At 43.7% G+C, this 117,733-nt stretch overlaps 4 protein-coding genes and 1 long non-coding RNA gene across 10 annotated transcripts; 3 read left to right on the top strand and 2 right to left on the bottom strand.

The window, feature by feature from the left end:
- Window positions 1-18,153: 18,153 nt before the first annotated feature.
- On the top strand, window positions 18,154-65,677 carry nav2a (neuron navigator 2a). 2 transcript variants are annotated; one of them, XM_061275774.1, is made up of 40 exons: window positions 18,154-18,429; window positions 28,898-29,015; window positions 30,721-30,773; window positions 32,946-33,018; window positions 33,193-33,436; window positions 33,607-33,663; window positions 34,883-35,016; window positions 38,985-40,110; window positions 40,378-40,487; window positions 40,567-40,675; window positions 41,010-41,417; window positions 44,037-44,159; window positions 50,085-50,214; window positions 50,870-51,188; window positions 51,520-52,177; window positions 52,553-52,763; window positions 53,144-53,436; window positions 53,734-53,799; window positions 54,145-54,189; window positions 54,575-54,735; window positions 54,830-55,012; window positions 55,899-55,951; window positions 57,502-57,525; window positions 57,781-57,855; window positions 58,661-58,744; window positions 58,805-58,928; window positions 59,004-59,188; window positions 60,718-60,890; window positions 61,099-61,252; window positions 61,329-61,518; window positions 61,622-61,722; window positions 61,920-62,015; window positions 62,096-62,273; window positions 62,349-62,584; window positions 62,649-62,800; window positions 62,939-63,010; window positions 63,081-63,277; window positions 63,348-63,466; window positions 63,588-63,788; window positions 63,861-65,677. In XM_061275774.1, exons 1-40 carry the CDS (start codon window positions 18,232-18,234, stop codon window positions 63,984-63,986), a joined length of 7,359 nt encoding a protein of 2,452 aa, XP_061131758.1. In that variant the 5' UTR covers window positions 18,154-18,231; the 3' UTR covers window positions 63,987-65,677. The 2 variants fall into 2 exon arrangements, with proteins under 2 accessions (XP_061131758.1, XP_061131759.1); XM_061275775.1 differs by lacking the exon at window positions 33,607-33,663.
- Window positions 23,582-26,349, bottom strand: LOC133152370 (uncharacterized). 2 transcript variants are annotated; one of them, XR_009714119.1, is made up of 3 exons: window positions 26,064-26,349; window positions 25,829-25,947; window positions 23,582-23,911 (listed from the first exon to the last, which is right to left on the bottom strand). It is a non-coding gene; the product is annotated as an uncharacterized LOC133152370 (long non-coding RNA). The 2 variants fall into 2 exon arrangements; XR_009714118.1 differs by lacking the exon at window positions 23,582-23,911 and having other exon boundaries at window positions 25,795-25,947.
- A 37-nt stretch (window positions 65,678-65,714) lies between the features above and the next one.
- On the bottom strand, window positions 65,715-69,400 carry dbx1a (developing brain homeobox 1a). Of its 2 annotated transcripts, XM_061275862.1 has the most exons (4): window positions 68,974-69,400; window positions 68,800-68,904; window positions 67,048-67,247; window positions 65,715-66,370 (listed from the first exon to the last, which is right to left on the bottom strand). In XM_061275862.1, exons 1-4 carry the CDS (start codon window positions 69,302-69,304, stop codon window positions 66,092-66,094), a joined length of 915 nt encoding a protein of 304 aa, XP_061131846.1. In that variant the 5' UTR covers window positions 69,305-69,400; the 3' UTR covers window positions 65,715-66,091. The 2 variants fall into 2 exon arrangements, with proteins under 2 accessions (XP_061131846.1, XP_061131845.1); XM_061275861.1 differs by having other exon boundaries at window positions 68,800-69,400.
- A 19,831-nt stretch (window positions 69,401-89,231) lies between these two features.
- On the top strand, window positions 89,232-91,224 carry htatip2 (HIV-1 Tat interactive protein 2). 2 transcript variants are annotated; one of them, XM_061275869.1, is made up of 7 exons: window positions 89,232-89,400; window positions 89,676-89,865; window positions 89,958-90,065; window positions 90,149-90,286; window positions 90,364-90,425; window positions 90,492-90,714; window positions 90,908-91,224. In XM_061275869.1, exons 1-6 carry the CDS (start codon window positions 89,288-89,290, stop codon window positions 90,706-90,708), a joined length of 828 nt encoding a protein of 275 aa, XP_061131853.1. In that variant the 5' UTR covers window positions 89,232-89,287; the 3' UTR covers window positions 90,709-90,714; window positions 90,908-91,224. The 2 variants fall into 2 exon arrangements, with proteins under 2 accessions (XP_061131853.1, XP_061131854.1); XM_061275870.1 differs by having other exon boundaries at window positions 90,492-90,733.
- A 544-nt stretch (window positions 91,225-91,768) lies between these two features.
- prmt3 (protein arginine methyltransferase 3) lies at window positions 91,769-116,968 on the top strand. Of its 2 annotated transcripts, none has more exons than XM_061275833.1 (16): window positions 91,769-91,854; window positions 91,982-92,114; window positions 92,778-92,860; window positions 92,965-93,014; window positions 93,105-93,210; window positions 93,417-93,564; window positions 94,003-94,144; window positions 94,832-94,897; window positions 96,684-96,805; window positions 99,815-99,914; window positions 104,159-104,237; window positions 107,182-107,369; window positions 108,568-108,654; window positions 112,329-112,379; window positions 112,580-112,667; window positions 116,743-116,968. In XM_061275833.1, exons 1-16 carry the CDS (start codon window positions 91,833-91,835, stop codon window positions 116,850-116,852), a joined length of 1,575 nt encoding a protein of 524 aa, XP_061131817.1. In that variant the 5' UTR covers window positions 91,769-91,832; the 3' UTR covers window positions 116,853-116,968. The 2 variants fall into 2 exon arrangements, with proteins under 2 accessions (XP_061131817.1, XP_061131818.1); XM_061275834.1 differs by having other exon boundaries at window positions 91,793-91,854; window positions 92,003-92,114.
- The last annotated feature ends 765 nt before the right edge of the window (window positions 116,969-117,733 follow it).

The raw sequence follows: 117,733 nt of genomic DNA, 5'->3' as shown, positions 1-117,733 counted from the left end.
CATTTTAGTTTTATCTCTAGTGCCCAGCCACTACACACACACACACTTCCACGATAGCTGAATTTGTCACCTTTAATTTACATACCAAGAAATTGTGTCTGATCAATCTGTGGACTCTACGAAAGGACAAAGTGTAAAAATAATTGAGCGACGTCCAGAGTTGACAACTCATCCTTAAAAATGACAATATTTGCACATTATGGCTGCATTGCCTTTGACATTTTGCTATATTTGTAGCTGCAACTACATTAGCTCCACTGTAAACATTGGCCAGAGTTGACCGAGAGCAAGGATACAATTACCAGTCCACTCTGTTGCCACCAGTGCTATTGAAGAACCCCCAAAGGTCCGCAGATGAAAACCCATTACCGGGTCCCTGTGGCTTCACTCCAAGCATCTGTCATCGTGAATTACTGCCGTGTAGGTTTCTTCTTGTCGTTCATTAACAGCATGGCAAGCACACAGCCAGTGGAGACAAACTGGTCGGAAGCAGCTCTGTGACGTTATACTAGCATAGATGTCGACGCTTGTGCACATTGACAGGATGCATCTGAGGGAATAATACTTTCAAATAAATCCTAAATATGTCCAGATCGGCCCATCGCTATGGTAACTGAGGCTCACGTTGTTGTGGAACACAGTTTTGCCTTTCTGTTCAATTTCCTTTTACCAAAAATAATCAAATCTCATGGGAGATATCAAATTAAAGCTTGACAAAGAATAAATGGAACTGAGATGTAGTTCAATACAAGGTCTAATATTGTCTGAATGGCTCTCGTGATATTGAAACAGGAAAATTACGGTCAACACAGGATTTTTTTTTTTTTGTAATTCTCATCTGGATTGTTAAATATATTTGGTGTCTAAAAATATGTTAAACTTGCTGGATGACACTTGCATAAGACTTTTTTATGATCTGCTGGAGAGTAGGCGGCAAAGTCATTAGAAGCTCCGACATAGCAGTGGTTTAATTTTAAGCCATTAGTTCCTACAGTAAAGTAGCACACACACACAAATGCCTATAAAATTTGTCATCGAAGTTGCACCGGGATAATAAAAGACTGATTGCATTGCAAAACGTGTGAGCAGTCAAATGAAAAGACTTAATTGTACAGTATAGCGATCCCATCGGGGAATTTATCCTTTTCCGAATGGCCCAATAGTAAATAAATTATGGAAATGATCAGTTTACTTCTTCATGACAGTGTAAACGGCAGAAAAAGCCTGACAACCGTTTTTGAAGTGTGACTGAGTTTCCCTAAGAATGAACTCGAATGGCCCAAAGGGGGCCCGGAATCCAAGAATAACTTCAGAAAGATATTTTCAGATCAATTCAGCCTTTGTTTTCGTCACGTGTGCCAGCTTTCCAAATTTGTATTTAATTCACACACATACGCACACACACATGCACACACCCTGTCATCTTTGACTTTAATGGAATTTTCACACATTTTAGCACTTTTGAGGCACAAAAAAAAATCTTTTTAAACTCTGCTTTTGCCTGTCACCTGATAAACACTACATAAATTGATAATGTGTTTACTGCAAAGTTTGTGGAAAAATTAGAGCGTGCTAATGGGGTCAAATGCCGAGTTGTACTTTTATTACCGTAATTTTCGGACTATAAGTCGCACCGGAGTATAAGTCGCACCAGCCATAAAATGCCCAAAAAAGTGAAAAACAACATATATATGTATATAAGTCGCTCCTGAGTATAAGTCGCCCCTCCACCCAAACTATGAAAAACAAACGCGACTTATAGTCCAAAAATTACGGTAGTAGGAATGAAGCTTTTTATTTCATGAAAACGCTCGCTATTTTTTTATCAATCATGTTTAACGTGAACCAGTAATAGACGAGGCTTGACGTGCCAATAAATGACCTAGCAACAGCGTTTTAATATTTTAACACGCATGTATTATTCCAGTCTGTTACAGAAAGGTTGCTGACACATTCAAATGAAGGAACAATCACCACACACACATGCACTGCACACACACCACGTGACGTGCTCGATTCCAGCGGCGCAATCCATCAGATGGAGGTGGGGTGAGGAAGGTGACACTTTCTGAGGCCATGTTTTTGACTGACAGGCAAACGAGAGGAGAATCCAGTGACATTGTGCTTCTCTGCCGCTTGTTGTGTTTCTTAGCTCCATTAATTGCGTGTGTGAGTGGATGATACAAATTGAAGAAAAAATAACCGAGGTGAATGTCTTCTAGGGCAGAAGCTTTCCAAGGTGACCTGTTTCTCACCATAGCTGTCAGGAAGTCAGGTGATTTATAGCTGCTTCGGGGATTTCTTTCTTTTTTTTTTCTTGCAGTGCCTCCTTCAGCCTCTGGCTGCAACCAGGATGGAGGATTTTTCTTTCTATTTCGTCCTCCCTGAATGTGCAGTTAGCAAACAATGAGACGCAAGAAATATAATTAGCCCAGCTTCATCAGAATTTCAACCATTTCTGGTTATGTGAAAAGGTCAAGATGAATTGACTGGCAAAACTTTTTTCCGTCATGTCACAAGCAATTCTGTCAAAGCCTTCACCAAGGAATATCCAATATCGTTTCTCGCTTGGTTGCCTTCTTCACAGTCCTCGCATTTCTAGGTTTTGCATTCTGAAGCAGTTGACAGCTGATGCAAAATGATCGATCCATCATTGACTGTAGACTCGGAAAATCTTAATACTTAATACTGGTAAGATCTTAGGAGGAACAAAAGTGTTTCGCAATAATCTCGTCCTACTTTCTGCCTTTATTATTCTAATTGCGCATCCAGCCCCAGTCCACTAGAACAATCTCCTCACCTCTTCTGTACGTCATGTGGAAAGGTCAGCCATCAGGGGTCACGTACTCCATGTCGAGCCCCTCCCCGTGCCCCCGTTTATTATCCGCTCGTCTTGTTACGGTGCAGAAAGGCCAGCCAATCAATTGTCAGCATTACACTCCAGCTGGCTGTCAGGAAGTGGCGCCCTGTCAGCTGAAAAAATGAAATATTACTTAACCAATCGGCAAGAAAGAAAACTAAAATAAAATCTCGGCTCAGACCGCCAAGACTGCAAATGAGTTTTAACAAGTAACTGCTTGACAAATGGGTAAAACTATTTTATTGTTTTGCAAATAAGCCTGAAAGACAAATGGGAGAGTTAAAATTGGCTCTTGGAATTTTTATGTTACCCTATTTGTCTTGGCAGGGGATTCTCCCAGGGAAGTGTGTAGTAAGTCTGAGGTAATAAACAACAAGATGGCCGCATGGAGGAAATAAAATGGCTGTAAACATGTAGGAGGAAGGGGAAATGTTAACAAACTGACTGAACACGCTGAGCTCAAATGAAAATCATAAAATGAGTGGAGATTTGTTTTATTATTGCAAAGTGACTAGTGAGTATTGAGACTGCACCGATTTCTTTGTTGACATTAATGTCGTCGGGAGTTTGTATCTCAAAATCACAATCCAATCGGTTCTCCTGTTTCAAGTTTATTGTTCAATTGTGGGGTTTTTTTCTCTTTGGACTAGGGGTGTAACGATACATCGATACACATCGATTAATCGATATTATGCTCTACGATTTATTGGCATCGATGCTAAAGGTAAACATCGATTTATATCGCCGTGTTTGACCTCGGACATTAGACGCGACTTTATTTTGAAATCCAGTTCATTGTTGCTTGCTTCCTCTTTTCGGGAGCAGTGCGCCCGACGTTGTTGTGTTGTGAGCAGATCACGCACGTGAAAGGGGAGGGGACAACTAGTACGCGGCTCCTGGGCTGCTGCTATGGCTAGTGTCCAAAAAGACGAGGAAATTTGCTCCGCTTTAGGCTTCAAGTCATTCGTTTAGAAGCACTTTGGATTCCAAAAAAAAGATGGCTCAACGGACAAGACACGTGCAGTTTGTAAATCCTGCCATGCGGTGATCAAATATTCAGGGAGCACAAATCTCGCCGCACATTTAAAGAAAAAACACGACATCAAAGTTAAGTGTTAAAGTAAGCAATTTGTATACTACAATACTCTTGTAATTTCCTAAATAAAGAGTTTGCAGTACCTTGTTGATTTTGCGTATGAATTGTTATAAATCAGGATATTGTTCTATATTTTTTTATTAAAAAAAAAAAAATCGATCGTAGAGAACTATATCGCGATATATCGTGATTGAATCGCAGCAGGCTTTAAGATATCGGCAAATATCGTATCGAAGTTCTTTATATCGATATTATATCGTATCGTGACAAAACCCGCGATTTACACCCCTACTTTGGACGCCTCATGGCTCTTTATTTATGCTTTTGACGGACAGGCAAGTACATTGGAGGATTAAGTAAGATGAGAACATGAAAGAAGCCAGGTCAAGAAGAAAGATTTGAAAAAGGAGATGAATGAACGATGACATTTTGTGGAGAACTCCCACTCTAAGAACAGCAAAGCACATTTTTCTATTGATTAGGAGACAGATGCACTCCGTAACTATACGCCGCAATCAATTGATCCGTTCAATCATTCAAAGCCATCGACTTGTTTCATTATTTACTTAGGTCCTACTTGGCCACATACCATGAACACTGTGAGACTCTTATTTCAGTCCTAAGTGCGTTTTTATGTTTGTAATAGTTTAGTTGTTGAGTCACCACCCTATTTGTGCGCAGCCCTATGAAACACCATATCAACTCATTCAGTGCCATTGACGGTTATAGACGTCAAAGATATGAACTGGGTTGGCTGGGAATGAGTTCAAATAAAAAGAAGGCTCAAACCTGCAGTGAGCAATCAAAGCAGGGATCAATGCAAGTCTGAAATCTCGGCTGCTTAAAAGCCAATTCATCTTCGCCTTTAAATGCGCTTGCTCTTCTGCTGCGACTGTAAATCAAGCAAACGGTGAGTGATAAAGTTTCAAGGTGTCAAGCGTGTCGAGAAAAGAAAGGGAAAGAAGAAGGAAAAAGGGCAAAATGCAGTAACATCTCCAATCGTTAAGCTACAATTTAGCTTAGCCGTTGCAAACAGTTTGGCTGCCGTTTCTGTGATGTCATAAAAGACGTCCGTCCGTGTGTGTGCCTTGCTTCCCCAAGGCCTTGAGGGCCCCGTAATAGTCTCATTAGAGCAGACCTTTTATTCCCTGGGGCGGCTTAGCTGCCGACAGTTAACCTGTCTCGGATCTTGACGAGGGCCCACATTAACCCCCTGTAACCGGTCCAAACGACTGCCTATAATGGGACACAGTAAGATTCTGTACATTTATAGAATGAGGAACTCGTATGTGCGTGAGACCAAATTTGCGGCAGAATAATGGCCGACAATGGAGTCATTGCATGTTACTGCAATTAAAAAAACAAACACAAGTTTTGTGTTTGTATACTTGTAGATTTTATAATAGTCTTATTTTTCGGGATGTGCGTGTAACGATACCAGTTATCGGTATCGGTGCCAGCCAATTTGAAGGTATCGGTATACGTCAAGGCTGCCGATACCGGTCACCGATACTCAAGGCTGACATTGCGTGTGACACATACTAAGCGAATCATCATCTCCTTCAGAAAGAAAGTTTACGTTTTTTTGTCATTGTGTGAAATGGAATTTTATACAAGAGTAAATATTTGTACTGGTCTGAAAAAAAACCTGTATCAAACATCTATTACTTTTATTCCACGGTTTTATGTTTTCCGACAGCCTCCTGTTGATTCAAAGGAAATGCCAATTTTGAATGAAAACTTGGTTCTGGGCTCTCCACATCAGTTTTCGAAATAGTATATTTTTTAATTTTGCCACATTTCAAACACACATTCACAAATGTAATACTCCCATTAGTCGTAGCGCCGGTAAAAGCCGGATAGCAAGTCTCACTTGAGTATAGAACTCCCGAAAATCCCTCTGCCATCCTCTCAGGTTTCCAAGACTACCTTGACTCACCCCCTCCATCTTCGCCCTACCACATCCCATTACCCTTTCTTTGGTCTTGCTCTCTCCCATCCTCCCTTACGTCTTGCCGTCTCCTGCTTATCCAAGCGTGCAGGACTTAAAACATCACTAGGGCGCTCGCTTAATTGGCTCCGTCCCACAGAAGAAGACCTGCCTTTGCAGAACATGACACGGGAGGCACTTGTTCCTGCCGTGGTGTGTTTGAATGAGGTAATGGGTCGCATGAGCGTGGGGCTCTTCATTTGTTGCTTCTCCCAGAAACCCGTTTGGATCAAGACATGCTTCTTTTCCGCGGAGTGACGTGTGTGTGTGTTTGTGTGTGTGTGGTGTTTTACCAGTTTAGCTTGGCTTCTTCTTCTGTCTGCTTTTCTTTTGAAGCAGATGTCTTGGGAGTGGGTGTGGGATCTGTGACTTTCTGCCCGCTACATTATTTATTCCCTTTTACAAGAAACATTTTGGGTTGACATTTTTCCTCGGCACATTCTCTCCGTTTTTCCTTTGTCTTAATCCGTCAAAATGGTAAATTACGTGTTGTATACCCTTGGAAATGTAACATAATATGCCTCTAGTCACAATTTGAGATTGAAAGGGTACTTATAGTTAAGTCATTTTAAGTAGCTTTGCTCCCATCTAGTGGCAGTTTCTGATTATTGCAGACTTCAGACGCTTCGAAGTGGGCTTCCAAATTAAAAAAGAAACGAGAGGAAATCGGATTATGTGTGTTGCCATTTAACACGGCTGACAGTTGAAAAAAAACTATGTTACATATATGTTGAATCCCGATTTTAAACCAAATGTGTTTGACTGAAACAACAACAATAAATTTGACCTTACGGAGAAGCATGACCAGTATCGTGAGGGCCAAAAATAAATAGATTAAATAAATAAATAAATAAATAAATAAATAAATAAATAAATAAATAAATAAATAAATAAATAAATAAATAAATAAATATAAATAAAGTCTAACAATCCAGATCAAATAATAATATAAAGAATTTTGCACCACTTCTTTGATGAATATGATAAAAACAAAGCAGTTGAGCGGCAGTGAATTTGGTTTGTCACTGAGAACAATAAGTGTGAAATGCCACCATGGCGGAATGTCTCCAGGCAGACTTTAATCATATTACAGAGGCACACGCTCAAGGAGGCACATGAATTCGTGCACCGCGCGCCGTCTGTGAGCTCATGCAAGTGTGTCCGTAGAAGATCCTATTTAATGTCTTAATTAACAGGAGATTTATGCAAATGGGAGAGGCTGTTACTCGTGCGATCCGGGGACAGGCGGGGGGATTTCAAGGCATTTCCTCGAAGGGGGAAAAAAGAAGATTAAATTATCGTGAATTTGCTGAGCTTCACACTTTATTTAATTACAGCAACAAAAAAAAGCGCTCTGTGGCTGATGTCATCGAATGTAGACGTATAATTGTGTTTAATTAAAACAACAGAGGTGTTACTTTCTGTTGACACATTTTTATTCACAATATGTTGACAGGTTTGTCGCCCAGTCAGCAGCGTTACCGAAAGCTAATGTTCTCCTGGAGGTTCCTCCGCTTTGTCCTCACTACCTGTAGGTACTCGGAATTGAACCCTGTGGAACGCCATGCAGTAAGGCATAGTGGGACTCAGAGCAACTGAAGCTAACACAAAAAAAAAAAGATCCTAATGCTGTGGACGAGCCAGAGAAAAACTCACCTACCTTATCAAATGCTGCAGTTGGGTCTAACAAAACAAGATGTTCCTGGTTCAATGCTATGGAAAGTACAAACAGACTAAGTCACCTAGCGACAGCCGTCCTGTTTACTTTTTATCCTGATGGTTGACTTCTTCAGAACATTCAAGTCCAACAATAACTCCGATGATCCAACACGGATCCTCGTTTTTTTTTTGCAGCCAAAGAAGCTTTATTGCACTGTCGTGTGTAGCCCAGAGTGGACAAGATGGATGTTGATCTACTTTGTACCTTAATAGGAATTGTCCTCTCCGCTTACATCGTTTGATGTCCTGTGTTTCTCCACTTTGTTTATCCTGAGCGTCCACATGATACTCAGGGGTTCTCCACTTGTCACATTCTTGTCTCGAGGCATCAGTAGTAGCTCAAGTCTATTTTTACCACATTGTTCGGCACTATTTAAACGATCAGTGTCGGAAAGAATGCCCGGCGAACCGATCGGATCCTTACACTGAATGTTGGTTATCGTGGATGAAATCATCAAGGCCTGAATATTTTATTATTTTTTCAAACTCTGCCAGCACATTTGATTGCCGTTTTTCCATGACGCTAACCTGGTTGGTTTAATCCCATTTTGGCTCTCTTTAGGTGTTGAGCACTTGCTTTTCCACAGCAGTTATAGTACTCCCCCGGTGTGGCTGGTCGTCATAGCAACGCGGCGTACCGCGCCACGTAAACAGTGGAGAATATTGGTGGGATTAGACCTTTAGGAATATCAGGGTACCCCGCTGTTTAGGAAAAGCGAGGGATGAAGGAAAACGTGCTTTTTGTAATATTGTTGAGAGAGAACGGGCTAATTGGTTGCGGAGGTGGAGGGTGTAAAGCGCCAGATGTTTCGTTGCGTTCGGAAAGTCTTGAGTGGAACGGCAGCCATGACGTCAGTTGTTTCCCTTCATGTGGCTTCTCTCTCTCTTGTACCTCACACGAGATTTAGGAACATGTGACATAAAATTCTCTGTTTTGCGTCACAAAGTACCCGTTGCAGTTTTGCTAGAACCTTTAAGTGTCTGCTCGTGTAATTGAAGACATCTGAAAGTTCGGCTTCTGTCGTCTGGAGGACATGATAGTGAAGAGTAAATATTGACAAAGAGGTCATCCACTTTCAAACAAAGGAAATAGTTCATGTCGAAGCGCTAAGAATAAAAGTCAGCGAAAAGGAACAGCTTGCAATCTCCACCAAGTTTAACATTTCCAATTGAACAAATAGAACAGTCGAGCTTTTGAAGTTTCCTCCTGATGCTTGCGAGAATCATAAAGAGAGAGAAACTGTTTGATTGTAAAAGCAATTTCCTCCACAATGAGAAGTTTATTGCTGTGGACAGTTTTTTTTTTTTTTGTTTCACATCACACCCTATTAAGACGTCTTCCCTCCTCGACTTGAAATACAGCTTAGTCAATTTGGCAACGTCTGGGAAAGGCCAAGCATATTCATGTTTAATCGTGCATATTTTAGTGAGGCGATATTGTTTCATGGAGGAATAATAGGCACACCATTGCGTATTTATTCTTGTACTGTAAAAAGACCGAGCCTTGCTGTTGACTTAAGTGCCGGTCTCGATCGGGTCTGATGAGACCCTAAAGAGAGGATCCATGTTAGAGACGTTCAAGCTGTGAACACTTTTTTTTTCTATTTGCACCACCGCACTGAGTACCTAATGAGCACAAATAGCTATTTTCTTGTCTTTTTGTGGCTATGCTGTCAAGTGATATAGTGGGCATGTTGCCATGGAAACAGCAGACAGAGACCACGAGCAGGAGATGGTCCTCCCTCAAGCAAGGGTGTGCGTGCGTGTTTGCCATTAAGATTCCTGAGTTGTGTAGAACAATCGGTGTTTTGTCTCTTTTCATACAAATTTGATGCTTTTGAATCCGCAACATTGATTCGATATCACTCTGAAGTCTGGAAGCGTACACCAGCCTTGCTTTTTAATTGATGATTCACCTGCTGACAATTCTTGATGCATCGTTTCATCTCGCCATCAATAGTTGAGTTCGTCGTTGCTAGGTGACCCCTCCGGCGACCCCCTCCCTAAACAGAAGCGTCACGATTCTCCTCAAAACGGACGCATTCACACGTTGACACTTTTGACCTCGACAAGATTGCTTGAAAAATAATGTTGGAGCAAACGAGCCGTCTGATTGGTTCCCATGCTCAGAGTCTCTGAAGGTTCATTCAGCCTGAGGCGAGAGAGCTCCGACACACACGGTGTGTGTGTACACACCTATCAGCACAGTGACAAATGGCCTCATCATACACTCCGAGAACAGAATTAGGTCAAAGGGGAGAAAAACAAAACAATAAGAGAAGTGAACATGAAAACATCGGAACACGTTTCGTCGTTAACTCATCTCCTATTGGAGATTCATAGAGACAAGCCGCACTAAGATTTTAGTCCGAGTCCGTGTTGATTATCGTAATTACTGGCGTCGACTGGGAGATCTCTTGAGGGACCGAAAGACGCTGATTCAATTGGAATCACGCCTTTCAGCTGCTATCGTGTCATGTAGAGCACCAGCGATCACGAACGCATGATCACTTAGCTCCTTTTCAATCTTAGCACAGTTCATTTGTCGGCAATGGCTGTTCAATCGAATATTAGATTTTGAAGCCAAGGAAAAAAGTGTATCTGTGGATTTAGAAAAAAAAATATCTCCTACTCAAAGATTTTTTGTTGTGGTAAAAGTCACCAAATTATTAACTTGCAAATCAAACTACCGTATTTTCCGCACTATAAGGCGCACCGGATTATAAGGCGCACCTTCAATGAATGGCCCATTTTAAAACTTTGTCCATATATAAGGCGCACCGGATTATAAGGCGCACCTTCAATTTTAAAACTTTGTCCATATATAAGATATATACATTTGGCCCGCGAGCCGGACTTTGAACACGCCTGCTGTAGTGGCTCAATATTCGTCCGTATATAAGGCGCACCTGATTATAAGGCGCACTGTCGGCTTTTGAGAACATTTTAGGACTTGAGGTGCGCCTTGTAGTGCGGAAAATACGGTATCTTAAATGTTTTGACTCTGCGCGTGCACTTTTCGAAGGTCCGCTCCAGGGCAGCACACCGCCGGGGGTCATGGCAATATCACCTTCTTGTGATAAAATAAATTGAGAAGCAAAGACGGCAATTCTCCAGACAAACAGAAATGCCCCGTAGAGGTTTAAGGCTTCACAGCGAGCCGGCGGCGCCAAATGAGAATGCTTGACCTGCAAGGTGAACAGAGATTACCTTCTCACAAACTCCATTGCCGGTGGCCATGTCCCTACTGCCGCCTCCATTCCGTGTCAAGAATAAAACAATTGTCTTTCGTGGGATCCGCATGTCAACATGGTGACCCGACGAGTAGTAGTTGGTCTGAGCCGGGCTCAGTTAATCAGCAAATTAAAGGTGGAGTTAAACACATTGAAGCTGACATTTATTCTTTCTTTTTATGCACAACTCTAATCCCATTTGGGGTCATTGACGGGGTCTTGGTTTAAGATTGGCCGAGCATGCTCTGGGCAGGTTCTACTTCCTCGCCGTGAATATAATGTGTCTTTGTGTCATTTGGCATTTGACTTGGAAGCGCGAGAAGGAAACATTTGCAAAGGCGGTTCGGCCGAGGAAACGTTCTTCCCTCAAGCTGAATAATAAACTTCAGTCCAATTCTAATTACATCCCAACTCTCCATACCTTGACAAGTACAAAACGGTGAAGTTCAAAGTCTCAAACTTTTTTTCCTCACTTCAAACCCATTTTAAATAATTCCCTCATTTTCAATGAATCCACTGATTTCAGACAGAGCTGATTAACGAGGAAGGAAGGAAAAGAAGATTGTGTGTGCGTCCCCGGCTTCCCCTCTGAATGAACCAATCTATTCCAAACCCGGCCCAGTGTTGAGATTGAGGAATGTTCTTGTCCAAATACATTTATTCAGGCCGCGTGGACGTGAACGGCGCTACTTAGACTTAATTTAAAATCGCCGCACGGATCCCTGCTGCTACTGCGACGAAAGGGCAAAGCAGTAGTTGCGGCTTGGTGGTGAGAATCATGGAGTGCGTCCTCAAACGACACCTCCTTGACTCGGATTGGTCGGCGTTCGTTTATTTTGTCTCGTCAGCTCTGTTTATACCCACGCGGGATGTCGCTCACTCGCAGCATCATACGCCAAGCGTGCTTACCTGCAGTTCATCGTGTTGTACACGAGCATGTAAGCCGCCCGCTATTCTCGAATGGGACCACAGGGGCCGTGGGATCCCATCATGTAGGCCCATTTCAAGGGTGCTCGTGTTTTTTATGTCTGCTTGTGTGTGGGGCGGAGAAGGCGCTGGCAGCGACGCTGATGTGATCCGACACGGTCGAGGCTCGTAAAAGGATGCTTCAGGCTTCGGTGGCTCCCGGCTGTAACCAGCAAGCTTCAGCCCCTCCTCAGCGTGTTCCTCCCTCTCTCTTCCCATCCTCTGTACATCCCCCCCCTCAGAGCCTCCCGCCATTCAAATGTGTTTTTCAAACAGTTGCTTCCCAGAAATGGCCAAATTATTCTCGCGCTGTTGTACAGATAATTGTGTTAAAAATATGATTCATAGTAAGTTGATTACAAAAGGAAATTCTATTTTTTACTGGCATGTACCCGTTTTGGGATCTTGATCCAACCCTAAAAATACAGAAAACAGGTCACATGTTATTCAAGTGCTAGTTAGCTTTTAACATTTATGCTATCAAAACAAAATATTCGCATAGCTTTCTATACGTTGTAAACTAACAGGGTAACAAAAAGTGCGGAATACAGAAATATATCTTTTGGTGTTTTAATCATCATCATTATTATTCAAAGTCAAAGTCAGTCAGCTTTATTGTCAATTCCTTCACATGTCAAGACACACAAAGAAACCGAAATTACGTTTTCTCTATCCCACGGTGACAAGACATATTACACGATAGACATACAAGTAAACGACACAATATAAAAACAAGAAGGCACAGACACTATAATAATAATAGAATAATAATAATAAATAATAAATAGAATGAGTGATGAATATTAATTTTTTATATATATATATATATTTATAATATATTTATTATTATTATTATTATTATTATTATATACTTATGGTTTTTGTCATCCTCCACAAAGATTACAATTATTAATAGAAAAATCAAAAGTAATCAAAAAACTAAATGACAACAACCATACAAGTAGAATTCAGTAAGAGTATTTGTACTTTGTTGCTTCCAACTATTGTTTTGAAAGACCTTGAAGGCTATTTGGGTCTTGGGTGAGCCTTCTATGTGTGTGTCCTTTTCCTCACCCCTAAATTTGTCATTTTTAACTCGAACCTGGTGTGAATGTTTACTCCAGAGTCCATGTAATTGCTCCTTATAGTCTTCATCTTTCCAAAATATTGCAAGCTCGCGAGCTGTCATAATAAACAGACGCCCGCTTTGATAGCAACAAAAGTTCTGGGCTCACCAAAGCAATGACACCGTCCAGCAAGCCGCGCGATTATTTACCTGTGCTGTCTCTTTACATTAACACAATTTTACATTTCCAAGTTATTATGTCTGATCTCGAGTCCAGTTGGTGTCTATTCGGGCCCGCTCGGAATAGATATTTATTTCTCTTCCTGAAAGAGCGCTAGAGGTGGCTGCTGTGGTCAGGACACACATGTTGAACAACCCGCCAGGTCTTGTGCTGGGAAATCACATTGGGTGACGATCACGCCTCTTTTAGTATGTCCGTATGTGTGACTGGCGTGCAAGATTCAATACAGCTTGAAAGTTCCTTTAGTCATGCGACTAGTGCTCATTGCTCAATCAAATTTGTCGCGGTTCACAAATCATTCCCCATTGAGATGAATTGAACTGTATCAGGCTCGCTCATCCCTAGTTAATCACATAATTAAATCAAATTGTACATAGAAATGGTCCTCGGTAAGCGGCAGTTGAATTAGTTGAAAAATTACCGTTTTTTTCCATGTATAATGCGCCCCCATGTATAATACGCACCCTAAAAATGGCATATTGATGCTAGAAAAAAGCCTGTACCCATGTATAATACGCACCCAAATTTTGACTCCTACTTAAGTCCGTAAGTGTAAAATTATTTCAGAAAAAAGATCATCTTTGGGAACAACCGGATGTTATTCTGCCGGTCAGTATCACTGCGCATGCGCTAGCAAACTCGATAGCAAAGAAATGTTTTGGATTTGTGTAGGGTACATTGTGACAGCAAACGAGCAGATGATCGAGCAAGCGTCTGATACGAGAGCATTGTGTTCGTATGGAGCGTGTTTGAAGTGAACAGCAGAGAAGAAAGCGCATCTGTAATGGCGGCCTCCGTATGATATCCGGATTTAAAAAAAAAAAAATGTACCCATGTATAATGCGCACCCCAGATTTTAGGACAATAAATTAGTTACATTTTGCGCATTATACATGGAATAAAACGGTATATATGCCTGTCAATAGAGTTGTATGTCTACATATGTTGCACCACCTTTTTATTCAAAAATCTATTTGTCAAAGTTCTTGGATAGAGAGCTTTTGAGTACTTGAATTTGAAGAGATAATCATCAAAATAGTCTATAAAGCCAGTTAAATGAAATGAATGTGCATAACCTTGCTCACGTTCATGACTTTTTGTGGGTTCGGCATAATGGGAATTTTTTTTCCCTAAAAACCTTGAATGTTCAAGACATGGTGGAAGATTGATTTGATGTCAAAGGAACTTTTAAGGCAATAGAACACGGCCTTGAGAAAGGTGTACGAATCGGAAAGAAAAAGCCTCGTAACCTTGAGCAGCTCGTTCTTTGCGTCATGCTGTCACACACATTCATTCTTTCTATCGCTTCTTTTCTCTCCTTTCATCCCCGCGTTGGTTGTTTGCTGCCAGGTTGGCAGAAAACAGGATTAGCCCGGTGAGCAGAGTGGGGCAACATGGAACGGGTTCCCTGACCCGACCGGCATGCTGGTTCAGAGGCAGACTGGAGCCAGTCGCTAAGCTCTTTAAAGGATTGCATAGTGTGATAAAGAGCGCGTATTCTAATCTGATCTCCAGATTGGCGCTGTCAGAATCAGTCGATGTACATTTCAAGGCGCATCTGCTCCGCCAAAGTCACCCAGGCCACGCGGCTTCCTCAGCAAGAGGGAGATATTGCCTTTGGGTGAAGTGTGTAGCTGGGGACAATGTCATTAAAACCAGAGCTGGAATTATAGACAATTAAATTAGGGAGATTATTCAAATTACTTATCATGTTTTATTATTGGGATATTTAAATCAATCTGATCTTGTATAAATGCAAAGAGGGATTTACTAAAAGGATGCACTTGAAATTGCAGGTGCAATTTGTTTTTTTTTAGTAGCCAGTTTATTATTAAACTTTTGTTTGTATGCGTTGGTGGTGTGGCAGTTCCACTCACCATGCATTAAATCCCACTGTTGCTAGGTAACATGGTTCCTGGTATCAGGCCCCATTCTCAAATATGGTCGGCATTCAGTGCAACAAGAATTGAGATGTGCCCTCGCCCAAATTTACAAGCTAAGCCTGCTTTTATTTCCGATCCAAAAAGTACAGAAATGGGAATTGTTTACAATTTATGAATCTCCATTTTGGCTGGCCATTCTGCTGGTGGGCCCGAACATTCAAGTCCGATTCGCATTTTCTCCAGAACATTTTCTAGCGCCTCTATAGGTTTGTTTTTTGGTGCCACTCCTCGATTTGAAACATCTTCCCACCATCTGCCAAATTAGAGGCTTGCTGCCTTCCTCCTACCAAGCTTTGAACATTCAAACGACTTTTAAGATTTCTTTTTTACGACTCTGAAGAAAAACTGAACACTTAGAACTACTTGTTGACTATGGAGGTCTCCATTTCCTAGCCTGGCATTACGGCAGGTGTGTTACATCACATTTATTTTTATTTCCCCTTGCCCAAAATGTCTTTTATTGCCTTTGCGTCATTGTGCAAGGGAGGAGAATTTATTGAATGGAGGCTGTGAGTAAGTGGTGCTAATCTGGGTGGGCAGCACTTGGCAGCCATTTGTGTTTTGGTACCCCGCAGCCATGAACAGGCTGTAAAGCTGACCCGGAGCTCCCTCGGCGCTTTAACCGGATTTGGGTCCAAACTGTTGATCTTTTTCAATCACTCAGCCAATATGAACATTTGCAGCCCTTTTAACATGCTAGGTCAGCACTTTTCTGCCTCAACGTTAGCCAAAAACCAAATGTTAGCCAAATGCTAGCCAAAAGTTGCCCTCCTGAATGAACACGATTTTTTTTATTTTTTATATTGTTTGTGTAGTAGTCGTCCCACCCACGTTAAAAGCCCCGAAATGAGCATAAAAGGAAAGAAGTTCAGTCTGACTCACAAGGAGGATCTTTTCGGAACTTTTAACGCAGGATTATTTGATACTCGCCGTAATCTCTGTTGACAATATCGCCATAGTTACAGTAGAGCAGCACCGACACAAATGTCCATCCCACGCAGATGTTTATTATTCCAAGCAGGAATACAGAATAAACACCAAGCAGGCTTGCAGAAAGTCGTTTTAAGTCTCGCCGTCAATAGCGGGCCCATTTACAGCTAAACTATTATTAGACGACAGTCTTCTGTCGTCAGGTAACTTCAAAGATGCCTGCGTGCAAATACTTTTTGCTCTTTGTGGATCATGGGAAAATAGTTCCCTTCCCGTGATGCTCATGTTTTCCCATTTTCCATTTTCCGAGTGACACGAGAGGCTGTTGAGTGGCGAGCGTATTTTCCAATGGGTTTGTCTTGGTGACAGGATATGGGTGTGAGTTTAGTTCATGGTGAGCTTGACTGAAGGTCAAAGGTCAACATTTTCCTCCCCAAAGTATGATTTTCAATAATATTGGGCTTTTTGTGCAAAGACTTTCCAGTTCACAAAACATTTTTATTTATTTTTTTGATATTGAGAAAGTCCTCCAGCGTGACCCTCGTTTTTGCTCGATCAGCAATCTGAAAAACAAATCTGCAAATCAGATAAACAGATTTTAGATGCTCACCCTTTTATCTCTCGCTCCTAACATTTAGTATGTTAATCCTAATCCAGTTACAAGAATCTGTAATTATGTAAATGCTAACTTTGAATATGTGAGTTTGCTCGAGTGTGTTGAACCGAACCGAACACAAGTGCAAAGCTCCGTTTTTTTTTTTTGTACCCTCAGAAGCTTGCTGAACATCTGACCACAATCTACTAATTGGCCACTCTTACACAAAAAGGAAACCTCCGGAAAATCCAAGAGACGGCCCGCAAAGATAAATCGTCACGCAATTGAAACACAAATGAAAACAGTCAAACATCGTTTTTTTGACTTCCGTGATTAGTCTAATCGGAAGTGCCTCGACTATAATCACTGAATTATGTGCTTTGTGTGTTATTGTTGGGAGGTATTTTTAGTGTTTAGCAGCTGAAGGTTGTGTTTAAGATGTTTGTAGGACTTGTAATCTAAAATTATGCTCGGAAATAGCCTTGTCATTGGCCTTGGCTTTGAGCACCGTCAAATAATTGTCGAAGTCTTTAGTGTTTTGCGGTGGGGTTTTAAGCATTATTTCGTCTTTTATTTATTTATTTTTACACATTTTTAAGCGTTATTTTTTCTTTTATTTATATTAATTTTTTACACATTTTAAGCATTATTTTTTTCTTTTATTTATCATTCATTTTTTTACACATTTCTTAAGCATTATTTTTTCATTCTTTTTTTTTTTTTTTTTTTTTTTTTTACATCCCTTAAAAATAACGTTTTCGTTGTCTAAGGTGACTTGTGAACAATGAAGATTATTTTATAGTGGGAAATTTCAATTTGCTGCCTTTGTTGCTATAGAAGTCATATCAAGTGTAAAAATAAATTCCAGCAAGTTCAAATGTTTTTTTTCCTTCGATTTGACAGTGTACCTAATGAAGTGTCCTGCAAATTCATTTTGCTGTATTTACTAATACAGCAGAAAAATGTGTTTTCATCCAATAACTCTTTTACAAAGAACACATTGACACAATTACTTTATGAATGAGAATGCACAACATTGGGTTAAATCCAAAAGCGTGTGTGTGCATGTGTGTGTGTGTTGCTCTCCTCCTCACATATGTCAGCGCACATGTAAGCCACACCTGCTCCATAGTGGCAGGCAGGCAGGCAGAAGGAGAGCGAGCCAGTCAACTCGAGCGTGTTTGAGCCCGTGTTGTCATACGCCGAGGAGTCGCTCAAGCGAGCGTACGTCGCCTCCGCTCCCTCGACTCGTCTCGACGACGCAATCAAACAGACGTGCTGCTCTGCCTCTTGAAACATCCCCAGCTCGATTAATGACGCTCATTACCGGAGAGGGGGCTGCGCTCACTGGACCCGACCGTGTCCACTTTGGATTCCTCCCAGCTTGAAGTTGGATTTTTTTTTTATTTGCCTTTCCGGACTTTATGGAATTGTCTGCCACCCAAGAAAGATTGACATTTTATAAATAAGGAACCACTAACAGGTGGGCTCAGTGGCTCCCCTGCTGTTTTTTATTTTCGGGTGGGAGCTTAGCTCCCTTCCCTGCTGAGAGCAGATCCAGATGCACGCCAAGAGAATTTGGCGGGGGTAAGATGCCAGCCATCCTCGTGGCCTCCTCCAGCATGAAGTCAGGACTCCCCAAACCGGTACACAGCGCGCTGCCGATCCCTCAAGTCTCCAGCAGGTCGTCGGCTCTCACTGCGCCACTAAAGACCCAAATTCCATCCCTGAACCAACATTTGGGTTTGGGACGTCCGCGAGGCCCTTCAGAGATCAGGCAGAACGCTCAGGTCAGGACCAAAACTCACGATTGAGTCGAACATCTCTTTACTTTGTAAATGTGCTTAAATTTTTTTACGGACGTCCGCCAGCAATTGACATCCTCGTAATACCGTGTGGATTCAAACAACAGCAAGCGGCACAGTTCCTTCGCTGGCCCACTTATTTGGATCTCTTAGATAAAACACATATATAATGCAACGGCCTTTCACGACGTTAAGTTCAGCGGTGTTTTGCTGAGCCAAGACAGACATGTTACATTTGAAAAATCTCCTGGCCATATAAAAAAAAAAAGAAATGATCACATTTTTATCAGTGTGAACTTTTGGCCTGTTTAATCGAACACAAAGATGAATAGCAACAAGTGGATCTGTGTGTTTATTATAAAATGGAATAGTTGGTCCTGCCACTATATGTTGCTGGCATAGATAGATGATTTGTCATGTTTTCAGAGGAGACGCAATTGTAAGCAAACGTCAGCGAGCCTGTCTCGGTCGGCTGCGTTGTGTTTGCTATCTCCGCGATGCCCGCACGTGTCAGCACGGGCACTCTGCTGTGTTTGTTAAACGTTGGGCGCGCTTAGCAACGCCACACAAGGCAACCTTGTAAGGCGTTGAGGAGGCCAATACAAGCGTGCTGTCGCTTCTGGGACGGCTAATCACGTTTTCTCTCTGACCTATTTTTCAATGACTCTCTCTCTCGGTCGCTATCCCTTTTTATTGCCTCTCTCCATCCCCGCGGTGCTGATAAAGCAGTCGTCTTCACCTCCCGGCTGGCTTAACCTTTGACCTTGCATGTAGTGTCGCACCATCCATCTACTCACAACCTGCTCCTGATTGTAAACGTTTGTTCATCCTTCCCTCAAGAGAATCATAGTGTTTGTTGTTTTTAATTTTTTGGCTATTATCTGTGCGTTGTAGGCAAGGCTAGAAATAAGCGGTTCCTTAAGGACGTCAATGGAAGGTTCCAAATATGTGTAAAGGAAATGCACAATGGAAAGTGTTCATTGGAAAGTTCCCAATGGAACGTGCTGGTACTCATCTGAGGGATTAGCCGAGCGAGGTGTGCGCTACCCGTTCCCAGCTGGCCGACCCACTTGGCTCCAAACACACCGAGGTGTCGGGGACATCGGTAAAGAAGAATTAATCCGTGATAGGCACCAGATCATGAGAGGAGATCCCGTTAGTGTTTACAAGGCAGTGAGGGCATCACTTGCTCTGTGTTGTGGCACGTCACTCTACCGTTGCTGCATGTGGGAAGTCTACTTTAGACCAAAAACAAGCTCTGCAACTTTGCTGCCCTCTAGCGGTTCGTTTCTGCTATGCACCTTAATACAAAATCTGCGCACTTGTTCATTCAAGGCCACTTCTTTTTTTCCTCTCTGTCAATCAAACGTATTGTGCCAGTCCTATCATAGTTGCAATCTGTTTTTTTTTATTTTCTTCGGCAAGATTTTTTGATTCATGAATGAAATAAAATGAATCAATTAAAATTGCATTTTTAAATCAAATGCAAGACAAACATTTGTATGTTTGCACATATGTGAGGAAGCGGTTAGCTCTGTCAACTCTCCGGCAAGCTCAGCATCATTAATAAACACACACACGACCCCCGACCCCCTCTCCCAACACACACACACTACCACAGGGAATGATTTGTCCATGTGACAGCTTGATAAGGGCTCCTTTCTTGATAAGTATCTTTGGAGAAAAAGCCATCCCCTGTGCAAATATCGACTTTATTGAGGTCACAACGAAGGCTCCACCTGGAAGCCGAATCGATCTCACACTAACATTCATAAAATCTATTGGGAAGCTGAAAGGGCTCATTGTTTGGTATTTACAAATGTGATGGCCATATAAAAGGAGCAAGATTGACAGGCGATAGCCGGCATATTAAATTCTCGTTTTCTATACGAGCACCGGATGACAGTGACACGGAGGTTCATCAATAAAACATGGTCCATTATTAGAGATATTTAATTGCCTCACGTTATCATTTCACTCATTTAAATTATTTAAATTTGGCAAGATATCACAAGGGAATAGATTTGCATCGATGGTCGTATCCAGTGACTTGTGAACTCAATGAATTATTCTCAAGACAAAATGACTTATTTTAATGGTGAAAAAAACAAAATGAGTGGTAATAAAAATTGCTTGCATCATCTTTATTTTTTAAAAATGAAGACAATTTGTAGTTGTAGTTTTGACACATGAAGTCGATGCATGATTTGTCTTTGCGGGCCACATAAAATGATGTGGTGGGCCGTATCTGACCCCCGGGCCTTGGGCTTGACACCTATGTGTTAGATTATGATGTCACAATTTCCTGTGTTGGATCCTTATCAATGAAATATTGTCATTTGTGTGGTGAGTCAAGGCGCCACTGCATTAGTGTCCGTGACAAGGGAGCTATTGACTTCTACTATTTTCTGGAAACCGACCGGCTAGTGCCTCCCGCATCGAGCTGTTGGGAAATGTGTGGTTTCATCCAGTTGCATCCCATTTTAGCTCAGAGCGAATAAATCACATTTGTGGATTTATTTTGGGATAATTGTGCCATGACTTCATGAGAGAATTTTTTCTCTCTGCAATCCATTTTTTTTTCATATTGATTTTTATAATATAATACATTTTAATAAATAACATATATACACGTATGTATAGGGAGATTTTTCATAATATAATATTTTTTAATAAATAATATATAATAATTTTAATATATGTGTATAGGGAGATTTTTCATAATATAATATTTTTTAATAAATAATATAATAATTTTAATATATATATATATATATATTTTAATATAAAAGTGTAGAGTGCTTAAGCCGAATAAAGGCTAATCCTATTTACACTTGATTTGAAGGATGCAAACAATCCGATAACATTTTGTCTCCAGTCATGAGCTCATCTCCGCCTAATGCGAGGCCATCAGATTGCACTTCCTGTGCACTTGTCCCCTCGCCTTCCTGTGTGAAGTCATTGCTGAGCGTAACCGTGTTAATTCAGCTTGAGCATCTGCTTGGACTGACTCAAGCATCCTCTCATTGATCTCCCCTGCAAGGTGCCTTCCTGCTCTCAATTTCTCTCCTCCTCTGCACTAAGTTCCCCCTCCTCGGTGCAGACAGGGGGTCATTGTGAGAGCCACCCACTGGGGAAATGAGACGCTTAAACTAACGCAATCAGCTCCATCTCGGGATGGCAGTCAACAGAAAGTAGGAATTGGGGCTAGGAGGGCTGAAGTCATCCCCCCCAGAGGCCCGTGGCCAAGGTCACCCCAGGCCAAGAGACTGCTGGTAAACTGATATGACCTCCACATTTAGAGGGAGGAGACAAGTGGTGATGTCACCCGTGATCTGTAAGTAGAATATCGGACACACTTACCAACAAATAGCCGAAAAAGTGAATTATTATGAATTAATTAATGGGACAATGTATCGTTAATTTAATCTTTCGCCACTTTCGGTACAATTGAAACATTTCCGTGGTTGTCATGACAACCTGATTGAGTGTATGACGTCCCCTGAGCTCTTAACCCACAGCATTGTCAATGTGCAACCTTTAGAATACGTCTAATGTACATCTATGCCCGCAGGGGTTGCTTGCCCGACATGGAGCACAGATGTCCACAAAATGACGTCTTCATTGTTGCCGTTTCTGCCTTGGGGGAGGTCATTTTTAGCATTGATGGATGTGAGCAATTACAGTAAAGATTCATTGTGATGGTTCTTCTAGTGAGCATTGGTGTGAAAGTTCACTAGTTCACGCGGAAGTATCAATGATTCGAAATGTATCGACAACGTTATGTGAAAATGAATGTGATCGATGTGAGAGGAAGTCAATCAAAAACACAGTTCGAGTCCACTTTGTTCCCCTTTGCTTTTGTCTTTTGCTCTTTGGCCTCAGCGTGTCCATATGTCCAACAGCCAGGCTGCGGGGCCACCCCCAACCCTGGGAGAGTTAAACTGGGAACCCCCCCCTAAAATAAAAAAGAAAACAAAAGCCCCTCCACAGCGGGGTTGCCCCCCCCCCCTCACCCTTTTGTTACTGCAACACAGATTTATCTGGGACTGCGAATTCCCGGCCCATTCACTGCGGCTCTACTTAACGAGCTTGGGCGAAAACAGTTAAATCTAAATGCGGACATATTTTGTGCTGCTGGAGCCTTTAAATCAAGGCCGGTTAGTACCGACGGGGGATTGGCGTTTATTTGCCGTGTAAATTTGACAAATGAAAGAAAATGAGACCTTGATGGAAACGTGAGCTTGTCTATTTGCTCGTCTTGTCATTTTCGTATTTTCCACACTCTTGACGTCCGGAAGCTTCGTCATGTGTCATCGCTCTTCAGAAGATGAAAAGCTGGCGTGAGGTTACGATGACATTTGGCGGTGTCTTGTAATGAAGACTATGTTGGACCTCTGATTTACGAATCAAAATGGGTTGGTAACGGAGAGATTTCGCAAGTCAGCAAAAGTATTGGAACGGACATTAATAAGGTTCTATGAGAACCTGAGTAGCGCTGATTAAAAAAAAAAATGGTGCCCCTCCCTGGCTTCTCTCCAGTCTGCTATTTTAGTTTTACGCATTTGCGTTTATTCACGGCTTGACTATTATTGTTGACTTCCTGATACTTCTAGTACTTTTGGGTTCAGCCTGCTGGAAGCGATCAAGCGTCCCCCTAGTGTGGGAACTTCTAGCGAATCTTGGGCCTTTCCCAAAATTTGACATTCAGCTTGTCATTTGTGGTTGGCGGCATGCAGGCTGTGTGTGTGTGTGTGTGTAGAAAAAACACTTTGGTTATGAAGACTCGGTTGGTTCACATAGGCATAAATCGGCATCGGCGCAGCTGCAGTGTGCTGCGGGTGACGGCCCATCAGAGAGCAAAGTGGGACGAGGAGAAAATAAATCTTGGCTCTTTCTCAAACGACAGTAAAGGGATTTACGAAATAATAAATAGAAAGGAAACACTGTCGAGGTTTTGGAGGTTTGGCTACGCTGCTATCAAGGCTTTTTTTTTTTGGGCTGTTCTCCTCACTTTTTGGCTTTAACGGGGGGTCCACCGGGGGAGGGGTTAAGAGGTCTCTCTTTCTCCTCCCATATGACCAATGGTCCATTGAAGAGCAATGGTACAATGCGCTGCCGTGGGTGGGGGGTCCGATTTAGGGTCCACTCCTGCTTCCTCTTTGCTTTGGCCGCCTCATTGCTCCTCTTGCCTTCCACTTTTTGGATTTATTTTTCCCTCCACTCAGCTGCATTTTGGAGTGGGTGGAATCAAGCCGGAGGTGCTTAGCCACGCCCACCTCGGGTTTTAGAGAGACCTGCTGTGGCTCCGGCAAAACAGCACTCACGTCGTTTCCCACAAGGTGCTTTCAGACCTTCTTGTGGATTCCTGTGATTTTTTTTCCGTGGAGATTTTTGCACAGCTCTCGGAATGAAGCTTCAGCAGCAAGCTGGGATGTGCTCGGGTCGGCCAATGTGAGGCAGGTGTCTGTAGAAGAAGATGAGTTTGATGCTGTGTCGCTTGGAACCAAAGAACCTTACAATGAAACTGGTAGGCTACGTTTTAAGTGACATTGAATTTGTTAGTGGTGACATTTTTTCCAGTCAGGATTATCTTTTTGGAGAATTGTTAGTCCTTTTTAAAGTCAGGGGAACTTCTGGTTTCACCAGTTTGAAACCTTCCGGCGTGCAGGCATGCTTTGAATTCCGTCGTCCTGCCGTAAAAACAAAATAAATGACCAGGCTGCACTTTGATCTTTGTATATTTTCCTTTGTTTGTCCTTTCTGCTGCGTGGATGTTAAATATTGAGCAGGATCTGGGACGTGGTGATAAAAAGAGGGCAGGGCAGGTGTAAAGCGCTCATGCGGTGCGGGTAGATGAGAACGCCAAGCCGCGTAATAGCCGCCGCTGCGTGTGACCGAAGTTGAATGGCGGACGCCGCATCGGATGGAGTTAACATTTTTTTTCCGCTCCGCTTCTGTGTGTAACTCAGACGTGGTCCTTATCTAGATCTGCCTGTGAGACCACAGAGGAAGAGGAGATGGAAGTGGAGCAGGTTATTACCAGAGTCTAAAGATCACTTGATAAGAGGTCTGGTTTAATTGGACACCACTAACCTGAGGGGAGGGGGTGAGGGATTGCTGGCCCATGGGGTCAGTCAGTGTGAGTGTGTGTGAGATTACAAGCTCACACACTTGAACCTGTGAGCATCTCCAAAAATTAAAGTGACCTTTTTTTTTCTTATGAAGTGCAGTCAATGTCCATCATCCTTTGTCCTCCGATACTGACCTATTGATTATCGACTTTTGTGGTGCTTATGCGCCTCTGCGACCAATCCAGACAGATGGATGGATAAATGTACCCCCCCCCCCCCTTGGTGTGTCCGGTGACTCGTTTTGAAGGAATAAGTCAAAGGGAAAGAAATATTTGGGATTGTAGGGACTTAATGATCATCTCGCGTAGAGGTGTCAGAATTAATCGATTAAACGATTATTCTCTGATTTATGTTGAGTTAAGCAATAATAAGACATTTGTCTGCTTTTATTTTGAAAAAAAATGTATACGTCAATCCCTCCCTTGTGATATTATTTAATTGTCTGAATTTAAGTCTTAATTTATTTTAATGGTTAATAAACGGCAATCGTGGGAAAAATGGTTTTGTTGCCGATTCATCAATAGAATAATCCATTTAAAAAAAAATGAAAAATATAGTTGTGTGAAAACAAAAACATTTGATGGATGGAATCTGAAAGAGGATGTCACGTTCATTCATGAATTTCTAAATGGAGAGAGCGACGCTATCAGGACGCAAAGCGTGTCTATTTCCAGAGCGGCCTCTTTCCATACCGCGGCAGTTATTTTCAACTCGGTCTCGCTCTCTCAGCTTTCTGATAGATACTTCCCATATTCTAAATTGCAATGCCAAGTAGTTACCATGCGCCCACGATGACCGCCATGTCTCACAAAACCGCACAGCTTTCATGCGCCAAACTCGGAGCAAGTAGCGACATGACTCTCGGAGCTCTCTGTGGTGCAAAGCCACTTCACAAGGATGTAAAAAAAAAAAAAAAAAACAGAAGCAGAGATGGAAGAAGGCGGCTGCAGATCGTGTTCAATGTCGGAGGTTGTAAACTTGAACAGTGTTTGATGTTAGCAGCTCAGTGTGAAGCTCATCTGTTTATTTGGCAAGGAGAGGGTGTCGAGTTTGATCCCCGAGGTCAACTTTTACACGGCTTACACAGGTGTGTCTTGTTTGCTCTTCTAAGTTCAACATTTGACCACTTGCCGTCCATTTTGTTTCGCCTTTAAATGCCCAAAGTTAGAAAGAGTTCGTAATTTGTTCCGGAAAATAAGACGAGACAAAGATAGGCTTTGAGGGTGCTAAATATACTTTTTACACTTGACCTTCATGAGGAAGCACTGTCGGAGTTTCGCCTCGACCTGTCTTCGTCCTGGTGACACATGGCAGAGTCCGGTAGCCTCAAGGTACCAGCCAGGACCTTCAGTCGCTTCTCCTGCCACAACTACAAAGTGGTAAGGAAGCCATTAATAGGGCAGCTCCAATGTTTTTAGCATTTCCAGAATGATCGTCCGTCTGTGTTTCAATGAACATTTCCTGGCTGACACAGAAAAGACTCACCGTGCTTCCTTTTCATGTTAGAAGATGATTGTGTGTTAAGAACTTCTTTGCTAATCCGCTGGACCTTGAAATTAGCAAGACTATTAGCCACAAAACTTATCAACATAATGGTTTTCCGGTCGAGCTTGGCTGTTAACACACGCGAGAAAAGCGAATGAACTAATGGAAGATTTTGCAAAATAACAGAGTACTAGGCGTGTGCTCCGATCAGTTGTGACTCAAGTCAAGGGCAATCTTTGAGTCTGGTTTTGCTGGCACGTGCCAAGCCGACCCGCAGTGCAAAGCCTCAAAGCATGCGTCATGAGTCTCCCGCCGCCTGGTGACTCAGCAAATAGCGTTAGCAGGGGTGCTTGCATGCGAGGCGGATTTCTGCATGTGTTTGAATGAATAGACCTTCAGTACTAGAAGTCTAAGCAGGCATTGATTAGTCTTCGTCTTCTCGCTTTGGTTTTTTAAAAATGAGCATATGTGAAGAGCAGACCGAGCTTTCTACGAGCTTTGTTCATACTTACCAAAAAGGACATGACAGTTGCCACATAGTCCCGACGTACGTATCGGGTTGCTGCTGGCTTGAATCGTGGGAATGTACCGGGCAGTACTTTCCAAAAGTAGAGAGGTTTACGATTTCTGTGAGAATGTTGAGATCCGCCCTTTACAATTTACAGTACCTGCTTATTCATTTAAGAGTTTTAGACATATTTGTGTCATTCCCAGTAAGTATTAATGTCTTATTTTAGCATTTGGAGCTAATGTTTTTAATATTTAACCTCTCGTAGTGTCATTTTGAAGCGAGTCATTTTTTAACTCCTTCGCTCCCATTGACGGATATATCCGTCAAAGATCCATTTTAACCGGACTTGCATTGAATGAGTGAATGACTCGAGTCTACAGCCCGCAGACCTTCACTGGGTCATCGTATGTTCAAGCCTGAACGTAAAAAGTGACTTCATGCTTCCGCTATGTTGTTCCGTCATCTTCTTCCCGAGACAGCGTCGAACCTCAATCGCATCTCTCGTCTCGCATCTCTCGTCTCGCATCTCTCGTCTCGCAAAGAAAGCAATACTTGAGAGTGGCTTCAAAGTCGAATGTTGTGACTTGCCCTTGTCCCTCTTTTTTTTTTTGAACCCCTCGGCCTGACCGCACTTTTGCCGGCCCCCCCTGGGCTATGTGACCCTTCTGTGTTTTCTTACTTCCTGACTGACAGCTACCCATTTCACCTCGCTTTTAATTACAACTCAAGCCTTTTATTTAGCGGCCTGAACTTACTTCAAAGGACACACAATGGCCGCTGAACACTGGACTTCCTTTGCACCACTGTGAATCGAAAGCAATGAGCTTAATCCTGCAGTGAAGGATTTATCTTCCCCTCCACGCCACTCAAGTCTTTCTAACGAGCCGTTACGCTCGGCTTGTGCGTGTAACGTGCCGTGCGACCAGATGAGAGCTTGCAACATGTGAGCCACTTTGAAGTGCGCACCTGTTGAACGCCATCGCCGATTCTTCCGATGATGGCCATGGCAGGCTGTGTTTGGAGTGTAAACACCGCAAAGTGAGGTTCACAATCGTGTCATGCGCATCACTGTGCTTGTTCTGTGGCCACACGATCCTTCAGTTGCTGCACAATCGTTCGGCTTTCCCGACTCGGGTTACGGATGGGAGAAAAGAATCACTCAATGCTAGGTTGGTGAGTTCATTGAGGTCATAGTAGGAGTGTTTCATAGAAGGATAAACCTGGACTGTATAATCTGTTCGGTTATTTTGAAGTAGGGATGCTCGATACCACTTATTGTCCACGTCGATACCAAACACCGATACTTGTAGTACTTTTGATATATAAAATGACATTGAACACAATATCAAGAAATTGTAGACCGAGGCCTTTCTTTCTGACTTAGATGATGTCGAACCGACGCAGTATAGCGCCAACTACTGCCGGGGAAGACTTAATCAGTTTTAATTTTTTGGGGAGGGACCAAACACCGATACCAGTAGTACTTTTGATATATAAAATTTAATTGAACGCAATGTCAAGAAATTGTAGACCGAGGCTTTTCTTTCTGACTTAGATGATGTCAAACCGACGCAGTATAGCGCCAACTACTGCCGGGGAGGACTTAATCAGTTTTCATTTTTTTGGGAGGGACCAAACACCGATACCGGTAGTACTTTTGATATATAAAATTTAATTGAACACAATGTCAAGAAATTGTAGACCGAGGCCTTTCTTTCTGACTTAGATGATGTCGAACCGACGCAGTATAGCGCCAACTACTGCCGGGGAGGACTTACTCGATATCCAATTTTTTTTAGGGGGGGCTTAAGTAGTGTGATTTTCAGGACTTTTCCCCAAAGTTGTGGGAAAAAAAGGACAACTATCATCCATTGATGGAAGAATAACAATAGCAAAAGTGTCGGCTAATTATGAAGGACGCTATTCATATTATTCAGATGCTTGCTCTGCTCCCTCCCTCCCTCCCCCAAGGCAGTGAAGAGTCCCTTTTTGTCCCCAGAGGGTGATGTCAGCGTGGCCCATTGAAAGCAGCCGCCCGTGTGCTCCAAGATGAATGCCCCGGCACTAAGCACAATGGCCCCAATTTGAATAGCACGCAGATATATGCCAGATCGGGCTGCAAACAAAAGAGACAAGGCTACTCTCCGCTCAATTCGACCGTCTTGTTATTTTATTAGCGTCATAAAACTGTTTCTACCATTTATCCCCGTTGAAGTTTTCAAGTGTTGATGGAATTTGAAATACACGAGGGTGTCGCGGGATCTCGGCATGGCTTCGTTTTGTTTGTTTTGAGCAATGCTGTGGCTTGTGTGTCCGCCGGCAGATCTACACCGACTGGGCCAACCACTACCTCGCCAAGTCGGGACACAAGCGCCTGATCAAGGACCTTCAGACGGATGTTGCGGATGGCGTGCTGCTGGCTGAGATCATTCAGGTCGTCGGTAAGAGAGACAACTTTTGAATTGTTGAAAGGGGATCTGATTCACTTTCACACCACATTGTTGTGATTTGGAAATCACGATTACATGTGACTCTTAAGTTTGGAGATGATGTGTAAAGGCTAAGTTGAGAGAACAAAAGTAGTTTACTAAGAATTATTACAATAATTGATGACAATCTATAGATTTTAAAAAAAAAATCCTAAAACTTCTGACAGTGAAATCGATTTTGATACTTAGAAGAAAGTTAAAAGTTGCATGCAGCATCACAGCTAAATGCGGCTTCACCATGTTTGCTTTGAATTCCGGGCTCCACTAATTGACCCGAGTTTGTAAACCTCAGCGCCTGACTGGATTTATATTGATTTATAGATCAGTAGCAGAATTTGACGACGTATTTTACGACTCAGCGGGATCCAGTGCAAAGCCCTTTTACTGAAACAAGATGTGTTGACGTGATGCTTCTCTCTGCGAAAATGACTTGTTACATTCTTCTTCTGACCTTCACCCCGTCCGTGACCGCGTCAGTCCTCTCAGTTCATCCGTCGCTGTCATCTCGTCTGCCGCCAGCATCCAGTCTGAAGTCCGCCGACCGTAACTCAGCATCTCACGGCTCTTAAACACTGAGGCGATATTTTGGATGATTTATCGGGTTCCGTTTGTCACCCAAAAGAAAGAGTGCCACTCTTTGTCGAGCGTCTGCACGTGATTCTTTTTTTGAAGAGTTTTGGAACAGTCTCGCCAGCGGAGCGGAGAATTGGGTACGCTGTTTGATGTGGGTTGCTTTGGGGTTTCTGTTTGCTTGACGAATGGTTTTGATCTGAATCTGCATGTTATTCTTATTCCAGCAGTCACACTGATCCTAAGAATGTTCTGTAGTATTCCCTTCCAGTTAAACGGCACCAAAGAGGAGTTTCATAGAGGAATACATATCGCCCCAAGATCTGTTTTAAAATATGCTTTTTTTTCTCATCAATTAATGTAGTAATTATTAAAAAGCAGTCAAAGAATACTTTTTAAATTTGTTTTATTATTTTATTATTTCTTTTATTATTTATTTATTTCTTATTTTTATTTATTTGATCTTAAATGAGAATAAGGAGATCCCATTCAAATTTTAACAGTCGCGTCTTCATACAAATAATTATTTTATTTTTATTTATTTATTATTTGTATTCATTTCTTTAATTGATCTGAAACGAGAATATGGAGATCCCGTTCAAATTGTAACACTGTCAAGTCTTCAGACAAATAATTCACGGCAACAGCAATATTTTGGGTCTGGTGGGTTTTCGCCTGCTCCACTTGGGCTTTGTAGGTGGTATGTGGGTGATTTGGGATTTGGTGGGCCCCCTCGCGGCTGCTCCGCTGTTGGCACAGTTGTCGCCGCTGAGCTGCTGAGCTGCTGGTGGCGTCTCAGCTGCTGCGGGCTGGGCCTTTAATGGACGGAAGGAATCCCTGACATCACACGCCCCCGCCGAGAAAGCAGCAGTGCATCCTCGGCGGCCCCGTTCGCATTTACCCGAGGCCAGATAGAGTTTCAAGTCCCGGCGGGGAGGCGAGGAGGGGTCCCAGTCATCAGCTGGAGCACCTCTGCTCTCCTCATTCAGAGTGTCTAGAGGGACACACGGACATCTTTACGGGGGATAACAGGGAGGACGCCTTTCATTCTCTCCTTTGACTTCTCTTTCTTTCTGTCCGTCCTCAGCCAACGAGAAGATTGATGACATCAATGGCTGCCCCAAGAGCCGCTCTCAGATGGTAAGTGATCTTTTGGTTTGTTTTGGCAGAGCACTGTGAAATTCACCTGCAGCGGCTGACAGAACTTGGGCTGGCTCGCTAAATGTTCTCCTTTGCCGTCTTGAAGGTTGCTGCCCCTTAAAAGGAAAACATTGATTTTTGTTTTGTTCTTGCCGGAGAGAAGTTTCCTCCTGTGTAAGTCCAAGCGGTTGTACATTTTCCGCGCGATGACATTTAAGATGCCCCGAGTCAGATTCCGGCAGTTTTGCACTTTTGGGTCCTCGGCGGGGAAATGAGACGCAAGTGATGCCTCGTAAATTGGGCCAGTGTGCCAGCTGAGGGGGCTATTTTTGGCCACCAGCCAGACTACTGAAGCCTCTCAAAGCACCAGAGAGGAACCAACACAAACACCTCCATAGTTAAGAACTGAAAAGGGGGCAAAAGCACAGCTGATCCCGATGCCCTCTTTGTCATTGAAATGCACACATATACGTGACCCCGTCCGTCTATAGTTATCCCGTACCTCATCGCTCAAATTCTCTTTCTTTTCTATTTATGGATGTCGCGGTCCAATTCCAGTCCTTTGTGTTGTTGCAATTAATATCATCATTAGGAGCAACCTCTTAAAGTGGCATTCTTGTGTTATCACAGAAGCCATTGTTAATTAAAGTTATTATTATTATTATTATGTTCTCTTAGTCACATTGGATAATGATTCAACCTGCTATTTATTGTGGAAAAAAATAGTCTTGATTTTCTGAACCTTTTGAACTTGAGATTGTTTTTTTTTTTAAATATCAAAATATTCTTTGAGTTCCAAATATGTGTACGTAATTTTCGGACTATAAGTCGCGTTTTTTTTCATAGTTTGGGTGGGGGGGGGGGCGACTTATACTCAGGAGCGACTTATATACATATATATGTTTTTTTTCACTTTTTTGGGCATTTTATGGCTGGTGCGATCTATACTCCGGTGCGACTTATAGTCCGAAAATTACGGTAGATGTCAGTTTAAGAGTTTGTTTGTATGTTTTGATTGTGGGATGTTTGCAGTAAACAGCTCATGTCATCATGTGAATGAAGCAAGGTTATAGTATGCAAATGTTTGATTTGTTTTTAGTTTTGATCCTCTTGAAACTCGCACACATCAGCACACACTCCACTCACGCGCGCATACACACACACTCGACTTAAGGGTTTGGTTGGCAGTTGTAATTGTCGCTGTGCAGAAGGCCACGATTGCTGAACTCGACGTCGTCGCCGCTCTGGGGCTTGAGCTTCAAAAGCGACTGCCAATTAGCGACACTTAATCTCTCGCTCTGTCAAAAATGAATAAACATTGAATTATGTTCAGTCAATTGAATTAACGTCTGATCTCATTCTTACACGAAATCATCTTCGGAAAAAAAAATCCCCAAAGGCAAAAATATCGGGACACTTCTAAAGAGCCTCAAGATTGTCGAGCAACTTGTTTGACTTGATGAAACGCAGAGTCAGACAAAAAAAAAATTAAGATGAACGCGTTTGACTTTGTATCAGGGTGAGCTTTCTGTGGAATGTGCGACATCTGCCAGCCTTTCAAACAGCTGCTCCGGGGTCGGAGGTCACAGACTGACGACGTGGGTTACGTTACTGTTTCCACTCAAGTTGGGGGCCCACCGGCATTGCGCTCGTTTCTCTTTTCGTCATCTTGTCAAGATCATCGATGTAATTGATTAATTCACTATCATGCGACTCAAATCTATAATTGACTTTTTGCAATTAATTCTATTTTTGTCACTGGAGGACGACCATTCGGAAAGAAAAAGATTGCGTCTTTCTTTTGGTGCACGTGTTATTTACGCCGTTGGTAAACTTTGATCGCAGCAAAATTACTGACTGTGACTTATTTGTTTTACGGTTCATCGCGTGATTGCAAAGGTCAGCAATGTGTGTGCGCACCTTAATTTATGTTGTGCTTCTTCTTACTTGCCCGTTGGCGTGTTCAGTGCGTAGCAGCATGACCTTGCTCGTTTTTCTTTTATCACTCTGTCCTTTGTGGAGTTTCTACAGCGATTTGAATGTGATTTATTTTAAGCTTTATTTTTGAGTTGTATTTTGCGACCTCCGGTAATACGCGCCACTGTCCGAATTGCTAAGTGTTCTTTTATGCCGACATTGATTTTGTGTTTGTGTGTGTCTCTCCTAATACAGATTGAGAACATTGACGTCTGCCTCAGTTTCCTGGCAGCGAAAGGAGTCAACACTCAGGGATTGTCTTCAGAAGGTAAAATGGACTAAAGATGATTGTTGGAAGGTCGTGTTTGTGTGTTTTGGAATTGGACTTGAGGAAGCTGTCAAAGCTGATGGAGATCCTACTAAATGCTATAAAATTAATAATAATAAAAAATATATATTGTTTTTTTTTAACGTGGCACCTTTTCTGTCATGTGACCCTCAGAGATCCGCAATGGCAATCTAAAAGCCATCCTCGGCCTCTTCTTCAGCCTGTCCCGGTTCAAACAGCAACAGCAGCAGTCCCAGAGGCACAACCCCCAGCCGGCCCCCGCCCCGACATCCCAGCCTCGCACCTCGCACCCCGTTTTGAGCCAGCAGAGCAGTGCCCCGGCTCAGCTGAGCCAGTGTCCGCATGGGACTCCCGCCCCCGCAGTCCAGAAAGCAGCACAGGCCGAGATGCAGTCCAGGTGAGGCTTGAGGGTCCAAAATTCCAAAGTGGGCGAATGGTTATAAACTCACTGTCTTGATCCTCGCCATCCCCATTTCATATCTCTCTTTCTGCTCCAGCTTCTTGGCATTTATAAATGTGGACCTGACCTGTCTTCCTCTTTGCCATATCTCTTTTCTTCTCCTCTAGGATTGGCTCTCAGAGTAAACTACTCAAGTTTTCCCTTGGTCAGAAAAAGACCTCTAGGTTAGCCTCCACTGCACTTTGTTTGCCCCCAGTGTGATGTTTTTCTTCTTTCCTTGTCTGTGGCGAAGGGCAGTCGCTACCACGAGCAGCATCCAAAACGCATGCGTGCTAGCGTTAAGCTAAGTGAGACCTCGGGGCTACATTTTCGGACTCCTCCGTCTGTCTAGCGGCATGCCTCATTTGGCGAGCTTGCTAAATGGGCTGTGGAAGACCTTTAGATAACCCTTCAATAATTGTGCGTCTGCGTGTGTGTGTGTGCTTGTGGTGGTTGGGGGAGGTCACCCGCCTCCCATATATTATATTAATAATTAACAGACTGTGTTGACAATGTGCATCCATGGGGTGCGTCGTTCAAAAACAAATTCAGATTTCTGCATTTACCAAAACAAAAAGAATGCATGTTTTTTTTTTTTTTTTATTTTGCATGCAATCCTCATTTATTTTGCATCGCACCTGCACCCGGATAAAACCAGCTCCCTCAACCCATGCAATTCCTCCCTCTTGTGGTGCATATGTGGACTACAAGACTAAGTTCAACCAGTTTGTTTCCATTGTTTCCTCTAGAGGCATCTCAAATATCTCAAAATGATTTAAAATTAATTCTCTGCTGCATGTATTTAATCAAGATAAGTTTGACATCCATTTCAACATTTTCTATAAACTCGTTAATTTTTAAGAATGATTTGATCTATGTACTGTTGATCGTGAGGTATTTTGGTCATCCTTGTTTTTTGTTAAAGAAAAAAAAAACAATTCTTCTTAACATTCTCAAATTGTATTTTTTAAATCGGCACCCAGCAATTTGCACATCCTGCTGTACTTCAAGCTTTATGATTTCAGATTGCTCATGACATCTTTTTATGAGAAAGCTTATTACTTTGCACGTACAGTCAAAGGCAAATCGGAGAGATTTAATATTATGAATAAAGCGCTTGTCTGCATCATCCCGACAGTCTCGGAATGATGTCACCGTGATGAATTAACATTTCATTATGTCCTTGCTTGCTCTCGTTTGGATAAATCGAAAGAGCGCCACCTACCGTTTGATTATGGACGTGTCATCACCTTGAAGTTGGAAAACAGTCTCATTATTAGTGTGAAAAGAAAGAGTGAAGGTTTTGATTCTAAGCAAATCACCCCGCCAAATCCAATTTTTTTTTCCATATGAATTAATTTCACCTCAATGTGATTTCTTTCACACTTATCGGGTCCTCGTCAGACTTCCCGGCCCCTCGGCGAGGGCGTCCACTGCAGGCGGTGACATCGCTCCACGAGGCTCGGTCGGCAGCGCCGGAAACAGACGCAGCCAGGCCTTCATCGACAAGACCAAAGGCAGCTCGCAGCTCAACAGAGGTAGGCGTCTACTTTTTTATTTGAGTCCCTCGAGTCGTTACACTGAGATATGGATTTAATTAAAAGTGCAAGCGATATCTGCTATCTCATGTCAGCCATAAAATATTTTGTTGTTATTGTGTGACTCCAATCTTCTTTCATTTAACTTGCCTGTCGTTGGACCAGTCTTTAAATTGATTCTATTGCCACCCGCTAGGCCAAGGCTTTATTTAGATTCTGTTAGTGTTAACAGTGTAAACGCATTACCCTGCGTTAGACGGAAATATGTTCAACCAAAGTTTTAATGGAGTATGAAAACATTGCAGAAGAGATTGGCTAGTGTTGGAAAATGAGAGCTGCAGCTTTGATTGGCAGCTCATAGGATGGTAATTATTGGTTGGACTTCATCCACCCCCCCCTCCATTGCTCCTCTACTTTGACATGATGCCAATCCCCTCCCCCTTCAGCATAGCACATCGCCCCTTCTCAGCCCGAGGATGTCTGGTCATGCTTTGGCACTCTGCTGCCCATCTTCTCTCTCTGCTCTCCTTGGACATCTTGCAGCACTCATGAGGTTGGTTCACTTGTAGAAAGTTCTTCCAAAAACCGATGGAGCGTTGGCAGCAGGTTGAGTCAGTTTGACTGGTTTGTTGAAATTTTTGTGACTCGTTTGAAGTTGCCGTGAATTGTACAATGCGTGTCGTGAGGTGTCGACACCTGCAGCTTGTATCGGGCCGCGTGACGTTGGATCCGACGCCAGAACCGACCGACTCACTTACACCTTACAAGTGAAAGTGGGCGGTTTGAGTTTTCGCCACACGGCACCAACGCAAAATGACAGAAAGTGGCTGACAAAGAGCAGTTTGTGTTAGTGTACGTGCACACCAATGTGTGTTTTTGTGTGTGTCTTAATTTGTCAAGCTGGTTGGCTTGCACAATGAAATGAATGGCCCCTTGATGGGCTGTAACATCCCTGTTTGAGTTTATTCATGTGGAGGAAGGCTTGAAAGTTTTTTCCGTCTTGGCACAAAGGCTGCCTGTCCCTCTCACTTTTGGGGGCACAATAAGTGAGCGGTGAGAGAAGGAATCTGGAATGATGAGGAGTAGGCGAGCACCTGCAATCACGAGCCTTGTGTTTTGTGCCTTGAGATGTGGATGGAAGTGAGATCCATCGGTTATTGCACAGGTGTCAAAGTCAAGGCTCGAGGGCCACATATGGACCGCCGTATCATTTTAGGTGGCCGGCAAAGACAAATTGCGCATCGAATTTATACGTCGATTCGGAAATTTCAAATTGTTTTCACTTTTAAAAAATAGAACTATTGTTAGCGATTTTTATTACCATTTGTTTTTTTAAATCATTTTTATTTTTAAATATTTGATTTGAATATTTCATTTTTAAATATTTTTGTTTTTATTACTCTCTGTTTTGAAAACTAATTATTCATCAGTTTGTTGTGTAGCATATATTAGTACCGTATTTTCCGGACTATAAGGCACACCTAAAAACCTAAAATTTTCTCAAAAGCCGACAGTGCGCCTTATAGTCCAGTGCGCCTTATATAGGCACTAAATTCCTCAATTCAAACTGGCCCGAAGCATTGTGTCATGAAATCAAGCATAAGTGGCCTGCTGAAGACTATGAATCATGAATCAAAAAGACTATGGATCATTATTTTGTGATAATAAAGTAATTTGTTGCGTCTGAAATTGACGAAGATAAAATGGAGAATGGTTTGATTTGGATTAAAAATCTAACATGATGCATTAATGGTGCGCCTTATAGTCCGGTGCGCTTTATATAAGGATTAAGTTTTAAAATGGGCCATTCATTGAAGGTGCGCCTTATAGTCCGGTGCGTCTTATAGTCCGGAAAATACGGTATATATACACAATATGAGACGTTCATACATTTATTTGGTTTGACAATTTTAATGATTCTATTTTTTTGTCAGACCACTTCATCCATTTATGGAACAATTGGATACTTGGATAATTGGATTATTTTCTTTATTGTAAAAAAAATTCCAACTTGTCTCTATACTGTTTTCTATTTCAAGGCAAGATGGAAGCCAAGCTAATTTAATTTCTCACGCCTCTTCTGCACGACACTTTGTTTATTTAGTATATAGTATGTTTTTGTGACCAGGATCGGTCCCCAAATGACCAGAGCGACCACAAGAGAAGCCGGACCGCCACTGGCATCTAAACACTGTCAGCCGATGCTAACGCTACTTATGCATTTACTGCTTGTACGCAACAATTCCGAGGTCCGCCGTTGGTCCGGCCACCAACCTTGTAACGGTTTGGAGATTATACGTAAACACTTTGGAGTGTTTGAAGTCGCCGGACGGTTAGCATTTGCATGCAGGCACATGTTGGCACTTACATGAAATTGCATGCTTTGAACATAGAAAGAGTGCGTGAGAAAAGAGGTCGGAGGAAATAGCTTGGAATCCTCCATTTTTCGTTTCCCCACAGTGTCGTGATAATATCCGGACGTCGTGGGAGGCTGGGCGAGAAGCGTTTTGCGATTTGCCCCCAAACTACTATTCAGCTGTCATTTTCAAGTCTTTATTTTAATTTCTAACGACTGGCGTCTTTAAGTTGTTGTGTTCTAATGATTTCAACATGTCTTGGGAAGTGAGATGTTTATTTTCGAGCTTTTGCCCCAAAGCTGCTCAGGTTCAGGAGGTCACTGACCTAATTAAGGGTATGTTTCACTTTTTGGGGGGGGGGGCTTCCGCACACTTATTTGTGCTGATGTGGAAAAATGTGCACACCGCCACAGTTGTCCTTTTCTTGTGTTATGCAACCTTTATCTGCAAACCTTTTTTTGTTGTTGATCATTGGCGAGTCTCCTTTATACTCGGCTGCTTAACTAGAGCAGTCCTTGACATGAGCTTCAGTCATGACAACAATGTCCACAATCCGGTCCCAGGATCATCCCATTCATGGAGCGCACGGACCGAGCCTTCTGACCCACATCAAAGTTTCACTCCTCCCAACCTGGCTTTCCAGTTTCTGCCTGCTCCATAATCACAGCTTGTGCTCTTCTCATTTAGCCGTATCCAGTGGGATGCCACTGATTAGCAACCTGACCCACTTTCGCTATCGCTAACTGGCGGTATGGCTAATTGGGCCCTAAACACTTTCTAATGGCTGCATTGTTTTTGGGCTGCTCTCACTAAACAGAGGATGGGAGGAAAGCTTCCAAGCGGGTGGCTATTATCAATGAATAAAAAGAACTGCAGAATCTGATGAACAACAAGTGGGTCAAATGTTTGGTGCGGTGTGCAGATGTTGACTTTGTTACACAGTGTGTGTATTGATGCAAAACAATATTTACGAAGGATTATAGCCAACACGCCCTCCCTCGTGCTCTGCCGTTGGTGTTTGAATATTCAAATGTTGCTGCCAGGGGTAGCTAAACTAAGCTCAGCACGCACACACAGACGACCTATGCGGCCCCAAGCACAACATATTTCTCTCAGATTGCAGCTATTTGTTTTAACTCTGGCAACTTCTGGGTAAGTTGAGTCGAAATGCCGTCCAAACTTTCTTTCATACGTTTGACACTGCTGATTTCAAAGCTTTTCATTCTTCCCTAAGATTTTTCAAATGGAAACAGAACGGAGAGACGCTTCATAAAAGCAGTCCATATAAGTGCAAAGCCGAGTGAGGACGGCGACTTGGCCTGCTTGGCCAGACTTGAAAGCACTTGAGACTGCTTTTCGTTGTTTTGTTTTTTTTAAACACTTTTAGATGGGATCCTGTCATTGTTAGTGTAAAGGGGGCTTTAACACTTTTGGTGGCTTGCGCAAAAGAAAATAATGGCATATTTGGGAGCACCAGCTCGGGCCACCTCCAGGCCATATAAGGCCAGTGTGAGTAGAGGGTGAAATAAAACTGCCCTTCAGCATTTGTTCTCGTGTCATCCGCACTTTCTCTTTACATGTAAATCCTCTACGGTGTTTTTTTTTTTTCAGATTCCTCAGATGGAATGGCCTCTCAGCCATCGCTGATAACAAATGAAAACGCGGCATTGCCTTCGGTGACTGTCGGCTCCTCCGCCACCTCCGCGTTGAGTCCGCCCGCTTCGGCGTTGCCCTCGACCGCCATTCCCCACCCCGGCAGCAACAGCAAGCCCTGGAGGAGCAAGTCCATGAGCTCCAAGCACGCCTCTCAAGCTGCCTCCTCCACCAGCGGTTCACCGTCCGCCATGCAATCAAAGCAGGACAAGGAGACCTCCTCTAAGGCTACTTTGGGATCTGAAGTTCCTCCTAAAGTTGTCACGCAAAAGTCAATGTTAGAGAAGCTTAAGCTCTTTAACAGCAAGGGAGGCTCTAAATCCTCCTCCTCGTCCAATGGAGGAAGTGACAACGCTGCGCCTGGCGGGCAGGTGGAGAAAGCTGAGATTGGCTCAAACACCGACCCCTTCGAGGAAGATGACGGCAACCTCCGCCCGGGAACCAACGGAACCTCTAACGCCACTACTGCCAGCAGCCCCAAAATTGCCTTGAGAGGAATTGCCCAGCGCACTTTCAGCAGGGCTCTGACTGCCAAAAAGAGTTCCGCCAAAGGCCCTGAAAAAGACAAGGAGCGGGCCAAGGAGAAGGAGAAAGGGAAGGAAGTCGGGAAACGTCTCTCCATGCAGGACAGGACAGAATTCAGGGGAGAGGAGCTGAAGGAGGAAATAGCACCTGTTGCTGGAGACATGGACAACACGAACAAAAAGACCTCAAAAATTGCCAGCTTCATTCCCAAAGGGGGGAAAGTTGCCAAAAAGGAGAGCTCCGCCTCTGCACACAGCGGAATACCAAAGCCAGGAGGCAAAATCCCCGGCAAAGCCTCATCAGCGGGGACGAAAGAAGCCGGCGAGAGACCGCGAAGCGCGAGGCTCGGCGGGGGTCCGACCATGCACCGAGGTCATCCGGAAAAGGACAACAAAAGCTCTACCTCCAGCCTGCACGAAGGGAAGGCCGGCTCCGCCCCCTCGCCCGGAGGAAACAACACGCAGAGCACGGCCAGCAACACTGTCAGCGTGCAGCTACCTCAGACCCAACAGCACCACACCCACCCCAACATGGCCACCGTGGCACCTTTCATGTACAGGTGAGCTGTTAGAAACAGGTGGGTTGCGCCGTTGTGGGTGGCGCGGCTCAAAGCAACAGGTCAGTTTATTTATATAGGCCTTAATCATAAAAACAACTTCACGTGTCCACACTTGACAAAAATGACACGATTGACCGGCATTCGGGACTAAGCATTCATATTGACCACCGGTCACAAGACGGGAAACACAGCAGATTTAATTCTTAATCAGGTTTATCCCTCTTTATTAGCGCACGGGGTCTCAAATGCTTTCATATGTTCCTGTAGATCCCAAACTGAGGGTGAAGAAGTTGTGAGCAGTGAATCAAGCTCAGGAGGAAGAGGCGGGGATATTGCCTTCATCAAAAACAACCAGACCTCTATCGAGGACCTTTCGGGTTGGTGACCACGTTTACAGCAGCCATTTTGTTTTTTCTTTCATTTTTTTAAATCAAGATGTGTTCCGCTTGTTTTCAGGGGAAGACCCAGAGACGAGGAGATTGCGGACCGTTAAAAACATTGCGGACCTGCGCCAGAACTTGGAGGAGACCATGTCCAGCTTGCGGGGAACTCAGGTCACACACAGGTACGCTAGTTTTGAATACGGCTAAAAGCTAAACAAGCTAACGGGTCTGAGGGTGTGACTGATTGACGTCATGGTCATGGCTTTTCTTGTCTGTTCTGTCAAGCTTCATCTGAGGGGACCTTTGACTTTGATCGCTGACCGTGTCTTTCATGCTGTCTTTGATCAAATGGTTTAGCGCTAATCTCATTTTCTGCCACAGACTCTCGACCTCTGTTCTGGCCTCACATCTGTTTGTTGACGCGGCTGTCCAGATCTAGTTTAGTGCTGGTTTGCTTTTCAGTGCTTTATGTAGAATTGAAAAACTTTGATTCAGATGTTCCTTCTGTCTCCTCAGCACCTTGGAAACCACTTTTGACGGCAGCGTCACCACCGACATCAGCGGCGCTGGCAGCAACAGCAGCGCAGGGGGGAAAAGCATCTTAAGTCTCACCTCCGCCAGACCCTCCTTGTCGTCATGGCGACTGGGTCAGTCCAGCCCTCGCCTCCAAGCCGGCGACGCCCCTTCCACGGGGAACGGATACGCCGGCCGCGTGGCAGGTGGCCAAGCTGGACGCTACTTGTACCCGGGGCATCTCAGGCGGCAGCTAGCCGGAAGGAGCGGGGGCCTCTGCGGCGGGGACCTCGCCGACAGACCCGGGGAGGACGTGGACCTTGATGGGCTCGCCGTGGAGGTCACCGGATACATGAGCGATGGAGATGTTCTGAGCAAGAACGCATCTCGCACGGATGATGTCACCAGTGGGTGAGTGGATCTAAAAATATCTTGCCAGCAGGGGGCAGTAATGTCCCTTGCTTATTCTTCCTACCTGGGATCCAAATGTTACTTGAGCCAGATCCATTCATTGTGTATTACTGAGATCCCACAAGTATCCAGTCTCATCCAAAGACAGACATATTGATAACATGGTTATCTTGCCGTAAGCTAGTGCCCATGTTGGAACAAGCTTTTTTTTCCCCCAAACTTGGAATAATAGAGCCACGACTAGCACATCTGTAACCATATACAGTAACTGCACAATTCAAGTACAGCTCTACAATTAAATGGCTTACAATGTGTATTGGGAGAAAAATCTTTGTGGGTTTTAAACTGTGTACCTGTACAGAGTGTGTGTTAGGTGGGCGGATTTTCCCTGAAGCGTAAACATTTCGGCTGCCACCACCCCCTTGCAGCCTGAAGGCTGTTTCGCAGTTAGCAATTTCACAAGCATGGTAGCATCCCCTAACTGGTTCTTCTGCACTGAGGTGGCATGTTTACACAGGAAGGAGCGGCTGGCCATCTTTATATCTCTTGTGATATAAATCCAATTGTAATTCGGGTGTAAAGTTGACAACAAATTACGTACAATGTGAAAGAAGTTAAATATCTGTTGTTCAAGAAATTGCCCAATGACTATCCCGGTTTAATTTGAATCTAGCCATTTGTATGGACAGATGATAATAATAATACTGACAGATAAATAGACGATATTAATAATGCAGATTTTGTTCTAATCTGTTTTTAATTCATTAATAAGTAGACGATCCATTCATTTGATGATCGATTAGTACTTGGAGATGAATTGATTAATCGTTGCGTCCAGCGTTAAACGCTTCGAGATGAATTGATAATTGCTTTTCACCCGTGGCATTTTAAAAGCAGGTTCTTAGATGTCCTGCACGAATCGCTCGATCGATTTTGCATCCCATCCCAACTTGACTGATGGCATTACACGTAGATAAATCACCGCCCCTCCCTCCCGGCTCTTCTGGCCCTTTGAGCACTTTGACAAACTCCCCCGCCGTCCCCCAAACAACCTTTTTAGCTCAGGGCTAAGTTGCCCGATCAACCTCTATGATCCCTATCCCTCCCCCTCGCTCTCCTCCTCCTCCCACTCGCTCTCCTCGTCCTCCCCCTCCTTCCCCTTCCTCCACCTTTCACAGACAGACACAAGCGCATGTGTAGCCGCATACCAACAGAACTCACCTCGCACACATTCAGCCTGCACGCTTTAAAAAGTCTTGCTGCACTCACTTTTAAAAAAAAAATTATTCAAAGAATGATAGATCTAAATTGAAGCGCAGAATTTATAACAGACACAACTTTGGAGATTAACACTAACCTGGACACGTTTATCTAGATTCAGACTCATCATGTTTGAAGCTGAAAGGTACGTCTTATCATCATCATGCCAACTTGGGTTACTTTGTGTTGGATTAACGGCTTTGTTTTGGAGAGCCACTGCTGAGTCAGCCCATAAACGGTCTTGTGTAGGCACGTTGCGCCTGTCGTGGGTTACAGGTTAACAGGTTTCTCAGACGTGGATGAGTCTCACTGCTCCCTCTGTGTGTTTTGGGATGTGTATTTATGTGCTTGTGTAGCTGACAGCCTTCTCAACCTTGTCTGTTATTTCTGTAAGATCAAAAAGTAGTGTGTTTTTATGACTCTTTAATATTATTGTCTCTACTGTAATATTTTTTGCCAGCAATCCAAAAGGGAAATAGAAAAGTGTTTGCGCTCACTCATAGCACCTCTTTGAAGGTTTATGGAATTGTCGTCCCGCTCGTAAAATATTTTATTCTGTGTGCATACAATGTGTTGGCTTTGAGATCTTTTTGTTGACTCAATTTTTATTTTATTTTCTTATATTTGATTCTTTTACATTTTTCTTTTTTTATTAACTTATTATCTTATTATTTTGTATTTTATTTAAAAAAAAAAAATTTTCTATTATTTTGTATTTAATTTTAATTATTTATTTTTTTTTTTAAATTTTGGCCACACAAAGAAAACACTGTGTACCCTCTCACTGAGATTTCACACGGAGATGAATGGGAAAGAGTTCTAGTGTTCAAAATCTCCCTGGGATTATTTTTCTACTCACTTAACTGTAAAAACACGATCATCAGAGTCCCACACAGAAAGCTTTCAGCTAGCCAACGGTCCAAGCTCAATTTAAATCAGCAAACATTTGATTGAGTTACACCTGGGAGAAACGCGTCAATATTTAGCTCCATTAGGAGTTTCCTAAATGGGTCAATATTTGGCGGATTGCTCAATGTTGTTTTAGTTTGACGACTGCCAATGTTTTTGTAAGTGCTGCTAACCGTCACCCTCCAATTTAACGGTCAAATGGGAATCCTTCTCATGAAATGAATGCTTGGATTATCTACAGTAGTGCTCACTTTACTTTACTTTTTTTTTTTCCTTTGGCATCATCGGCCGTCCAAATATTCCTAGAGCTCGTTGACGGCCCACTGTTGTTTTCTGTCAACTGCTTGAGAATGATACATTCGAGCGTTTGTTCTCTTCACTGGCGCAGAGATGCCAAATGTAACAGACATGATGAAGTGAAGCTCTTCTAAGTCCACGTGTGTTTTACAGCTACATGACGGATGGAGGTTTGGGTCTGTACACGCGCCGCTTGAACCGACTGCCCGACAGCATGTCGGCCGTTCGGGAGACCTTGCATCGAAACGCGGCGTCCGGCCAGGGAGATGCCGACAGGTAAGACTCTGAGTTCTGATTGGTTCAAAAGTGGCCTGCTTCAATGTTGTTACGTGTCCATCAGTTCCTCAAGTCACGGGGCTCTTGTTTGTTTGATTGTTCTGACCTCAAATGTCTCTGCTGGTTGCCTAGCAACCGCTCAGCAATGTCTAGACACTACAAAGTCATCACCCATGGTAATTGGTTAAAGTTTAGCGTTGCTGCTAAAGGGGAGTTGTTATTTTTAAACAGTCTCAAGACAACGCTCTGGCTAGATAGATAGATAGATAGATAGATAGATAGATAGATAGATAGATAGATAGATAGATAGATAGATAGATAGATAGATAGATAGATAGATAGATAGATAGATAGATAGATAGATAGATAGATAGATAGATAGATAGATAGATAGATAGATAGATAGATAGATAGATAGATAGATAGATAGATAGATAGATAGATAGATGATAGATGATAGATGATAGATGATAGATGATAGATGATAGATGATAGATAGATAGATAGATAGATAGATAGATAGATAGATAGATAGATAGATAGATAGATAGATAGATAGATAGATAGATAGATAGATAGATAGATAGATAGATAGATAGATAGTTGAGGCAAAAAGGCAATGTTTTCTGTTAATAGTTTCAGGTGTTGTTCGCTGTCCCCCCGCCCCCTAAGCTATAAATCCTCAGGTGTGGCTAATTTCCTGTCTTTGTGACTTTTGACCTCTGCCCCGTAAGATGGCTTTTACCATTACACACACACAAACACACACTTAAAGTCTTGCACAAACGTTCACAGTGAACTCCTCCTGTCCACAGTTGAGCCGTAACACCGAGTGGCCCGCAGCTCACCTTTCATCTTTGCTAGCAACCTCTCTCTGTTTTTCCACGCGGCCTTCATCTTATGTTTTTCGTATAACCGATAAGGAGCGGGAAGAAACAATGCTGTAAAAGTCAAGGTGTCGGGCGGCGCGATGGTATTGGGGCAAAGACCTTGTGACCCCTGAACCAGGAGGGCACAGGCTTCAAAGCGCAAGCTCACAAGGAAGGAAAGGAAGCAGCACCGGAACCACTGATTGCACATCTTGTTTAAATCTCACTTGTAGCTTTTTGTGTTGTTGGATAACAAATGCAACACTGATTTGCTGAATGATGATGATGAAGGGAGGAGGAGGAGGGCGTGGACCGAATATTGAAGGGGGGAGAGGTGACGGATAGCCTCAAACGTATATTGGACCATTTTCAAAGGGAGGATAGGGTGATTAAACTCGCAGCTGAGTTCTAAACCAGTCCAGGCTGGGCAAGATTGACATTATTTTGTCTACCCACATGATGCGGAGAATCATTTGATTGTGAGTAGGACGGCTGTTTATAATTCTTTGCTCCATCCGTGAATGATGGTTCATTGTCAGAAATGCAGGTTGTCTGCCAGTTGCTCTTCTCCTCACCCCGTGACGGAACTTTTTATGTGCAACACCTGCAAAAAGAAGAAAATTTGCCTGTGAGCAAGAAAAAACTCAAAAGGAATCTCTTACGAATATCCATCATCAGATCAAGTCATCAAAACTTGAATCCATTCCATCTAAGGAAGGCACATTGTGTTTCAATCATTTTTAGTTGCCTGCCATCGTAAATATGTTTCTTACAATTATGTCCATGAGGACATTCCACAAATGGAAGAGGGAGGACACCAAAACATTGAAGACCGTTTGTCCGACAGATGTTGAACACTTGACAATGCTAATAATTTCCACCCGCAGGAGTTGAGCAATGCCCAAATGCTGTTTTGGCCTGCTTCTCCTCCTCTGTCCTCCCTCAACTCACCTTCACCGCATCTTCTTGTGGAGCTTAGCTCGAGTCTGTGTTCTCACCTTCTTCTCCCCTCCAGTGTTGTTTTAATGAGCGAGCAAACGTGTTCCCTGTTGAACGTGAAGCCTGGAGTCATACCGTTTGTGAGTCAATTCTGACTTCAGCTGCTTTTTCAAGATTTTTTTTTTTTTCTGGAAATGACGTCATTGAGCGTGAGTGTTAATATTTGCTCTTAGATATGAGCAGCCTGCCCATTTCTCATTGTTGGAGCAACACAAACACAGGTTTTTCCCCTTTCTTTGGAATCCTAAACAAGCGGCTTCCAGCCAGAAGAAAAGCTGTCGTTCACGTGCGTGTCTGAGGCAGCGATACGGATTTCAGTACGAGCTGCCAGGTCGACCGTTAACTGTTCTCCCAAAACACCCACTCAAACCACCGTAGTGTGGGCTGAGCTACAAGGCTATCATTTGGCTGCTTTGGATTCTGACAGTCTAGTCGTTGCAAGAACACCGTTAGTTGTTTATCGTTACATTATCAGATGGGACAGACTCTGAAAACTTCATGAGGTGGTTGACTGAACCTATTACCGCCATCCTGCTGTGTGTTGATAGCACAATTTTTTTTTTGCTAAGACGTAAGACCTGTGCTCAATAGTGAAGTGGAAAAGTTTTTATCGTTTGGTGAGCCGTGCAAAGCAGATGAGCATGAAAGAAGGACGTTTGTTTTTATCCACAGCAGCACAACTGCTTGTTATTTATTATTCGACCCTCAGGAGTCCAAAACTATGGATCGCAGATGTGCGGCTCTGGATGGGCCTCCATTCTTTTACTCGGGCGACGTTTGACGATTTATATCAGGGGTGTCGAACTCATTTTTGGCGCGGGCTGGATTATACTCAGTTTTATTTTGGACCATTATATTATACCACCTAATATTATATGCAATATAAGCTACACAACAAACGGATCAATAACTAGCTTTGAAATCAGAGACTAATAAAAACTGTCAAATATTTTTAAAAGATGAATGGTAGTAGAAATTGTTAGCAATATCTATATTTTTTTAAAAGTGAAGACAATTTGCAATATTAGTGTTGACATGCAAAGTCGATCCACAAAATGTCTTCACGGGCCGTATAAAATAATGCGATGGGCCATATCTGCCCCCCAGGCCTCGGGTTTTACCCCTATTGTTTATATGACTACAAGCTGACTTTTTAAAGGTCCCGGTCGATCTGGTGTTGCGAGTGTGTATTCGGTTTCATGCGGATCACGTGCTAGGAGTTTTTGTTGATAGTGTGGATCCGGCTGAGTCGCTTGAATGTGAGTGTGTTGACACATCAAACAGAGAACAGAATCAAGACCGCGTGAAAGGGAAGTGACCGGAGGCTCTCCATCTCATGAATGCAGATAGCAAATGTTTTCTGAAAGAGAAGCAGACAATAAGAGCAGACATTCCCCAGCGGGAAGTCCAATCATGTCATTTCTCGTCAGCGGCGGGACGGTCTCGAGTCCTGAATGAGTCCCGTAACCCTTCCTTGCCTCCCGTGTACGGTTTGGACCGGTCCGTCTGCCGCAGGAAATCCCCTTACTTCTGGTCTGCAGCTCTGTTGTGGCCGCGTGCATATTTGGGCCTGCCGAGTTCCCCGCGTACAAGAGCCAGAATTTGGACAAAGTTTTTCAAGAGGGGGGGTCACAATGCGTCAGTGCTGACCGACCGGCCACAGCCCGTCGGGACACAAACATGCCCAAAAAGTTAAACAAACAGTCTTTTTCTCCGAATGGCGCTCCGATTGGCTGACACAATTCCTCCCCCCCACCACTCTGCTCGTCAAGGTCTGTCCCCTGAACTTTGACCTGTGGCGGAAAGCAAAGCCCTCTCTAAATAGAGACACCCGAGACAAATTTGATTATAACATTTGTCTTCGGATAGCAAAAAAAAAAAGGAAATTATTTGATGCCACAGCAGTCGTGACAGAGACTGTGGCTCTGCCGTTAAATGCGAGAGGGGAAAAAAAAACTTGTAAAGAAATCATTTGTTTGTGTATGTATTTTGGAGCGTTCAAACAGAATTATAATTATTTGTTGGTGCTTGGGGGAAGCTTGTACATTTATTACATGTAATGGAAAAAGCAATCAGAGCATGTCGACTTCTTCCCAGCGCTTCTTCCTCCCAGTAGCAGTTTGCAGTTAATGCCCCGGCTTGCTCGGTTGTCAAGTGGCGGCGAGTTTGGCCGGCAGGAGGTTGTGGGTTGGGCCGCGCCGTTTAGCCCAATCTCTAATTAGAGATGTCAGGGAGGATCTGTCTGGGAAATTGCACACTTGAACACACACATAAAAAACCATAGCAGGAAAATGCAGTGAGGCAACAGCGGCAAGAGGATTGTCCCTCGACTTCACTCTGTGATCATGCGGCTTTGACTTGTGTTGCCGTCTGATTTGAATTTGGCTCAAGCCGCTCTCTCGGGACTCGGGCTGTCTTTCCGCGACTGCGTCCGTCTTCTCTATTAGTGGCGCGACCTCAGCGGTGAACCGGTTAACGGTCCTGGGGGAGGCTCGTATTTAGAGCGGCAGGGCAGGTCCCCGATAGTCCAAAGAGAGATAAACAGTACCCAGGGGATGAAGCATCACTGCAGCAAGTGACAAAGGAGCCCCGTCTAGGAACTCAGCCAAGGTGAGCGAGCAAGAAAGAGAGAGAGTCGGAAAAACACTGAGAGCGCTGAGGAAGAGCGTGTGAGACTTTTGGCTCAGAGCGACATGGAGTCATGAAGCATTCTGTCCGGATTGACGCTTTCCTGCAGCGTTCTGGTTCCCACGGCAACCGAGGCACCCCCAACAGGTAGATGTGTTAGATGTGCGAGTGTCTGGCATGTGTGCACGTGTAAATTTCGTTTTGAGTCATTTGTAGAGGAAACCACTTTGAAGAGTCGACTTTGATTCGGTCTTGTTCGGGAAGTGTTTCAAACTTGACGGCTTTGTGGATGTCTTTCTTTCTTTCTTTCTTTCCGGGACTTTCCCCTGTGGCTGCTGTGGTGGCTCTAAATCTCAAAGCACCTTTTTAGCCTACATGGAAGCTTTGAAAGGTTGTTGAATTGCTGCTTTTTCTTTCGCTACTTGATTTACAATGTGTCGCTGGTGAAGCCACCTCGGTCGTCAATTTGTTTTTTTACGTTTTTATTCTGCCGACGATTGCTCACGGTGCTTTGTGTTTTGGTTTCAACGACACGTACTTATTACATGTGCAAGGAATCGGTGGATCTTTTTTTTTGTAAATTGTAACAATATATACAGAGGGACAGGTGCAATGATTAATCGATTAATCATCAATTAATCGATCATCAGTCATGAAAGCAGACTGATCCTCTAGTTTTACCTCAGAAAACACAATCAACAGTTTTACATATAGGCAAAAATATACCACGTGCAATTATTACTCGATTAATCGTCAATTGATTATCAAATTAATCGATAGTCATGAAAGCAAACTGATCGTCTATTTTTACTTTAGAAAACATGATGAACAGTTTTGCATGTAGGAAAAAAACATCAGGAGCAATGATTGAATGATTTTTCCATGAATGAATCGGAAAAAAATATCAACACATTCAACGAATATCGAAATAATTGTGAGTTGCAGCCTGCTGTGTGAGCACTCAACTATTCAGTGGCCATCATCATCATCAGCCTCCCTCTGATCCTTTCAAAGTTATGTTTGCCAACCACCATGACTTCCTGTTCCCCACCGAATTGCAAATTTATGCATTTATTCTGCATCAACGCCTTGCGTGTTTGCTTTGTTCGGATGGGTCTGTTTGAGTTGGTCACACCCCCCACCAAAACGCACACACACACACGCGCACACACAATGATGTCACCCCTCCAGTGAGGCTTTGTTCGTGTGATAGACAACCCTATTCAGCTAGCGTGCATGAGTGCGTGTATGTGCGCACCCAAGCGGAGGTCATTTAGATTGCAAACAAAGAAAGAAGGAAGAAACTGAAGGCAGTCAGAGACACCAGATTCTTCCAAACTTCAATATCGGAGCGGTGGAATGTCTTGCCGGCTTGATGTTCCAAATTGAAAAGACCCTTCTTGTAAGTTTTTCCTTTTTCCGTGTCCAGTTGGGATGACAGCAGCTCGGTGAGCAGCGGCATCAGCGACAACATCGACACAGATGACATCAACACCAGCTCGTCCATCTCCTCCTATGCTAACACACCTGCCGCGCAGCGCAAAGGCCTTAGCACGCAGGTAACTTCGATTCGCTTGCTACTGCCACAAGATCCAGCGTGAACCAACTAATGCTGACATTCGCCGGCTTTTGGGGACAGGTTGATTTCGGCGGCATCATCTGGAATGACGTATTTTATATTGGCCGCATGCGGCGGACGGTGTGTTTTTAATCGTCTTTTAACGTCGAGCCCTACTGCTTTTTCACGACGTCGCCTCGGTAACTGCAGGAGCAGCTTGAAAGCAGCTGTCATCCCTCAAACGGCTGTAATTTAGTGTCCGACTTAAAGACTACGCAGAAGAGGCCAACTTCAGTCGTCTTGGATGACATTTCGAGTCGAGCATTGACTCACCTACTTTTGGTAGGTTCGGAAAACCGAGAAAACATGTCAAGTCGTAAATACGAGCGTAATCGGCGACGCTGCGCTTCAAATGACTCACTCGGGAAAACCGAATTGGCTCAACATGTGATGATGCTAATTGAAAGATATAAATATCACCTTTGATTTCCCAGATGGTACTTTTAAATGATTATTTGCGGGGTTTTTTAAAACACCCTTCTCATGGCTACTTGAAATTTCAGCTCTTAAAGTTTTCCGCTAACCGATTTCTGTGATTCCAAGTTGCTTTTTCAGCAGTGCTAAATCCGCTATACTCTGTTCACGTATCTTCACAGCCTGTGACAGATGCCGAGAAGCACTCGGTGTCCGCAGTGGTCCACCAGGCCTGGTCTGGAGACGAGGTGAAGAGGCCAGACGGAGGGTCGAACAGCGGGGTCAAAATGGAGCCGGGCTCCAAGTGGAGCCGCCGCAACACCTCTGACATCTCGGATGAGTCCGATAAGGGCGGCTCAGGAAGGAAGAGCGCTTCTGTGTCCCACACGGGGTCCTGGAGGAGAGGAATGAGCACACAAGTGGGGGTGACACCTCCTCGGACCAAAAGCACGAGTAGCACGTGCTCCTCGAGCGCCGTCACGGTCAAAAGCCATACTTCAGGTGACATATTTGATTGTTGCGGTCATGTTACTGACTCTTCAAGTCTCTGAACATCTGATGGAAGTTATATTTGTTCTAGTGAATGGATAACTAGACATGGATAGATGACTAACGAGCTAGCTCGTGAGCCATCTTGCTAGCTAGCATCCCTCTTCCTAGCTTTTCATTATATGGATAGATGGCTAAGGAGCTAGCATCTCACTAGCTATTTATTAATTCTGTATTAGGTTTCTTATAACATCATACAAAATTCTCCTAGCAACATGCTGCAACGGTTTGAGCGTGACTTCATGGCGGCCATCTTGTTTTCCTCCCCTTGTGTGTCTTGCAGGTAAAACAGATGACATCAAGGTTTCAGAAAAGGGACGTCTCTCTCCACGTTCCAACGGCCTCAACTCTGACGGCGCCGATGAAGCAAAGAAACAATCTACCAGCCATACGGCGACGCCCAGCTCCCTCACGCACACTCTTTCCGAGCCCCCGACACACGCCCCCCGTGCACCAACCAGCACATTTGGCTTCAAGAAACAAGGCCATGGCATGGTAGCCATGGTAACCGCCAGTGGCGCAACCGTTACCAGTGGCTCAGCCACTCTGGGGAAAATTCCCAAAGCTGGTGTTCGCTCACTGGTCGGATTGAAGGCGGGTGGGCAGGACGGGGGCTTGCTGCTCGGCCACCACGACGACAGTTTCCTCCCCGCGAGCGCCCGCTCCACCCTTCAGTACCGAAGCCTCCCGAGACCCGGCCGCTCGGGTTCGGCCGCCCGCAACGGAAACCGCTCATCCACCAGCAGCATCGAAGCCGCCGTGCTCTCGGTCACGTCGCATGGGAAAAATGCGTTCGGCATCGCCAAGGCCAACGGCGGTCCGTTGGCCAATCAGACCGATCGGGAGAAGGGCGTCTCGGATATTGACAACTTCAGGAGCGGAGGATCAGCAACCGTTCCTCTTACGGGAAGGCAGCAGGTTTCGTCGCCAACACTGCGCAGGTTAGTACATGAATGAGTCATAATCAAACAGGTGGGGGCGTGTTGAGGTCAAATGAGGTCATTTTAAACCCGAAGCTCAGCTTGAGCTCATCTTCCAAACCTCCGAAGCCTTGGCGATGCGTGATGGGAGTCTTACTCCAACACTGTGCCCTCATTAATGTCACGAAGATAACTCTTCAAAGGGGGGGGTGCATACTTTTGTACTTGGCCATCACAGCTCCACTCCTCAAAGCCTTACCCGGGATTAGCACAAACACCAGGAGAGAGTTATGTGTTGGCTGTGATTTAGATCTGAGGAAGAACTTCTTTCAGTTGTCAGCTATATTTTTTTCAGTTGCCATTTCTATTTACATGTTTGCAATTTATTGGCCGCAGGTTGTTTGGTGGCAAGAGCAGCAAACAGGCTCCGGTCATCACGGCGGACAACATGAAGAACTCCACCGTTATCTCCAACCCGCATGCAACCATGAGTCATGTGACCACCATGAGCGAGTCTGCCGACGGAGGGCTGGACAGCGAGACCATCAGCCCCATGTTCGGAGGCAGAGCACCCACGTCCGGTACTGGCACGCTGGGCAGCGAACAGGTGAGCCGTCCCTTGGATAAACAAAGATGTCAGCTTCAAACAATAACGTCATCTGTCCCTTTGCTTGCTAGTTATGGTGTACACAGGAAGCCCGCTAACCTGTTTTGCGGGTTTGCTCACGTATTGATTTGACTGCCCGAAGGTGAAAGACATGTTTGTGCATGCGTCTTTTGTAATATTCTAACGTGATTCATAAGGCTTCATCAGAACTTGGGTGAATCATAAACTGGCAACATCATCCAGGATCTGGGTGGAAAGGCTTTGATATGTTTGTTTGACATTTAAAAGTGTAATCCCTTCAAAAATAAATGTCCCTTTTTTTTTTTACAGTTTGAAAAAGATCTCAAGATTATTTTTGCACAATCTTTGTCCTGCCACAGGCGTCCAGTCCAGGCTCAATCTACTCCTCCACCGGCCCCTCCAACAGTCTAACGTGGGGCACAACATTCTCCACATTCAGCAGCTCCTCGGCCCAGAGCAGGGAGAGCACGCTGGGTGGGCACGGCGGTACGGGCAGCGTGGGTTACCCATCTGTCAGCAGTATGCACACGAGCAGCGAGTCCATTGACATGAGCCTGGGCAGTGCTGGAGGAGGAGGTCACGGGGGCCACAGGGAGGACACCCTGTCCGCCTTGGGCCGCGCTGGCAGCGTCAAGACGGGCATGTCGGAAAGGTGAGTCGAAGAGTAAAGTGGTGAATTTAAATTCTTTATCTTAAGGTGCATGCAAAAAACATTTTTAATTTTATATGATTTATTTTTTGACACTCAACCAGCCAAGACTTGTTTCCGTTGCCCTCTGTCTATGAAGCTGCCGAGTTTTGAAGCTGTGACATCAGCATCTTCCCACAAATTTTTCGAAACTTCACCGTGTCTTGAATTGTTTTCTAAAGGGATTCTCTTTTGGCCTTGATTGTTTCTGAAACTTTCTTTCTCTTTGTCTGTTGTGCGTTCTCCTCCCGTTTCCCTCAGCCCGCTCTCCTCCCCGTCCGCTAGCCCTAAATTCAGCCGAAACACTCTGCCTCGGAAACAGGACAGGTAAATGGACCTGTGTGCGGTGTTAGGCTTAATGTGAAGCGCCGCCACTCGGGGGCGACAAAAACGCGACAAAGGGAGGAATTTGTGTTGAGTTGTGGTGTCGCTGTGCAAGTGTACCAGCTTCGTGTGGGTTGGTTGTCTGTCCTAAGAGCTGTGCTTAGTGGGCTCCTTTACTTTTTCTCTGCTGCCATCTTGTGGTAAGAACACTGAAGTGCACGCTTATGTGACGTTCATGAGGTTTTTTTTAGACCATTTTAATTATAGGCAGACTATTTAATAGTTCCGAAGTATGAGTTGGACATATTCCCTTTTGCTTTCCCCATCTGAAGTGTTTCTCTCCCACAGTGGGCCACTCTGTGGCAGAAACACTCTGCCTAAGAAGGGACTCAGGTACTGACACCCCCTGCTTGCTGGACATTTTCCACAAATTGTCTTCAGTACTGTCCCCCTTGTGTCCACCTTCACCGCTCGGGGCTTGTGCTCAAGTTTTGTTTTGGGTGCTTTGACCTGTTCTGCTTGGCACCTTCGTGGTTGTGTTGTGCTTCTGCAAAGAAGTTATCGTAGAGATCTCACTGTCTGGCAGGTTTGATTTGGGCGTCCCCCCCCAACCCCCCCCCCACGTTGGTTGCCCATCACTACCATGTTCATGTTGCCATAATGCTTCGTGCCAGCTACTAACTTGGCTGTGTAAGAGGGGGGAAGACGAAAAAACATCAAACATTCCAAATCAGCCAAATATAGTCGATTGTCATTATTAACCTTAACCTCGTTGCAGGTACGGCCCGCCCCCTCAGCTGCGAAGCCACGAGGAGGGCCGTGATTGGCTGCGTTCTCACTCCACTAGTGGGCTGCAGGAATCGGCCAGTAACTCTCCCTTTTCCCCCGGCTCCAGCCTCACCTCCCCTTCAGGCACGCGCTTCAATTTCGGACAGCTTGGTACGCTCGGAATCTTCTTTTGTCAATTTACAAGCTAGTGGAATTATTCAGCACATGGAATTGAATGTTTTCGTTTGCAATCGAATTCTCACAGCGTCAAGCCCGACCTCGACAGCTCAGATCAATCTGACCGGCCAGCGTAAAAACAGCCTGACCAACCAGGATGTCACCTTTGACCCCTGCAGCGACAACCGCCTGAGAAACTCTTGCATGTCCCTCGACGAGAAGACTCGCACCATGAGCCGCTCGGGCTCTTTCCGCGACGGCTTCGAGGAAGGTACGAATCTGGGCTGGGTGTCCTCCGCTAAAGTCTGTAATTAGGTGAAAAACAGAAATACATCCATCTCATTTTCTTTTCCCACCAGCCGTGCCAAAACAATTATGAGTACATGTGTTAAGGAACCGCAGGAAGGATTACAACGGAAAAAAACCTTGCACGCCCATAATCGGCTTTACACGACTCACTTTTTTGTTTTCGTAAGCTTATTTATCGGGGGGAAAGAGAGCCAAGGTTCACCAGTGAGGTAGAAAGACTGGCACCATTGTTTTTAAAATATTAAGTAACACTTCCTTACTTTTTATTTAGACACTCTCAAGCTATTTGTTCAAACTTTACCTTGATAATTCTAGAGAGGAACTTTGGTAGGGTTTTTTTTCAGAGCGCAGCCTTGCTTAGTCAATATTGACCGGCCAACTCGGCTCCAGTTTGTTTTTGAAGCAATCCTACCGCACAATAAAAAAAGCGCTTCAGTTTTGGCGATCCGCTCATGTCAAGGACAATAAACAATAACCATCTGCGCGAGATAAGATGGAGGCACAAAACCCAAAATATAGAGCGGCACATCTGCTGTTTTGCGTGCAAGATGAACATTCCGTTTGGAAGGTGAATGAGTGACTCCAACGGGCCCAGCCCGTCCTGGAGTCTTACTACCCCCCTGGTTCCGTCTAATCGGCTTCCGAGCAGGAGGAGGTTGGCTCGTGGGCTGCACGCTTTGAAGTAGAAGCTGAGTCATTTGCAGACCAGCGCCAAGGCTGTGCCAATGCTTGCACTGTGTAGGAGTTTTATCTTTTATGGTCAGGCTGGCGGCGGAACCGAGAAGATCACTGCATCTTTTGTGTAGAAATTTGTACTTAAGTTAAATTTGTTGTTTGTGTCCCTCTAGTTCATGGCTCGTCCCTCTCTCTGGTCTCCAGCACCTCCTCCATGTACTCCACGGTGAGTTTACAAATTTCATTCAGTACGGTACAGGCATTTCAGTTATGGGCTTTTCACCACTAGATGTCACTGTTGTTGAGAAACTTGGAACCGTTGCTGACAAAATTTGAAGAGGTCTTTTCGACTGATTTAAGATTTGACCACCATTCTCGGCCGTCACTCCGATTTTCATGTCTTCAACGGTCGAATATTTCTGGTCTCTCCGGTCAATTAGTTAACTGATGACTCAGTCTCAACCTGTTGCGTTGCAGTAAGCCGTTAATGTTAAAACCAGACCGACGTGTTTTCGTCTTTTGTTTACAAAACGACCAAATTATGTGCGTGTGTGTATTTGCTTTTCTTAACCCAACCACATCCTCAATCACACACGCCGCACGTACTCGCATGGGGGCAGCCTCCCTTTACACTACGGCCAATCAAAGTAGTAGCCCCGCCTCCTCCTTTTACTCACCTGGGCAGGTGTGACACACAAACTCCCATTTGAGTTCTTTCCCTCGAGCCCGAGGTTCACCATTGAAATCAAACTGGGGGCATCGTGATGACAACTTTATCCTTCACAGGCACTGTCACATCTTTTCAACTAACGGTAGGCTCGAGAAGTTCAGCGTTACTATTTCAGGTCATCTTCTGGATTCTGAAGGCACGTGTCATTACGCAAGACGTTTGTTTGAGCGGATGAGATTGATTTTCTTATCGGATGGGTTGGATTTGACAGACTTCTGCCGTGTGAACTTGTCATGATCGTTGAAGTTGTGGGTGTGTTTACACACGCCATCTAGTGTGTGTGAGTGTGTCTTTGTTGTTTACGGCGGAACACTACATCATGTGTGCTTGATTGACAGCTTTGTGTGCGTGTGTGCTCCAATGAACTTCACATGACCACACGCTTAGGAATTTTTAAATGTCAATAGGTGGCCGCTGCCAGAGGAAGAAAAAAAAAAAAATCATTACACATAATTCTTTTGTGAAGGCTTTCCATGTGATTGAGAAATGCTATTAAAAATGTAAAGAGAGTTTCAGATAATGGATTTTCTGGAAGTCTACTCCTCTTCCTGGAAAATCTATATTTACTTTTTAACCAAGATGAAATCAAATAATATTGACTTATTACATGTGGCATGGTCACTATTTACCTTTAAAAAAAAAATTGTGAAGTCCAACATACCGATTGTCTGTTTTTTGAGTTTATGAAGGCAGAGGAAATGTTAAGTCAAGAATTCTTAATTATCCATGTGGTACAGTAAATATGGGCGTCGCATGTTTCTTTGTTTTAATGAACAGCAGCAGGGTGTGTTGCGTTGGCCCGCGCTTCGTCTTTCTCAGTATTGTCACAATGACGACAATAGGACACGCTCTCGTGTTGCGATATGTCAGCGAAATGCCTTCAGGACGGAAGCTCTGCTTTCCAGATATCGTACACCACACGATTTTGACTTTTTAAAAGTGTAAACCTGAAATCTAGAACATGAGTTTGGACATGTGATCTTGGCTTGCTTTCAAGTGTCGGGACATCCCAAAATGATTTTTTTTTTTCTGTCTGTCTTTTATAGAATGAGGAGAAGTCTCAGTCTGAGGTAATTTTTTTGCCTTCTCTTTAATTTTTTTATGTTCAAGAGTTGGAGGAACATTTTCACGGTTGCACACCTCCATGTCACAGGTTCTTCGGTTCCTTTTGTAGCTCCACTTTGGAGGCCCCCTGTCATACATCATCGCTGTCATTTTCACACACGTGCAAATTGCAGCTTTTTTTTTTTTTTTTTATGAGGCAGGCACGTCTGCTTTCATGTCTGTGTCTTTTATGGTGGACTTTTTTTTTTCCATGTTCTCAGATCCGCAAGTTACGCCGGGAGCTAGATGCCTCCCAAGAGAAAGTTTCCGCCCTGACGACACAGTTGAGCGCCAACGTGAGTCAACGTGCAAATCGACCTCATCACTTTGATTTTAGTCGAGGCATCGTCTACTTGTAAAAATAGATCTGGATTCACATGGTCTTAATTCATGCAACCACTTGTGAAATGGAGTCAATGCAAGCCAGCCACTTTTTCTTCAGTGTTATATTGCACAAGTTTTGCTATGCTTCGACGCTTATCTGCCGCCTGAGTCAGTGCACGGCGTGCTTGAACTGAGGGCGAAAGATATGTGGCGAAGCCGAAGGTCTTAGATTACAGCAGAGTCATGTCTTGGCACACTGCTGTGAGGCTGGCGCAGATGTGCCCTCAAGATTTATAAAGTATGTGTGTCTGTACAAGCTAGGTTACCGTATTTTCCGGACTATAAGGCGCACCTAAAGACCTAAAATATTCTCAAAAGCCTACAGTATAGTCCGCTGCGCCTTATATATGGACCAAATTCCTAAATTTAAACTGGCCCGAAGCATTGTGTCATTAAATAAATCATAAGTGGCCCGCTGAAGACTATGAATCAATAATCAAAACTACTATGGATCGTTATTTTGTGATTATAAAGCAATTTGTTGCGTCTGAAGTTGAAATCAAAAAGATAAAATGGAGAGTGATTTGATTTGGATTAAAAATCTGACATGATGCATTAATGGTGCGCCTTATAGTCCGGTGCGCCTTATATAAGGACAAAGTTTTAAAATGGGCCGTTCATTGAAGGTGCGCCTTATAGTCCGGTGCGCCTTATAGTCCGGAAAATACGGTACTATGGATTTCGTTGAATCAGACATGACTTGTGCTTGTCCCGCAGGCTCACCTAGTGGCGGCGTTCGAGCAGAGTTTGGGCAACATGACCATCAGGTTGAAGAGTCTCACCTTGACGGCTGAGCAAAAGGTGGGAAACGTTGAAAGCGACAACGCTGAGATGTTTGAATGCTCACGTTTGATTCGACAGGACTCTGAGCTGAACGAGCTGAGGAGGACCATCGAGCTGCTGAAGAAGCAAAACGCCGTCGCTCAAGCCGCCATCAACGGGGTCATCAACACACCTGAGCTCACGTCCAAAGTGGAAAGGACAGGTAGAAATGTTTTTCAGTTATTGAAATTCAAATCCAGAGATGTTTCTATGAACCGATTTTGTCGCTCGCTTTCAGGTAGCAGCAACGGCAGCGCTCACCATCAGCAGCATCAGCAACAGCAGAAGCAACCAGACCTGCGAATCAGGAGGCAGCATTCCTCCGACAGCGTCAGCAGCGTAGCTAGCGCGACCAGCCATTCCAGCGTGGGCTCCAACATGGACGCCGATGCTAAAAATAAGAAGAAAAACAAGAAGAATTGGGTAAGACAAAGTGTCAGATTTACACCAGCGGCCAACCAGACATGTTTGTTTTCTATTTTTTTTTGTCTTTCCGTGCTTTGGCCTTGCACGTTTCCTCGTCAGACATCTTTCACCGGGGAAAAGGTGACTCATCTTTTTGGATTTTGCGGTTTTTCGGTCATTTGCAGGTCAAAACTCCTCTTACGGTAGCTCCCGTGACTTACCGGCATTTTCTACATATTTCAAAAACTCTTTGAAAAACTTGTCTGATCTTTAGTCAATAATTCTTCCTTCTTTGTCAGACATTCTTGTGCACCGGAGGACAATTCAGAGACGATGACGTATGCAACTTCTGTCATCACGCGCTATGTGGTGTTAGCCAGCCGCTTGTGTGGTCAGAACCCGATCAGAATGTAGAACTGGAGGCGGAGCTTAACGCTGCTTTGTGCTGGTGTTAGAAGATGAGAGCTTGTGTCACGTTTCCTGCGATAATAAGCCCCCACCCCCCGCCCGCCCGCTCGCCCCTCCCTCCCCCATGCCTGGGTAGTAAGCTTGCACTCATGCGAGGGCCTTCATAGTTCAGAAGCGCTGCAGTCAACAAAGTCTGCTTTGGATCCGGCTCGGCTCGAACGTTTGTTCCGCCATAACACATTAACACCGGCACGACTTGTGCTGTTTTGTCTCTCCTGTCTTCATTTGCTTCGCTTCATGTGGCAGGTCTACGAGGTAAGATTAGTGCATCCTGATTCCTAAATGCTGCAGAACCCGTTTTTTTTTTTTTAGGATACTAACCTATTTCCTTTTTTTTTTTTTTGACCAACTTACTTCCTTTCCTCTCCTCAGCACCACTTCCCTTTACTCACCATTCCTCCTTTCGTAGGACTCGGAACTCTTTTCATTCAATGGAATCAAAAGACCCTGAAATGTGTTCACATTCTCGGAAAAATCTTTTTGGATGTGTTAAGAGTACTTGAGAATTGATAAAAGCGCTGATGGTCATTCTGTTCTTAAAAAAAAATAAATAAATAAATAAATAAATAAATAAATAAATAAATAAATAAATAAATAAATAAATAAATAAATAAATAAATAAATAAATAAATTAAATAAATAAATATCATTTTGGATGTGTTAAGAGTTCGTGAGAATTGATAAAAGCGCTGATGGTCTTTCTGTTCCTAAAATAAATAAATAAATAAATAAATAAATAAATAAATAAATAAATAAATAAATAAATAAATAAATAAATAAATAAATAAATAAATAAATAAATAAATAAATGGCTGTGACTCATGAAAAGATAGGAAACTTTCCACCATCATTTTTATCACTGTAGCGAATTTAATTCTAAGACCATGCAAATATTCCTTCCTAATTAATCATATTTGGAGAGGAATGATATTTGTCCAGCATTTTTTTCAGAGCCAACTTGCGCTGCTTTTCCTGGCATGACCCTGCACCTCCTCCCTGAGCTTGTTTTTGGACTGCATCCAAGCCTTGAAGACTAATTTTATGGTTCTCACTCTTTCTTTCTGTTTTTTCTTCTGCAGCTGCGAAGCTCCTTCAAACAGGCGTTCAGCAAGAAGAAATCTCCCAAATCAGCTTCATCCCACTCGGACATCGAGGAGATGACGGATTCTTCGCTGCCCTCCTCCCCTAAACTGCCTCACAACGGGACCGGCGCGACCAACCACATGCTCAGGAACACACACTCCAACTCGCTGTATGTAAACGCTTTTGGACTTTGTCGTTAAATATCAGTTGGAAAGCTTGCAAGTTCCTTCACGTTCCGAGCTGTGAAATCGAAAAGAAAATGTACCATCTAACATGAAATGCTAATGCCCCCTAGTGGCAGAAACAAATCTGACTCAATGTTTTACACACCTTTTAATGGTATAGTGCCTAAAATGTCTTTTTGTGACCACTCCCAGATTGTCTGAATGTTTGGACAGCGAGGCGGAGACCGTAATGCAGCTGCGAAGTGAGCTCAGGGAGAAGGAGATGAAACTGACAGATATCCGCCTGGAGGCGCTCAGCTCCGCCCATCAGCTGGACCAGCTACGAGAGGCCATGAACCGCATGCAGGTTGGAGGGCACAGACAAATCACTCGTCACCAGACGCCCGTTTCCGACTTGAACGTGCCCATTCTTGTGTCTACAGCTGGAGATTGAGAAGCTGAAGGCGGAGAATGATCGTTTGAAGTTGGAGAATCAAGGAAGCAGGACGGGCTCCCAAGTGTCCATCTCCTCGTCCCCTCCCCCTCATACGCACAGCCAGCAGGCTCCCGGAACCAATGTGGGGATCTCACAGCACAGTCTGAACTTGGCTACCAGCGAATCCACCAGTCTCGGTAAGAGGATTCCAAAAATGTGGAAAATGATGTTTTTGCGTACGACACTCCAGATAAAATGGACCATCAGAATTGAATCCAGCCTCTGCTCTGTTGTGTTCAGACATGCTGTTGGATGACACGAGTGGAGAGGGAGGTGTGAGGAAGGAGGGTCGCCGCGTGAAGATTGTCGTCAGCCTTGACGGGGACGCTTTGTGGCCGCAGGTAAGACGTTGGACAGATTTTAGCAAGAATCATGGGAGTTGACTTGATTTTATCTCGCGGGCCGTATAGAATGACATGGCGGGCCAGATCTGGCCCCCGGGCCTTGAGTTTGACACCGTTGGTTTAGACGCTAGCAGAGCTGCTATCGTCAGCATTTGTCAGACGTTGAAATCAAGATGGCTGTTTGTCAACGGCAGGAGGCGCGCTCTCCGAGCTTTCTGATAGGCTGCATCGGTGTCAGCGGCAAGACCAAATGGGACGTGTTGGACGGAGTGGTCCGACGTCTTTTCAAAGTAAGTGGCAACTTGAAATGCCTGATTGCATTATTAAAATCTGAAAAGATCTTGATTGTTATGCACTCACTGTCCACTAGGAGTATATCACCCACGTGGACCCGGTAAGCCAGCTGGGCCTAAGCACAGACAGCGTGGAGGGATACAACATCGGAGACATCCACAGGCCTCGGAGCCCCGGCGCCGCTCACACCCCCGAGCTGCTACCTTGTGGCTACCTGGTCGGAGACAGCAACACCATCAACATCCAGCTCAAAGGTATCGAGATGTCATCCAGGCGTCCTCACGCTGAAGATCCAAATATGCCGTCCATTCATTCGTCTGTGTCCGCAGGCGCGAGCAGTGACAGCGTGGACTCGCTGGTGTTCGACACGCTCATCCCAAAACCGATGCTGCAGCGCTACGTCTCCCTGCTGAGGGAGCACCGCAGGGTCATCCTGTCGGGCCCCAGCGGCACAGGAAAGACGTACCTGGCCAATCAGCTTTCTCAACACCTACTGCTACTCGAGGGCCGACCTCTGACCCCTCACGCCGTCGTCACGTTCAACGTGGATCACAAATCCAGCAAGGTGAACATATAAAAGTTATTTGAGATTTGCGCAGCATCTAACATGCTGCGATCCATCCCGGTAGGAGCTCCGGCAGTATCTGTCGGGATTAGCCGAGCAGTGTAGCGGGGCGTTGGGTGAGGAGAGCCCCCTAGTGGTCATCCTGGATAACCTGCACCACCTCAGCTCACTCAGCGAGATCTTCAACGGCGTCTTTAACAGCAGCCACAAGCACAGGTTGGTTCCACTCAAACTACGTCAACTGTTCTTGGCCTCCACTATAATTCAGATCTTGAGCTTGATTGTGCAGATGTCTAAATTTGGAAGTTGGCATGTTATGAAGTTCTTACCGATATGCATTATATGTCCCATCAGCCCGTACATCATCGGCACCATGAGTCAAGCTACCTCGTCTGCGCCCAACTTGCAACTTCACCACAACTTCAGGTAAGCTTGAACTCCCGACTGAAAAGTTCTTCCGCACAACCCGGGAATCTGAGCTGAGCGTTGACGTCAGGTGGGTGCTGTGCGCCAACCACACGGAGCCGGTCAAAGGTTTCCTGGGTCGCTTCCTTCGGAGGAAGCTGATCGAGGTGGAAATTGGCAGCCGAACGCGCAACGTGGAGCTGGTGAAGATCATCGAGTGGATCCCGAGGGTGTGGCAACATCTCAACCGGTTCCTGGAGACGCACAGCTCCTCGGATGTGACCATAGGTGAGAGCTTCACTCTTTTGTCGATCGGTCGGAGGGAGTGGAGAATCGGCTCAATGTTGCTGTCTGACAGGTCCTCGTCTCTTCCTGTCCTGTCCGATTGACGTGGAGGGATCCAGGGTTTGGTTCACTGATCTCTGGAATTACTCCATCATTCCGTACATGCTGGAGGCTGTTCGAGAGGGATTGCAGGTAACGCAAACATTCCCTCGTCATCCATAACTGTCAGAGAAATAAAAATAATGTCAATGAAGCAGATGGGAGATGAATCAAAAAGATTCCTGATGGCAATCAAACTTCTTCTGCTCTTCAGTTGTATGGCCGGAGGGCCGCGTGGGAAGACCCCGCCGCCTGGGTGATCGACACCTACCCGTGGTCAGCTACGCCCGCTCCAGCCGATTGGCCCCCGTTGCTGCAGCTGAGACCAGAAGACGTGGGTTTTGATGGCTACTCGGCCCCGAGAGAAGGAGTCCGGAAAGAGCCGGCTCAGAGCGACAGTGACGCAGACCCCTTGGTGAGTCATCCTGGAATTTCACCTTTGACGCCTCAGTGATAATGGAGAAAAACCCAAAATATAATCCTCTAGATGAACATGCTGATGCGCCTGAAGGAGGCCGCGACCTCGTCAAGCCCTCAGAGCTACGACAGCGACTCCAACAGCAACAGCCACCAGGACGACATCCTGGACACGTCGCTGGAGTCCACCCTGTGATCCGTTCAGGGCACCGACGGACTGCTCTCACTGTGAGAACTTGATTATCATGCCACAAAAAAAATCCAGCCACCTTAATTTGGGTGCAGGCAACCCAAATATTTATAAGACAGACATTTCAGAGGACGAAAAGGCGATTCAAGTTTTCTGCTGCACTGTTTTGTTTTTATAATTTTCTTGTTTGTTTTTCACCACTGTGGCCCCGTGGTTCCTCCGTGAAGGAGCTTTTGACATCAGCGTCCGACAGAATTAAAGCACACAGCCTCCTAATGTTCATCGCGATCAGCACCAGCCATCAATCGATCACCGCCGAGTTACGTCATCAGGCGGCAGTGCACCTAGCAGGCCTGCAGGTGGCGACACACGTTTACCCGCTGCGATTGGCAGACACCATTACGCCATTAAATTCATTCATTCACTCAGTGATTATTTTTATGTGCATGACGATGTAGCAAAGCCAGCAAACACTGTAGCAAAAAAAAAAAAAAAAGAATGATAATCAGAATAAGTACCCAGGTGTAAAATATATAAATATATATATTAAAAAAGAGTGAAATAGGCCGAATTTTTCATTAATTCCATGTTTACGGTAAACTTCTGCATGCATTTACCTCCGCACGAGACTCCATAATATCTTCACGATCATTCGTAGCACAAAGACCTATCGGTGCTGTACTCAGTTCAAACAAAAAATGCCTTACTTTATTTTCAACAGATGCATTCGGGTTCTTTGTGTCTTGATCTCAAAGGCTTTTGTAAAGATCGAGGGCTCTGAGTCGACTTTGTCTCTAAAGTTTTTGAGGACAACTGTCGACAATTCATCAACGCCAATACTGTGAGAATGAAGAGAAGGAGTGAATGAGTAGAAAAGTTGCATTTGCATACTTGGACCCGAGCTTGTGGAAATAAGAAAAGATGGCTACAGTGTATTTTGAATATGCTTGTTGTTCCAAATTAAACGTGGAGTGCTTTGGTAACTTTTATACCTCATCCCATCCTGAAAGAGTTTTTGATCACATCCTGTTAAGATTTCGAGGGAAGTGTTGAAATGAGTGTACATGCTGCTTTGTTTATAAGTATTGAGTTGATTGTGACAATATGTGAGGTTTAATGTAAGTTTATTTTATTTTAAACCTCACACCTGCCTTTAAGGTCGTGCAGTCAAGCAGTTAAAAATAGAAAAAAAAAGGTCATGTTATTCAGCATTTAGCTTCAATCCAATGTCTTTGTTTCCGCCACCGATTCTATGCAACATTCATCGGGATCTTGAGTGGAAGCCAAAAGCTGAATGTGCACTGCTGAGTGACGTGCAGCATGGAAGCACGTCGCGTTTGTGACCCCGGCCCGTTTCTCGAGTGTTTTTGTGTGGGTCCTCCTAAGCACAAAAGAGACTTGAGAGTTGTTGATGTTCTTCAAGCATTTAACTATTATCTGTTTTTTTTACTTACAAGCTCAATGAATGTTTCGCCTTCTTTGCTATGTAACATACCTTGTAAATAGTTAAGGATATTTCAGCGTTTTTTGGCTACACTTTTCTAGCTGATTTGTTACGGTACTTGAAAAGGAGTATTTTGTGTACAGTCTCTGAGCACTGAGGTGCTTTTTGTCATCGCTGAGATTCGGATATCACTGTCTTAGTCTTAAGTTATTGTGGTTCAATTAAAAAAAAAATAAGGTTATTTATGATTGGATTTGGTTTCACTGTTTACTTTTATTACAAGACACACACTTGAATGTACATGTTTATTTGGTATTTGTACAAAAAAGTCAAATGAACATATATACACCAGACGTATTAAAGAAATTCATATAAATTATTAATGAAATAGCTACATCTTTTTCAATAAACAACTCTATTCAGGGTGAAGGTAAAATGAACTCAATTGGGATAAAATTCCATACAAAATTGTACAAAACGCTGTACATTGGAACGAAGCTGTGCAAAAACAGCAAAAATGGGAGCCCAGAAGCAGATTCTGTCCGGTGCGAGTGCGCATGCGCTGAAACTTTTTGAATGGGAAATTAATCGGCGTCCGCGGCGTCGTGAATTGGAGCGGTATCTTCTTCCAAATGTGTCCTGGAAAAGTCTTGTTGGATGTGGAATACTACGAGACGGTGATCTCCTCTTCGTCTGACTCTGAGAAGTCCGAGTGCTTGCTGGAGAGCGACGGCGACGAGACGCCGCAGGAACCGGTCGTCTGCCTGCCAAATGTCTCCTCCTCGTCCTCCTCGTCGTCTTCAGACTTCTTGCCAACGTCGCTGAGATCCGGGTGCGGGTTGGCCTTGGTGGGTAGCGTCTGCTCGCGGCAGCCGCCGGATGAGAGCAGCTCGCGCTCCTTCGAGTTCCTCCACTTCATTCGCCTGTTCTGGAACCAGATTTTCACCTGTAGAGCAAAAAAAAAGCCAAAGCAGGTAAGCTGCATGAATGGAGGTAAAAAAGTGTGTGCGTGATGACGTCATTATTACGTAAACCCGTGATTGTCAAAATGAGGTTTTTAAATGGCTGAGAAGAGTTCAGGTATTTTTAGTAAATTAGACATATTTGCAATTTAAATATTTATTTTGTTGCATATTTATTGTTTCTACTTTTTTGATGTGCATGTGTGACGTTTAAGATCACCAGACAGATTATTACATTACAGGCAACACGCCCGTTGAATTATCTCCGCAACTTTTTTCAATTGTTTTTCACCACGGTTTGTTTTATTTAAATTTATATTGTTTGTCTATAAATTCATTTGTTTGTTTTTTAACTGCGCTTGTTGAAATATTTAAATGTATCGCGTAAACACAGCAACTCTAAGGTTTTGTTTAGAATGCGTATTGGGGTCACTTTTCAAAATAAATTTCGAAACAAATATTTTAAGTATATAAATTTGTTTTCGATTTTTTTTTTCTAAAACGTTGCAAGTCTGAAAAGATGCAGTCTGAACAAACGCCACGGTGCTATGTGGATTGACAAAACTGTCAATCACTTGCGGTAAATATTCGAATGAAAAACACTAAATATAAAACAATCCAATAAAAAAACAGCATGTGCGATATGTGAAGATATTTTTACCTGTGAATCTTTCAAGCCGAGTTTGGAGGCCAGCTTCTTTCTGTCCGGCTTGCTGATGTACTTTTGTTTTTGGAACATCTTCTCCAAAGCTTTGCGCTGCACGTCGGAGAAGACAGCCCTCCGGAGCATCCCTCTGCGGGGCTTCCCTCTGGCGGCCAGTGGCCACGAGAAAGTTCCCGGGATTGGCACGGCAGAGGATGCTGGCAAGAAAAAGAAAAAAAAAAAGAAGGTAAATAACAAAGGCACTAATTTAATGACATATCCATGTGTTGTTCATTGAGGGTGCTGGCGGTGGGGCTCGTTTTTTTTTTTTTGGGAGTGAAATGGCACGAGGTGACTAATTAGCACATTGGGAGCATTGGTATGCAAACGAGCCAGCGTTTCCTTGAAGGAGGCCTGTGTGGGCGGATAGAGGAGTTAATAAAGCGTGAACGGTAATTGTGTAGTAATGAACTAACACAGAAAAGACTCTGGACAGGCGGCGAAGGCCATATATTACGGCCACAAAAGGAGATTTACACTTTTAAACTAAACACAACTGAATACCAGAATACTGATGCCCACAAAAAAAAAGGAGGGGGCGCTTTTTTTTCTTCTTCTTCTTCTTCTTCGTGGTGCCCTCAAATCATTTTCATTAAATGAACACGAAAAGCTATTGAGGACGCCGAGTTTCTTTGTTGGCCCATTCAGTCGAGCCCATAAAAGGGACTCTATTATGATTAGTATGAATGAAAGACTTTTATAGACTTTTCTAAGAGATTATTCTTCACCTCACCTCGCCACTGGCTTGCTGGAGGGGCAAAAAAAGAGGCAGAGAGGAGTTTGTAAGCAAAAACATCCTCGGCGAGGGCGTTTTAATGCATTTTTTGGAAACAAGAAGCACCTTGATGACATGTTGGACGCCAATTTAACAGCATGGGCCACTTCCAGTCTCACTAATTTTATGGGTGCGTGCGTAAAGTAGGCAAATGTGCCTCCGCTTGTTTCCTGCTGAACTCGCCGTTAATTGAAAATGACATCATGATTCCTAATTGTGAGGTCACATGACCAAACTCAGGTGAGCCATGATGTCATTTGCAGTCGACAACAAGTGGCAAAATGGCTACCCCCTCTGAGATGAATAAAAATGGTTAGTTTTTCCTGCTTAATTCAAATTCCAGGCAATATAGACATGTGGGGTCCTCAGAACATATGATCACAGAGCTATTTTTATATAGTGCAACAACTATTGACTTTGGATTTCAAAACAAGTTCTCCATCGATTTGTTCCAAATTTAAATGGCTTTACAATGTCGAAACCATAGGTGACCCTGGACAAAAATGACGTTGACACCCCTGCTCTATGTGGTCTTGTGAGAATATAGAAATCTCTCAATGGCGCCTAATGGGGAAATTAGTGCATGACTGGTAAAAGTCACTCTCCGGGGTGGGTGGTTCACCCCAGTGGGGCCTGACCAAATTGGTCACGGTGCCGAAAAAAAACTTTTGTTGGCAGCTACTGCGGCACTGTGGCCCCCCGGCTCTGTGGGAAAAAAAAATACCCCCTAAAAAAACGCCCCTCAATGGGAAGCTGGGGGGCTGTAACCGGCCGCCCCGCCTCTAATTTAGAGCGTGACGATTAAGGATAATTGGTTAATTAGGAGGTAGGTGGGTCTGGGCCAGAGGCCATTAGAGAATCACACTTTTTTTTTTTTTCCCTTCTCTGAGTGTTTCTATTTTGGGAAGAAGGTGGAGGGGTGAGAGCATGTCTACCTGGGTGTAAGTAAGGCGTCCGGAACATGGGCTGCAAGGTTCCGTCAAAGCAGGGGACGTGGAAGCTCTTGGAGTGCATGCTGTGGAGCGTCTGTGGGGAGGGCGCTGCGGAGGGACGGGACAAGTTAGATTGGAGCGCGCTGCCGCGACGCGCAGACCCGCGGGAGAACTTACGTGTCTTTGGTGACGGCGCAAGGATGGCGCTCACTCCAAACTTGAGGAAAGTGGCGTCCTTGCTGCTTGAAGTTTTGGGCGAGCACGACTCGCGCGTCACGGTGGGCGAACCTCGATCCATGCGCACGTCCGCGAAAGAACAGATGGTGGCGGCGCTCGGCGGCGTCCGGTTCAGGAAGGCGGCTGGTCGGCTTATCCGGAGTAGATCTTCCACGAGGAAGCTGGAGTGGGTCGGCAAGGCGGCGGGCAAGCTGTGGTGAAGCGGGAGAGCCGCTGGCCGGTAGAGGCCCGGGTAGAGGGCGGGGGGCGCGATGACGCTTGGGATCATCATGGTCCCGACTCGTGCCTGAGGAGAACTACTCCGCGTGTCTTAGCGAGGGGAGATGGTGTCGTCGAGTGTTTGCAAAGTCCTCTGTGGTCTCCTCACTGTGGGCGCAGGAGCTTTATAGCGGCAGACCCCCACCGCAACCCCCTCGACGCCCACCCCTCTCGGGCCTGACAGGCTGAACAATAGAGCCAAACAAAGTTCTCCTTTCACGGGCAGCTTTCATAGTGAGCTGCCATTGGCCGGGGAGCGCAATTTATGATTGCATTCGACTTCATAAGCAAGCAAGACACAATGTGGCCACCACAAAGGAGGTCCACTCATCGGTTTTGCATATGGACCTCTTTCCTTTCACCCTATTGTGTCGGGCCCGGACTATCGCTGGCTAATTAAAGACCAATCTTTACATATTGTCTCATTATGTGCGATTTTCATTAGTACACTTTCCCCTCATTCCTTGCAATTCATTTATAATAGGAGATGGGTGGCCGATGAATTGTTATCAAAAGAAAATGTGTACTTTTCCATTCTTCACCGATGAAGGATAATAATATATCACGATTTGTGTGTGTTTTTTTTTTTCGTCGAGACGCTTCCAAAATGCAAATGAGTTTTTAGGGTTTCATGGGATTTTCAACACTCAATCTGGCCCCGGTCATGGAATAATGTCTTAACGGGATTGTCGCTATCAAAACGCTTTAACAGATGTGTTAAATATCACTTTGTGCACAAGCGCGGCTCGCCACGCACAACAGGAGAAGTGTGCGCCGCTGATCCTGTTAGGAGCATGAACTTTAACTGTCAGCCTCAGCTGCGCAGGAGGCGCCCCCTCGGACGGCCTTTCTCTGCCTCCCTCTCCCCGCTTCCAAGAGGGAAGGGAGAGAAGAAAAAAAAAGAAGCCGTATTTCTAAAGACGGTTTTGTTCTGCTATTTTAACCGGCTGAATAAAAGTGCATCTGTGATTTGATTTCAAACGCATTCATATGAGCGGACTGCTGAGCGCTCAAATAAAACTCGCATTAACGCCACTTGGGCCCTGATCGTCGTGTTCTGTCAGCTTTACCTCGCAAAAGTGTTCAAGCAGAAAATTCGGAGCAAAAGGAAAGTGCGCGCACGCAAAATGCATGATCATTTCCGTGAAAATAAACACACAGTTCACGTTTAGGCTGCAGTTGATATATTCAATTAAAAAAAAAAATGCTCATTTTGAATCTTTATCCGAAAATGTAAAGCAGTAATTCGCAAATAAATAACGTATTTTAAATAATCATTAATATTATTCAGTTGGAAAACGTATTATTTTGGGGATAGCTCATTTAAATCGGAACAACTTTTTTTTTTAAATACAAATTATTGATATTGATGGCAATGCAATTTGTTTTCTCCAAAAAAAAACGGTATTTTTGTTAAACTGCCTAATATAAAATTGGATTAAAGTTTGGTTCCTTGAAGTTTTGAGTTCACTCAACTTTTTTGTTTGTTTTTTCACAGCATAGGCTTGCAGAAATTACATTTTTGTTTAAAAGAAATTTTGTAAATAGTTAAGAACAGATGGGAAGGATTCCGTTTGTAAATCTTTATTATAGGTTTTAGATAGAAATAGACTGGAATACCTTTTTTATTCATCCACTGGATATTGCAACGATCATTTGTGTCTCAAATCAGTAACCTTGCAGGTCCAATAGTGACGAGTGCTCAAACATCAGTCACTTTTTAAGTAATCATTCCCAGGGAACGCCCCCGTGAAATGATCCTTTGCACATCACTCAACGCCTATCAGGGGCGCGTCTTGCACGGCGTGCACGCGCACGACGCGCAACACAGACACCTTCGAGAAGCGAGCAGCCCTTCAAAGCACCCCCACTTTTTTTATTAGCCCATATTCCTTTACTTGGCTCCCCAAAATCCTCCCTTTGTACGAGCTAAGCAGATGGTTAGCAGGAAGCATGGGCGGCCCGGCCTGACCGAGACGAATCTCTATGAGCTTTGCTCGCTTGCCTCGTCCGAACCGGCTTCTTAAAACAGCTGCCCGAGGCTCAATTAGAGCCATTAAAAGCACATCGCGGACGTATAACAAGACCCGAGCTCCAAGTCCCCGCCAAGCCACCCCACCCACCTATCGTATCATTTGTTATCCTGCGCATTTATTAGGAATAAGTGCGCCCACTTTAGAAACATGGCTCCCGATAGGGATGCTAATGTGCGTGGTTATGAAACCATATGCATCGGTTCCGATTTATACGATGACGTTATCTTACTCTGCAGTCGCGTGCTTCTTCGTCTCATTGGGGAGCGCAATGAGATGGTGATTATAATCATTGATAATAATTATGATAATAATCGTGACAGAAAATTTTGATCGGAGATGGCTTCATGTGTCCCTAAGCATATGTTTAAAAATATGAAAACGTCTTAAGTTTTTTTGCCTATAGCACATCAGATTTGAGTTATTTTCATTTTTTGTTTTAGACCTATAAATGCTTGCCCAATGCGGATTATTACGATTATTACACGTGTTGTAATTTGTAATAATTGTAATTTATAGCTGTGACATTTCAGAGAGAAAAATCCAACTGTTGCTGAACCTGACCCTTCATTAATAAATATGACTAAATATGTTACCAGAGAAAAACTAAATTACTTAATATGCCCATATAACTTATTATTATTATTATTATTATTATTATTATTATTATTATTATTATTATTATTATTATTATTATTATTATTATTATTATTATTATTATTATTATTATTATTATTATCATCATGGGCTAGAGAGAAAAACCAAAGGGCTGATTCGGAATCGCTGCAAAAAAAACCCATTTCGAATAGTTTGCTCAATCACATCATTGACCAATATTTATTTTCTCCTGTAGCCTATACTTCTACCATGTTTGCATCATTTTATATCGATTTAGCAGTCCACCTAATAATCAATATTGTATTTTTAAAGTAGAAGTCTGCACCCAGCTATCAATATGTCATTAAAAACCAATTTTTCTTAGTGGCTCAAGGGTCATCTGTCCCACCTCCTTCAAAACGGCGCTGACATCATCATGCCCGACCAAGCCCGTAGCCTGTTAGCAAACAAACTCCATGTCTTGCTTTGCTACATATTGACACACATTGCTTGAAGAAGACTTGATCAGTGTGAGAGTCGATCCAATTAGTCAACACTTTTGATCAGACGTCTGCATTCTTTGTCAGAAAAGGGCGACGGTCCAGTTTAGTAAATAGATGAACTCCACCATTGTGCTGTGTGTGTTTCTGCTGCGTTAAGTGAAAAGGGGGCTGAGTATGTTACCCATGCATGAGAGCCCCTCCATGGGTCGTCCTATTGTGGCCCGAGTCCGACAGGTGGTTACTGTTTATTATTCCCTCATTATTTATCGGTGACGTGGGCGCGGCGAGGACGGGGAACTCCCCGTCTTTTCAGCAGGCTTTGGTGCGACAGATTGCGCTGACTGCTTGTATCCTCGTGATGTGACACCGCACCAGTCACCGTGTAGTTTGACCCCACCCACACTCTTTCGACACTTTGGAATTCATTAAAGCACTTAGTAAAACACACTTTTTCAAGTGCATCAGTTTGCAAATGCTTCATTTGTCACGACCACTCTGCTTCTTCACTTGGTCATCAAATCTACCGTAATTTTCGGACTATAAGTCGCACCGGAGTATAAGTCGCACTAGCCACAAAAAAGTGAAAAAAAATATATATATGTTGAGTATAAGATGAGTATGTTCCTGAGTATAAGTCAGTTCATTGGGTTGGTCCGCCTGCATGGTTTCACCCTGACATGGTTTCCCACTCGGGGTGTTTTGGCCGCGGCTTCACCTCGCTTCACGGGCAGCGGCCGAGGTCTCGCAGCATCTGGCGCAGGCGGCGCAAAAGCCCCTCGCAACACGAGCGAATTAGCAAAGCCCCGAGACTCACAGGCGCGGTGACAAGCATTAAATTGATATTAACTCTGTATTAAACATGCCCCCTCCTTCCACTTCTCCCCGAATGGACCGGTGCCATGTCAGTGCACAAAGCGCTGCGTATGAACTCACGCTGCACCTGTTCTCTCTGACTTGGCCAGCGGAGTTCAACTTCTTAGTTTTCTCTTTCACTCTCATCCAACTTGACTGACTTCAGTTGGGCCCACAGCCAAATAATACTCAAAAGCTTTTATTTTGAAGTTGGCCCTGGTGCCGTGTGGTGCGATGACAGCTAGCTTGACCTCTCTTCTCTTGGGGCTTGCAGTATGCTAGTTTTTATTGCCCTCACAGAGTTGCTACCAACATCAACCACATCCCGAAATCAATTTTCACTTCATATCATATTCCATTAAGGACATTAAAAAACTGCTACTTAATGACTGGCTTCTTAAATTACATGAAATTAAGAAATAAATTAAGAAATAAATTAAGAAATCGTGCCACTTAAGGTTGTGTTCATAAAACTAACCAACCATAACACCATATTTTGAGTATTTATCTATCTATCTATCTATCTATCTATCTATCTATCTATCTATCTATCTATCTATCTATCTATCTATCTATCTATCTATCTATCTATCTATCTATCTATCTATCTATCTATCTATCTATCTATCTATCTATCTATCTATCTATCTATCTATCTATCTATCTATCTATCTATCTATCTATCTATCTATCTATCTATCTATCTATCTATCTATCTATCTATCTATCTATCTATCTATCTATCTATCTATCTATCTATCTATCTATCTATCTATCTATCTATCTATCTATCTATCTATCTATCTATCTATCTATCTATCTATCTATCTATCTATCTATCTATCTATCTATCTATCTATCTATCTATCTATCTATCTATCTATCTATCTATCTATCTATCTATCTATCTATCTATCTATCTATCTATCTATCTATCTATCTATCTATCTATCTATCTATCTATCTATCTATCTATCTATCTATCTATCTATCTATCTATCTATCTATCTATCTATCTATCTATCTATCTATCTATCTATCTATCTATCTATCTATCTATCTATCTATCTATCTATCTATCTATCTATCTATCTATCTATCTATCTATCTATCTATCTATCTATCTATCTATCTATCTATCTATCTATCTATCTATCTATCTATCTATCTATCTATCTATCTATCTATCTATCTATCTATCTATCTATCTATCTATCTATCTATCTATCTATCTATCTATCTATCTATCTATCTATCTATCTATCTATCTATCTATCTATCTATCTATCTATCTATCTATCTATCTATCTATCTATCTATCTATCTATCTATCTATCTATCTATCTATCTATCTATCTATCTATCTATCTATCTATCTATCTATCTATCTATCTATCTATCTATCTATCTATCTATCTATCTCTTCATCCATCCCTTTATTAATTGATTGATCATTTAAGTAATTCAATAATCTGCTGTTACCCAACCCCTTAATTTACCTGGCAACAGCCAAATAAACGGAATACTTTTTTTCCACTTAAAGCACCGCTTCTGCCTTTTCCATCAAATAGTATTCAGAGGCTGATGCGCTGACGTTAAAGCAGGGCTTCTAGTTTGAACAATAATCCGGCAGTGATTTCCATTAAGCCCTTGTGAGGCGCCTTGATGAGCACTGTAACACACGCACACACTAACACACGCTAACACATGCGCTTACAATTTGCCACTGTGGCACAATGTGAATCAATTGCAAAATGCAAATGTGCCCCTCTGCAAGTTTAATCTCATCTCTACATTAGTTTCACGGATTTGCAAAGGAGCACCCCGCCCCCCCCCCCCCCCTCGCACCTGCGGGCAGCCTTTTTGGCTGTAGCGTCATGTAAACAGCCGCTGCCCCGTCTGAGCACCCAAGCGTCGCTCCACAGCACGTTCAAGAAGCCCGACTTGTGTGGTTGTCAACACCGGTTTCGCTTCCAAGTCTGGTGTTGACCTTCGCCGTGACTCTCCTCAGGCCAACCTGTATTTGATATAGATATATCTGAGTAATATGGAACGACCGGGCCTGAGACAGGGTTCAGGGGGCCACCGCATGCAGCTGCCTAATACTGTCTTTGTTAGCCGGAGATGTTTGAAAGATGTTTTAATATATGCTTGTGTGCAAGATGTGAGCATTCTTAAGCTGTGTGTGTGCCACTGACTGTTCGTCAAGTGTGTGTGTCGGGGGGATTCCCTAAAAATGAGCACATCTTGCGCTTGTGTGTTTTTTTCCGAGATGAAAACAAACATGGGCGGAAAAAAAAAATAAAAATAAAAAATGGTCTTTTTTGCTTACTGTTTTTTTTTTTGCTGTAGGCCTCGAGGTTTGTGTGTGCGCGCATCGGAGGGGGATCTGGAGTAGAAGGAGGAGGTATGAATGGGGAAAGAAGGCGCTTGGGTGGAGGAGGGGATGCTTGACGGACTTCACTGCCTGTTGGCCCTGCAGCATTGATGCCGTGTTGGCCATATAATCGGATTGCCGGTGGGTGAAAGTGAGCCCGGGTGCTTATGTCAGATTGCGTCTCGTCAAGCTGAATAATACGCATGGCCGGGGAGTGAAGCGGACGCTTGCCATTGAGCCTTCTCACTACTTGTGGCTAAGCATTCCTAAAAGAGAGAGAAAGCCTCATTGGATTCATATATAATTCTCACTCAAGCGTTTTGATGCATTTGCATAACAGCAGGAAACCAGTCATCTTTTCAGGGCGGCTGCTCCGGCTGCACAAGTGTCCGTTTGCATGCGCTGTGTGTGTGTGTGCGTGTGTGTGTGTGTGTGTGTGTGTGAGAGGGATCCTAGTTGAGCATTTTTTGCACTTGGCCTCTCATGTTTCATCGAAGATCCAAATCTAAACATTTGGCTTATGTCCATGTATACCTTCCTTCCTCGGTGTTGCAGAAGGTGACCTTTGACCTGGACCGCTCGAATTGGCTTTTGTACAAATAACGAGACGTGTGCACAACATTGATGTGGTCATGAATAGACATTTAAAAGAGTTGAGCTACTTAACTTGCCAATTAGGAAAGGGGTTTATATGTGAAAGATACATGATGGAGCAAAAAATAAGGACTTTTTGTTTTGTGCAGGATGACGGGGCTGGACGATTATTCCAACTACACAAGACACGTGCTCAACGGGGGGATTTCAAAAGGCAAGTTTTGTCATCGTTTAGCATAAAACATAACGAGCCTTTACAAAAATCCCTGGAAAGTCAACTTATCCATACATAATACATATTTTGATAATTCATTCATTGCTCAAGTCAAATGTATTCATATGCTAATTGGATACAAACCCAGCATGGCTGTCAACTCAGGTCAATTATTGAGTGAAGCCAAGTTCTCAAAGCAAACATGATGAAGCAGCGTTTGGTTGTTATGCTGCACGCAAATGAAATCAGTAGAAATCTGGGTTGGGAAAAAAAACGTTCTTTAATCATTCAAATTGGCAATTTAAAGCTCAGCACTTTCCGTATGACAAATATTGGTCACGTAGTCTCGATTTTGGGCTTTCCTCAACCCGGATGCGCACCATCAGCCGCTCCATTGAACCTGTTGAAATTCTCTGATGCATGATGACCGTCGGGACGCTCGGGGTCTTTAGTCAGACAAACAGCAGTAATGCGTTGTGACTGACTTTCCACTCAGCAGACCCCCCGGCTCGGGGTCCAAAATTTCATTTGAATGGAGCGGCGGCCTGTGCTCCGACTCGGACCTGTCATTCATCCCCTCGTTGCCTTACCGATAAGCCGTAGGTGAGGCGCCCGAACTGCCCCCACAATCAGGAAATTCAAAATCCACTTCAAGTTACACCACATTATTTTTAGCCGCTCAGGCCTACAAAGCGTTTGCATAAAAAGCCCACTAGAGCGGGCCAGGTTAAAGGTCATCGATTGCAGCGTGACCTGTGCTCTGCCGGGCTCAACATTTAAGGTCAAGAAGAGAAGAATGGTTTGAGAGAGTGCGTCCACTCCAAAGATAAGCGGCGAGAGTTGGGTCGAGGACGGAACCGCTTTACTTCTCCGCAGTATCTCGTATTTCTTCCACTTTTCCTTTCCCAGCCTTTCAAATGTTCTGCTTGACGAACAGAGACTAATTGATCACGACAGAAGCAGATCTCATCGTCACGGTTAGCGAGTCCAACCCGATTAGCTTTACGACATGTGTCCGAGATCTCAGACAATGTCCGGAATACCAACAGATGGAATATAAATGATAGCTAGCAGTTGTCGTAAGAGGGGCGCTCAATCTTTCATGTAAATCTTCCGCAGTCGCTCTGAGAAAGTGAAGATCGGAATAAAAATAAGAATTTTACTCCATTCATAATATTCAAATTCATATGAACGAGCCTGCAAAGTCCCAAAAGAAAATGGATAATCTCCATTCGCTCGCTTCCGAGAACTCAGCGCCAAGCCGAAATAATGACGTTGATGAGGCACAATGATCTAATTAATTAAAAGCCGTATCAATTCACGCGCTATTGCAACATGTGACAAAGAGCAGATTGAAGCGAGCTGGAGAGCAGAAGACGCTCGGCGACGCTTTGCCGATTCAGAAAGCGCTATTGAGCTTCTCCGTCCTTACGGGACACCACAAAGGGGCCCCGAGTTAATTAGGAAGAAGGAGCATCTCGAGGAGGACTGGGAAGAAAACCTCCATTCACTCTCCTCTCACCTCTCCGTTATGAGAACGTCTTGAAGAGTCGCAGGGGAAGGGGGGGACGATCTTAGCGCCGAGCGAAAGGACCCGCCTCGCTTGATTTCATTTGGACAGTCATCCCTTTTAATTTGCAGCGTCATTGTATCGAGCCTGTACTTTTCTATTGAGGCCCGACGAGCAAGTAAAAGCGTTTGGAGTGCGAGTCAACGATGCTTCTTGTGTCCGCCGGCGCCGGATGAGATGCAGTTCTGGCCCAGGGAGGGATGAGTGGCAGAGAATTAAGAAGCGAAGAGGATTTGGAAAGAGGATGAAGTTTTAATTAAGGCACTTGTGGCTTTCTAAGCAGACTAATTTAGCCACAGTTCCTCACAAGTGCATGAGATGATTGAAACAGTGACGCCGGCCAGGGCCGGAGGGGCTCAAAGTATCTTTCTTTATTGGATCTTTTGTTCGGGGTGATTTTGAAGTGTCCCAATGAGCCGTTAGAAAGAAAATCATCTTTGAGGAGAGGCGGGGGAGAAGCTCAGCAAAAAAAAAAAAAAACATCACTACACCACCAGATGTGAGTTTTTTCCTTGACTTGTATCATAAATTCTGTATGAGCTCAGCAATCCCGATTTAAGGAATTAACATTCACAATAGGAGCAAAAGGGGAACAGCTTGGAGCCAAATCTGATGGGGAAAAAAAAACAGGTTGGCGTAAATGCTGTGTTAAAATCGAGGCCTGATCACAGCGAGGGAATCCCCGAGGTCCGCGTGGCCGAGGGCCACACAAAGCTAGGCCGGCCCGGGCTCAGGTCCCCGAGGACTGAGTAATATGCAAAGCCGTGCACCTCGGCTCTGCCAGCTGAATTTGAACGCTTTCAACAAGGCGGCACCATAAGGAGGCGATATTCAGCGAGCTTTCGCCGCTCGCTTTTACATATAAAGCTTTAAGAATGGAAATGTAAGTTTGCATAGGGAACGAGGAAAAGGCTAATTAACGTTTGAAGTCGAAACGACAATGACATCATAGGCGACGTGAGCCCAGAGAAGCTTTTTTGGGCAGTCTGCCATTCTTAATTCTATCTTCTGTTTTATAATATTTCCTGAACATGGACAATAATGGACATTTGTGAGTCATGAATTTATGACCATGAAAAGATTTCCACTTGCAAAGAAGTGTGGGGACTTTTTTTTTTTTTTTGCACAGTTTGAAGGCTTGTGCTCAACTCTATGGAAAATTCAATGTAGGGGGGGTCCTGCCAGAGGAGCCGGGTGGAGGGTGATGTATGGAAGCGTAAGAGTAAGAGTTTATTCACTAGCGTCTAAGGGAGCCCATTCAGAGCCACTGAGGGAGTGTCTATAGCGGGGCAATCAAGCATAGGACTAGGAGGCTTTATCTCTAAAATACAACCCCACCACCACTGAGCTCCACCCTTCAGACACACACACACACACACACACTGGTACCTGTGAAAGTCTCTCATGTGCGGTTAAGGGTGCCATTGAGGGAGACAGGAGGGAGAATGGCTCGTGAGGCACAAACAATCCTGAGGAGTCTATCATTCTGTGTGGTGTTGTCTTAGGCCTTCAATAGAGCTGCTGTGACCTCCCCGCATCACCTCCTCCTCCTCCAACTCCTCCTCTTCTCCTGCTGTTGGCTCCATCCATCTCTTCTATCTTCTCCCAACACATCCCACATTAGATTTAGCAATATCATCCATTTTAATTGCAATTGATTCGCTAAAAACTAACTTGTGATTATCTGTACCAATTCATGGCCCACAACATGTTCTAAATATAACATTCAATATGGCCGCTTCGTATTCCGTTTTTTTTCTCCAAAGTGAACATAAAGTAATCCAAGTTTGCCCGTCGACAGTGTTGCACATCATGTTAGCGTTATGCTAGCAGACTTTCGTTTGAGCAAATGTTTACCTAGCAAGCGTTATGTTAGCATTAAGCTAGCAGACGTCAGTTGGAGCCAATTCGCAAACATCTAGCGAGACCCCAGGTGACCGTTTAATTGAGTTGAAGTGGGGTCCTAATTTCCGTTGTGGTCGCGTAGGGCCAAGACTCATCGAAGCATATGGTCCTGCGATCGCCTGATCCATCACCGGCATCTGTTGTCGAGTGGGCCACTCAGACGGCGTGACAAAAAAAGGCCTTGTGAACATGCGGCGTAAATGACAAGAAGGCCAGGGAAGCATGCAGGGCGGGTGTAAAGAAGTACAGGCAGAGCACGGGCTGGTGGCCGTAAGGGTGAGGCGGGGGCCAACGGAAGGGCCAAAAGAGAAAAGCGGGGAATACAGTCATTACCCACCCAGGGCTATTCCTCTCTGGCCCATTAGCTACCGTCGGCCGTGACCAATCGGGTTTTGTCACTCCAAGCGGGGTCATCCAGTGGTGGTCCGGGCCCTTCCATAATGGACGCTCACTCAGCCGTCATCACACAAAACCTTGAAGAGAAATTCTTCCTGGGATTCTCCCTCCTCTGTTTAGAAAAGAACCAGTCAGGCAAAAAGAAAAAAAGCCCTAAAGGGTAAAAAGTGATCGTGAAAAGGAGATTTGACGCCATGCGAGGCAGGGAAGTGATCGTTTAGCCACACGTGGGGTGAAGGGACTCCGTCGCGGCGGGTCGTGTTCAACTTCACAAGCTCTGCGCGAGCTCAAATCAAATCGTTCCATCCTTCAAAACCGAGAGGACGAGGACTCACTTCTTGTGGGGGACAGCTCACAAGCTCACGTTGTTGAATTGACCACGACAGATTATGCCGACACTCCATCTTGTTCCAATAGGAGCAGGTGACTTGAAGTCATCCTGAGAAACTTTCATGTGTTTTTTTTTTTTTGGGTCTATTGCTATACATAAACATCTGACACCTTTGCCGTTATATTTTCAAATTACTCCTAAAAAATCAAAATGGCCCAAATTTTGGAGATGTAAAGCTTCTGTCGAAAATGCGGCTCACTTTTTGTCACAATTTTTAAGAATCGCGTCCGTCTGTGTGTTTTTGTCCCGTCAGAGGCAGAATAAAAGGCCAGTTAGCCACCTAGCGGGCCGCTAATTCTCCATGTCAAATACAATGGCTGCAATTATATGGTAATCAGTGTTGGTGGCTCATACCTTTCTGCAAGCGTATGTCTGGCCAAGCAGCCCCTCGGGGGGGGGGGGGGGGGGGACGTTTAGTCACGGCTTATTATTGACCTATTAGACAGCCGTCCGTCCCTCTGGCAGAAAGAAACTTGTCGCCTCGCAAGCGCTCATCCAAAATGATTTTAGTCAATTCATATCATGAGTAAATAAAATATACAAGTAGACAACTCTATTTGCTATACATTTAAATAATAACAATCGTGATGGTCACGTTTTACTTTCCACACCCTTAAAAGCAAAAATGTCCGCTTTTCGTCACTTCTCCGTCATATAATTGGCAAATGTGTTGTTTTGATATAATCCCCCAGATCCGTCAACTCTGAAGCTTGCCCTCTGCTCCCCCCCTCCCACACCCACCCGAACCCGCTGCCACCTCCTCTCAACTCCCCACTCCTGCAAAGCAAAGCTCTCTTTGTTAACCTAATGTGCTTTTACCAGTTGCTTTCTGCCAGGGAGACATCTGCTGTGTGCAACCAGTCAATATTGTGAGGACAGTTCAAAGCGGCCAGTTCATTATCTGTGTCAGCTTAACAACCCAAAGGTAGCGCTCCAAGGGACACAGGAGGAGGAGGCGGCGGCCGTGGAGGGTCGCACAATATGTGAAGACACAATAGACTCCTCATTAAGCAGTGATTTATCATGATGGGATGCCCAGGTCAACCTTTGCCCCCTCCCCTTGCACACACACACATTTTGAAAATGATTCTATTGTTGTGGAAAAGGAGATTGTTTTGAAAGTGAAATGATATCGTTAAAAAGAAAAGGTGAAAGTTTTTCGTCTTTTTAGAAGAAGTTTGCGAGCAAATTTTTAGCGGATTCTCAGTTTTCCATCACCGAAACGTCACGTGAAAACTCCAGCGTCATTTTCTTGAAAGCAAAGTCAAGGCGCTGAGCCGTGCAGATGTGAAAGCCTCTAAAGATGCTCCATGCATGCATATGCAAGAAGATCATAGTGCATCTTTAGCCGCTTTGCCCTCCCGGAGACGGAGGCTCCTCTCGAGCATAAAGGCCTTATAATGAGCGTTTAATGTATGGCTGCTCAAAATGCAAGTGAAAAGGAATATTCAACGTGGCCCATGTGGTGGATTTGTAAAGCCGCCGCACACCCCTTTTGGTTTTCCCCTTTTCCAAACCTCCCACCCTCCCTTGCCTTTCTGAATCCATTTGCCTAAATCAATCTCACAGGAGGCGGTCGTGGATAATGTACCAGCCAGGGTTTGTAAACCGTTTTGTTAACAATGCAGTTGGAGAAGAAAAGAGGAGGAGAGGGAAGAAATAAAGCTGGGCATGGCGAAAGAGAGAGAGAGAGAGAGCGACGGAGAAATGGCCAGAAGGGTGTTGAAAGAGGAACAGTTGGGTGGGTGTGGTGCTGTTTGCGAGCGGCCCCGTGGACTGCTGACACCACCCCTGTCCCATCTCCTCCTCTCTATGCTAAAGACTCGCATCCGCCCAATTTGGACCTGTCCTCGCTTTAGTCACACCAGCTGCCTTCATCATTCTTCACCACACAACCAGCCCGACAAGATGACAAGACCAGCAGACGGAATAAACCCCCGTAACTCAGCCGCAACGCCCCTCTTTACACACACACACACACACGCACTGACAGCGCTGGTGTCCCCTTTGTAGGATTATAACAATCAATAAAGGGCAATGAGAGATGATCATCTATCTATCTATCTATCTATCTATCTATCTATCTATCTATCTATCTATCTATCTATCTATCTATCTATCTATCTATCTATCTATCTATCTATCTATCTATCTATCTATCTATCTATCTATCTATCTATCTATCTATCTATCTATCTATCTATCTATCTATCTATCTATCTATCTACCCAACTCCATCCATCCACCCAACTCCATGCATCCATGCATCCATGCATCCATCCATCCATGCATCCATGCGTGTGTCCGTCCATCCGTCCGTCCATCCGTCCGCCCGCCCGCCCGCCCGCCCGCCCGCCCGCCCGCCCGTCCGTCCGTCCGTCCGTCCGTCCGTCCGTCCCTCTCTCTGTCTGTCCCGTTCTCTCTCTTTCCTTCTTTCCATCCTCTACCCTTTTGCTCTATCCATCCATCCATCCATCCATCCATCCATCCATCCATCCATCCATCCATCCATCCATCCATCCATCCATCCATCCATCCATCCATGAATTTCCATTTGAATTTCTCAGTTTGACTCAGTATATTCTTTGTTCTTTGAGTCAGGCGTTGTTGCCAGGTGCTGGTCCACAAGTTAGCAGCGACATGTCCCATTTGCTCAAACGTGTTCCTCCTCGGCATCGACAGCAAACCAAGCCACTTTGCCTATCAAAGCTGCTTTTAGTTGCCTGACTGGGAATTCCCTCAGGTGGCCCTCAGATCAACACCAAAGCGGTCATTACTGGATCACAAGCTGCACAAACGGGCCGAGCCGGACGCCAATCCCCAGAAGAACCTTACCTCGGCGTCCCCGCTGACGAGTGACGGGTCACATGTGTAGCTCCTCTTAACTCCCGCGCTCCGTCATTGTATCTTTGCTGCCGTTATGTTCCCTAATTGGCTGCGAGGGGTATTAGGAGAGGTCCCGGCTATGGGGAATTAATTGTGACATCTGATCTGATGTCCACTTAAAATAAGGACGTCATTGAGCCACTGAGAGCTTAAAGACAACTTTTCCTTTGGGGTAAGGCTTAAGATCTGATGATTGACGGCTTATTATAATAGCAATCCCTTTGGGGAAACGGATTTTACATTTGCTTTCCTCTTGTCCAAGGTGATGTTGCGTTTAATACTGTATGACATTTCAACATGTATTTTGGGGAGGCCATTTTCAAGTCTGGTTTTTGATTATGGACGTTGTCATCTTCTCGAGGCATCTTTTTGCTCATAGCCACATAGAGGGGACCGATGGCTTTTTTTTTGGTTTTAGTTTAATTTGATTTGAAATCTTAAAAGTACTCATAAAAACATTTCCCCTTCAGGCTTATTTAACTTCTATTGGCATCGTATTCTATTTGCGCGCAGCATTCCAGCTAATTGCTGCTTCACCGTGTTTGCTTTGAGCTATGTCATCAGGAGCAAATTATAGAACACGAGCAGAACTTTTAAATATTCTAACCGGAAGCCAGTGTGAAGCCTTTAGTAAAATGTTCAAACCCGAGCCTCGTATTTTCCCTTCAACGTGTTAGCTAAACTAGGCTAACCCATCGTCCGCAGACACCAAGTGTGGTCCATGAACATCTCCCCCCCCCCCCCCCTAATCAACAGCACTGCCCCGCACTTTTCAACCCACAAGTCTCAGTCTGTTTACACACGCTGATTAGTTTGCTAAGTGTACAAGAATGTCCCAAGGACCGCAATCTCCGAATCGGAGCGCCCCTCAGTCTCATCCTTTATCTCGCCATCCATCGGTCACAAAAGCCAGAGATCCTCTCAGAATCAGGAGGGAGAATTTAAGGGATCAGAGCGGGGCCGGCTCCTGAGCAAACAGAGTGTGAGCTAATGGACCGGCCGCTTTCTCCTCCCTTCAAATTATTGGCAGAGCGAGGGAATGTGGTCAGTCCGGTCTTGGTGATAATGCTGAAGCTCGCTAATCCCAAACACACACATCGGCCTTGCACTCTCCTTGATACACACACACAGGGATCGTGTAATCTCCACACCACCCAGGCAGGGCTTTCAGAAGCAATGGGAATGTCGGAGGAGCGCAGAAATGAGAAGGAACCCGGTTGTCTGTTTTGAATTCACGTACAGTACGTCAACATTTTGAATGTCCTCAAACACTGGCACTGACTAGTATTTCCTCTTTAGTCATAAATAATAACTCAGCACTTCTTGTGGATACAGATGAGATGATCACATGGAGGATGGTGTTTCAAATCAACAAATGAAATCCATTTAAGAGTTTCTAAACTAAAACCAAAACATTATGTCCAATATATTGTTTCAGCAGCAGCTGCCTTAACCAGAACGCTATGCTAATGTCCGCTCCAGGGAGGAGCACTTTGGCTTTATGAGGGATTAGCGCTCATTGGTCATCTCCGACTCCCCGCCGAGCGTGCACGCTAATACAGGTTGTTAGTAAACTGGCATTAGCCTCCAGCTAATTAGCCTCCATTCACCAAGTGATTGTCCGGAAGGCTCTGCCATTTGTAGTCATGTTTGCTCATCAGCAGGGAGGTCTCTGTGCTGTGGTGGGTCTGTCATGATCTGACATGATCTGCCTTCTTGCCCATTCCATCTCTGTTACAAGCTCAAATGGCTTTAGGAGGAAGATCAGCCAAAGCAGAGCAGCATCACGCTGAGACGGGGGACTGTGGGATAAACATGGCGGCTCTGGCCCTCAGCAGCATGCGGACCTGTGTTTTGACATTGATATTAAGAAGAAGAAAGAACAAAATCCATATGGTCATTAGTTGAACTAAGAACTTTACAGAGCCGTTTTTAAATTAGAAATTATTGCCTCTGTGGCGGTGTTTAAGCTAAAATATTGATGAGAATAGTTCTCATGAAGGAACGAGGCTAATTGCTAAGCTAACCTCAGTCACTTCATCGTGAAGCTTAAAATGATTTAAATATAAAAATATATTTTATAACTATTTATGATATCAGTAGTTATTTGTCTGTTTTAGTAGTGAGTTGTTGATTTGGACTTTTGAGGTTTATTAAAAAATATTGATGAGAATAGTTCTCATGAAGGAACGAGGCTAATTGCTAAGCTAACCTCAGAGTCACTTCATCGTGAAGCTTAAAATGATTTAAATTTAAAAATATAACTTATAACTATTTATAATATCAGTAGTTATTTGTCTGTTTTAGTAGTGAGTTGTTGATTTGGACTTTTGAGGTTTATTAAAAAATTATTTAAAACAAAAAGTCCCAGGAATTAACGTGCGAAAATCTGCTCGTCAAATGAAGTCATTGGTTAACAAAATTGCTCCGCAATGAAAAAAGAAATCATTAAAGCATTACGTGTCATATTCTTTGCATTTATTAGCATAATAGCTCCATATTTGCATTTGGGATATACAAAATAAAGATACAATTATCAGCAGTGGACACAAATTGAAAGATGGCTATTACAAGCTCCTCACTCTTGCTGGATGTGGGAACGAGACGAAAGGTTAGTTGGATGACATTCCCAAAGCCACTCCGTTAAAGATGCCGCCGGCTCAAAGGACTCATTAAGCCTCGCCGCTCCTTCCACAAAGAAGAGATTTGAGAGCGCAAATAGATCTGATCGCGGATATTTCTGTTTGGCTTTGAGTTTTCGCTAAGAGGCTTTGCCGTATTATGCTATGATGACGTCATCCGAGAACATGCAGATTCAACTGTTTCAACTTTGATGCCTCCCTGGGAACGTCCCGTTCTATCCTCCTTTTCTCTTGCCATCCATTCAGAAACTGATCATTACAGATCTCAAAATATGGGAGGTCTGAAAAATGGTGTGTGTGGTCGTGCATATAGTGACGATTCTTTTAGGAGCTTCTCAGACGGGATTCCAGGAAGTCAGGTTGCTTTGCCAGATGTGCCTGCGTCTTCTTAACTGGGCATGCTGGGAGCTGCCAGGTCCCCCAGACTCTTTTTAGGGCGGCCTATTGAAAGACGCTTCTAATCTGTTTGCTCCCTTAATGAGCTCATTGTTCCTCGGAGGAGGAAAAAGTAAGGTCTCATCACTGCTTAGCCGCGGCCCCTTTGAGCGGGAAAGCTCGGCGCCGAGCACCATGGATACTTTGTTTGTCTGGAACTCTGAGCTGAGAACAAAGCTGAGGAAGACACAGCAACAAATTCTGGCAACAGTAACAGAAGCCTCAGATAGGTTCGCATCCACGGCTGCATCTCGATCAAACGGGGCCTCTCTAATTGAGTTAATCCCCACTTGAGGATCAGGCCCGTCCCCTGAGGTGCGACCCTAAACCCAGGCCGCAGACTGCCGCTCTCGCTGCTTGTCAAAGCGCCGCTGCTGTGTGGCTCATGTGGACTGTAAGGCTGTTTATTGGGAGACAATGGGCAGCAGATTGTGCTGTCAGGCTCCATTAATGACCATCATTAGCATCACACTTCAGAGTCTGCCAACGCCACTCCCTCCCCGAACTTAAGCTGCGTTTCTGGGTCTCGACATCTTGGTGGGTTTGTTTTATGCACGTAGAAATGAAATTAAAAAATTCAATATACAAACTTGACAGTGACTGTGAAACTGGATAGTTTGGGGTCAGGCAAATAATTTCTGTCATAAATAACTGTCATTCATTTGAATGTTTTTGACCAAGACATGGCCAAAGGAACATGCTACGAATTAAATTTGAACATGGTCTGTTTTCGACATTGACTACAATTAACAAGCAGTCTTGCTTGGACAATTAAATACAAAAGCCATATCAATAGTGGCTTCAAGTCTTAATAATATGAAAAGTTGAGGAAAGCCAAACACAAGAGCGGTGGAAGTGGTGCAACGGAAATTCTATACATCCTTTAGTAAAAGACCAACAATGGTTGACCACTGACCACCATTGGCATTTCCACCCCCAGCAGCGAGGTTCCAAAAAGGAAATTGAACCACGTTTCTGCCACGCACCCAGAGAGCCATAAGCCTTCTTACTGCGACTTCCTGTCCGATCAATGCTTGAGACAATGACCCAACAGGTGCGACAGACAGGAGCCCAGCGGCGCCTTTCCTCCCCGCCGCTCGGCCCAATTAGCACCTGCGGCTCAAGAACAAAGACGCGACATTTCATTTAAGCAGAGTGCCAGTTTAAGGCCTCTTTTCTTTCTGTCTCTTACTGCTGACATCTTTAAAGGATCATCTCTGGCGCCATCATATTCTATTGGATTGGGTCGATGCCTTGTGTTCCAAGTGGTCGGGGTGTTGCAAACATGGGGAGTTGATGAATTCATTGCATGTGACTGGACTTGGCTTCTTTGTGTGAGGCTCTTGCCTAATGAAACCCCCTAAAGGTCTGAGGAAAGTGAAAGGCCTTTTGAGGGTTTGATTCGTGCTCTCCAGGCTTCGTTTCACACACCACAATGTAGTTCTTGCAACACTTGTTGAAAAAGTACTTGCATTGGAGCCGGACCTTGCTGTTTTTATTGTACCTGACACGCAGGTAGAATATAACTAATACACAAATTGAAATTTGCTTTGAATATATTCTTTTGCCTGAAGCTTTCCAGTAAGCAGGTGGGATGGATTAGTGGTTGATACACCTGCCTCACTTTTCTGAGGTTTGGGTTTCGAATCTCCCCTCTAACCTTCCTGTATAGCGTTTGTATGTTCTCCCCATCCTTGCACAGGGTTTCTTCCCAAAACTAAGAAACTCCATATAACTAGAAATATTAAAGAGTGTTTATTTTTCTTATGTGCCCTTTGACTGGTGTATGATCAAAACATACTCTGTACCTATTTCCCCATTGGTTATTATTATTTTTTTTTTTCAAAGTCAAAGTCAGCTTTATTGTCAATCTCTCCACATGTCACAACACACAAAGAGACCGAAATTACGTTTTTCTCCATCCCACGGTGAAATAAATTTATTTATTTATATATTTTAAAAGTCTAAAGTCTAATAAAGCCATATTGCTCTTATTTATTTATTTATTTATTTATTTATTTATTTATTTATTTATTTATTTATTTATTTATTTATTTATTTATTTATTTATTTATTTATTTATTTATTTATTTATTCATTCATTCATTCATTGCTCTTATTTATTCATTGTATGTGCCTTCTTGTTTTTACTTTTTCTATTGTTCACTTGAATGTTTTGTTTGTCCGTGGACCATTATAATATAATATATATATTTATAATATGTAATATGTTTTGTCACCGTGGGATAGTAGGAAACGCAATTTCGATCTCTTTGTGTGTCTTAACATGTGAAGAAATTGACAATAAAGCAGACTTTCGACTTTGATATTGTATTTTGTGTACTGTGTTCCGCCTCCCTAAAGTAGTGTTCTTTTTCGATTGACATGTCGTAGCAAAGAAAGGTACAAAAAAAAAAAAGTATAGATATTTGACAGGCGATTATTCAACGTTTAAAGAGGAAAAAAATAAAAAATAAAGTGAAAAAGCAATCCACGGGACTTGATGGGCTTTTCCGCATTGCTCAACCAATCAGATCATCAGGGAGACAACGCGTAACACAACCAGGAAGTGTTCTGTCGCAACCGTCGTCGCTCCGTGTGATGCCGCTTGTCAAACTGCTGGGAAAAGCCACAATTCTTCTCACCCTTTCGATCGTCATCGTCGCAGTTGTTCTCAAGTGTTTGGACGACCCTGAGCCAGCTCATCTTACCAGGTAAATATTGCTGCCTGACGTTTGAACACCGAAGAGCGCAAAAGCTAAAAAGGGCGCAAATGGTGCAATATTAGCGCATGCAAATAATCATTTCCGGCTCCTTTGGTATGCATACGTGAGTCAACAAAGATGCAAAGCAAATCAAATTTATTTTTATCCAACAGCCCCGCCCCCTACACTCACACACGCACGTAGTGTTTTGACAAAGGTACAACTGTTCCAGATAGATATTGCATGATATTAAGTGGCTGATTATTTTTATTTCTGGCACACAGAATGGCCTCAAACTTAAAAATTCTGGAGGAAAATTTCAGGCAGATGAATAAGAGCTGTTTCCTCCTCGGAGCATCTGGGGAAACCGGTAAGGTGCTCCTGAGAGAGTTGCTGCAGCGTAACATCTTCTCCAAGATCACACTCATTGGAAGACGCCATCTCAACCTTGAGGACCAAGCCTTTGAGAATGTGGTTAGTGGGCCAACCATGAAACCAATTGGCACATATCCCGATGAGGTTGCATTAATGTTTGTGGTTCCCCTTTTTGTCTTTTTTGCCTCCAGGTTCAAGTGGTAGTGGACTTTGAGAAACTTGAGGACTTTGCTGCTGCTTTCCAGGGCCATGACGTCGGCTATTGTTGCCTGGGAACAACCAGAGCAAAATCAGGGGCCGTGAGTTCAACAAAGAGAATGCAATCAAATGTCTTTATTGATCCTCCTATGGAAAATTATTTTGTCAATCTGTCTGATTTCAGGAAGGATTTGTCCGAGTTGATCATGACTATGTGTTAAAATCTGCTGAGCTTGCTAAAGCTGGAGGCTGCACACAATTCCACCTAGAGTCTTCAAGAGGAGCAGATAAAAGCAGCAATTTCCTTTACCTCAAAGTGAAGGTGTTTCTCCTTATTTTTTTTTCTTTATATCTGCCTTTGCGTATCTTTAAAAGCAATTTTTTTTTTTTTTTTTACAGGGACAAGTGGAAGCAGATATACAAGCCTTGGATTTTGACAGATATGCTATTTACAGACCTGGGTGAGTTAAATTGAAATTTTAAATTGTTGCCAAAATTGTTTTTATATTCATACTGCGGCGCAACAGGGTTTTGCTGGTGGACCGACAGGAGAGTCGTCCTGGCGAATGGATAGCCAGGCAGTTCTTGAGTGCTGTCTCTGCCATTTACTCGACATCCATGTCCACCCCCATCCAAACTGTGGCCAAGGCCATGGTGTCCAACACGGTGCTTCAGCCTGAACACAAGGTTGAGATCCTGGAGAGCAAAGCCATCAACAATCTGGGAAAGAGCGACAAGAAGTAACTCTCGGTGTGTTTTGTAAGATTGAGTGAGTTACTTATGGAATAATTCATTGACTTGAATCTTCTAAATATTGTTTTCTCACCTCAACACACAACTGCTGCTCTTATATAATGATAGCAATAAATGCTAGTTTTGCTTTGATATTTTTACTGCTGTATAGAATATTCAATTTATTCCAGCTCCTGATTTCCCTTTTCAGGTCACTGCAGCAGCCAACCTACAGCTCAGGGTCACCGCATCATGTTAAAGGAATGTGTTAATTATTGTCTTTTCTCGCTTCTCTTTTGGAACATAAAATCTTGCTGTAAAATATGTGCCACTATTTTAACCCGGACCTGTTGAGAAGCACTGCCTTACACTTGCTTGCTTGAATATGTTAAATGTGTGGTGGTTTAATAATTGATAATTGTCAATAATTTTTCATTGGAAATTGCCACTCCTTATTGTATTGCACTTTATATCAATGTGTGAATAAATTGATTGCCTTGTATGGATGAATAAACTTCTTTCTCGCTAGTCTCTTGTATAATAGCGCCTCCTTGTGACCAATTGATGACACCGTACTGCAGTAAGGGTTGTGCATTTTTTTTCTACATTTTTCACTTGATGTTGAAAATAAATTCAACCAACATTATTTTCATGCACAGTGTACACGTTTATCTAAAAAGACTTGACAGGTTTCCATAACAACCACACACGCACAATCTTTGCTTCAACCTTCTGCTCTGATTAGGACGACCCTGAATGGAAAGTCCACTCAAGCAAGTTATGATTTGGAAAAGTCCTTAGTAACACTTTTTTTATTTTTATTTGATTTGATTTGTGAATAAAAAACTGAACTCGTAGTTTTTAAATAAGATAATTTTACAAAGAGTATATGATCTTTTTGTTGATTCACAGTTTTAATCTAACATAACTTTTCTATGCTTCACAGTTCTTATTTGTAGCTAAAAAAGATCCAAATCGCTCTCCTAACAAACTCTTGAAAGTGATTTTTATTTTTCTTATATATTAACCGCATACGAGTTTGGGCCAACAGCGACATCGTGTGGCCTGTTAACCGGAAGTGTCCCTCCGCGTGTACGCTCCGCACCAGGAAGTAAACTGCAAACAAAGTAAGGATCATGGCAGAATGCACAGAGACACGTGAGTCTTGGAAATGAATAAAAAAAATACACGAGATAGCAACAAATGTACAGATTTACCCGGAAGCATGCATTTCATAAATGATAGCCTCGCTAGCTAATGCTGTTTACACTTTTAACATGACTAGATCCTTGTGCTGATGCTGCAGACATGCCGGAGCTATCGGACGCTGACAGCGACTCCGGTGATGACAAAGAGCAGTGGCAATGGATGGAAGAGGAGGAGGACAGTCAACAGGTTACCTGTTTGTTTTGTGACAGGTGAGCGCAGAAATGTTTTTTCCTGACGTCATGAAAGAACAGTGGGCTGTTGTCATTTGCAGAAAATGTTTTTGTTACTTTATAACCAAAGACTGTTTAGAATAGATTGTTGTGACTGAATAAAACAAGTGGACTAAGACATCCAAATTACATGAAGTGTATTATTATTATTATTATTATTATTATTATTATTATTATTATTATTATTAGTCAAGTCAAGTCATTTGACTTGACTTGATTATTATTATTAGACTGTTAATGAAGTACCGTATTTTCCGGACGATAAGGCGCACCTGAAACCCTCAAATTTTCTCAAAAGCCGACAGTGCGCCTTATAGTCCGGTGCGCCTTATTTATGGATCAAATAGAGAATGATGGATGGATGGAACTTTACCTTTTTAAGTTTACTGATCTATCTGACTGTTTTGTTTTGTACTTTATTTTGTGTGTTGTGTGATATTAACATTATTGATATATTGTTATTGTTTTCACTATTTTAAGTTATTATATTGTTATTGCATTAATGGTGCGCCTTATAGTCGGTGCGCCTTATATATGGACAAAGTTTTAAAATGGGCCATTCATTGAAGGTGCGCCTTATAGTCCGGTGCGCTTTATAGTCCGGAAAATACGTCAAATCACAGTAATTTGTCATCTCCCCAGATTACTCAATTCAGTGCCTGACACCCTGCAGCACTGCACAGTTGAGCACCAAGTGAACCTTAAAGATGTCATCAAGAAGCATAGTAAGTACAAAACACAGAAACACTGCGCATAACGGAAATGATTTAAACGCAAGTTATGGTTGCGGTATTTCTCCGTTTCACTGAAAACGTTTTTTTCTTCCTAGATTTAGATGACTACAGTTACATAAAGCTGATCAATTTTATCCGCTCAACAGTGAGTATTAATGTCATCTCTAAAGGTGTTATTTGAATACTGTTTATGATATTGTTGAATTACGTAATGACTTTTTTTGCTTTTTTGCAGAAATGTGATCCATCATATCTCACTGGGCTGCCAGATGATCTCTTACCGTGGGAAAGTGATGACTTCCTCAAGCCAGTTATACAGGATGACCTCTTATTGCAAACTGGTACTTATTATAGTTATTTTTTTTATTTTATTTTTTTTAAATAGTTACGGTTCCGTACGCCTCAAGATCTTTCAGATGGCCAGTACAGTCCAAATATACATAAACATTTGAAGCCCCCATTTTTGACGGGCACTGATCACAAATAATGAAGTAAAATAATTTTTGAAACAACCTGGTGTACATGTAATATCTTTTGTTTTCCGTAGACCCCGAGGACCTGTGTGGTGGTCACCAGGGGACGGATTCGTCGGCATGCGGGTCATTGGAGGCCAAGACTAATCCGGCACTGCGGCTGAGAGTAGCTTCTGCTGAGAAGGCTGTTCCTCAAACCTTTGAAGATGTCCAAAATTTGATGTTAGTCATCTTTTTATCACCTTTCTTGTCGCCTTTCCAATCATACAACTTTGTTTTGGCGCTTGTTTGACATCTGGCGGCCCATGTGACTAACATTTGCAATACAACGGATCGGCCAGCAGGGGGCCACCATTTCCGATACCTAATCAGCCGAAGCTACCATGTGGAAGAAGTTTTAAAGGAAGGGAAAATTCCACTGCAGCACGGAGGTTAAAGGGGGTGGGGGGGGGGGTTGGAAGAGGGCGCTGTAAGGGAAAATTACAGAAAGACCGAGGACGGGGAGGGAGAAGATGGCAGAAGGAAAAGTGAGCTTCAAAGATAAATGCCTCTCATCTGCTCCATTTACCGCCATGTTCCGCATGCTGTAAAGGTTGAGTGTGCTTTCTGCTCACTGCGTCCTAAAAACTGAAATATTAAATTCAAATTTATCTCACATAGGCTGCTCGTCCAGAGTTTAGTGCTGGACGCTGACAACGAAAGGCCCGCTAACCCGCGCGCTGTTGCCGAGCTTCGTGAAGATGAGGACGAAGCCTACTTCAGCTCCTACGGTCATTATGGCATTCATGAGGAGATGCTCAAGGTGTGCGCTTAAACATGAAGGAGACTTTTTTTTTCCCCGCAGCACAACACACTCTGCAGTGGGTGACTCGGCTCATTCGCTCATACTTGAGATGGGATGTTTTTATGCAAAGTCAGCTGTCATGTAAGACACCAACATTGCCGCTATGTTGGAAATTTAAATTTGTACGGCGCTTAAGCACTCAGGCGTCAAAGTGTCACCAGCTTAGATGCGCGGGCTCGTTTCTCACCGCAGTACTTGCGTATATCCCGTCGGCCAACCTGATTGGACCGTAGCGCTTTACGCTTTCTCTCCGATGCGCGTCAAGATGATGCAAATGGCCTCTGACGCACTAAAGGTGGTGAGAGAGACGGGAAAGTAAGGTGTGATTCTTTTTCTTACTTTCCACAACTTTTAAACGGCCCCAACCGAGTTTTATAGATATTAACCAATTTGTAATAAATAGCAGAGGTTAGTTTCAGATGAAGGCTTTTAGTAAAGTACGCAATCTAGGAGAGACATTTGTCGTTTTAAGAGCAAATTGAACAACACCACTAATCTCCGGAATGGTGACAAGCTGTTTAACGCTGTAGCTCCCAAATCACATTATTACGCAATCCTCAGGCTTTGCGCATTTTGAGCAGTCATCTTTTAAAATGTATAAACACAACTTCTCATTTGTTCCATCCGTCTTATTTGTTTTCGCAGGACAAAGTACGCACCGAAAGCTACCGTGACTTCATCTACAGCAACCCCGACGTGTTCAAAGACAAGGTGAGGTCCAGAAAGGCGACACATCCCGAGTAGCTTTGCAGAATATTTGCAGAAAACGTTCGATACCCGCAGCAACGGGCAGATTTAATGACCGCCATCAAGGTGCCCGTGAGTTTTAAACGTGTAGATTAGCTTGCTAGGCCTTAAACGCAAACATGATGCATTTTTCAGGTAAAGCATTAATACCACGATAGCGTCTGATTGAATCCTCCGGCCGACTTTATTAGTGCGCTGGCTGTCGACTGCCGAGCGCTGATAACAAACGGCGGCGGCGCCTAACAAAACGCATAACCCCTTCCTCCCAACAAAGACCGTCACCGAGGAGGCGCTGGTCCATATCATGGCCATCCATTATATAGGGGCTTGCTCTGGGAGAAGCGTGAGGGGCAGCTCACGTCGATGAGGAATGTATATTATCCGCGTTTGGCACAGAGGAGGAGGGGGATTGAAAACGAAAGGATTTTGTTTTTCAGCTCAGCGGCAATGCGGCCGCCGAGCACAGAGGTGTCGTTTATGTGGTGTCGGCGCGGCGCCGACGGGCCCATAAGGTCGGCGGGATAGCTGCCGGCGGGCCCAGCTGCTTCAAATCGAGACACAGAGAGGAAACGTTGCGTACAGATGAGCGCTACAGCTGGGCCTTTAACGCCCGTGGTGGCGTACGTGAACAAATTAGCTGAAGCACTAAAATAGATCCGGTTACGAAGGGTTGCTTTAAGGCAGGGGTGTCAAAGTCATTTTTGTCGTGGGCCGCATCGTAGTCATGGTTTCCCTCCGAGGACCATTACGATTGTCGACATCTTTATACAGTATAGGCTACAAAACAGATGAATAACTCGTTTTAAAATCAGAGACTACCGTAATTTTCGGACTATAAGTCGCACCGGAGTATAAGTCGCACCAGCCATAAAATGCCCAAAAAAGTGAAAAAAAACATATATATGGAAAGTCGCTCCAGAGTATAAATCGCCCAGAACCCCCACCTTACCCAAACTATGAAAAAAAACACGACTTATAGTCCGAAAATTACGGGAATAAAAACTGCTCAAATATTTGAAAAAGACGAATGGTAATAAAAATCGCAAGCAATGTGAAGATATAGTCGATGCAAAATTTGTCTTTGCGGGCCACATAAAATGATGTGGCGGACCCTATCTGGCCCCCGGGCCTTGATTTTGATCCCCATTGCAATCATTTGGTCAGTAAAGTCAATGAGAAAATCTCACGGAACCACAGTTCCACTTTCAGGATTGATGGATTGATTTGTGGGATTCTTTCATCCAAATACAACCAAAATAAAATGTGAAAAACGGAATGAGAACCACTACCCATTTGGCATGAAGGTATAAATATGCTGGTCACATTGATGCAACTTAAAAAGAAAAAAATCAGGTTGCCCAAATTGAACTCGTGCTCAAACTCCGTTCGACTCGGAGAATGAATATCGGCCTGCAGTCCCACGAATCGCAAACACAGTTGTGAGTGAACCTTTAAAATCTTTGCTTGTCATCTCATGAACTTTCCGTGTCGTGGGTAAATCTTACAAGGGCTCCATCTGTTGAATATCAACCAACACGGCGGCGGCGATTCACCCGAAGCAAGCTTGAAGGATTGATGGGCCGGCGCTGATTCTCTGCCCGTGTTGCATCCTTCTTCCCGCCGAGCCTTATCTGACTCTTTGCCGGCCGAGTCTTGATAATACAGAATGCTTTTTATTCATGATTCTCCTGAAACACAATCCGCTACATGCTTGCCGTCAATTTCCTTCTTTTTTTTTTTTTCTTAACAGATTGTTTTAGATGTCGGCTGCGGGACTTGCATATTATCGATGTTTGCCGCTCGGGCTGGAGCCAAGCAGGTCATTGCCGTTGACCAATCGGAAATTATCTACCAAGCCATGGATATAGTAAGGTAAGAAAATTGAGTTGAGACTTTTATATTGCTTTGCAAAAGTATTCACACCCCTTCAACTTTCTCCACATGATGTGACTTTACAATCATAAACCTCAATGTATTTTTTTAATATTTGGATATTCTCAAAATATTAAGCAAATAGAAATCTTTCGAGAATGTCTCAGTCATGTAAAGTTGTTTCTTTCCTACTAAGCGTCATTAGTTTGCCCTATTTTATTCATCGATTGACTTTACACAGATTCTTTCTCGCTTGGGTCCTCAGTTGGGGGCTGAGATTGCCTCGCACATCTTTTTTGAATGTGCCCCAATTGAGCATACTTAGTTATTTGCATGTGTCCATGGTACGCTTGGGTTCCTCCAATCCATTTAGCTCCACCAGAGACGGACGGCCCCCGTCCTTCTTCACAGCTCTGGCTCTTATGACATTTTTTACTTAAAAGCCTTTACGAGTGCCATTATCGCAGTTATGTAAGGCTTCCCTAGAAGCAGAACAACGGGGTTTGCTGAAGGAAAGGGACATTTTAATTTTACAGCCCACTGGCTCGCTGTGGGAGCAGGAGTTGGCACGCAGGGTGCATCTCAGGTTTGCCAGCGGTGAGCGCCGAGCTCCGCCCTCAAAGGAACGCGCATGGCGACGAGGTTCCGCTTTGGTTGTGACTTTATCGCTCGTTTTTCTGCGCGAGTCTCTCACTCCGCTGCTAATATCAGGATTGTAATTAAAGTGGCTTCCGTCGGTTGCACAGGAGCATTCATCTCCTGTCTCCTCTCTCTCGCTGAAGTTTAAATGAAAGGCCGGGTTCCTTCCTTCCCACTCACTTCCTTAATGGATAATGTCGAGATAGTTTTTGGAATGGCTGCAATTGACGGATTGGCCAATAAAAAGCTCTGGATTGTGGATGTTTGAAATCTATTAGGTATAAAAGGATTCCCATTCAACCAATAAAAGTGCAAATTAATGAAATGTTAATGAGGTTGCGTTTCAAGAACACACCTGGTTTACCTGACTGCAGTGTCTCAGTCTGAACACTAGGGGCGCTGTTTAAAAGGAGCAGGTTGATACTCGCAAGTAGTTATAAAAACGCCATGTTGGCTCTGAACGCAAAATTGTCAATAAAATGAATCAGAAAAGAAAAGCAAAACTCCTTGTTGAGAATATTACAATGCCAGTCCCAACCAATCAGTGAGCGCTTGTAGCAGCAGATCGCTCAGCTTGCGCTTCAATGAAGAATGAAGCTAGCTCCGAGAACCAGTGGGGGAATTGTGGCAAACATTAATCATCCACGCTTGGAACGCACCTTGCAGCCCTGGCTCTGCTCCCCGCGACTTGGGCAGCCCATCGCGTCGGTCGACCGGGCCGAGGTGTTAACGTTACGAACGATTAGTGGAGGAAAATAAACTACTGCGTCCCCTCAGTGGCAGCAAGGGAATGGATTACAGGTTATTCCATTTTCATACCATACAACTATGCAGATTGGTTTATGAAGTTGCATCCTTGTGTATGCATGTCTTTCAAATTACCGTAAATTCCGGACTATAAGCTGCACCGGACTTTAAGCCGCACCAGCTAAAATTGGGGGATATTTTAGTTTTTTTCTTATATAAGCCGCTCCGGACTATAAGCCGCACGTGCACACACGTTTTTTTACAAAGAAAGACCCTTCACAGAAAGCCTTTATAAAGTTTTTATAACATACTTTAACATGTCTTTCTAAACATTGCCTGTGATGAAGGGTTTAGAGCCGTTTGACGCAGGTCACCTAGCGTGCATTCCTACTAAAGCGCATGATAGTCACAAGCAACACAGCCAGAATAAGCAGCAGCCATAGTAGTGTTTCAAAATAGTATTTTTGTTGTTGTTTTTTTCTTCAAGATACCGCAGTGTATAAAAGTGATCAAGTGATCACAAAAATCACGAAAAAAATCCTTATATAAGCCGCACCTGACTATAAGCCGCAGGGTTCAAGAATTTGGAAAAAAGTCGCGGCTTATAGTCCGGAATTTACGGTAAAAATATATATAAAGAAATTAGGGGAGAGTTGAAAATGTTACATTAAATGTTGAAAGCATCTGAATCAAAATCATTTCCACACTCAGCCTGGCACATATGCATTTCCGTACAAAGCAGACACCGATGACATTGTCCTCTAAATTACCCCAATAATGAGTTTACAGTGTTTCCTTGTTATGAAGACGGGATCTTTGGATGGGTGGGGGGTTGGGGGTGCCGAATCTGGAAGAATGTGATAGCGGCCCGAGCAGAGCGGCAGAGAGGGGGAAGACGGTTCGAGATAAGCATCACTGCGACAGAAATGCACCCGGGGCCGCTTTGAGTAATTGTTCTGTCCTCTGTAACATTACGTGTCACCGTAATGGAATATTCACCCAGATTGATACCCGCAATGGCCGGACTGAAGGGAAGGATCATTCAAACGGTACAGGTGATCATACAGTTGCTGCCTCATCCTCTGGCTCCTCGGTTACACTTTTCCACTTTACATCCATAATACACTGTCCAAAACTTTGATCGATCTGGACTTGCTCTTATTCATTTTCTATCAGGCTGCTTTGGTCTACTCAACTTAATTTTTGTTTAGATTAAATTAATGAATTCAACCTAAAATGTACATCCAAACACTCATTTATAGGTTAAGATGAAATTAATTCATTAAACCTAAAATAGACGTCCAAGCACTCTTATTTTTTCATTTTTTTAAATCATTTTTTTTGATCATTTTTTTTCCACCATGAACTTTCACAGAAATCAAAACAAACTTGGACTGCCTCTATGTAGCTCCCTGCTATTCCATCCCGTTGCACTCAAACGCAGGGCAGAAAGTCTTTTCCCTCTGAGGGAGAAGCAAAAACGCGGCTGAGCGAGCAGCCCAGTAATGAAACGTGTCAGCATTCGAGATTGGGCTCGAAACCGACAAGAGCCACCTCCAGTTGAAGAATGGAGCTGTTTGGCGAGTTTGTCGCAAGTTTTGTTCAATATTTTCTTTACCGCAGGGCCAACAAGCTTGAGGACAAAATCACTTTGCTGAAAGGCCGCATCGAAGACATCAGCCTTCCCGTGGAGAAAGTGGACGTCATCATCTCGGAATGGATGGTCAGTACACAATATTGCCAAGCAGATCAAATATAGCTCATGTGAGAAAGTAAAAACTGCGACTTATAGTCCGGGAAATACGGTAAGTGCATCTCAGAGTCCGCAAAAACCTTGGTTTATTTTATCACCTTCTTGTCAGCATCTCTACTCCATTTTTTTTTTTTTTAAAAACATGGGATTAAATTTAAACCGTAATGTCCTGTGAATGGCTAACCAGCAAGAGCAGTCTTATTTTGACTTGATGGCCATTTATCAGCCAGATTCTGTATGGCGAGACGGCCAAAGTTGAACGCACGCCTGAAGTCATCCCTAATTCATGAGCCTCCTGTATCTGCCCCCCCCCTCCCATCCCCATCCATTGTGAAAGCCCAGGGTCACAAACAGGGGTCATCAGCCAGAGCCTTCCTATCCCTTCACCGGGGAAATTGAAATTCGGCAAGTGACATGATCGCGGAACGGTGAAGGATAGGGCGCATAATATTTAATGACACCGACTCACAGAGCGCTAATATATCGAAGAATCTTCTCGTCACTTCTCATCAAGGCTGCAGTGGCAGACAATTCAGAGACAACAAGATTTAAAAGGTTGCCCTCTTCGTCGGCTTTTACCAAATGCAGGAAAATTAAAATCGACAAGGATTATTTGCGAAGTTCGAAGTCGTACTTTGGACACCAAATGAATTCATTGCGTTCGTACTTGAGAAATAATGTCGTGTCAATTAACTGTGCTGTTGTGAAGCATTTTTTTTGTCAATACGTTCGGTTATGAAGCGAAAAGAATCATACAGTCACACAGGGGACAATTTTAACAGGACTAATGGACAGAGGTGCTTGATCAATGTGATGTGTCCGTAAAGATGGTGATGGAGGAGGAGGAGGCACATGAAGGTCTGTCTGTCTTGCTAGTGTTTGAAAGACTGTTTTGAGCAGCACCGGTGTCATTTCATAACTCACGCCATTGATCGCTCCTCTCTCTTGGCACGCTGAAAAACAAAAGCGAGAATCAGATAAGAGTCCAGAGGGCTGCTGGCCATCATGAGCTCCATAAAGACAAAATAAAGATTCAGAGCAAGATCAATCACTGGTGATAGGCACTAGCTCGCTTCCTAGTGTTGGTTTAGTCTTACAAAATGGCGCGGAGCTAAATTCAGTTTGTCAGTGCGGTCGACAACTCTCAAGTGTAGCTTAGAATGTATTAACATGCTGAATGATGTTCATGTACAAGAGGTTTGCACAACAAATGATGCACTTGTGTAAACAGGAAGGGGCTTAGAGTTGATCCCTGATGCACTCCTTTGTCACAGCTACCTTAGCACAGACTCGTGTAGTAGCAAAATGACTCCGGGCGTAGACTTTCGAGAGCTACAAAGATGCAATGTAATTTCCTCCAGAACTTCTCTGTAGCTTCTTGATAAAATATCGCAGTCCGACGAAAAAAAAACTTTAAATGCACAACATGTCACAATTCATCAAGTCAGATGAGCGTGCGTTTGTCACCAGGTAAATTAGTAGCCGGCCCCGCCTTTAGCCTCATTATTGACATGGAGAGCCTGCCTCAGAAGAGAACGGGAGTCATCAATCATCCTCGCCTTTTGTCTGTCTCACTGTCAATCATTCACGTCACTGACACTCACTGGATGGGTTCGCAGGTGTGTCGATGTAAAATGTTGATTTATCGGCCGCGTCTTCGAAGACTTCGGAAGGTTTATTGCCGCCCGTGTACAAGGTGGATCAAAAGTTCCAAGACTCTTTATAATACACAACAAATTTTGCTCTTCAATCACGGCCAGATGATCAACGATGGCGTTTGCTTCGTTTAGAAGAGGCGAGAGTTTCAGCACGACATTACAGTGGCTCCATATTTAAATTGATGCCATCTTACAGTGGAAATGAAATTGCTCTTACACTATATCTTGTGTATTTCTCATTTGCGTTGATTAACAGGGAAATTAAGTTTCTATTGGAATCTGCTCAATTTTCAATCTATCACAGTATGATATGTTTATGCTAATTTGGTGTCATCAGACCACCGAGTCCTACAAGACGAGCCTCGCTGCTGCCCTCTGTAGTCAGCCAAGCGTGCAGGCCTCCCCCTCCGCGTACACACTTCCAGACACACGGATCCGTGCACACGGGCCTTCTCCTTTATTTTACTGCGGGCCTCGCGGGACGATGATGATCTGCGGTAATTGAGGCAGATGTGTTGTGAATGCCGAAGAGCGGAGTGAAAACCGCTGATGCAGATTGTCTGTTGCAATACATCCTGATAGCTACAAGGAAGAGTATCCAAAGGTCACAACCCCAAAAAAATGAAGGAAGCCTTTCTACGTGATTTTTTCCTCAAATCACATCATGGCCTTCTTATTATTATTATTTTTTTTAGACTAGTTAAATTTCACTACATTGTATTTCAACGGCTGTGGCTGTAATGTTTGGAAGTTTATTTTATCAAAGTGCGACAGAAAACACCGACGGGTACTACTAAAATATTAAATGTTAATGATTAAATTTTTTAAATATTTAGTTCTATATATATTATTATTATATAATATTAATTATGTATTATTTTTTTATTAAAAAAGATTTAATTATTTCTATACGTATTACTTTGTATTAATATTAAATTAATCCCATCCAACCTATATTCAAATTAATACAATATTCGTCTTCCTTTCTGCTGTCTGTAAGAAAGATTGAAAAACGTAGACGACGTAGCTACGCCATGCCGTGTTTTCCAAAGTTGAAATTCATTCCGTTTCTCTACCCTCGAGTCGAATCGGTCCTTTTTGCTGGCTCAGGACAGGTCACTGACCTGCCTTGGTTGCAAACAGTAATCTGCTGCGTTTTGAAAGAATACTCTAGAAAACAAAATGTAACCTTTTGTGTCAAGGTGAGTTTGTGGGGGAGGCAGAGCAATGCGTACAAACAGAACACAGCTGTAAAAGGCTGTTTGCTATTTTTATTTTCGTGTCGGTGCAAACTTAGATGTGCTGGAGCACTGCGTGAGGCCACAGGGAGATGTGTTTTATATGCTAATGTTGCTAATGTGTATAAGCTGTTTCAGCCCGTTCTCATTAGGCTTTTCATTAGTCTCTCGTGGAAATGCAAAGTGGCTATGCTGCAGCATGTGACGGCTGCAACTTGCCTCACACCGCGTCGTGTATTAGCGACACCAAGCTACATCCGCGACTTGTGCGGAAGCATCGCTTCAGCCCCACCCTCCCATAATATCATAAAGTACAAAGCACCCCATAATGAAGTGGCTAATTAATATTTAAATTTCTAAAATTGCTGGGTGTGGATCATTGTGAAGGTAGCGGGGAGGGGGGCAGTAATCCAGGACCATCATTGACCATAAAGGTGCGACTCTTCTCCCAGCTCCCCCCCTCTCTCTCTCGTTCTCTCTCACTCTCTCTCTCTCATATCCCTTTTCCTTCAAGTGAAGCAGTGTCCCGTGAAATTGGCACTAAATTATGAGACCGCTGTACGCCGGGCGAGGCCTTTAAAAACGGCACAGCGTTAAGGTCATTGCGTGGACCACAGTCAGCAACAATGAGAGTATCGGACTTTGCATCGGGACCCGTGCGGCATCCACAAACAAGACGTGTAGCGCGCCGCTTGCTTCGGGTTTATCCGCATCGTCACCGTCGCGGTTATCAGCGCTGAGCCTTGGTGCTGATGGTGGTGATTACGGGGTCAATGTGATAAATCATTCTCGCATTGTTCCTCACGTTCGCTCACCCTTTAAATGAAATGGAATGGTAAGTGAAATAATAAGGCTATCGCTAATCGGATTTGATTACTACAGGCTACTTCATGCTAAGCTTCCGCTCCTCGTCAAGACTTTTTGTCACAGCCCAAAAAAAAAAAAAAAAGCTTTGTCATCAAGCTTCCAAGTCACGTTTGCCCTCATGGCCCTCACCTCACCTTGTTCGTTTGTGACCTCATAAAAGAGGAACAGGCCAATGCATGTAATTTGCAGTATTATTGATGGTCCCTAACACTAAATCCGGAAGAAAAATTCTAAAAAGTGTCTTGGTAGCAACTAAGGTGCCATAGCAATTTTTAACAGGCTTATCCACCCAGAAATACTAGAATTTTTTTTTATTTATGTCCTCTAAAAAAAATATCTATATATTTATGTTTTAATTAAAATATTTATTTATTTTTATTTATTAATTTTATATATATATATAGCACACACACACACATGGATTTAATTTCTGCCATTTTGTCTTTTGCAGGGTTACTTTTTGCTATTCGAATCCATGTTGGACTCCGTCTTGGTGGCCAGAGACCTCTATTTGGGTGATGGCGGTTCAGGTAGCCCTTACATTTTCTCTCTCAATGCCCATCGCACAAGATAGACACATAAGTAAAGATGGTTGCAGTAAAAGTATTTCCCGTTGGGTGCCAGTGAGCTCTAATTTTAATTTGTCCAAGTTAAAAAGAATTTTCGAAATTTCTACACAGCTGAAGTTGCCGTATTACTGATTCCAGATTTTAATTTATTTCTGTACGAATTTTAATTTATTTCTGTACGAACGTGCACTCGTGCATGACTTGTACACAATAATGAGCCAGCCCACAAATCAGGGCGAGACTAATCGGAGTTGCACCAAACAGCTGAAGGGGAACAATTCCGTCCACTGGGAATGCGTTGTAACTGCTGTCATTATGTCCACTCGTAGCCATTCGCTGAATAACCCGTTTGGAAGGAAAAGAAACGGTCTGGCTTTTCAATCTTTTGTTTATCCGCCGTCATTCCATTGCAACATTAAGGGCTTTACAGTAACAAGAAACTTACATAAGGAAAAACTGCAAGCAAATGTGTTTTTGATGTGCAAATGAAAAAACCAGGCTGGACCCAAAATAAAAAAAAAAATTGTTAAGACATATTCTTTATATTCACGATCTCACAAGTTAACTCTGCTTTGATAGAGGACTAAAGAAATCTGCCAATACACCTCCGAAATAATTATTGAATGCAATTCTAAATGATTATTTGATCATCAAAAACAATGATTTAATAATTCAATAATTGATACCAATCAGTTGTCGATTAATCGTTACATCTTTGAGCTAAGTCTGAATGCAGAAAATTCCGTACAAGAACACCAACAAAAAAAAGAAATGCTAAAGAGACTCACCAATCTTGAACTTTTTGAACGGCCCGTCATTCCAGCTTCTGTAACTTTCAACCTGTAACGACCCTGAAACATTTCGGGTTTGACACTGCGGCTTTACAAGTAACATTTGACAGTGGTACCCAAAACAATATGGCCTCACTAAAAAGCTGCTCCTTCATTCATTATTATTATTGTTTGTGTTTTTTTCTCCACATCTAATTGCATAGCACGGTGTCCTACTAAAAGTGATCCGTTCTTGCGCCCCCCCCCCATCCACTCTTTCACAGCCGACCAATGAGGGGGCTCAAGAGAGCAAGTGTAGCGTGTGTGAGTGTGTGGGGGGGTCATGACAAACGGGCTGAGAGCAGCGAGTCGAGAAGGACGCAGATGTCAAAGCCATGAATCTGGGGACACCAGTGTGCCCCTTTGGCTTCGTCGTTTCCCCCCTTTTTACAGTAACCCCTCCTTCGCCTTTTCTCTCCGTTGCTTTTACAGTGCATTTGGCAAGCAAGCTTGTCTCGATTTTTTGCCAAATCAGCAAATCAGCCCACTCCTCACCCGGTCTTCACGATCGCTCCGTTGCTTCGGTAATCAAGAGTAAAAGGAAAAGCTGCTCCTGTGCTCATTAGGCGGGCTGACACTCAACGCCGTCACGCGCCGGCGTCGGCTAATAACGAGAGACCGTCAGATGTCGCCGTTATTCGTGCTCGCAATTTATGGGCCGATGTATTGAAGGTTATGTGGGGCTGAACGGCAACCCATATGTCGGGCAAAATAAATTGAACTTGCCCACCGGATGGGTAATATTTTTTCAAATTGGAGGTTTGTAGATAGAAGCCTCCAGCCATGGTTGTCCGCACTGCTCACCCCCTCCCTAAATGATTCGCCCTCCCTTATTTATTTATTTTTTTAAACCCTTTGTCAGGCCCCACTATTTATATTGTCCTTACTTCCACATCCCAACCTGCAGCTCTCGTTTGTTGTTCATTTGCTTTTCTTTTCTTGCTGTTGTGATTTGCACTTCAGCTCCATCGTAGCGTTAGCTCGAATTTGCATTTCTTATATGAGTCTGTCATGTTTTTTAGGGTTTTTTTTTCTCTCCTTTAAGTTTGGCCTTAGGACTGTCTTGGCTAATGTCGGGTCGCAGTAGGGATGCCATCATCTTAGCGCTAACATTATCATCAGCCGGCAGTGAAACCGTAGAAATATATGTGAAAACACATCAAAAGACGTTTCATACAAAGTGAAGCTCTTTAATGCACTTTGGACTTTGTAAGTAGGACAAAAACCAGGCCAAAGCGTGTTTTGTCGTTGCTGTCGCTTGAGGAAATTGATGGAAGCCATCACGCCCACGCGACTTAAAGGCGTTCTCTAATTAGTTGTGTTGAACCCAGACCATCAAAATTGATGACAGCGAGCTCGCCTTCTCTTCGAGCGTCATTCTGCTGGTCTAGAAGTTGGCCAACCATCCTTTTTGGTCTTCATGAATGTATATTGTTCTTTATGTATATTATTATTTTTAAGATTTCATCTAATAAAATAAATAAAATTAATAATAACTAAGTAAGATTTAGTTTATTTATTTATTTATTTATTTAAATGAATATTATTAAATAAAACTATTATTACCGTATTTTCCACCCTATAAGTTTTTCTCAAAAACCAACAGTGCGCCTTATAGCCCGGTGCGCCTTATATATGGACCAAATTCCTAAATTTAAACTGGCCCAAAGCATTGTGTCATGAAAGTGGCCCGCTGAAGACTATGAATCATGACTCAAAAAGACTATGGATCATTATTTTATGATTATAAAGTAATTTGTTTCCGTCTGAAGTTGAAATAAAAAAGATAAAATGGAGAATGATTTCATTTGGATTAAAAATCTGACATGATGCATTAATGGTGCGCCTTATAGTCCGGTGCGCCTTATATAAGGATAAAGTTTTAAAATGGGCCATTCATTGAAGGTGCGCCTTATAGTCCGGTGCGCCTTATAGGCCGGAAAATACGGTACTTATTGTGGAGGTGACTGACTTCTGAAAAATATTAATATTATATTAGAAAATAATGTAATTGCTAATGACTCAGCCTCTGTCTTTTTGTCTTTGCCCACCAACTGTTCCCGGGGTCTCCTCAGTCTACCCGGACGTTTGCAACATCAGCCTGGCAGCAGTGGGAGACCCCCAGAAGCACCAAGAGTGCATTGCCTTCTGGGACAATGTGTATGGCTTCAACATGTCGTGCATGAAGAAGTTTGTCGTGCCCGAGGCCGTGGTGCAAGTGGTGAACGCAGACACGCTCATCTCGGAACCTGCAATCGTACAGGTAAATAGTCACAAATCAAAATGTTTGATGGGCGCACGAGAATCGTTGCAGCTAAAAAAAAAAGACGAGAACAACTTTGTTTGACGTTCCATATCCAGCAGATGTAATGACGATCTCACAAACGAAACAGACATATAAAAAAAAAAAGTTCCAATTGCTCTTAAGGAAACTTTACTACTTAACTGTGAGCATGCTGAGAATAAAACACTTGACTAAACTGCGAGTTGAGCACTGAGATTAGAAAAAAAGTCAAATGGGCTCCACATCGAACGGCGCTTACCTTCTCGGTGTGGCGTCACACTCTCGTCCCCGAATGCCATGACACGTTTCATCTCCGCTTGGCCCGTTTGCTAAGTAGCATGTCCTCCGCCCATGTGTGGATGTGATGAATGGGAGCAGAACTTGACGTAATGGAATTTGATTCCTCTAATCGATAGTTTCTCCCCTCCAGTGACAAATAGACAGCCCCTCTCCCCAAATTACAGCCATTGATACAATCCAATAACATTCTATTAAGGCTGACTGCAACTCCGTAAAATTGAGAGCCCGCTCTCGGAGCTACATATTCTGCAAACCTGATGACTTTTCTTTTCTCGCTGAGGACAAATTGAGGAAGGTTAAATTTGAAACTATTTCCAGTTGCAGTGAACCAGTTCTGTACTAAAGTTTCTATTTGTGTCCCAATATTTTCGAGGCCATTGACGTTTTGATTTTATGAGGAATGTTAACGCTACCATTAAAAATCTTTCTTAGCTATGTTGAGCAATGTGGCCTGAAAATTTGAGCAAAATGTTTCTCAAGGTAGCCAATATTATTTGGATTTAAAAAAAAAAAAGAAGGGAATATACACTACCTTTCAAAAGTTTGGGGTCACAAAATTGTTTGGGTGACCCCAAACTTTTGAACGGTAGTGTAAATATTATTATAATAAAATATTATGAATTAAATATTATAAATTATATCTTATATTTGTATAAGATTATATATAATCTATGAATATAAGTATACATATATATTATAAGATTTTTTACACAGAAGATTATATATATAATCTATAAATAATTAGCTAAATAAATATATACACTACCGTTCAAAAGTTTGGGGTCACCCAAACAATTTTGTGACCCCAAACTTTTGAACGGTAGTGTACATATGTGGTGATTTCATATTCTCATTTAATTTTTTTTTCACTCAACAGACAATCGACTGCAATAAAGTACGTCTCTCGGAGCTGGAGTTCACGTGCGACTTTTGCTTGAAGATGACCAAAAGCACAGATTGCACGGTAATGCAAACATCCCCAAAATTAAACCCTGAACATTCTTTATTTTTCATTTATTTTCACATTTTCTTCTTTTCATGACGTTCCCGTCGATCTTACCGACACCTTATTGTCTTTTTTTGCCCAAGAAGTCTTCAAGTTCTCAACTCTCTCAATAAAAGAGAGAAATCGACGTGCGAAAAGAAAACTTTTGAAGCCGAAAGAAAAGCCGAGGTGTAGGTCAAGCGGCGACACATGAATTAAGTCATGTCCTCCTCAGCGGGTGCTAGCTAAAAACACAAAAGCGTATCAAATGCTTTATGAGCCCATTTTCCCTGCCAGCACATCCCTCAGCTGAACTTCCTCCAATGACGACGCCACATTTCACCGTGTCGCGAGGAGCCTGCAGCACAAGCGCCTCTCTTTAATATCTTGGGTTGCGGACGTTTGTGTTACGGCGCACTGCTACGTCATTTGCTTTCATGGGTAATCAATACGTGATTATTATTTGGCCTCTGCGCATTGTTTATTTGTTTGCGGATCACGTTTATCCGTGTGTACACACACACACACGCATGCGTGTATATTCTCAGAAGGAATGGCCAGTCTAAATGTTTCCTTTCTCCTCTCCTTCAACATCAACGCTGCTTGCTTCAGGATTTACAGATGATTATTGACCCGCGCAAGGGCTGCTCCGCTGTCGTAAAGATACCGATCTGGAGTCAGTATTGTCCGCAGCTCTTCGGTGGTAGTTAAGGTTAGGATGTGTGAAGGGTAAACTGCTCCTGGACCAGCGCTGGGGGATCGGTGAGGGAGAGCCGCCGTGCCTCTCGCCCGCCCTATGATGGAGCGGCTGCTTTTGTTCTCCTGTCGACAGTCCATTCATCAGCTCAGCCTGCCTAACCTTGCATTAAATGAACAGCACAACCCCTGCGTCTGTGCCGCTCACACGCAAGATAAATCCTCTCATTCTGTGTTTTTTTTTTTTTGTTTCCCCCCCAGCCACCCTTTCTTTATCCCTCTTTACATTTACATGCTCGGGTTTATTGTTTCTGTTGAAGTAGCCTGAAGCCACACAGAAGGTATCGCATAGCCTGTCGAAATGCATTCAGTTTACTACACGTTTCAGAAACAGTTGACCCTTCACCTCTGTGCAGGAGTTGGAACCGTCAGAATTCTGTGATGCATTTTGGCAGTTTCCGGTTTTCCGGTTTGCGCTGCCGAATCCTCGAGATCAGGAGTGTCAAACTCATTTTTGTCGCAGGCCGCGTTGTAGTCGTAGTTTCCCTCGGTGGGCCGTTCTGACTATCTATATACAGGATAGGCTCCAAAACAAACTGATGAAAAACGAGTTCTGAAATCAGAGACTAGTGAAAACTATTCAAATAGTTAAAAAGATGAATGGTAATACAAAAGTGAAGATCATTTGTTATTTTAGTCATGACAAAATCGAAAAATTTGTCTTCACGGGCCACATCAAATGATGTGGCGGGCCGTATCTGGGGCCCCCGGGCCTTACGTTTGACACCTATGCTCGTTGGACATCATATGTGAGGAGCTCCTCTTGGAGGTAGTTCACAAGCGAGGACGGTTTGGGCTGCATCTCGGTAGAACAACAGCAATCTGGACGAGGCTGAGGAGATTCACGGGAGGGAATTCACACCAATGCACTTGTGAGGTGCTCATGCTTGAAGCCTCCACGCCTGGGTAAACCCTATCAAAAGTGCATTAGACCTCTCCGCTGACCCCCCCCCCCCCTTCAGTCCCCGTCAGCAATCCTCCGTTTCCCCCTCCTCTTTATGCCCCATCCCTCACGCCCCCCCCACCGTTGTATAATAGTATCTGGCCGGGCCACTCGGCTAACTGACACAGGCAAAAGAGGGGGGGGGGCAATGATGAATTGCTCCCTGTTGGCGTTATCCTTGATGATAATTATTAATTTTCCCTCCACTCTTCCTGGAAACTTGGCTGGAGCGCCACAGTGTAGGAGAGTTTCCTCCATGGGCCATCAGGAAGCCCACTGTCATCACTTATCACGGACACATTTGGGGCCCGGGGCGAAATGCTGATGAGAATTAAATGCACTCATTCCGCCTTTTCCTGTTTTTGCTGTGCCGTTGTGTTTGTGACGATCGTGACTACTTGCTTGCCTTCAACTTGGGGAAATGAGCATCTTTTGATATAATACTGCTGTGAAAGGAGCAGAAATTGGCTACTTTAAAAAAAAAAAAAAGAAGAAATCCTAGCTGGTACTTGTGGTTTCACAGCATTAGGTTTGTATTTTAATGGCTAGGTCGCGATATAACTCTCTGGCGTTTCAAAGCCTGGTTCCCGAGAGATGGTGGGCTTCGGTATCTTGCTCATCCATTAGGTCAACTTTTACGTCCCATGCAATACAGTTTTAGAATCCGCCACCCAACAGAAAAAAATGACTGTTTGTTTTATTTATTTGATCGATATTTTATTCTTTTATTTATTTATTTTATTTATAAGACTGAAGTCTCTTCTGGACAGAAATACATAACACAAAATTGACTTTCCATTTTGTCCCAGGTATCCCACAGGGTTCAATCCCGGGTCCCATTCCGTTTTGTCTTTATACAAATGATCCACCGCCTACAACTTTTTCGGCAACTCCCTTCATTGTCATGGCTAAAATTTTGTGTGATAAAGTCCCAGTCTTTGGCTTCACTTTAGTCGAAAAGTTATTTCACACAAGTGACAATCAATCTCGGCCTGCCGAGTAATTACAGCAAATTTCCTAATTACCACAACTCGGAGCATCTCTGCTGCGTTCATTAAAATCCGTAATTGTATTGGGCTGACATGCTCTTCTTTTGTCCTACTTTGTCCTCTTCTACTGCCACTCGGGTCAGAACCGAAACAAAAAGGACCGCTCTATGAATATTGTTGACGACACTTCACCTCACGCCGGCAAAAAACTAGCTTTAAATAGGAATCTCACCTCTCTTTGCTTCATCGATTTAGTTCTTTGTCTCCGCAAGCCGGACGCCGAGTTGTCAGCTGTGTCAGGATTAAAAGCTATTAGTTCTGCATCATTGCCACTACAAGTGCGCTCCTGAGATTGATAGAGTACCTCTGTTCCTCCAGTGGGGGGAGAAAATCATCCTGGGGGTTGTTTTGGGGAACCAAAGACAGCCTGGCCATAGTCTGCCCCCCCTCCCAATGTGTTGTCCACATACATATGCTTCAAATCCTTTGTAGACATCATTTGAATATCCGTGAAAGGCTTTCGATTCAAATTCTTAAACCTCAAGTTTGTCAGAAGATTACGATTTAGATTATGGAATTTAGATTTCAAGTCCTACTGCTATTTTTTGTAGCAATCCATCCATTGCTGCAATACAGTCAATATAGCAACATTGGCTAATTTCATGTTCCCAGGTGGATTTATTTTATTTATTTTTTTAATCGTCAGCAATATTTCCAGCATGGAGTTGGTGACCACGCGATAATGTATTTCTTTTGTGCGATGACAAGTCTCTCTGATGAGGTTAGAGGGAGCACATGGAACATGTTGTTGACTCAGCCCAAATGAGAGATCCAAGTTCATATTGAGAGGAAGGAGATTTTTAAAAAAAAAAAGTCAACAGAGCTTCATAATACTCATTCAAAATAAAATTATTTGTCCTTTGCTCAGCACACATTGTAACTCACCTTCTCGTTTTTCATCGCAGGCAATCGTGGGCTACTTTGACGTTTTCTTCGACAAAGGCTGCCGCAACAAGGTAAGCTGCGCTGACATCCGGAAAAGCTATTTAACGCAAAGTCAATTACCTTCACGCTTATTTCTCCTCCTCGAGGCGTTTCGGCGCCAATCGACACGCAACCTGCTCCGTTGCTGATCTAAGCACTTATCCTGCAGTTGCAAAACAAATCTCCGTTGAATTCAATTGTAAATGTAACTATTTCATATCGTTTTGGCCAGGTGATGTTCTCCACGGGTCCTCAGGTGACAACGACCCACTGGAAACAAACCGTCTTCCAACTGGAGAAACCCTTCGCAGTCCAGGCGGGTTAGTACGAACCGTTTTGTTGTCAAGTTGCGTCGGACCGTGTGTGTGTGTTTTATTGTATTTGGGGCCTTTTAATGGCGCTCGTCAGCAGGATGTCAGGTAATCCGTCTCTGCTGGTGATGTCCTCAGACCGCTTGACACTCGTTATCCGTCACGGCGAGAGACAGCAAGGGGATCCAAACAAATCACATTCAGCTGTCAGAGACAGCATGTGAGACTCATCCGATAAGCGCTCGCCCGCCTTGATTCATGGCGCATCGGCAGAGAGGAGCTTTGTTACTGACCAGTACAAAATGCTGCATGCAGATATTATGGACAACCACAAATGACTGCATACAGTCAAATTTTCGGAAGTGGTAAATGATCAGGATTTCCGAGAGCTGATCATTTGAATCGGGCGTGTTGGGGTAGGGAGAAATCGAAAACGTTAACCCTGACATTGAACAAACACAAAAGATTAACTTTGGAATTATTTTATTTCCACTTATTTTAGCTACTGTTAAACACACATTCCAATTTATTTTGGATTGTGTGTTTCCACACGCTAAACTTGGTCTGTGGTTTTCTATTTATTTATTTAAATTTATTTTATTTCATTTTATATTTTAGTGATTATTATTTATTAATTTTAGTTTTAATTTAATTTAATTTAATTTTTGTGGCATTTGCCAGTCGTGATTTGGACCGCCAGCATGATCCGCATCACGATCAAAACGATAAAGCCACTCCCAGTGCAATACAAATTGACTCCAATTACAATCGCAAAGGCACAAAAAGTTACTCTATGGCGCTCACCTGCTTTCAAGCATGAGACACCGCTCGAGATGTTCACTCGAACCCGTTGTTGTCCGCACGTACGTTATTTTCTCCGCTTTACAAGTGCTGTGCGGCGTATCATAATGCAAATCACGGACGTGTCCGCTGACGTGGGGGCGAACGGAGCGCGGGGGTAAACTGTCCACTTCCTGGCTGGCTATCTGATACGGCCTACTGTAATAAATGACCCGCGGGGGTGAACACATACGCTCCATGTCCGTCGGCCCTCGGCCACGCTCCGGCAGCGGGCGGGGCGATAAAAACTTCAAACCCTCTGTAGCGGTTCAAGCGCTATCGGAAACTCTGCGTTCTGATTGGTCGGCAGCCGAACGTGAGCACGACGGACGAGCATCTGAATGTGCGGAGCCGAACTGATTCGATTTGCTCAAATGATGATCCATGAATGCGGTTGGGCTCGACAGCGTTGGAATTGAAAAGTTTACAACCTGATAACGATTTTGCAGCCGTTCGATGTTTTCAACTATTTGTACCGTAACTTGCGGATCAGCTGTGTTCTGACTGACCCACCGAGGCTCCTTGACTAAAACATGACTCTTTCTTCACACGGAGGTGTCGGAAATCGTATTTGCGGGCGCCGCAATCGTCGGCGGCAGCTTTACCGAGCTTGAGTAGTGATACGCTGGATGGATTCATTTTCGCTTTTACTGCTGGGCTGCCTGAGGGATCTGAAGTGGTGCCGCACTCCTTCACTGCTTTTTTTTTTTCTTTCTTCTGCCACTGCCACATCTTGTGGAAGGATTTGTCAAATTATTTTCAAAATATAAATGGCATCGGAGGTCTTACGGTTTCATTATGTGAAAAGCGTTCCATTTACAGCATAGTAATGTTTCATTAAGTTTAGAAACTGGGTGCTCAGCGCACTTTCACGACTAAGTAGTAGCGATTATTTTGAGCTACTCAAACATTTTTTGGCCAGGACACGTCTTTTTGTCGCAGGGATTTAGTGTAAAACTTTGGAAGTTATGTTAGAGACACCGTTTTAAATCAGGATTGTTTTGGTTCTCGTGAGCTCTAAATGCTTGGACGTCTAGATCGATTTTCCGGCCTTCTCTTTTCTGCCTTGAGGAACGCCCGCAATCGTCCATACAAAGTCTCAAGTAAAAAAAAAAAAACTCAATTGGTCCAGCTCACAACCTCACATCAGTGAAATGGGAGTCCCCCGTCAAAACTGACCTGAATGTTTTTATAAAACTGATTTTAGTTAAAGTACCGTAATTTTCGGACTATAAGTCGCGTTTTCTTTCATAGTTTGGGTGGGGGGGGCGACTTATACTCAGGAGCGACTTATATACATATATATGGGTTTTTTTCACTTTTCTGGGCATTTTATGGCTGGTGCGACTTATACTCCGGTGCGACTTATAGTCCGAAAATTACGGTATTTGGATTTAATCACGTTTGGATGTCCAGGCTGCATGCGTATAGAAGGAAGCGTAGGTGAGCAAGGGAGAGAGCGGCAGGTTATTGATGCGCTCTCGCCACCCAGACGCTCCTCAACCTCCTCCAGGGGCCGTAAAGCAGAAATTGAGTTTTTAACAACATTCCCTTTTCACTTGATAGCGGCTATTCTATACTTTATAACGCACACACACTTCGCCTCGTTTGCACTCAAATTCCGAAGAAATCTTGCGCACTTCGACGCTAACCCAAAGGAAGTCCCTGAACTCACCTTGAAGTTGATGAACGCGTCGACCGACGCAACACCTCGGAGTGGCCCTCTTGTGTGTTTTGGCCTTCAGCTCTGATTGGCTGCGGCGCGGGCCAGGCGTAAACATCCCGCCGCTTTGTGCCGACTGTCTGGTGATTTATCACGACGGAGATCGAATGCGTTTTGATGCGTCGGTAGCAGCGCAACAGTAATTAACTCCCGGGCTGTGTTTGTGAGGCGCCGGTGAGGGCGCACGCACGAACGTAGCGGTCCGGAACAAAACATCCCTGCAAATCCTTTTGGGTGTCAGCGTAATAAATTAAACAGCAAATCATTTGTCAAGCTCCGGTGTGTTTGTGTGCCTCAGCTATTGAAGAGGAGGGTCATTCTTTCACGCTTTTACCTACTTTGTATTAAGCAGCTAAGACAGTTGTTTTGTCCACCATGTTTGTGATATTGAAGCGTGTTTACAGTCTCTTCGAAAACTTGAACTCCATTTGGGTCCTTGTCAGGTTAGACGCTATTCACGCTGGTCTTTGACGAAACGAACGTCTTCCAAGGACCTCTTATTTGAACTGTGGCGGTCTTTTGTGCCGAGGGCTGGATATCAACGTTTTTTTTTTCTGTATGTTTGTGTCAACAACTGCTTCTGAAAAATAGGACGTAGATGTAGCACTTGACCCAAGTCGTCTTCATTCCTCTCCCTGTCACATTTTTTAAATTTTTCGTCTTTAGACTTGAATGACGTGAGTTGTACACTGGCAGAGCTAGGGAGGGGGATAGCAGGGGCACCGACCCCCGATTCTTGCTTCGCCAATGGAGTTGTATGTATGTCTCAGTTTAAAAGATTATCCAGAGGTTAGAAGCGGTTCCTGTCAGGTATCCAGTTGATCTTTACGATTTTGCTTAGTGGTGCTGGTGGGCATTTTCAACCTGTCGTCCTTAGGGAAGCTAATTCAATTTTTCTCCAGAGCTCTCCTCTTTCAAATAAACTGAAACAAGACATAGCCAAAATAATTAATCATCTTCCCATTGTTCTTATGTTCCTCCCGTGATCCTCTCCTTGATACCGTACCTCCCAAATCTGTAATCGCCACCCTCAGTACTGCTAATGCCCCCCCTCCTTTTTTTTTTTTGGTCAAGTCCCACAGCTGCTCAAACCCTCTGCAGTGCAGTGACAGACCCAGAGTGCGGCGCCAGCAGGCAGCCAGGATTTTCTAACACGAGCGTATGTACGTGACAGAAATAATGGCGGTCGCCGGAGAAATCTCCACGCTCAGCATTTTCTCATCACGTTCTCCCGTAACCTCCAGCGACTAAGAGTGTGTAGCGTAGCGAGTGGGAGACTCTGCGTCCGTGCACAAATATAGGCACAAGGCAGTGGCGCTTATTAACATATATTGAAGTAGGTTTGATTTCCACGCACATCATCGTTCCTATGAGCAGCCACCACTGCGGAAGTCTGAGCTCAGCACTGCTGCAGGGCGTCGAATGTTTCTTACTATCAGCAGTATAGTTCATATTTTAGATTCAACTTCATTATTGTAGCCAATGGAAAATGTCCTGTAATATCTTGTCCATGCTTTGTAGGGGAGGAGCTTCAAGGAAAGATCACATTACGCAAAAACAAAAAGGACCCTCGCTCACTGTTGGTCACCTTTGAACTCCGAGACAGGAAGCTGACCTACAAAGTGGAGTAATGTCGTCAAGTGACGTCATTAAAACAACATTGCTGTTGTGAGTATGGCAATTGAACATGTGATCAGATATTTTAGGATTGTTTTACTTCTTTGTAATAAAGAACACCTTGACCAAATATTCTCTTTGTGTTTTATGTTAACAGTGACACAATGTTGAGAGATCAAGTTTGTGCTAAAAAAAAGAAAAAAGAAAAAAAGCTTAATCCAAGCATTTTTTGCCTTTTATATTTTTCCACGATTTGGTACTATTGATCAGTTCCCACATGGATCCATGCCCTGCCCAACGGGGGTGTCCGTAGCCACATCTGGCCACCCCATAGCGCCGCCCCTGGCACAAGGTATTCATGCTGTACATTTCCCAATGTTGAGAGATCAAGTTTGTGCTAAAGAAAAAAAGAAAAAGCTCAAAGCATAATCCAAGCATTTTCCGCCTTTTATATTTTTTCACGATTTGGTACTAATGATCAGTTCCCACATGGATCCATGCCCTGCCCAAGGGAGGTGTCCGTAGCCACATCTGGCCACCCCATAGCTCCGCCCCTGGTGCAAGGTATGCTGTACATCTCCCTCCCCCCCCAAATGTGTTCATTCGTTGAATGATGAAAACTGTTCCAAATCAGAAAAGGTAACTTCATATCATTTTGTGAGGAGAGCAAAGAGAATGTCGTAAGTGAGGTTCCTTGTCAGCTGAGAGTGATGGTGATGATGAGCATGATGATGATGATGAGAGTGGCGGGCCTCCGGGTGACCTCCACCACTGAATCACTAGTTTCCAGGCGCCTCGGATGGATGCGGCTGCTTATCACCCACGCGACAGTGGGAGTGAACCATTAATTATAGACGCATGTGTAATTAACCGCGGCACCAACCCAAACGTAGTC

Source organism: Syngnathus typhle, linkage group LG4 (assembly GCF_033458585.1).
Source record: "Syngnathus typhle isolate RoL2023-S1 ecotype Sweden linkage group LG4, RoL_Styp_1.0, whole genome shotgun sequence".
NCBI lineage: Eukaryota > Metazoa > Chordata > Actinopteri > Syngnathiformes > Syngnathidae > Syngnathus > Syngnathus typhle.
This window is presented reverse-complemented; position numbering and strand designations above follow the sequence as displayed.

What these genes read in the sequence shown, in the direction of transcription:
- prmt3 (XM_061275833.1), top strand. Translation starts at nt 91,833, where the DNA reads ATGGCAGAATGCACAGAGACAC. An exon ending in TTCATGAGGAGATGCTCAAG is followed by an intron (nt 94,145 to 94,831) that starts GTGTGCGCTTAA and finishes TTGTTTTCGCAG; the next exon opens with GACAAAGTACGCACCGAAAG. An exon ending in CCAAAAGCACAGATTGCACG is followed by an intron (nt 108,655 to 112,328) that starts GTAATGCAAACA and finishes TTTTCATCGCAG; the next exon opens with GCAATCGTGGGCTACTTTGA.
- htatip2 (XM_061275869.1), top strand. Translation starts at nt 89,288, where the DNA reads ATGCCGCTTGTCAAACTGCTGGGAAAAGCCACAATTCTTCTCACCCTT. An exon ending in CCAGAGCAAAATCAGGGGCC is followed by an intron (nt 90,066 to 90,148) that starts GTGAGTTCAACA and finishes GTCTGATTTCAG; the next exon opens with GAAGGATTTGTCCGAGTTGA. An exon ending in TATGCTATTTACAGACCTGG is followed by an intron (nt 90,426 to 90,491) that starts GTGAGTTAAATT and finishes GCGGCGCAACAG; the next exon opens with GGTTTTGCTGGTGGACCGAC.
- nav2a (XM_061275774.1), top strand. Translation starts at nt 18,232, where the DNA reads ATGCCAGCCATCCTCGTGGCCTCCTCCAGCATGAAGTCAGGACTCCCC. An exon ending in CAGCTCGCAGCTCAACAGAG is followed by an intron (nt 35,017 to 38,984) that starts GTAGGCGTCTAC and finishes TTTTTTTTTCAG; the next exon opens with ATTCCTCAGATGGAATGGCC. An exon ending in GGGACGCTTTGTGGCCGCAG is followed by an intron (nt 61,723 to 61,919) that starts GTAAGACGTTGG and finishes TGTCAACGGCAG; the next exon opens with GAGGCGCGCTCTCCGAGCTT.
- dbx1a (XM_061275861.1), bottom strand. Translation starts at nt 69,304, where the DNA reads ATGATGATCCCAAGCGTCATCGCGCCCCCCGCCCTCTACCCGGGCCTC. An exon ending in GACGCCTTACTTACACCCAG is followed by an intron (nt 67,248 to 68,799) that starts GTAGACATGCTC and finishes TTTTCTTGCCAG; the next exon opens with CATCCTCTGCCGTGCCAATC. An exon ending in TCGGCTTGAAAGATTCACAG is followed by an intron (nt 66,371 to 67,047) that starts GTAAAAATATCT and finishes TTTGCTCTACAG; the next exon opens with GTGAAAATCTGGTTCCAGAA.